Source organism: Xiphophorus hellerii, chromosome 5 (assembly GCF_003331165.1).
Source record: "Xiphophorus hellerii strain 12219 chromosome 5, Xiphophorus_hellerii-4.1, whole genome shotgun sequence".
Classification (NCBI taxonomy): Eukaryota; Metazoa; Chordata; class Actinopteri; order Cyprinodontiformes; family Poeciliidae; genus Xiphophorus; species Xiphophorus hellerii.
Window position 1 is genome coordinate 17,064,981 of NC_045676.1, and position 116,566 is coordinate 17,181,546.

At 38.8% G+C, this 116,566-nt stretch overlaps 9 protein-coding genes across 11 annotated transcripts; 5 read left to right on the forward strand and 4 right to left on the reverse strand.

Moving 5' to 3' along the window:
• Window positions 1-804: 804 nt before the first annotated feature.
• Window positions 805-15,142, forward strand: LOC116720651 (zinc finger protein Eos-like). 3 transcript variants are annotated; one of them, XM_032564029.1, is made up of 8 exons: window positions 805-1,076; window positions 1,802-1,904; window positions 2,218-2,322; window positions 6,345-6,728; window positions 9,612-9,779; window positions 10,225-10,341; window positions 11,088-11,198; window positions 14,110-15,142. In XM_032564029.1, the coding sequence occupies exons 2-8, from the start codon at window positions 1,853-1,855 to the stop codon at window positions 14,736-14,738; spliced, it is 1,566 nt and encodes a 521-aa protein (XP_032419920.1). In that variant the 5' UTR covers window positions 805-1,076; window positions 1,802-1,852; the 3' UTR covers window positions 14,739-15,142. The 3 variants fall into 3 exon arrangements, with proteins under 3 accessions (XP_032419920.1, XP_032419919.1, XP_032419921.1); XM_032564028.1 differs by having other exon boundaries at window positions 806-1,076; window positions 2,215-2,322; XM_032564030.1 differs by having other exon boundaries at window positions 806-1,076; window positions 2,215-2,322; window positions 6,345-6,581.
• A 3,382-nt stretch (window positions 15,143-18,524) lies between these two features.
• Window positions 18,525-47,590, forward strand: LOC116719960 (protein AF-17). The gene is made up of 20 exons (XM_032562828.1): window positions 18,525-18,883; window positions 21,709-21,788; window positions 21,883-21,937; window positions 22,061-22,170; window positions 29,167-29,270; window positions 33,092-33,185; window positions 33,339-33,446; window positions 34,015-34,104; window positions 34,498-34,645; window positions 34,724-35,512; window positions 35,980-36,179; window positions 37,309-37,426; window positions 37,575-37,641; window positions 38,308-38,456; window positions 39,895-40,092; window positions 40,325-40,401; window positions 41,038-41,399; window positions 42,509-42,599; window positions 43,714-43,926; window positions 44,716-47,590. Exons 1-20 carry the CDS (start codon window positions 18,775-18,777, stop codon window positions 44,749-44,751), a joined length of 3,198 nt encoding a protein of 1,065 aa, XP_032418719.1. The 5' UTR covers window positions 18,525-18,774; the 3' UTR covers window positions 44,752-47,590.
• Window positions 47,591-48,589: 999 nt separating this feature from the next.
• Window positions 48,590-51,029, forward strand: LOC116720778 (CDGSH iron-sulfur domain-containing protein 3, mitochondrial-like). Its single transcript, XM_032564200.1, has 3 exons — window positions 48,590-48,842; window positions 49,629-49,745; window positions 50,615-51,029. The coding sequence occupies exons 1-3, from the start codon at window positions 48,735-48,737 to the stop codon at window positions 50,801-50,803; spliced, it is 414 nt and encodes a 137-aa protein (XP_032420091.1). The 5' UTR covers window positions 48,590-48,734; the 3' UTR covers window positions 50,804-51,029.
• Window positions 51,030-51,597: 568 nt separating this feature from the next.
• LOC116720779 (CDGSH iron-sulfur domain-containing protein 3, mitochondrial) lies at window positions 51,598-56,298 on the forward strand. Its single transcript, XM_032564201.1, has 3 exons — window positions 51,598-51,898; window positions 54,372-54,488; window positions 54,581-56,298. The coding sequence occupies exons 1-3, from the start codon at window positions 51,812-51,814 to the stop codon at window positions 54,761-54,763; spliced, it is 387 nt and encodes a 128-aa protein (XP_032420092.1). The 5' UTR covers window positions 51,598-51,811; the 3' UTR covers window positions 54,764-56,298.
• A 968-nt stretch (window positions 56,299-57,266) lies between these two features.
• Window positions 57,267-65,087, reverse strand: LOC116720573 (polycomb group RING finger protein 2). The gene is made up of 9 exons (XM_032563921.1): window positions 64,799-65,087; window positions 64,076-64,203; window positions 62,122-62,218; window positions 61,986-62,041; window positions 61,767-61,896; window positions 61,581-61,620; window positions 61,385-61,483; window positions 59,418-59,498; window positions 57,267-58,475 (listed from the first exon to the last, which is right to left on the reverse strand). Exons 2-9 carry the CDS (start codon window positions 64,191-64,193, stop codon window positions 58,095-58,097), a joined length of 1,002 nt encoding a protein of 333 aa, XP_032419812.1. The 5' UTR covers window positions 64,194-64,203; window positions 64,799-65,087; the 3' UTR covers window positions 57,267-58,094.
• Window positions 65,088-68,917: 3,830 nt separating this feature from the next.
• On the forward strand, window positions 68,918-82,689 carry LOC116719773 (phosphatidylinositol 5-phosphate 4-kinase type-2 beta). Its single transcript, XM_032562445.1, has 10 exons — window positions 68,918-69,575; window positions 73,821-73,918; window positions 75,514-75,610; window positions 75,709-75,861; window positions 76,074-76,220; window positions 77,444-77,482; window positions 77,800-77,913; window positions 78,057-78,318; window positions 79,300-79,403; window positions 81,593-82,689. The coding sequence occupies exons 1-10, from the start codon at window positions 69,432-69,434 to the stop codon at window positions 81,671-81,673; spliced, it is 1,239 nt and encodes a 412-aa protein (XP_032418336.1). The 5' UTR covers window positions 68,918-69,431; the 3' UTR covers window positions 81,674-82,689.
• A 1,247-nt stretch (window positions 82,690-83,936) lies between these two features.
• Window positions 83,937-88,733, reverse strand: psmb3 (proteasome 20S subunit beta 3). Its single transcript, XM_032562447.1, has 6 exons — window positions 88,568-88,733; window positions 87,034-87,218; window positions 86,797-86,904; window positions 85,909-86,086; window positions 85,354-85,448; window positions 83,937-84,130 (listed from the first exon to the last, which is right to left on the reverse strand). The coding sequence occupies exons 1-6, from the start codon at window positions 88,568-88,570 to the stop codon at window positions 84,082-84,084; spliced, it is 618 nt and encodes a 205-aa protein (XP_032418338.1). The 5' UTR covers window positions 88,571-88,733; the 3' UTR covers window positions 83,937-84,081.
• A 736-nt stretch (window positions 88,734-89,469) lies between these two features.
• cwc25 (CWC25 spliceosome associated protein homolog) lies at window positions 89,470-93,130 on the reverse strand. Its single transcript, XM_032562446.1, has 9 exons — window positions 92,948-93,130; window positions 92,054-92,226; window positions 91,730-91,966; window positions 91,562-91,631; window positions 91,236-91,384; window positions 90,977-91,028; window positions 90,369-90,562; window positions 90,081-90,248; window positions 89,470-89,992 (listed from the first exon to the last, which is right to left on the reverse strand). The coding sequence occupies exons 1-9, from the start codon at window positions 92,963-92,965 to the stop codon at window positions 89,881-89,883; spliced, it is 1,173 nt and encodes a 390-aa protein (XP_032418337.1). The 5' UTR covers window positions 92,966-93,130; the 3' UTR covers window positions 89,470-89,880.
• Window positions 93,131-94,961: 1,831 nt separating this feature from the next.
• sp6 (Sp6 transcription factor) lies at window positions 94,962-105,555 on the reverse strand. Its single transcript, XM_032564082.1, has 2 exons — window positions 105,407-105,555; window positions 94,962-99,146 (listed from the first exon to the last, which is right to left on the reverse strand). The coding sequence occupies exon 2, from the start codon at window positions 99,053-99,055 to the stop codon at window positions 98,153-98,155; it is 903 nt and encodes a 300-aa protein (XP_032419973.1). The 5' UTR covers window positions 99,056-99,146; window positions 105,407-105,555; the 3' UTR covers window positions 94,962-98,152.
• Between the last annotated feature and the right edge of the window lie 11,011 nt (window positions 105,556-116,566).

Genomic DNA, 116,566 nt, shown 5'->3' on the forward strand with positions numbered 1-116,566 from the left:
CCTTGTGATCCTGCTCCCCTTCACTTCTTTAAGGAGGCTTCACCCAGCATAGAGCAGATCGTCCTCGCTACTATAAACAGCAGTTTGCTGTCAGGCATTGTCCCTGCACCTTTTACGATGTGGTGCAGCCTCTACTTTAGAAACTTGGCTGTGGCCAAATTGTTTTAGCAAATTTTAGGCCTATCTCCAAGCTGCCTTTCATTTCAGAATTTTTATAGTCACCCTTTCTCAGCCCTTTTAAGATGAACACAATATTATGGAGGTTTTTCAGTCAGGTTTCAACAGTAAACTACCTACTCCTCTATTTAGACCAGAATAAGTTGGTTAACACAACTTTTTATTTTGTTTTTTAATATGTTTTGTAGACTTATTAAAAATGTGCCACAAGAGCCTGAGTATGACTGCGCGATATGGCTGAAAAACATACAACGTGATAAACATTTAATATCAGTCAATATCAATAAATACTGATTAGTTTTGGCTTTAACTATCTGGAATAAATAGTCTTGGAGTACTTATTTTCTCCACTGTACAACTACAATATCAACAGGCATGACATTACACATAGTTAGCTCGCCTTGTTCTTCGTGAGCAACAGTGGAAATACTGTAGGAATAGTTCAGGCCTTTTTTTTTTCACCAATATGAAGTAGAAGTAAATTGCTGTGAATAGCAGTTCTCCAGTTTGGCCACAAGATGGAGTTATAGCTCCTTAAATTGAAACAAGTCAGTGACAGTGAGGACTGAGAGAAATTATATCAAAAGCCTAATCCACTATGTTTCCTTTTATTGGGATGTGGTGTGGCGGAGTCTTCACATCCAGGCCCAGTGGAAACAGCTGATAGGTTGAGTTTCACCTCGACTGCTCTGGGCCGTCTGAGCTGCTCGCGCCGTTCTACTGGATGTGAAGTCTTTGTTGCTCCACCTTGTTCACAATGAGTTCCTGTTCCTTTAAGGGATCGCTCCAGCATTCACCATAGTCACGCTGCGCAGGATCCATATTCAGAGAAAGTCCAGCGGTGGAGTGGGGAAATACCAGAGCAGCTTTCCTCTCCTCTGGTGCTGAGCAACTGGAAGGTAAGATAGCTTCAGCAATATCCAAACCTTAGAGATTATAAGGTAATGAGATGAATTGTTCTAAAATAGTGGGTCCTAGCAGTAACTGCAACATGTGGACACACACTTCTCAATTTTATTTTGAGCTTGTGAGAACTATGAGAAGAAGACTGTAACTTTTTGTATTTATTTTTGTTTTTCTTTACTATTATGATTCATAGAAGCTTTCAAACTTGAATTAACTTTCTTAACTCCTCTGTGACCTGTGGAGGTGTCTCTGTAGCATCTTTAATTAGAAATACGCAGTAGGATGGATGTTCGTTTTCGAACTATGGCCACAAGTGTAGGAGGTTTTGGCTGCTGGAGTGGAAAGCTCTTTTACATTCGCTCCTGTGTACATACCCAGCAGGAAATACGTGTGCAGAGAGAATATCTTGTCTTTCTCATACGGCTAAATGTAGAGACAGGGTCGAGCAATCAACCGTGGGCTTTCACCCACTTTTATTTTTGTAAGCTTCTTTTTTATGCTGTCCAACCAACAGGAACAGTCAGAGACAAGTGTTGCTTCTATTTCTTCACAGGCTTCATTGAAATAGTCAGAATATCTTTTAATAGGGTTGTGAAATGTTATATTAATCCTATATTAAAGCGGCAGGATGAATGTAGGGAGCACATTTGCCCTTTTACATTGTCACTGCTCTGTGAACTCCTTCTCACAAACCTGGTTCTAAAATTGCCCATCGCAGGAACCCAACTGGACCTGTTAAGTAAGACCTTCAAACTACCAGCATCTCACCATGAGCACAGACAAGCATCCTGAAGTTACATCCCCAGAGGAGGACAAGATGGGTGAGTATCTCATTCCTGTTTTTGAATTTGAAAACATATGTGATCAGTCTGAGCTCGTTCCTCCGCAGAAACCGCCATCTGACCTGAAGCACTCTTTCGAAAAGATCAAGACGTATTTGTGGAATTTGTGCAAGTTGCAAACATGAGAAATGAGTTTGTGTCTCTGCAAAGCATGCGAGAAAGATTTTCTGTGTTAATTGCTGGAAGGGAATATTTGAATATTCATTTCTTGGTGTAAAAAGACTCTTCGTGGTTTTATTTTTAATTGACGAGAAACTGATTACGAGAATTGATTTGTGCCTTTGTTCAGAAGCTTGCAGTGAGGCTGCAGAGGCGAACACGCAGGAGGAAGAAGAGCAGACGGAAGACGCCTCTGTCACTGTGAATGGAATGCACTCGGATCCTGTCATGGATGCACGTATGTGCATACACTCACACATATGCACAAACTATTCTCAACAAATGAATTTGCAGTTTATCTTACATTTTCAGCAACGTGCTTAAGAAAAAGTACAACTGCAAATACCAGAGAGCTAATGAAAATACAGTCATTTTTTTCTTTGTGGAAATTAAGCATTTGTTGGCATAATTAGTAGTTTGTTTACCTTTATTTATTTAATTAGGAGACTGAAAATCTCTTTTCCAAAATTATCATGGTTAAGATAGGCTGCAAGGCTGTTCTATCCCATAGAGACATTGCTATACATAATTTTTTTTTTTTAAGTTTAATTATTATTTGATAGTGAATTGACAGGAAAGTGGGAAGACATGCTGCAAAGGTCACCAGGCCGGGAATCGAACCCGCCTGGTTCGATTCCAGGCGGGTTCGAACCCACCTGGAAAGGGAATATTTGAATATTCATTTCTTGGTGTAAAAAGACTCTTCATGGTTTTATTTTTAATTGACGAGAAACTGATTACGAGAATTGATTTGTGCCTTTGTTCAGAAGCTTGCACAAAAATTCTGTGCAAACTTCTGTGTGGCCCCGTGTGGCCCACAGTTTCTGTACTGTGGGCCACACAGGCCCCCACACGTGGGCCGTGCTCAACCCCTGCGCCACCACAGCACCCCCTGCTATAGATAATTTTAAATGCCAAAGAAGCAAAACCTGAGAATTTTAAGACATGTAGGCATGGATAGTTAAACGGATCTCATTTCTAATATTTACCAACAGACATATCGTCCTTTCGCAGCTGCAAGTAGAATGAGATTATTGCAGAACTGCAGATTTTGGGGAAAAATATTGAAATCGATCAGTAAATGGACAAGTGGAGGAACTGCTACTTATGAGATAAGTGATAGATACTTTATTTGTTTAGATATAGTAAATTAAGGTAAGAAAATAAGGAAGTCTGGAAGAGAAACTGTAATCAAGTCCTACTCTCCATTTTCTATCAGTATCCACAATTTAGTTTTAAGATTTCATTAATTCCCATGAAATATAGAACGAAACTTCAATTCCATTCATTTTCATTAATCAATTTTTAGTGGTATGTTAATTAATTAGAAATGTTGAATTTGACAGAGGGTCTCAGACTCTCTGTCTATTAACAGCAAGTTGCCAATCGTAACAGTTTGTTCCAACTCCAAAAGTTTTTTAACTTCAGTCCTCAGTGTTGAGAAGAGAACATTGTGTGCAGGCGGCGCTCCCTTCTTATTTCTGGTTGGCTGCCATCTGGCCGACCGGGTGGACTTCCTAAAGCCCTGCTCTGCGTTCTGCTGCACGGCCCTGCGGTTCACTGCTGTCAGAGACCCTGGACTCTATATTGGGTGTCACAGATCTCTGTTCTTGCAAAGTTTCCATAGCACCTCTGAGCGCTCTCCACAATACAAGGCGCTGCTCTTTAGCTCATCATCAGCCACCGCCAAGACCACAGTGTGGTTTCTGGATGGAACTGAGTAGCTCTCAGGGTTGCTTCACGCTTAGCAAGAGGCTAGGTGAGAGGTCCTGCAAGATGAGCCTCAGGACTCTGCATGTCAGCAGCTGCGGTGCTGATAACTGTGCATTCAGCAATCGGATTCCTCTAAACTGTCATGGTGAAACATGACAGTTTCACCATGTTTTCACCAAAAAAATATATGTTTCCATTGCAGTTTTGTGAAATAAACCAATTTTAATTTGGCCAAAATACCACATCATTCTAGCACCAAAAAAGATATTGTTTTAAATTGGCATGTTTCCAAAATGCAAATTTATTTTGGAAATGTCAAATTGTGTAATCATATCAGAGTTTCCCCTAGTGTATTATAAGTCTGGAGGTTCACCAGGTTTTATTTGCCCCTAATAAACATGCTTATTTATAATATATTAGGATAAAACAGCTGAAGTACAGAAAAATATGCCTGTCAAAAGTATTCCTTAAATAGTTAAAGGTTTTCCACATTTTGTCAGAGGCAGATGTAGTAAGAGCATTCCTTCAATATATTTTACTCAAGTAAACGTAAAATGGAATCATGCAACAAATTACTCAAGAGTAAAACACTTTTGAAAAGGCTGCTCAATTACTGATTAACTAATTGGTTCATTTGATGTCATCAGATAGACAAAAATAAATCTGTGTGGCAAATTCTAGTGTTTTAAAGTCTAAAATGAAAAAAAAATGTTTAAGAAAATAACAAATTCAGGCAGAAGAAACTGTCTTCCAAATCCAATTTATTGAATATTGAACTTCTAAAACTAATGCTGAAGCTTTATAACTGTGTTGGAACAATGTAAATAACTTCTAGTGAGCATTTTCAAGCCTATTTTTCATCAAGTGAAGTTTTTTGCAGTGGGTAGAGTAGCCAGAGGACTTACTGTAGTAAAAGTGTTGATACTTTAGAACAATACTACTCAAGTAAAAAGTAAAACTACATCTAAAGTTGTTGTTTTTTTTTCACAAAAGCTACTCAAATTTAACCGAGTAAATGTAAGTAATTCTCTGCATTTTGTAATTTTACAAACACAGACCTCATTGTATTTCTTTGGGTTGTGTATCTTTCTGTTCAACCATATTTATTCTGATACTACTAAATATAATCTAGTGCCACAATGTGCCTTCATAGCTGTCCACCGAACTGACCAGCTGAGTAAGGAGAGCACAAAACGATCTAGAGCCGTATGGTAACTCTGGAGGAGCTGCAGCGATCAACAGCTCAAGTGAAGATTTTGGCCTTCACTTGAGCTGAAGATAGCAAAACGATCTTCTAGGCAAGATCGTTTTGCTTACATGCAAAACGATCTTGATCTAAATGGTGGAAAAGTATACATCAGTACTACACATCACATATGAATCATGGTTTTCGCAGCATCATGCATTGATGATGGTTTTGTGAAGCATTATCAGAAAGACCTGTCAGAGTTGATGGGAAGATGGAGGGAGCTAAATACACGGCAGTCGTAAAAAACCTGTTAGAGGCTGCAGAAAACCTGAGACTGAGTTTCACCTCTCTGCAGGGCAATGGCAAGAAGCGTAAAGCAAGAGCTACAGTGGAGTGGACTACGTCAAAGCTTATTTGTGTGTTGGAATGGCCCAGTCAAAGTCTAGTACTAAATCATACTTAGGACCAGAGGCAAAACTCGAAATATCTTGCTTAGAGATGCTTTAGATTACACCTGACTTAGCTTGAGCTATTTTCCAAAGAATAAGTAATAAAATCAGTCACCAGATGTGCAGCGCCACTAGAGCATACCCCACAAGACATGAAACTTTGAGGTGGTTCTATGCGCTGTCGACTGAGGAGGGCTGAATTCAAAATGCAAGCAGCACTTTTCAGATTTTTGGGTTGCAGAAAAACATGCATTTCCTTCCACTTCACAGTCATGAACTACTTCGTGCAAAACTATTACAAAACATCCCAATAACATTACATGCATTGACGTTTTTAGTTCTGACATGAGAAAATGTGAAAAAGTGGAGGGAACTCTTTTGTAGGACACTGTATGTTGACATCTTGTGTCTATAAACAGGGTCCATAAAGAAAAAAAAGCAGGTCATATTATTACTGGGGAGTGTGTGTGACAGTGCTGATGAACACACTGACTCCTTCAAAGCAAAGGGAACTGGTTTTGTCTGTCTGAGGCGCCTGCTGTGCTTTTCTCCTGTCCTGGTTCTACTTTCTGTGTATTCATAGGAAACGCTTTCCTCTTATCTCAGGCGCACATCTACTGAATCTCTTTGAGACACTAAATGTCGGCCCAAATTAAGCTCCCCACACTTTGGAGATGTGCCTGTGCTAATATCGAACTTTAAATATAAAAGTAGAAGTGAAGACGTGACTGTTTCGCATTCTGACTCGCAGTAGTGTCTCCTCTAGCTTTTTTAGCTCCTTATTTGGAAGTGGGAAATGTTTTACATGTTAGTTGTTCTCATATGGTTCAGTTTAAGTCTCTGCATGTGCGATTAGAAAGGTCTCTAAATGTTTGCCTTTCTTCTTTATTACTTCCATGTTTTGTCTAGGTGTGATAAAAACCGAAGCTGAGGAGACGGACGATACTGAGCATGCAGTGATTGTGCCCAAAGAGGAAGTGGAAGGAGACAGCGAGGACGGGATGGAGGAAGGTGTTGACGAGGACAGGACAGAGGAGGACAACGACGAGCAGAGAGACGAGGATGGCATGAACGAGCCGCAGGACCTGTCACTGGTGGACTACTCGCGCTACGAAGCGGCATCCCTGCCAGACGGCCAAACGACAGGTGCGTTGGATGAGGCTGCAGACGGGGGCTACGCGCCCGGATCCACCGCGGCCCGCATTCCGACACAGGGGAAACTCAGCTGCGACATCTGCGGTCTCTCCTGCATCAGCATTAATGTGCTGCTAGTGCACAAGCGCAGCCACACTGGTAAGCACCAAAAACAAACAAGCAAAGAAAATCGTATAAAAGCACTTGACCTGAAACAGACAAACAGCTGCACGATCATCTGATACCAACGGACTTATCTCTTATTGATGGGGTCAGTGCTTTTGTTCTTGCTGCATTTGGCACGTCATTGCCACCTAATCGGCAGGCGGGATCTGGTTGTGAAATATCTTCCATTGTAGTTCACTGACGAGCACAGAACAGCTAACTGTTTGATTTGATGGCAATGACAGATAAGTGTTCAGATGAGCATGCAAAGATGCAAGATGAAAAATGGTCAAAATTTTGGACTTGAAGCCAAACTTGACATCTTTTTCTCACTGAGACGCACGTTTGACGGGAGTGAGTTACGAACGCCATAAAAACACCCTCCAGGTCAGCCAGCGTCCCACGGTTGCAGTGGTATAGCACCTATTTGCTGACGTTTAACACTTTTTAAGACCTCCACTACTAGTTGTTGTTTGTTTCTTGTTTCCTTTTATAGGTTTTGTAAACTGAACCAGACTTCAGGAAAGTCTTACGAGGACAGTATTTGGAATTTAAGATGTTCGAAAATAGTTTTTTTTAGAATATTTTTGCAAACCCTGAATTTTATGGATTTCAAATATAAGTTCATATCAATTCCCGATAAGCAGGAAATGAACTGGAAAATGGCCTCGTATTGGATACAACAGGTCCCCAGTGGGTTCCACATAAATTGCCCCTGTAACTCTGTTGCAGGTAAACCCTGGCTAGAAAGTGGGACCATATGGGCCCTAAATGAATCGCCATTTGAACCGAATTTAACACTAATTTGAGACCCCACAAAGGCGTACTTATGGCTATAGTTTTACTGATATTTACTTTCCCATACAAGAAGCCCATTGTGACCCCAGGGCTAAGTAATGATAGGAATGGGTAATTATTGTTTTGTTTTTAATTATGTGGGGAAAAGGGGGGAAAAGATGTGATGAGAAATGTAATATGTCGGGATGACAATAAACTCTGACGTTTGGAGCCCCAAAAACTGACTTTGATGTTGGAGAGCATCATTTGAAATTCCAGCTAACTGCAGATTTTCTGTGCTGTTTAACAGTAACAACCTCAATGATGGCGTAAGTGATGAGCAATATTTGTTTATGGGGCTCTAAATATGTTCAATAGTGCTACTAAAAAGACCAAAAACACTTGTGTCCTTTATTTGCAGTATTCATACTGGAAATTGGCAGCGAGAGAAAGGGAAACACATGCAGCTGAAGTCAGTAATGGAGCCTCATACGGCTAGGTTGAGGAATAATTGCCTCTGGATACGGGGCACCTGCTCTACTGTTTTGCAACGCACCATCCGGAAACATTTATTTTTAGGGTGGTAAACATTTATTTACTTTTGTGAAGCAGCCTCTTAACATTATTAACAACTTAATAAGCAGCAGGTATTAAAGATTCTATGTTTTGTTTTAAAAAGAAAAAAAATCCAGTGAGAGCATTTTAGATTTTCAAATGGAGCCGGAGCAATAACACGTCCAGATTCCAAAATAGTGGAACTTCTTTGAGTTTCTTCGTCTGTGAAACATGCACATAATAAGACCTGACTACTGCAGTAGAGTTTTCATTGTAAACAAACCTCGTAGCAATTTCTGGTACACCACAAAACCTGAAAATTCAGTGTGGAATTTTGAAATAGAAAATGTGTGGGAACCTTCATCATCAACTTTTGTCACTATTACCCATCACTACTACAGAACCAAACCTCCAAACGCCTCAACTGGGTTACCGGTACAGTTGAGTCCAAATGATTCATACTTCTAGTAGATTTACATTTTTTTTCATTCAACCAAAAGGTTTCTGTCTGATTGTAAATGACAGACATTTCACACCAAAAAATAAAAAGACAAGTTAAAAAGGACATCCTTTTCTCTGTTTCATTTACATTTTTACAAAAAATTCCTGTGATTAAAATTATACACACCTTTCTCAATTGTCAGTGGAAAAAATTTTATTGGCATTAAACCTTTCTTAAAATGGCTGAGCAGGTTTTTGCATGCGTCTATTGGTTTTTTGACTATTTAGTTTTGGTAATAAGCCTATTTGATTAGAGGTTTTTAATCAAATGGCCTGCTTGCCGTTACCCTAATCTTTAGCTAGGTTCACAGATCATCAGATTCAAGTCACGACTCTGGCTTGGTCGCTGCAAAGCATCAATCGTGCCTCCAGTCTGAAGAAACATGCTGTTCAACATGCTGCCCAACTGCTGCTTTGTTTTTGGGGCATTTCAGTGAATGCATTGGAGTATCACGTATGATACTGCTGCATGCTGCATTGTAGCATTTTGGATCCTTTTTTTTCTGTACTGATGAAGACACTTCTAGAAATGATGGGGAACTTTCTGAAAATGACAAATGTAAAGATAATGTTGAGAAACCTTGTAGATGATGCATACCTTTCAATCAGTACATTCCAGTTGAGACGCTACCAGAAGGCCGAACTGGCTTAGTCCCCGTCAGCTGGACGCATGGGGGAACATGAGAAGCGTTACACCGCTGTTAGCCGAAGCTGTTTTCACCATCTTGTGCACAACTCGCTTGGTGGTCTGAGTCGTGAGAAAGTCTTCTCTCGACAATCAGTGGCTGTTGCTTTGTTCCCCTTTCAAAAGATGGTGAATGATTCTGTGTTTTGCAATTCACTGTAATAATGGGAAACTACATAGTAATTGCAAAAAAAAAAATAAACAGAAATGCATTTTTTTATATATATCAATGCTGTGACCAACAAGCCAATAGAAGCAGCAAATATGCAAGAAGTTTCTTCTGCAATTAATGAGTTAAACCATGTGGGTTTCTTTTTTTTCTTCCCTCCTCTGAATGTTTTTTTTTTTTTGTTTCTCAGGTGAAAGGCCATTCCACTGCACTCAGTGTGGGGCCTCCTTCACCCAGAAGGGAAACCTGCTTCGCCACATCAAACTGCACTCCGGAGAGAAGCCTTTCAAATGCCCGATGTGCAGCTACGCCTGCCGACGACGCGACGCTCTCAGCGGGCACCTGCGCACCCATTCTGGTAGCAGCCAGCCACATGCATGCGTTCTTAATCACTCAGCACACACACACAGCGTCAACGCGCTCATATATCGTATGCACCTGCGAACAATGCCATGTCAGTTATTCCTTTGAGTCTAGGTTTTCTCTCCCTTTTGAATCTCGGCTTGTGAGGGTTTGCGGGAGGGCTCTTGGCTTTTCCAGTAACAGCCCCGCCATGCAATCTTTCAAACAACACACATCGCATTATGATATCTTTTACTCAATCACCTCTGGAAACTTACTCATTCTCTTTCAGGTCACGTGTTTTGTTTTTTTTTTACCTGCCGTCCGTTTCAAAACATAAAAGCAAAAAGAAACACCTCATCAGTTTTGAGCGAAACTGCACACTTTGTGAAATCATGTGTGCTGTGCCAGTTTTCATGCCGTTGATGTTTTTGGTGATTAACTGAAACTCTTGCTTGCAGTAGAGAAGCCCTTCAAGTGCAACCACTGCAGTCGCAGCTACAAGCAGCGGAGCTCCCTCGACGAGCACAGAGAGAGGTGCCATGTGTACATTCAGAGCAAAGGTCCCGCCGAGAGAGGTGAGCAGCCGTCACACTCTCTGAAAACATCTCCGAAACTTCACACATGCAGCTGCTGCAGCCATCAAGTCCACAAAAACACGTTGTTGCTTTTTTTTTTTTTTTTTTCGTGAGCGTACACAGCGGGCGTGCAGTTAAAAAGCCAGCAGATCCTGTTTTTATGGCCTCATTAAATTAATGAACTTATAGCTGGTGCCCCATGATTACAGACTAAATAGGTTATGGCTGCTGTGGTGTGATGGCTCAGTGCAGCGGAGACCGCTTCTCATCTCTGTATCAGCAAAGGGGAAGCCAAATAGGGCAAACGTTTGAGCCCAGGCCGGCCCAGCGCAGGCACGCTCGCGTAAGACGTCAGCCCCCGCTGCCGACTGTGCCTTATTGTACCAGCAGGACAGTTGCACGATTGCAACACAGAAGGAGGCGCACTGTTTCTGTGGTCACCGAATGTCGTAAGTTTTGCTTGATAGTGCTGTAGTGGTGAGGAAGTACATCCTCATCCTGTGGTCTCTCCTCCTTCACTGATGAGGTAAAAAAAAAAAAAAAAAACCAGGAAGTGAGGTCAGAGGAGCGTCTAATGTCAAATTAATATGTTGTTCCTCCTTGTTGGTTTATTTATGTATTTGCGCTTCATTTTATGAAGAGCAGTGGCTCGGCAACAGGTCTTCATTTCCTTGACATTGCTGTCGACTTTCTTTCTATTTTCTTACTCTTTTTTTTTTTTTTTTTGTCTTTTTGTGGTCAAGCAGAGGACAGCCACACAGCCAGGTCTCAGATGGGCTCAGAGCGCGCGCTGCTTCTCGACAGGCTCGCCAGCAATGTTGCCAAGCGGAAAAGTTCAATGCCACAGAAGTTCACTGGTAAGAGCAAGCACAGTGGCATACCTCAAACTGCAAAAAGGGCGTACTTTTGTAAAGCAACCTTATTTAACATGCTATGTTCTTACGTTTGTGTTTTAAATGAAATTACACCTATTTTCAAACTAGCTTTTGCTGCAATTGCTGCTGTTGTTTTGACATGTTAACAGTGCCTTGCAAAAGTCTTGATACCCCCTGAACTTTTCTGCTTTTTGTAACATTAAAACTACACACTTCAGTGTATTTATTTGGAGTTTGATGCGACAGACCAACAAAAATTAGAACATGATTGTATTTTGCTTTGATCTCAATTACTCCGTTGTAGCCCTTGGTTCATTTCCATAACACTTTTCCCAGAATTGCCTTGTATTTAACTCCATGCATCTTCCTATCATCACTGTCCCTTCTTGCGAAACAAAAGCATTCCCACGGTATGATGCTGCCACCAACATCTTCTGTATGTAGGTCAAAAATGTAGTTTGGGGTTATCCTCTTTTCCTACCTGAGCTGTGGAGTAACTGGTGCCTCTTGGCCGCTTCTCTAAAAAAAATCTTCTCCTTGCCCAGCCTGTCAACTTTAAGTAACACCCCTGTCTTAGCAGAAAATAATTGAGCTGTACTCATTTTAATAATCGTTTCATATAGTGAATTGATCACTTTATGATGTTGGAAACTTGGCATGTTATGTCTTAATGTGTCCTGGTTCCAACCTTATCCCAGAGCTCTGTGCTGTGTTCCTTGGTCTTGGTCAGGCTGTTCCTTCATTAATGTTAAAACCGTGTTTCCCCTTGGGAATGATGTGTTCAGAATAATGAGGCCAAAAGGTTCTCTTCTAATGGCACATATTTATTGTGTCGTCCGTAAAATAACATGACTTTAAACTTCTCCACAGCCTGATGAGGCTGTTTATTCACTAATGTTCTCTAATAAACCTTTGAGGTTTTTGCAGAACAGCTGGAGTCATACTGAGATTAAATTACACACAGGTGGAGTTTATGTACTGATGAGGTGCAGGAAATGGTCGGACTGGATTCTATTTAGGGGTAGCAGATGAAAGGGGGAGAGGGCATATCACAACTTTTTAGGTTCTTTTCATTATAGAAAGGATGTTTGAAAATTGCGCATCGTTTTCATTTGAATCGACATTTATAAGCTAATTTTTTTTGGTCTGTCACATACGATCCTGGTGAAATCAACTGAAGTGTGTGTATGTAGCGTGTTAATGAGTTCAAAGTGGACGTAACCTTTTGCAAGGCACTTCATGTGTTAAGTTGCATCTATTTTCCCCAACAGCTCCTTCTGTAAATGCTGCTGCCTTTTTCTCAAGTTCACAACAGTTTGCTTGTAGCAATGCTTTAAAGATCTTTAAATAAAGAAGTCTATTGTAAATTATTTCTGTCTGCCTGAGCTTCTTGTTTGTCTGTGTATCTTTGCTGGCGTCTGTCTCCTGCCAGATGAGAACTGGGGCCAGAACACCTGGCTCACACCACAGAGTGCTTCCCACTGCTCTAGATTTTCTGCCCAGAGCGGTGTCAGTGTATATGTGACCGTCCATGGTTAATTGAACAAATTTATGTAAAAAAAAAAACAGAAATATGATTCTGAAAGTTCTCAGTAGTATTACTCATTTTCTTTGCTTTGAATTGGACTCGGGTAATCCGCTGGAGTGATGAATGATCAGAAGCTATCAGTTTCGGTAAACGGCTGAGTTGGCGCTGCCATTTCCCAAACTTTATGAGCGTACGCACAATTTTTCAAGTCTCCTCTCACCTCTCTGGTTAAGCTCAACATTGGGGTTGTAGTTTCGCAATCACGCCTCAAGCTTCCCGCGAGCACACACGCACATGCACATTAACTAACACATACAACACTCCTACGTCTATCAGCTTGGCAAATGAAGTGAGATCTTTCAATATGACAACCACAGGGGAAAAGAGAAGTAAGAGAGTCTGCAACCACAGAGAAAGATAGAACAAGCGGGAGGCGAGAAACGTGAGCAGGTGTTTCTCTGTCGATACTTCTGTAGCAGCTGCAACAAAGACCTTCGTCTGCGCCGTCTGCTTCCTCTCAGCCCTCTGTCCTCTCCTGGCTCAGGATGTTTTCTTGCTTTTAAGCTTCTTTTGTCCCATGAAGTGCCTGCAATCCAGGTTAGCCAAATGGGGTGCACATTTTTTGCTCTGTGCGTGCTGCACACCAAAGCGAGGACCCCTGTGAGCCCCATCTGGATCTGTCTAAGCTCTTGCCCATCTGTAAGCAATAAGCACTCTGACTGCAGTTTTCTGCTGCTTGTCCATGTGCAGTGCCTTGCAAAAGTATTCTTAGCCCTTTGTCACTTTGAAACCACAAACTTCACTGTATTTTATTGGGAGTTTATGTGACAGACATGCTATAGGGGGATGAATACAAATGTTCACTGCAGTAGAGATTTTAAACACCCTGACTTGTTTCCCTCCCACTTCACAAGATTACTTTACTTTGTGTTGGTCAGTCACACAGCAAAAACACAAAATCTTACTTTTTGTCTGATTTCTAGTGCAAATATCTTTGTACACTTGAAATAAGACAAAACTAACTAATACGTAACTTTTCAGCAAGATATACATTGTCTTAAGTTAATGATTCCTTAATATTGATGAAAAAAACACTCGTTATAAGTGAAATAATCTCTGTGGAACAAGTCACTTTTCCCATATTATAAGTTAAACTGCATTGATATTAATTCTAAGATATAATGCAAATAAGGTATTTGCACTAAAATCTGTAGAAAAACTCCAAAAAAATACATTGATCTTTGTGGCTGTAACGTGACAAAATGTAACCCTACTTTTACAAGGTACTGTAATGCTCTTCAGTGAAGTATGTGAAACCAGCCCATGTTGAATCTTCAGTGCTCTCTTGTCGTGTCACTGGTGTAGGCGACAACGGGGTCTGCCTGGACCTGAGCTTTAACAGGGAGCTGCTCCACCGATCTGACATAAAGGAACCTCCACCAGGCTCACCTGGGCCAGAGGGCCAGCTGCAGACAGTCCTTGCAGGCCCAGATGGCGACCCACCTCCCACCCACAGACCGTACCCCATCCCGTTAAACCGCACCGATATCAACCCAATCAGCCTCACCAACGGCCACAAGATGCCTCTTCTGGGCCTCCCTCATGGAGCACAGCCGCCCCTCGGCATGGACTCCTTCCACAACGACGCTTCCCAGATGACCCAGCCCGTCATGTACAGCTTGGGTCACCTGCTGGGGGGGATCAATCACCAGAACGGCGTCCCACACCCACACAGCCAGCCCATTCCACTGACGCCCCTCGAGGCCCTGCGGGTCATGCGGGCGGACGGAGAGTCCGGGGCGCCGCCCGGAGCAGTGTACCCCTGCGGCCATTGCAGGGTGCTCTTCCTGGACTACGTCATGTACACCATCCACATGGGATGCCACGGCTTCCGCGATCCGCTCGAATGCAACGTTTGTGGCCACCGCAGCCGGGACCGTTACGAGTTCTCCTCCCACATAGCCCGCGGCGAGCACCGCCTAGAACTCAAGTAGACTGCATTCATGCACACAAACAGTCACCACCATGGAGACAGACAGCGATTTAGTCATATAAGTAGCTGGTAGTATTAGAAATGAAAGCATAAAGTAGCGGCTCTGTCTGTCCTTGGCGTTTGTTAAAGTGTGTGTGAGTACAGATGTCGTGGGAGTGTGGCGGCTGTTCTTAGTCATCCATCTGAAAAGATGGCCTGTAAAGAGTTATTGCAGGAGTATTTCTACTCCTCAGCATGCATATATTTGTAAGTAACGGGGTTGTCTGTTTGCATAAAGCCACGTGTTTCACTCACACAAAGCAGCAGAAAGTACTGTTTTTATGCTGTACCTACTGTTTTATTTTGTCTGTATAAAGATGTAAAAAATAAAAGAGCAGTTCACACACAAGCTGCAGAGTGTTTAGAGATGTTCGAGTTTGCCAATTCTGACTGCAAAAAAAACAAAAACAAAAAAAAACCCATCCTATTATCTCGAAGGTCACATGTCTCTTTTTTTAAGGCTGTGGTTTTCAGAGATCTGCAGTTCACGGCTTCAAAGGACACCACTCTGCACCATGTGCTGGTTTCTCACTCCAGAATAATATACTCATTTAGCTTTCCCACGAGGTAGAAAAGCCTCCGTTTTACTGCTCGTAGTGCAGAATAGAATCATTTCAGCAAAATAAGGGAAACTATTCCAGTACCTTCAATGTAAATGAGTTCCTGGTTCATCAGATGAGAAACTGGTTCTATTTCACATCAGAGGTCTCTTCAGGTCATCATGATCTCAGGACGACGTGCTAAGGAGTCTCTGTCTAAATGAATAGTAGCTAACTTGTTATTCAGTTAGGAAAGGATGAGAGAAAGCACACAAATTAATTTCAGTCAGCAGTTTCTCTTTCCTCCTCATTCTCACCTGACCCACAGAATGGATAGTAACAGTAATCCCCGCAGCATGATGCAGCCACCAATCATGCCAGTAAAACTCCAGATATGGGAATTTATCTGTGTGCAGGGCAAAAAAAATGTTTTAAAAAATGAGGGTTTTGTGGGAATTTTCAACATGACACACTTTTAAAAACTTCCGCTGACGACCAAAATGTGCAGTGGGGAAGTTTTGGTGAACACACACACACAAAAAAATTGACAAGCCACAGAACTACTTCATCATGGCCGTGCGTCGGACTGCGCGTGCGTGTGGATGCGCTTCGCCCACATGGCAGTGCAGGAACTCGTTCACGCCTTGCTGGCTTTAAGACCAGAAGAGGGTGTTAGCTTCTTCCAGCTGCTGCCTCACTATCTGTCCTCTCTATCAGAGCCAGTTCCCCTTTCTCTGTTTGGGTTTGAAGAGAAGTGACACTTGTGAGGCCAAACTGTCTTCACAGCTTCAATTCTACATGTCGAGTTAAAAAGCCAAGTCATTCATTACAACAGCACAGCTTTGCTGCTTCTCTTTTCCCAAGTACAAGACGATGAATTCAAGGCATTCGTCTTCTGGGTAATGGTTTATTATACTGAGTAAATAAACTGACTAAAGCAGATGTAACGCCCGTTCATGGAAGTGAGTGGCATTTTTAATGAAGTAACGTGTTATTGAGTATTGAAGGTATCTGCTTCTGCCAAAAAGTCCCATTCCCAACATAAAACCCAGGGTTAAGAAGTTGGAGTCAATACTTCATCAGAAGATGTCGGGTTTTTAGTGACATCTACTGACTGACACCTGGGACTCACACAAGATACTCAGAAGAGTTGTTTACAAAGCAAAAATGAAACAATCTGTGATGTAGCGCTGGCTGGCTGAAACAGGTGAGAAGACAAGTAGTTTAGGCCCATTACCCTTTGCTGCCGATAGTAGAAGGAAGGTTGGTGAAAGAGTAGTGCGAGAAACCTCACGTGCAAATTAAAGCAGACGGACAATGAAGTGAAAAAAGCGCCTAATATTATTTATACTGAGTTCCATCAAACCCAACCTGACCATGTTCTAGTTTCAAGTTGGGAATCCCTTGGTCAGTTTTTGCGCTCGGTAATCAGACAAACCACTACTAGCACTACAAGCAATTAGCAGAGTACATGCCTGCATATCATGCATTAAAAAAATAAAGGAAAATGCTGATAATTTTTAAATGTATTTTTTTGCATGTGGAAGATTTTGTGAGATTCAAACTACATTAAGCGCAACTTTACTATGATTCAAGTACACCGAATTTTGAGATCAACGTCGATGAGAATCTTGTTTTTCCTTTTTTTATTCTGGTTTTAGGAAGCCATTTTGCTTATTTGTCTAACTTGGATTATTTTATTTTTTTCTTAATCCAAGAATCCAATTCAAATAAATAAGGGTTTCTACACTTTTTTTTTGTGACAACCAATAAAAACATCTCAACTTTTGCTGGTGTAGAGCAAAAGTTGAATACTGTTTTTTGTGTAATGAGTTGTATACAAATAACTCATTATTTTCTTGTGGAGTGCAATACCTTTCCAAATAATTAAAAGGAGATTATTATAAAGAAGAATGCAATTATACTAAGGATGCTTGTGTCTATTGTTTCCCCATGGAAGCCCTTAAGGGCCAAAAGAAAAAAAGGTATTCACTGGTTACTTATGTGTGTCATTTATTTTATAGATGATGTAATAAAGATAAATATATGTCAATAAAAATATTTTTGTTTACAAACGGCATTTATAATTTATTAATTGAAAATGTATTTAATTACTTTATTATTGTCTGCTGCAACACCTAGTAAATCTGTTTTATTGGTAATAAATTAGAGATTTTAGAAGTAAACCTCAACCATCGCAGCTGTTCAAGTGAATGTAGTTGTTCTGAATTTGTCTTCCAGAGCAGAATAAAAAAAAAGTCAAATGCTAGGGTTTGTTGGAGTGGGGTGCTTCTTATTTCAGACTCATCTTTTCATATTGTTGTAATTTTGGTAGACCTGTTTGCCATTGTCTGCCATTCTGACCATGTTTGAGATTTTTGAGATGTTTTCTAGGTGCTTTGACAATCAACATTTCAAAAAGTCTACTCATACTGTTCGGTACGGAAATGTGGTTTTACCGCTCCAATAATATTACAAATTTTATGTCTGTAGGTGTCTTAATAATTTTTGTTTGATCAGGGTTCAGATATGTGTTATATTGGCTGGGGATAATTGGGCTTAGAAACTAAATAAATCAAGTATATAAAAGAAAAGCTTTCACAAAATTCTAAACTTTTATTGTTAAATTTACGCATCAGATATGAGCATACCATGAGTATTTATCACCACATTAATCTGATACAGAAATTGTTTTAAGAAAATGGCCCATGGTTTGTTTGAGCATGAAATATGAAATAATAAGCTACAAACTGACCAAGTAACACTTTAAATTAATCTATGGTGCACTCCAGCAAAGGAATAAGGGGGAATAGTAAAAATATATACAGCAACATTGTTTTAATATATACCATGGTTTAAAGATTTACCTAAAATAATTATATATATAGTTACTTTCCACGTTATTACATTCTGGCCCATTGGGGAGAAAGCCAGGGTTAAAGCCCGAATGGTGAAATATCGGAGAAATATCTTGAAATTGCATTCTTACAAAGTCCAGCAGATGGCGGTGTTGTTTCTTCACAGTCTATTAAAAAAAGAGCAGTCCACGGTTTTTGCTGCTTAAATTATTTTAACAGAGAAATTGAGCGATGGGTGAAATGTATGATTTTATCTAGTTGAAAGACATATAGAGCTATGAGCTTAAAATGTTACGATAGAAAATAGATTCAGATCCCAAGTTGATGCCTTTGCAGGACAAATTGTGAGCATGCGCACTGCATCTGTTCTAAGGACGGGAGGAGGACATCACGGTGAAAACGTAGAAACTGCGAAGCAGCGCAATTTTTTACACGCCGAGATTTGGTTTCACCGCTGCGGCAAAATCACCCCCGTGCGCCCGACGCGGCAGATGACTATGCAGGGTACAGCGTTAAAGTGCCGGATGTCTACCTGACAGGCCTGGCCGAGGTCTGGACCGTTACTCGGGAGGAGAATTTTATTTCTTCATATGGGAGAAGCATGCGGGAAATGGTCGGAGGCTGCTGCGTGTGTTCCGACGAGCGAGGCTGGGCTGAGAACCCGCTGGTGTACTGTGATGGACACGGCTGCAGCGTCGCCGTTCACCAAGGTAACATTTAGCCACCGTTAGCTCATAATTAGCGGGCAGCTGTGGTCGCTGAGCCCGGCGGCTGGAAGCAGCCAGCGGTGCTCAGAGGACGGCAGGTCTCTGAGGTAGGCTCGCTCTGTCTACGTGCGTGTTGCGAGCGTGTGGGAGGGGTAGACAGGGTAGCAGGCAGGCGTGCTGTTTGTTGTGAAGGCTCAGGGCCAGGCAGCCTTGCTGACATCAAGGAAGGATGGTGCCTCCATGACCGGTCCGTGTGCGGCTGTCTGGCCCGTTCGGGTCCATGACACGCAACCAGTTTTCACCGCGAGCCAGCCCCGGTGAGGCCCGCCGGCTTGGACACTTGCTTTGTTTTATTTACTTCATATAATTGGGTGCAGCTAACTCCCAGGATCATATATCCATGTAATAAATCGTCAGACTTGATTCTACGATGTTTATTATTTACAGAGCCTGGCAAAAAAGTATCCACTTCTTTAACTTTTATTTTATTCTTCACATTGCCAACACAAACTTGGGACAGACCAACACAACGTAGTGCAGGTGGTGGTATTTTTTTGCTGTCAAGTGTAACTAGCTGTTGTTTGAAGGCCTCAGTTGGTGAACATCACTGAGACCAAAGAACATAGCAGACAAGTTAAAACTACAAATGTCGAGTTTTTGAACACATTGTGCAATGTCTAAAAATGTACCAGTTTCATGAGGATTTACATAAACTATCAGACTCATCTGGTTGTAAGAAGATGATAATCAGAGGAGGAGCCAAGAGGCCCATGGTAACTCTGGAGGAGCTTTAGATATCCACAGCTCAGATAGGACAATTTGATGGCAGGACAACTATGGAGGAAAACATGCAGGAACAGAACTGAGACTTGGTCAGGTTTGGACTGCGTGTCTGTGAACATCCATTTTCAAGTCTTGCCACAGATTGGGCTCTAATATATCAATATGCTTTCGTTTAGCTGCTCTAATTACTATATTTCTGTTAGGTGTAATAATCCTGCTGGAAGGTGGGGTTGTAGTAGGATTCCCACAAAATGTTGTTTCAGTCAGATTTGAATACAAATGTTACTTAAATGTGAAACACCATACTTTCCAGATACTGTGAAGCTAATACCGCTTGTCTCCACTTTTTCCAGATTTTATGTTCGTATGGAAAATAAAAATACATACAACCCAAAATTATGGACTTCTTTGTGTTCTATCACACAAATTACAATAATAACACTGAAGATTATGGCTGCCAAATGACAACGTGAATACTTTGCAAGGCACTATAAGATAAATGGAGTTTTGTCTCTGAAGTGACCAAGAAGTGCTTAGGTTTTTATGATGGCTGAGTTAAAGGCTGAAATAGCTTTAAAGTTTATGGCTGAGATGAAAGCGCCCTATAAATATGAATGAGATGTTTATGAGGATTATTAAAACCAAACTGTGTCCTGTAGGAAGAAGAAACATGTCTTCTGCTGTGGATAAACTCAGTAAGACTAATACAGAAAAGTTATGAAGCAGAAGAATAGAAATTGTTTTAAATACAATAAGCCATTTCTTTTTAAATTATGTGGAAGTTGCTTCTTCTTTTTTTTACATTCTTGCATCTTGTAATTTACCAAGATTCATAAATTCACTTCTCGATGTGCCTTAACAACATTCTGTAAAATCAATTAGCCTTTTTCAGTACATTAATTTTTTTTTACACAGCTTAAGGATTTTATAGCAATAAATGCTGACATTTTTACGTTTCATTTATTGGTCAAGCTGTTACAGATATTTTAAGTAATTTTGAGGTTTTGTTTTTTCCACTGACTATGGGTCCGTGGAAAAAGTAATCTGGAAATGACTGTAAAAAAAGCCATCAAAATCTGGTAAGATTTTTGGTTTAATTTTAAGCTAATGGATAATTTATTATTTCCTTTTAAAAATCAAGTAGAAATATATCTTTGTGAGCTCTAAAAAAGTTGCACAGAATCCTGAATCACAATCAACCTTGCAGTGGGAGTTTATGCACTATCATAATAACATTTATTATGTTGAAGACTATGAAGTTTGATTACCAATCATTTATTGGTGATAAATGATTGATTATAATACGTAATGATTATATAATGTTAAATATTATAACATTATTATAATGTTATTATATTTATGCAATATCATAATAATATTTATTATGTTGAAGACTATGAAGTTTGATTACCAATCATTTATTTAGCCAGTTGAATAGATTTTCACTCACTTTTATGTTGACACCTGACAGTAATTTTTTTTGATGGAGATGCTAAAACAGTATTGTGCAGCCCAAGTGGTGGAGAACTTTTCTTTTTTTATTTGGACTTTGAATTCAGGTCAACTCTCACTAGGGATTAAGCAAGTTTTTGACATATTTTTTTTGTCATTTATAATTTATTTCTAAGAGACGTAAGCAAGAAAAAGAATGGCTTAAAATCAGATTTTGTATGAAGGAATTTGAGATTTTATTTTTAGACCACATCGCCCAGCCCCAAATCCAACTTCTCCACAGGACTTTTTTTTTTGTCATTTAGGTTAATATTTTTGTTACTTAAATGTGAAACACCATATTTTCCAGATACTGTGAAGCTAATACCGCTTGTCTCAAAATTCAGATTGAATAAGATTGTCCCCAAGTCTTTGAACAAATATTATTTTATATGGCAAATTAGATTAGATTATGATTAGGAAGCATTTTTTAAGCATTTCTTTTAGGGCATATTCTCCTCATTTTGTCAAAAATCTGTTTTTATTAGTCTGAAGAAGAAAAAAAACAAGCAGGGAAATAGTAGTCACTTGGTTTGTTTGTGTGTTTGTCCCAGCGTGCTACGGCATTGTCCAGGTTCCCACCGGCCCGTGGTTCTGTAGGAAGTGTGAGTCACAAGAACGAGCAGCACGAGTAGTGAGTATGCCAACATGTCTCACTCTTACCATTTCACCTGCAATGACTGATTTTCCACTCACGATGAGCTCTGCTGTCTCCTCTTTTGCCTCAGAGATGCGATCTATGTCCCCACAAGGATGGAGCCCTTAAAAGGACAGACAGTGGCGGTAAGTCTCTGTCCACCTTAATTCTCCTGATGTTTCTCTGAGATCTACATCAGTGCGTCTGAAACAGATTAAAGTCCTCCATAAAGAGCCTTGTCATCTTCCTCTAATCTCTCTGCTGCTCAGGCTGGGCCCACGTAGTGTGCGCGCTCTACATCCCTGAGGTGCAGTTTGCCAACGTTCTCACCATGGAGCCCATCATCCTGCAGTATGTCCCACATGAGAGATACCTTAAGGTACGAAACATGCACATCTAAGTGGAAAACCTGCATTAGTGCTGCATTAGAGAGCAGAGCTTTATCTGAAATCTGAATGTTAGGATATACTGGTTAATCCCTGAGATTACAGTCAGTGTGCTGTGCTATCTTTAATCTGCTATGCATATTTCACGTTTTGCAAGAGGGGGTTTTCCTTCAAAAAATAATCAAACTAGATCTAAAAAAAGAAAGTGACCTACAAAAAACAATCAAAGGAGCACATTTTTTGTGCAGAAACTGGGAGTAAAATGTCTTAGAATAATACATGTTTGTTTTTGCAGGAGACTCATATAAACTGAACAAGTGTTAGAGAGATGGTTCCCAAAACCAAGTAATTCACTTTTTGCAATCAAATAAATCTTTATGCTTCTACAGGATGAGTTGAATGGAGAACTAAGCTCCTTTTTACTTTGTTTAGAGATGCACAGATCAGAGATTTTATAACTTTGATTGTCTAAAAATGGCTGAATTGCAGAGCTGTCTCTTTTTGCATCACTCCAGATTATTGAACAAAATTCTCTGTGCATATAAACCAGAATAAAATAAATTACAGCATATCTGTTTTACTGCTTACTGACCAATTTTAACTTATTAACTTTTTTTTTCATATTTTCCATTCACTGGCTTACTTATGAACACTTATTTACAAATCCCTAGATGTTGCAGCAGCCACATATTTCTGTCAAACCTGGTTTCTGTTTTACCCTGGTTTTGTTTTTCTAATCTCTGGACGCCAGAGATTAGAAAATCATACAGCTTGGTTTTATCATGACACGGTGGTGGTGAAAGTGCATTGTAGTTGAAAAGAAGTAGCTTTGGCAAAGGAAAAGATAAATTTCATCAAAGCAAAGAATGTCTAGGTGTTGATCACAATATCTAAACCTTGGCACCAAAGAAGAACTAACTTTTATTAAAAAAAAACAAGAACAAAAAATTTAAAGGCTGTCATTGACTGTAAGGAGAGTTTTGGTACCACTGCAGAGTCACAGGACCACAGGGTGACAAACCAGTCCTGAGAATCTTATGCCTCTTGCCAGCAGCATTAATGGCTCAGAGTTGGTGAGACTTAATAAAACAATCATGTAATGTGGCTATAGGAATAAAAACAACAATATTGAACATTCAAACAATGTATCTGCTGGCCAGGCGTACCTCTGCATCCATTCAACAAGCTTCTGCTCAGAATGAGAGTTTAGTTGAGGTAGAAAGTGAAAATATGTTGCTGTCCTTTCCAGAAGTCTAAACTGTGTTGTTTGGCTGCTGTTCTTGACTAACAAGAACAGCAGCATTTACTCTGTCCAAATGCACAAGTCCTCATTAATTTAATTCTCTAATTACTGTTAAATTTCCAATATTTTCATCCAAGACCATTAAATGATTATACATAGTGTGTCTAAGATTAAAGCAAGAGATTTTTAAAATGTTATTTGGCCTGTTTTTTTATTTTTTATGTGGATGGTGAGAGGGTGTACATAAAGGGTAACTGAGAGAAATCATAAGTGATTGATATTATAGCATGAGTTGTTGTTGTTGTGTGTCATGGTTTGTTGTGTAAAAGTAAGGCTGATGGATAAATGCATGCTGGAACTTCATTTGGTCTTGAGATGCACCGCTACAGCTATCTATACTGCAGAAGGCTCCACATAAATTCTTTTGCGCAGTAATATGTGCATAAATAGTATTTTAAAAGACTTTACTGTCATCTGGAGGATCAACAGGAACTGGATTGGAAAAGAATCACATTAATTTTAATTTGGATAGTAACTCTATATCTATATCTAAGTATATATCTGTTGATTTTTACCAATAGTTTCTTTTGGATTTTTGAGTCATTGATAAAACCTGCAGATAAAAACTCTGTCATTTCAGAGCTTTTTTGGCCTCTAAACCCTTTGTCATTGGGATCAAGTTTTCAACCTGATCCATGGTTCTAACGCAAGTTACTCTTCTGATTCAGAACAGTCTTATTTTGGGAGATTTTGTCAAACAAAATGAAGGGATCACAGATCATAGTGTGTTTTGAATGTGTTAAATGTAGAATAATTCGTTCAGATTTGGAATCTTGAAATGGAGTTGATATGATTTGGTTCAAGTGCAAGAAAAGCACTGAAATGGCAACACTGAGGCTAATTTCAGCTTTATGTCATTTCATGATGTCTCCACTTCTATGTTACTTATTTAATTTCAATATATGTGTCACAGTATTCAGGTCACAGATTCAAACTCAGATCAGATCTATTGAGTAAAACAGAAGCAGGAAGAAAGTGTGTTTTATGTAATCTGCCCCTCTCATATTCCAAGACAATGGAGTAAACACTAAATATTTAACATATGCTGTGGCCCATAGAGTTGGAATGATTTTGTTTTCAAGCAAATTCTTTTCCTATTCTGCTTTGATTTTATGGACATATAAATGTTTTAATTTCATTGGATGCTGTTGCACAAAAGTTTGGTACCAATTTATTGTTGGATAACTAAAAGCTCTCACTACTATTTTTTTATGTAAATGTAAGTGAGTTAATGAACAGACTGCTCTCTTGAATCTACATTATGTAGGATTTTTCTTTTTTTTTTTTTTTGAAAATCAAACAAGATTTGTTGCCCCACACATCTACTCAGTGACTCAAATGTTGAAAGACAAGTGAATAGTACAATACATGATGTGTACTGTACTATTCACACTTAGCTTTATTCTGTATTGAATTTTTTTTCATACTTGTTTGCTTTGTTCCCACCTACACATCCTGTAAAAGCCCTAAGCTGAGTGTGTCGAGGTCACGGTGGCTGTTCTGGGAACTCTGGAAGATTTCCAGTAGAAGCAGATGTAGGCTGGAGTAGCGTGAAACAAAGACGCACATTTACCATAAAAAAAATCCTCTGTATTCATTAGATTTAACTTGGTGTCACTTGTTGCTTCTCCTGTGCCCCTTAAACGGCGTGTTTACATTCTTTAGTGGCTGGCTGGTTGTGTACAGTTCTACTACACTTGAGTTAATATACTTTGGTTTAATTTCATTAACACAAACATTTTTAACAAATATAACACAATATAACTGCCTTAATTTAAAACCAAGATCCACCAGCCAGGCTTTTCCTGTCAGTTTTTTAATGTCAGTTTTCTTTGAAAGCTGACCTGCAGGTTCAGAGTTTGTGGATAGTATTTATTCCTCCTAAGACTATATAACACATAATACTGGAAAAAAGGGGATTTAGGTTGTTTTGTTTTTGATTCATGAAGCATGTGTCCCTATACTTTTGCTTGATTTTAATAGGATATAGTAATTTATTTGTTCCTAAGTAGAAATTCATTAGCAAACTGATAGAGCACACTAAGTTACGCACACAGACATTAAAGACCAATAACTAAAAACTAAATACAAATTCAAAAATATAAAGAATTGCCTTGTGCTTGTTTTGTTTAAGTTGTGTTTTAATATTTAAGGTAAGTAGTTAAAATATTAGTAAAAATATAAACAGCTTATTAAACTCAAAAACTGGATTGAGGCTCATGTTTGTTGATGGACCAGAAGTTATGTGAATTCTTCGTTTTGCTGGATTAATGCAAATCTAGTGTTTATTTCCTGATGGTGAAAAATTAACTGATTCTAATCTCTTTAGATTAATTTGACTTCTGCTGCTTAGCTGAAATTCCTGCTTTGATTGCTAATCTGTTGTCCGTTGTATAAAACACACGCTGCGGCTATTAGCTTGCCAACGGTAGTTTTAAAACAATAATACCTCAATAGAAATACTACCTTAGTTTCCAAATCATAATTGGGATTTTTCTTTCATCAGCCACATTTCCAAACAGTGTAGCAATCTTTCTTTAGCCAGACGACCAGCAGTGTGTAGCAACAGGTGGGGAGGGGCCAGCATTTCAGTACTCTATGCTAAACACAGCAGTAGAAATTAGTTGCTGAAACTTCAGCATCTCTTTAATAGCATGACAGTAAATTGTAGCAGTTTTGACACCATTACTAAAAAAAAACCCATACATATACATAGAAAATTTTTACTTTTCAATCCTTGATATACATTGATGCTGGCAGTAACTATCAGTAAAAGGTTTAAGGAGTGGACCTTTAGGAGGACTGAATACATTTTTTTAAGATTATTTTACCAGATTGCCTGAAAGTCTGGATCCTTGGAAGGCAAGTAGGTGAATCAAGACTTTTGGGCTGCAGTTCATCTACAACATGTGTTGTATCAGATAAGCTCTCCTAAAAGGAAATCTTAGGCTCATTTTGGAAATCCAGTGCCTTTGATGTGTGTGTGCATATGCCTACATATAAATACACATGTGTGAGTGTTTGAGAGTCTGGTTTCATATTACTGTTAGCTACAGTAAATTGTATGCAGCTTTGCCCCGTCAGAGCCATTCATCCAGATTTTTTGCAGCCTGCATTCCTAGACAGCCTTACAATGGACAGCGAAAACTTGAGAAGCCACTCTTCCTTTTACATGCTCGGTGCGGCTGTGTCTCCGGCTTTTCACTGCACGAGCGTCATCCTCTGAGAGCGAAACAGAGAGCTCTGTGGGATGTGGGGAATGGAGGGAAAAGGGAGAGAAAGAGCAAACGGAGACGGCTGGAGTGAAAAAGGTGAAGAGCCTGCTGTTCCTTTGTCTCGCACCTGTTGCTAGGCCTCTCCTGCCCCCTGCCAGCCTGCCCTGCTTGCTGAAGGAACGCTGACGGACAAATACAAAGCTTGCTCATTTCATCTCTTGTAGGCCCACATGTACAGTTGAAACCAGATACTTGCATATAATGTTTGGAAAGATGCATAACCTTTCTTTATCCTCCCTCTGTGGCATAACATCAGACTAAACATTCCCCATTTTTGGTCACTTGGGATTACTGAAATAATTTTAGGGTTTATGAAGGAGAAGTTAAATTTATCTCAGAGGTTTACATAAACGAAGAGTTCAGTGATATTCAATAAATTAGAGTATGCATTGAGAAGAGGCCCATTTGTCAGATTAAAAGTACAACGTATTGCACATATGTTTCATTAAGCCCACATTTCAATTTTTAACATAGTTTTTTAATGATCTGATGTGATATTCTAATCTTAAATATGTTTTCATTAACTGGAAGTCACAACAGAAATTAAGTTTGTCAAACCTCCACTTGTGTGTAATTAATCTATTTAATGTGCTTAACTTAGTGATAAAGCTTAAAAACATCAATAGGCTTTTAAAAAATATTCCGATTTGTTGAATGAGTCTGCCTTTTACTTAATTCGAGAAAACCCAGATGATGATGTCATGACTTTGCATACATCTTATTGTTATTGTTCGAATAATTGTCTTAAATTGAGGCACACCTGTGGATATATGTTAAGCCCACGCCTCAACACTCAAAACACAAATAAAGAAATTAATAATTTTTTACCTCTATAAGTTTTGTTTATCTATGAGTTCAATTTTCTTATGTCTGAAGGTTCCACATTCTTCTTTTTAAATAATTGTATCCAAGTAAAAACAGTTCGGGAATGTTCAGCACAATACTTCTCAGGGAAGAGACGGGTTGTGTCTCAGACAATCTTTTGTGAAATGTGCCAAATAATTATAAAAGCCAAATAATTATATTGCAACTAAGTAGATTGATTATATTGGCCATTTCTACATTTAGTTGAAAATGGGAAGCATTCTTCCATCAGTGAAGTACAGGGGTGGCACCATCATGGTGGGGGGGAGGAGGAGTGTTTTGGTGCGAGAGGAACTGGTTCACTTCATAGATGGCTACATGAAAAAGAATATCATGTGAAAATATTGAAGCAAAATCTCAAATCATCAACCAGGAAGCTGGAGCTTGGCCGCAAGTGGGTCTTTAAAATGAACAATGACTCTGATCATATTAGCAGATTAATTACAAACTGCTTTGACTGTCACCCTCAATATCATGATTTTTATTATGTAAAATTGACTTTTTTATTGATATCTCTATGTCATCCTGTAATGTTATAGGCGGTGCCTAAACGCTTGATCCCACAAAGCTCCACCTTTTGCACGAAGCTCTTCCTTGGTGCTTCAAGCTTCTGCCTCACAGAGCCCTCCTTCCCCCATGACTCTTCCATTCAGCTCCTCCAGACTAGCATCAGCAGCAATTAGCAAACAACTGGTGGAACTGCAAATCTGCTGAGCCTATCATATGAACTACTTTGTAGTCCAGCAGTCCTCAAGATGGTTGTAAACGACATAATTAGAGGCCCATTTTCAAGATGTCAAATTTTTTGGGAAATGTTTTGTTATATATTTATAGCATTTTTATTAAAACCGAAGCTAACTTGATAGTGCTATAAAAATGGCACTATGTGCCTGGGAAATACATAATGCTGCCCCTTTAAGGACAGCATAGTCAATGTTTTAGAGTGATCATAACACAGCCCTGATATCAGTCCCATAAAAAATTTCATGGGCAGAGCTGAAAAGACTCAGTTACACCTGTTCTTTTGAAGTTCCTTTACATTACCAGGAGAGGCTTGTGAAAAGGTATCCAAAGTATCTAAACCAATCCATAAAGTTTAAAAATCAATACTACCAAAATAGTAGGGATCCAAATGCAAACATTTTCATTTAAAGAACGTTGAGCTTTAGCAAAAATAAATTGTCTTAGTACTCTTCACTGACCTAAACAGGAAAAGTTCAGTCTTAATGTTAGGCAGTGAAGGGAATTGTTCTCTTTATGCATTCATTGTGTGGATGTGAGCACCAAAAATAATTAAAGGTGATGACAGACGATCCAGTTTCCCTAAACATCTGGTGAACAGTTCTGCTGTTTCAAACCCTGAAGAAACTGTTTTGTTTTAAACCCTCATCTGCTAAACATCCTAATCATTTACATTAGAGCTTTAATCCTTTATATGGTGTAACTCCCTTTTATGTGTTTGCTCTGGTCACATTGGTATAAACACTGCACATGCTGTGAATTGTGAATCATATTTCTATCTTTCTTTGGTGTCCTCTGCTGTCCAGACGTGTTACATCTGTGAGGACCACGGAAGGGAGAGCAAGGCGGCCTGTGGAGCCTGCATGACCTGCAACAGGCAGGGCTGCAGACAAGCTTTTCACGTTACCTGGTGAGTGATGAGCAGTGTCATCAAGTTTGTGTTTGATGTTCGGCATGTGGTGGGCTTCTATGAAAAGAAATTGCAAAAGGTGTAAACAAATGAGCTGATGTTTTAAAATACATCAGCGTATTTGTCTGTACCGCATTCATCCTTTTGAATACTTTGTGTACTTTTTCTTGTAGCTTAGTTGCTTACAGTGTGTTCAATTAATGTTAACTGAGGACTTAATTGAACAGTCTTAAATTTAATACTAAAGTACAAAATTTAACATTATTTCCCATTTCAGAAAAGGCTCTGGCTATCTGCTGTACCCCTGTATTTGATTTGAACTGTTATTTCTCCTTAGCTTTAAATTCAGTGATGAAACCTAGAAATGCAACAATCGGGCGAACTTGTATCCATTTTGATCAGCAAAGCTCTGACAGACCTCTGATCTGCAGATGACGATTTCAGCTGATGACAAGTTTTCTTGACGAGTAAATAGCATCAATTTATTGTTGTTGTTTTTTTTTGTGTGTGTGTGTATAGATTGAAGATCTGTCTTGAAATAGTTAAATTAATTTTTTTTTAATCAAAAAGGGATGAGGTTGGAGAGATTTCTGTTTGCATCTTGCATCTTTGGAAATCTACAATTACTACAAGCGTCTCAAGAAGTTTGCTAGTGACTTACAATTGTCTAGTTTTCCTATTCATCTGCTCTGACAAAACCAAACAAACCTTTTTCCAGTTAAGCACACCACTTTAGTGGTACCAAACTACTGTGAACCCTCATTTTGCGCAGGGGTTATGTTCCAAAAAGAACCCTTGATAGGCAAAATCCGTGAAGTAGTAACCTTTATTTTTTTTTTACAATTATTATACAATGAAATACTTTATAATACATTGAAACCAAAGAACAAAACCTTTTTACAGGCCCAAGCATTTGTTTAACAAATAAAAGTACTGTATAAACGTTTTTTTTTTTTGTTTTTGTTTTTACAAATAACTACTGTACTGTAAAATAATAATTTTAATCATCAATACGAACTGAAGGCTTCAAATTGCGGAGATCAGCACCGCCCCACCGTGACCCGAGTCATTGGATTAGAACGGGAGAAAATGAAAAATGATTATGAAAAAAGTACAGTAGGACAAATAGTGACTCACGTGTATTTCACTGCTCTTCTGACTGAGCCGCTGCATCCTGACTCCGCTTTGTAGCGTTTTTTTTCTTCTAAAGCCCGCGGTTCAGGTGTGTTTTTTCGAGAGAAGAACATAGTTATCGGTAGTTGTTGTCGCTCTTTTTTCTTCTGGCAAAAATATTCTTGAAATTGGCGAGCTGTTTTACGTATGTGTACATATTGAACCACAACGTTATTAACACACAGGTAGAGAAGAAGCGGAGAGACTGTTTAGCCAATCAGAATGTAGAACACAATGCACGATGCAAATCCTTGAAGCAGCGAGACCGTGAAAGGTGAACCGCGATATAGCGAGGGTTCGTTGTACATTGATGTTAAATACTACTTGGTAAGGAAGTTGTTACTAAGTGAAGTGTAAATTAAGTAGTTTATCTATAAAGCACCTTTCACAGACAAAGTGTTGTACAGCATACCAGAATTAATGGACGATAATCCACTACTTTTTTCACATGCTTTGAACACTGCGATGCATCTAATATACGACTTTCTATGAACGGGTTTCAAAAGACTGGTCTGCTGCATGAGGAAGAGGACAACACAACTTCAAGACGACTGCAGTGTTATTGAGATTGACAACGAGAGAGAGACCAATGAAGTGTATGTGAGGCCAGGGATGCCTGCAGGATATTATTTAAATCATCACCGCACCTGACCCACATGAACACAACCACATCCCCAACACACACAAATGTGTGGCAGACAAAAATGGAGCACCTGACCCACACAAATACACATGCACGTAATGTACATGACACACTGAAACGGCAACGTTGCACCGCACACCTGGCGGTCAGTTCCTGACCCATACTAATATGCCACACGAAGCTCATGGCATACAAGGAAAAAGCATCTGACCCGCACGAGGCTCAACACACGCAATGTGACGCAGGCACACACAAATGCGTATATGCCCACGTGATCTGTTTATGAATTACACAGAATAATAAAAAAGGAAGACAAAATCTTTTCTATTAGGAGTGAACTCTCCACCTGCAGGTTCCCAGGTTCTGAGTCTGTGACATCCAGAGAAGGAGTAGGTGAAGTGACAGCATTTGGTTCTTTTTTTTTTTTTACTTTACTGTTTACAAGTATGTTTACTCAGTTTTAGTTAGCTTTATTCCACTGTTGTATTTAACTTTGGGAAAAAGTGCCAAACTAATCAGTAAAATTTTTGTTTAGGGTGCATTTCCCCTTGCATGAAGGGGGTAAAAATTTAAAAGTGAAATAATTATAACAAAGAATTTTTAAAACAACTCAAAGGGAAACCCCAAGGTACTGCATCCTATATAAGTGCATATTCAGTAAGTTGGCTATAGGTTTTCAGTCCTAATTAGCTTAAAAGCTAATTTTAGCTAAAATGCTACTAGGTAGATTTGATTTATTGTCATTGTGCCGTAAACTGTACAACAATATAAGTAGTACCGTTGTTCTTAGGGCATTTGTAAACAAAGAGTCAAAACAGATCATACTGGTGTGTTCTGGAAAAAAAAAATGCTGTTATTATCATATTGGCTTAAGCTAGCTTGTTGGTTAACATTTACATAATTTATTTAGTAAGTTAACATTTGCTTTTGGGTCAAAATTAGGTATAATATTGCCTCTACTCTTAATATAATCAGAATATATTTTGAAAAATGTATTTTCTTTTTCTACTTGTATCTGTGTGAGAGAGCAGTCACTTTAAAATTGGGCTTTACTAAAGTTCTGAAACACAGAAAATGACGACAGACAACATTATAGACTGTCTTGAGTTTTTTGGTTAGCATTACTACCGCCAAGTCACATTTTTTATGTTTATTAATTAAAAGAGACTGTAGATCCTTACTATAAAATTTCCAAAAGATTGTCAGCATGCCCAGTACATAGTATATAGCAGTTTCAGTCTTCCTGTTACCTGCTTACCTTTCTCTCCGTTTATAAGTAGCAGGCTGAATTAACAGTCTTCTGTAGAAAATGGTCTTCTTTGAAATAGCTTCTCACACCTTTTTGTTTCTCTGACTTTATTTTAGGCATATGTATGATACCTTTAATATACAACTTATAGTCCAGATCTTTTTGCATGGACTCTGCAAATCCTTCTCTAGCCACATAGTGCAGCCAGATCTCAGTACGCAGCATGAAGCGAAGAGAAACTTTATCTAAATTTCTATCTTTTTTTTTTTTTTTACCCCTCCAAGGGGTCTTTTTGTGGGCTCTAGAGTCTCTTTTTATGAAGTAGGCTGACAGGAAAGGGGGAAGGAAAGGGGGAAGACATGCGGTAAACGTCGCCGGGTCTGGGAGTCGAACCCACGACAGCCGCGTCGAGGACTTGAGGCCTCCAAATGTGGGTCGCGCTAACCCCTACGCCACCACGGCACGCCCATCTAAATTTCTATCTTGAAGATCATCGAACATGCAAATTTAACTCAAATACCAGCATTAACATTACATGTTATTGAAATGAATGATGGTCAAGTGCATTTATCTTGTCGTGTTTTGAATGCAACTGAATGCTCTTAATATAAAGACCAAATGTTGACTAGGTTGTGAAGAAATCCAGAATAAACTTGAACTCATTCGGACATGGCTGATCTCTCAGGTTCAACTGTGTTGTCTGGTTTGTGTAGAAGCTTGACTCTGACCTATGACCCTGTGCTATACTTTGCTCAGTGCTCAGATGGCTGGTCTGCTGTGTGAGGAAGAAGGCCCAGAAGCTGACAACGTTAAATACTGTGGTTACTGCAAGCATCACTACAACAAAATGGTACAAAGAAAATCATCGTTTCTGTATTTAGCCTACTTTTCGGAGAGATTTGTGGTGTTGTGTTGTTTTTTTGTCATTATTGTGATTTTTTTTAAATATATACAATGAAGGAAAAGCTGATTTTTCTTTTTGTTTGTTTTGTTTTTTTTACAGCAGAAGAAGTTGCGCTCAAGCGAAAATGCTAGTAGCTCCTTCAGTCATCCCAGGGGGCGTTCCAGTTCTCCATCGCAGGAAAAACATCACCACCATAAACAGAGGAAGGTAAACAACTCTTTGGTCTGATTTAGTTTGAGAAACTTGGTATTTACTAACCACTGACAATATCTCTCTCCTCAGTATAAAGTCAATTAGTTTTTTTCCTCTACTCTTTGTAAAGGACAGAGATGGATTGAAACAACTAAAGTGAAACTTTTGCTCTAAGAATAGTGAGGCCAGTCAGTAATGAATGTCAATCAGTGAAATCAATAATTAAGTCTCTATATAGATTATTGAAAAAGACAAAAGGTAGAAATAAAAACAAAGCAGGAGAAGGAATGTGTTCCATCAGTTTATATATGTCGAGCCTGTTCAGTGGAGATAAATGCTTCCCTTTTACAGAAATAAATCTAAAATTTGAAGTCAACGTGCTAGAAAATATTTCCAAGATTAAAGAGATAGTTGAGTTTGGTATTGAAGAACTTTAAATGTGAGGAAATTCATTTTCAATTTAATCCTGGATTTACAGGGAGGTAAAATGAAAGAAATATATGTCTCTGCACCGTGAAATTGACAGATGTTTGTTTTGTACACATGCTGACCATTCTACACTGTGTGTGTGTGTGTGTTTTAGAGTCATAAAGACAAGATTCGTCAGAAAGAGCGGCACAAGAAGTCTTCAGACAGCCTGACCTCCTCCATAACAACAAGCAGTATAGAAAAGGTACAAACAACCAAACCACAGACCATCTTAAGACACGCTGGTCACATTAGTACCAAATATTAAGGCAATTTAGCTGCAAGTTGACACAATTTCTTCCATCAGTATTAAAGTTTTTAGACATACTTTGGTAAGAATGCAGTACCATCACATTACCGTTATATAATGACGTAATGAAAGTTCTTTATTGATTTATATAGTTGCGTAAATGCATTAACTGATTTTTAAAAAATATGTGTTTACTCCTAAAGCAAAAACTACAGTTAAAATAGATTGATATATCACTCTGGAAGTACATTGAATTGAGCATGGTCTGAGGTGGAATATTATTAAAGATAGCTATCATTCATAAAGCACGTTAAACATTCTTCTGTTGTTTTGGATGTGCATGGATAGATATCTTCAACACATCATAGCAGCAAAGATGGCGAAGGGAAGCCGAAGAAGCTGAGCTCCCACAGTCACGGTCACCGGAGTAAGAAGACGGGGAGCACCGGAAAAAGCTGCTCCTCCTCCTCCTGCTCCTCCAGCCCGTTCAACACCGGTACTGCCTGCAGCATTTCCATCACAGTGAAAAGTTGTTTTGAGTGTTTGTGTCTGACTGTTTTTGTGTCTCCTGCAGGCGGATCCCTGTCAGCCACTCAGGATTTCCATCAGTTCTCATCTTCCTCTCGCTTGGAGCGCGAGCACGATCGTGGAGGCGACGACCACAACGGAGAGAAACGCAAGGAGCGCCACAGGAGGTCTGCAGTGCAGGATGAGGAGGAGGAAGAAGAGGAAGAGAAAGATGACAAAGATGAAGAAGAGGAAGAAGAGGAGGAGGAAGACTGTAAATACCAAAAGCCCCCCGCGTTGACCCCGGCTGATTGCCCCCTCGCAGGGTCTCAAAGCCACGAGCGGACAGAGAGCAACTCGAGCCCCTTCGAGAACAAAGTCACCATCTCCACCTTTGGCTCCATCATGCGCATCACTTCCTCTTCAGGGTTGGGCAGCACCTGCAAAATCCGCAAAATTTCCTCCTCGAGCGACTACAAGCCCTCCAAATCCCTCACAAAGCCGTCTCAGGTCAGCGCACCTCCCGTCCTGGAGGACGCCAGCATGAAGGACAAGATCGCGCCCCCGCCGCTGCCCCGAGAACGGAGGCACCATAGCAACAAGAAGAGCCGCCACGGCCCGGGACGCCCGCGTGGGAGCAAGAACCGAGAGCGGAGGGATGAGGACCATCACCACCACCATGGAGACGCACCAGCACCACCCCCCCCAGCCTTGAGTTCCTCTCTCTACCAGAGTCCATCATCATCGTCCCACCCTGCTTTCCCTTCCACGCTGCCTCCCACCTCCTCTACAACCTCTTCTTCCTCCTCTGCTAGGAGTTTTTCTGCAGGTCGCAGCAACTCTTTGCTCGGCTCCGGTGAGTCTGAGAGGGTGGGCGTGTGTGGTAGCCCTCTAACATCCTGTGTGTGTGTGTGTGCATTGCTATTTGTTTGAACTTTGCTGTATTCATTTTCAAGCTCAACTCTAAATTATTGAAGTATTTTCATTACACCCATCAACTTATTTGAGAATCATGACCTCAGAGGTACAGAGGAAGTGAAAAGCCATCCAGGATCGACAGATTTAGCAGAATGACACTGCTTTTATATTTTGTAAATCTGCTTCATAGTACTGTTGAATCTGTGTGAGGCAGAGATATTGTCCTAGATATGGTTTGCTGTGTGAGCTGCACATTTCCTGGCCTACTTTCCGACTCAGCCTCTTGGGTGCCTTACGTGTTTTTGAGCTTCACAACTTGCCACAAGAGAAGAAAAAACCCTTAGGGTTTGTTTTTTTTTCTCTCCTAGGTTTTTGAGTTTGATTCCTTTTTCCGTCCTCACTCAGGTATCTACTCCAGTCTCAAGGATCCTCTCACGCTTGGTGGCGGAGTCTGCAGCACGCCTCTCTCCCTCAGTGGAGGAGTGTGCAGCACCTCCTTGTCCCTAGGAGGAGCAATGTGTAGCACTCCTCTCTCCTCAGGACTGCTTTCATCTCACGGCTCCTCACTCTCTCTTCCTTCTGTCAGTGCTGTTTCAAACACGCAGGTATGTCAGAGAAAATTCACTCAGACACCGTCAGGAAACTCAAGTCATCGTCATTTCTAAACAGTAAAGAGAAACTTCAGTTGATCAAAGTGCTGCACAAGCTTGAAAGAAAACAGATTCCAGCTTCCTGCTGGCATACGCTGATGTGCCCCCAAGTTGCCTACAGATCAGTAAATAATTGTGTGCATGTGGATACAGTGTAAAACACTGAGTGATCAGTATGGCTAGAAAATATGTAAATAAATTCAACATTTCATTTAATCTCGGTATACATGCAGCTGTTCTGTGAAGACCTCAAAGGTCTGTTAGAGTGCTTCACACAAAGCACATATGATTTCAATTCATGGTTGATTAACAGGCTTTTGCTGAATTGCAATCGTCTGAACGAGGTGTTGAAGCAGGGAAACATCTAAAGCATGCAGGTCAGGGTGCCTTGAGGACCGGGGTTGGGAAATGCAGCGCTAGAGAACATTAGCGAACAAACAACATCATAAAAACTGAGAATTAAGGATGCCTGGTGTAACAGATGCTCAGTAATCCATCACTGGTTTCACAAGCAGAGCACAGCTCTGCCCAGTTATTATTGGGATTTTCTACATTGTTTAGAAATAAGTAGAATTTCTCATTTTTTAAACTTTTATGTGTCATTTTGGAAATGTAAATCTAGTTTTAGCCAGATCAATTTTTCACAGATGTACATTTCTTTTTTTTTCATTATTTTTATGGATTTTTTTATAGTACAAAATAAGCAAGTGACATGAGAGTTACATTAAACAACCTAAAATAAACAAATTTAAATAATAATAATAGACAGCAAACAAATAACACCCATTACAGAAAAACAAAACAAAAATAAACAAAAAACTCAACACTGATCATTTTCTTAATTAATTTCATTCATAATGCTCACAAACTCAGTCATTGTTTCTTCAAAATTTACTCCCTTTCCTCTGACAGTACAAGCGAGACATTCCAGTACAATAAAAGGTGCCATCTACTTCACTCACATATGATTTGAGGGTACATCCATTTTCCTCCAGTACAAAGATATGAACCACCTGGCCTCAATGTGGGTTTTTAGTACCAACGGAGGCTTTCTGTCTGTCTGACATTGATCTTTGTCTCTCAGGTCCATTCCAGCTCCAGCGCCTCCTACAGTCTGAACTCCTCTCAGCCTTTCGCCAGCTGTCTCTCCACAGCCTCAACACTGCCGCCACTACTGAGCCAAGGCCAGACCTCATTGCCAGGTGACAACAAGTGTATTTAATTTTCCCCTGCAAAAATACTCTTATATGTCACTGGTAATGACTCTGCATCTAATTATTCAAATTTAAACACAGTAAAGTTTTAGTCAACCTGTCGTTCTGTTAGTAATTTATCTGTTCTGGCTGTCAGAGTCCGACATTGATGACTGCCGCTTCCACTGTCAGGGAAACTCGCCGAGAGAGAGTCTTTCCTCACAGTACGTCTTTGCTCTTTTATCTGTGTTTATTTTAGCTTTTTAAATACATAAATATTCAAGGTCAGTACAAAGAAGCATAAAAGGCCTAAAAATGTGACAATAAAGTAAATAAATTAGTCATTAAGTAACTTTTTACAGGTCAAAATATAAATTTATTTGTAAATAAGAAAAATACATCTATAATAATAATAATTTATTGATTTCTAATTTACTACATACTTTAGAAAATAATGAAATGATCACTACTAGTAATACATTTTTAGCAATTTATTGTAGTTATTACATGTGCTGCATGATCATATGAAGTCATTTAAACTTTTATTGTTGGCATCTCATTGGTTACCCAAATTATTGTTTTTTGGGGGGGGTTTTAACCAGCATATTTTATTAAATTAACAGTTTATAATGTATTTATTGTTTATTGTATACTTTATTTCCGCTAAAAATTCTTTTTTTTTGTACTTAACAATTTAATATTTTACTTAGTGGTCAAATTGATTATACAATAAATATAAACAATATATATGTTTTTTTTAACTGCGGTTTGCTCGTTGTCGCTCGTTGGAAAAGTAAGAGCTGGATCATTAACAAGGTGACAGGCTGGAGTTAAAATGAAAGATAACCCAAACCCAGAGTCTGACCAGTTTTGTCCTCGTCCCTCTGCAGGTCTCCCATGAGCTGTCTTCCTCTCCTGTTTGACCAGAGAGACGGACTGGGCTCTGGAGTCAGAGCCCGTCCTGAGAACGTTCCCCCTGCAAGCTCCCACATTGAGCTGCTGTTGGAGAAACATGGAAACGGAGAGATGGGGGTCAACAGTGAGTAGTTAGAAGACTGTAGTGGTTTCATTTTGTTCTCAGCCTTGATCGGTTAAATTTAAATAATGCTTAGTTGTTTTTTTTGGGGGGGGGGTTGTTTTGTTTATTGTGGTAACAAAGTGTGTAACGATCCTGCTGACACTCCTTTGAGTTTAGGAGCCACTTTATGACCAACTGATTCAGAGCTAAAAACCATATGTGCCTTGCTAAGCCAGTTTCCCTTGAGTAATAGACCTCAAATGGGTGCAGGTCATTTAGCCTGTTTTCTATTTTGAAATTTTGCAATGTTGGTCTCTTTGTCTCTAGCTTCTTTTGTTGTAAAAAGTTGTCTGTCACAGCAGGCTTGCACATTTTAAACCAAGTATTCATCCTTGGGAATCAGAATCATCTTTTTCTTGAATATATGTGACTTTTCCATACTGGTTTTACTTGCATATCATAGTTTTAAGAGACAAATATGGCACCTTACGGCAATGTAACCAAGGACTGTACCAGACTTGTGGTTCTCTCCCTGAAATCTTGCCTGATCAAATGTTGTGAATTATCCTATAAGAAGATTACAAAGCCTTGACATAATCATCTGGGGTTATCCCACATTGTTTAATGACATTGTGATGTTGGTGTATGTGAACCTCTGACTTTGAAGACCATAATAAAAATTTCTCTTTTTTTATTTGAACATTTAAATAATTTTGCTTACTGACCTAAAATGGGAACAACCAAATTTATTGTCCAACTGTGTAAAAAATGTGTTTTTATATGTTAATATCTGATTTCAATTGTCAATCCTTGAAAACTCAATATCTGTGCAGTAGATAGTTCATAGTTCAACATTACACTTGTCTAATTATGCATGAGTTTCTGTAAATTAACCTTGATATTTTGTTGGTCCAGAAAGAAAAAACATGTTGTGACACCAACTAAAATGTGCCAGCTTCTTAATTTATTTTCTAAACACGTCTGACTCAGCACATAAAGCTTCACTCTTCAGTAAAGTTTGTTTTGCTTCTGCTGGCAACGTTTTTATGTGGATTTTTTTTAGTAACATGCACGGCTGTTTCTAAGCAGACGGTGCTGATCTGGTTGAATAAATACATACAGATGGGTATCTGCAGCTCAAAATATAATCTGTCATTGTAAAGTGAAGATTGAAAGGAAAAACCTAGACTTCTTTTATATACAAATAAAAAGATCTGTATGGCCTAAAACAGTTTTGCAAGCCTTATGCATGAAGGCTGTGGAAAATTACCCACATGGCTCACCTGGTAAAAATGAATTTGTGGATGAGTTTCATCCACAACTGTGTACTATTCTGACCCCAGAGAAACACTGGCTAGTTATCACTTATATAGTTTTGATCACCCTCGCTAACCTTTCTTCTCTCTGGAAATCACCCATCACTGAAAGCTTCTTGTGACATTCACGCTCTCTCTTTCAGTTGTGGAGATGTTGAAGTCGCTGCACTCGCTGCAGCAGGAGAACCAGCGCCTCCAGGACCAGATCCTCAGCTTAACAGCAAAGAGGGAGCGGCTGCAGCTGCTCAACACTGAGCTGGCGGTGCCTTTCCAGCCCCACATCCACACCATACCGGGCCTGCACTCATCCTCTCAGATCAGCTTTCTGTCATCTTCTCAAGGTTAGGTTCTTCATCTTTGATGCCCTCAGGATTCTGTCCCCTCGTCGTGCCATAGAGCTTTCTCACACTCCCACTTCCGTTTAGCAGCACCAGAATGTTAATATGATTAGCTTGAAGAGAGATGGAGTAGTTCTAACATAGTTGTTTGCTGTGGCTTTACTGAACATAGTAGATTGTGGTAAACTTAGAAATTGTAGTTTTTACCCTGTGAATATTCCTCTCATTTCCTTAGACCCCCTGAGCACCAATAAGAGTCCCCTCTCCAAAAGCTGCTTCCTGAATGACACCTCCTTTGTTACCTCATCTGAGGTGAGAAACTTCTCCTCCTTCTTCATAGGGCCGGGCAGCGCGGCTGAAAAACGAGCCATGATTTCATATCAGTTGATATTGATTATTACTGATTTTTTTTTTTTAAATAGATGAAATACTGCCAACATGGTGATGTGACCTTTTCCTGTTTTATCTACAGTTTCTTCTCCACTTGTTGTACTCATCTTCTCCCATCACTCCACACAGTACTTTTTATTGTTAAGCAGTTATGAGGCGTAGTGGGAAAACATGAAACTGCTGCTTCGCAACTTACTCAACAGTTTATTGACTAACAACTTGTTGATCATTAGTCAACAGTGAGTGAATGAGTTAGTTGTTGCCACCCACTTTGCACAGCTGGCCATGAGAGGCTGAGCGGCTAAAGTCTTTCCTCTGCCTACATCCCCCAGAATGCTGTGCAGTTCTGGATCAGAGTTCAGTCAAATTATTGCAAATTCTATTGGACGCATTACCTGTTGATATTGATCACCTTTCTTTTGCGATATCACCAAACACTGCGGCAGCGTTATCACTATCAAATCTCTTTAGGAGAATAATTTCTCCTGTCTGTTTATTTTATGATAAAGGAAATATGCAATAAACAGCTAAAAGTCAGCTTTTGTGTTTTTGATCCAGGAGCTCCACTCTAATAGTCCGTCCCGCAGCAGTTCGTCGCTCTCCTTCCAGGGTACCCCCCCTCCTCAACAGAGTCCCGCCTCCTTCGGCCAGCCCCTGCTGAACGGTTTGAACCGAGGGCCCAGCGACGCTTTGGGGAGCATCAGTCAGTCCTCTGCTCTGCCAGTGGGTGGGCTCATTGCGTCCATCACAGGGAGCCCGCAGCTGAACATGAACGGTGTCCTGGGCGGTCTGAACGGCGTGATCCAGTCTCCGGTGCAGAGTGCTCAGCAGCCGTCGCTCCCCGCCCTGCGTCCCCAGCCGCCTCCGCTCAACCCCCAGGCGCTGGCCCAGGGGTTTCAACTTCCTAAGAACTTGAGCCCGTATGTAGCCGCTTTGCTTCCATTTGTTGTTGTTGTTAGAGACGCACTGATCCACAAGATGAGCTTTAATTCATTGTAGACCACTTTGATAAACCAAGGGCAATGTCATGCAAAAGTATTCACACTCCTTGATTGTTGCGTATTTTGTTACATTACGACAATAACCTTCGATGTACTTTATTGGGGATTTGTGTGATGGAACATCAACTATTGCATAAAAAGGAAGAAAAAAGAATAAATTGTTTTCAACATTTTTGTCACAAATAATAGTTTGAACCGTGGTCCTCAAAATACTAGCTTTTTGTTTATGGTAGCAGATGCTCATATCTGACACAAATGACATTGACCAAAATGTTAAAGATGAGAAAGAGAGGAAAGAAGAAAATGGGCCCATATCGCATCTGATATTACCATTGCAAAATTTAATAGTAAAGTTGCCAGCAGAAGACTTTCTAATGGTGCGTTCACACCTAAAGCGTTTTGAGTATCAGGTGCATCTGGTTTACATTCAAAGTCTATGTGGAGGCACGTCTAGGGCCATTGCAGCAGCGTGCTTCGTGTGTCCGGTGTGGCAAGATTTTAACCATTTGAAGCCTTTGGAGGGTCTGAAGTGTCAAGAGCGACCAATGGAAAACAACGGCTAGAGCTGACGTGTATTACACGCCCTCGATGCGCCTCCACATAGACTTTGAATGTAAACCAGACCCACAAAACGCTAGATCTAGAACAAAATGCCAAGCGTCTGCATTCATAGTGCACACACGTCGAACTTGAAGCGTTGGGCGCGTTTTTGACGCACGTAACGCTTTTGGTGTGAACGCACCATTATATTGTGCAGCCGGGTAGACAATATTACGTGACTACTTCCAATTCACAGAAATGCACTTTATGTAGCTGTATCATGTCGACTCTCAGTAAAATACATTGAGCTTTATGGGGTTTTAAATATTACAAAATGTGGAAAAGTTAACCTATTTGCAAGGCGTTGCACTCCTGAACTCCTTGATCTTTGTTTTGGTTTGAACAAAGACCAGTACTACACTTTATCCTTTAACCAGAGATGTTATTGCCTGCTTTGTGAGCTGACTTGGTGTTTCCTTTTGTTCCAGGTCTTCTTTTCTGTCTGAGCAGCAGAAGCAGCTTCTGTTCGAGCAGCAGCAGCAGCTCCAGCAGTTCCTAACCTCACAGAACTTCACACCGGTAGTGGCACTACTCTTATCACTTCTTCTCATACTTCTTGATCGTGTGCATGCAGTCAGAGTCATTAAAAAGAGAAACCGCGTCTCTTCTTGCAGCCTGAGGAAGCGTAGTTGCCTTCATCTCTTCAAAAACCAGGTCTGCTAGGTACAACAGGAAGGGATGGCATTTAAAAATGCTGGTTCACTTAGTAGACAAAGTCGGATGTTACTCTATAATTTGTTTAATATGTAGAAATATTTATGTTCATCAGTGTAATTTCAATTATTACTTTCTTTGTTTTTGTTATTGACTTTAATGCCTATCATTATTATTAGTTAGTACTATCTATTTCTTATTGTAAAAAATTACATTCACCGTCTTTATCCTTGATGGTGTTGCTACTATGATGATTACAATTATTACTGATATGAATATGATGGCTAAAACAATTTAATTACTATTGTAGCCCTAACAAATGTTCACACATCTTAATAGAACTCACATAATCCTAGTCTTCCTGGTCTCAGTTTACAAAATCCACTTTATTTAGTTGCTGTCTATAAATGTAGGTTGATCGCAGCACAAGTTGCAAACTGTGCTGCTTAGTGAAAACCCCAAAAGCTAAGCGAAGCTGCCTCCTCCCATATGGAGTGTTTCTTTCACCAAAGTGATGCAGTAGCGCTTATTTGACTTGCAAACTGCTGAAAGTCTGCTGGGGTTTCAACCAGTCAGGCGCTTTGACACTCTCTAATTATAGAAACCAGTTTGTTTCCTGTTTGACTGTGAAGTTGAGTAGTTGTCACAATAAGGGGACTGAAGATTTCTTACTTTTGTTCTGTTACAAAAACAGGTAAAAATATGAATTTTAAGGTTTGTTGCAGTGCATCTGGAGCAAGAAGTCTCAAATTCTTCTAACCTCACAGTATTCAGAGCAAAGTGATGATTCTGTAGCTCTAAATCTTTTTCACCTCCGTTGAGCTGGTTGCATGCCTCCCTGCAGTTTATTGCTCTCTCCCTCTCTTTGCTTTCAAACGCGGCTGCTGGCCTCCGTGATCATTGAAACGGCAGTTTTGTTTGTTTGCTTTTAGCTCTGATCACAGATCAGTTAACCTGCAGCGCTCTCCTCCTCCTCCAGGAGCAGCAGGCGATGGTGTGCCAGATGCTGCAGCAGCAGAGACAGAGGGAGCTGCAGCGCCTCACGCTGACGGGAGCGCTCAACTCAACCCCTAACTCGCCCTTGATCTCCCAGTCGCCCAACCTGTTGTCATCGGCAACCGCGTCTCCCCTACAGGGGAGCCAAGCGGGGGGTCTCTTTGGTCTGCAGGACAATGTGCTCCATAAACCTGGGGTGAGTATTGCTGCAGGATTTCATAACGTGTTGAACCCCATCGTGGTTCAAGCCAACAAGCCATGATTGTGATTTTCCTCCAGAGGATTAATACTATGGCTGCTAAAATGAGTCAATATAATCAAGCCTCAAACCTTTCTGAAAGAAAACAGGCATATTCATTCATTCATCTTCTTCTGACATGTGAATGTTTGTTCTGTTGTTTTCGAGGATTTTTTTTAAAGCTGCAGTGATGCACAAAAATCCTTGTTGTCTGACCTCTCTGAAATAGAGTAATATCTTTTCTATAATCAGATGTATCCTCCAACATCAATCAGGGTTTCTACAGAGCCTGAAATTTGAATTTGATGTTGATTTCTATTTCAGGATAAGAGAGAAAAAGAAGAGAATAGAAGAATTAGTTTTCCCAGTCTTTATTCCTTATCACCCTGTCCACATGTTTTCTCTTACCTCCATTTTTTTCTCACTCTTGTAAATGTTTTTCTTTCATTCTTAAGCCTAAATATACAAATAACATGAATTATGGTTCACATTAAAGCAAATGTTACTATTGCATATATTAACAAAACAAACTTCTTTTTAGCAGGACCAAGAGAGAAATGCCTTTTTATAGTGAAACAATTATACACTGGTACTTCTATAAGTCCAAACCACTTGCCAGAGGTGATTCTACTTAAAGGTTACAGAATACAAATCCACTAAATAGTTCAAAAAAAAAAAAATAATAATAAATAAGACATTCTAAATAATTCTTGCTATTTAATTGCATTCTGATATTTTTTTCCCCAGACAGCAGGAGAGAAGGCAGGAGACAAGAACGGCTGAAGTGTTTTTTCCCCGTTGCTTCCTGTCCAGTTCGGATGACGACGTCCCGTCAGAATCGCCGGTTTCTGTGAAGTTCTGGGCTCTCAAGTCTCTCCTTCCTCTGTCGTCTTCATCTGACAAACTTCTATGAATGTAAAACGTGACATTAAGGTGAAGTTTTTTTGTGTTTTGAAGCTCTTCATATTAGAGGTCCATCTTAAGGTTTTTATCTTTGTCATTTAGGCAGCTTTCAGAGAGCATGACTACAGTGGTCTCTTCTTTAAATTGCACTATTTTGTTAGCTTGACCAATGGGGGCTGCTTATGAAGCTCACTGCTGCAGGAGCCGGGTGGGCTTTTTTATTTTGACGTTTGATATGAAGGTCAAGAGTTTGGCTCTGACTACTCGAGCACTGACATCTCCCTCTGCCGCGCAAACCAGCACTTCCAGTCAGTCCGTGAGGAAGCACTTCCGGCAACCTCCCGCTGTCTTCCTCGATATATTTCGTCTTCCCGTTTGCGTTCACCCTGTTTCGTCCTCATCCTTTGAACATTTCGGCCTCGCGCTGGCACTTAAGTATAAGATGTAGTCAAGTTGGTGTGTTGTTAGTGGCGTTTCCTCATGAAGCTAGTTATTACCTCAAACTTTCTGCCAGCTGTACTCCGTTGTTTATTTTGTGCAGAGTCATTACCGTAGCAGCCTTCAGTGGATAGGAATGACCAACTAAAAAAAAAACAACAAAAAAAACGTGGCACTCACTCGATTTTAACTTTGAAAAATAAAAAGCAGCATGCCGTCAACAGTGAGGGGCGTCTGCTTTTTCGTTCCATCCCACGATGAGAGTTCCTTCCGTCTTTTATATCCTTCCAGTTGCTGTCGAGATTAAACAGACGAAACCAAATTATTTGGGAAGGTAATCATTGGTTTTCCTGAACGAGTGTGCATGTTTAGTCATCCACAGACTCCCTTCTGAAGGATGCTCAGTGGGCCACCACGAACTGAAGAGGTTTATGACTTGTGAGTATTTTTGCACTCTTGTCCTGAAGTTCTTTGTTACCTTCACACATGGATAACTCTTAACTAGCTCTTCTTTTAGCAATACTGGATAGATAATGCCTTAATAAATGGGGTAGATTTACAGGGAGAGCCCGCAGCCCTCAGGCTCACTCTGTCCTCTTTGTCTTTGATAGGTTTTGTTTTTAACTCGGGCACATGGAGGCTTTTATTGTTTGTTTTTAAATGAACTTCTTAAACTCATTTATACTTTTGATAGCTGACTGAAGATTTCAACAGTGAAAACTTGTGAATAACCGTATGGTCAAGTGTCAAATCATTTTCTATTGTGACTTTTGTGTTCACACGCAGAGCTCTTTAGTTTATTGTTGTGCTTCAGAAGACTGAGAAACGATAATTTGTAGCACATGTTGCAGTCATAGGAAAGAGTTGAACTCTTGATATAGCAGTGTTTGATGCGTAATGTGACTGTTATCGGCACTGAGACGACAGCGAAACCCCGTCGTAGAGGCTGACCTTCCTCCACTCTGATTCTTCGACCGTAGCCCGTAGGACTTGGTTTTATCTACACATCGATTTTCTCTAATTTACATCTCTCACTTGAGTTTCTGAGCCGTTTACTTTCCGTTTGCAAGTCTCCCAAACTGTCGGTGATAGGTTTGTTTCAGATTCAAGCATCTCCCTAGTTTGTGAGACAGTGCCTTGTAAAAAAATATTCATTCCTCTTGAACTTTTATCAGATTGTCTGAAGCTACCAGAAACTTCTTAATCAGATTTTTTTTTTTGACAGAGCAACACAAAAGAAGTGTGTCAGTGTAAATAGAAGATAAATAAGAAATTATTTCATTCATAAAGTTATTTTGTATGAACCTGAAAACAGAAACTGGGATTAAATTACACACATCTGAACTGTTTACTTAGTAGGTGACTTTTGAAGTCAGTTTCATTGGATTTAATTTGGCATGTTAGAGTAGTTGGGATTGAAAGCAATTCAATGACACATTTTTCAGTTTCTGTAAAACCACCTGACTATTACGTGCCCCTTTGTGTTGGCCAGTACCATAAAAATCAGAAGAAAATGCATTGAAGTTTGTGGTTGAAAGAAGTTTAAGGATCTGAATTCTTTTGCCAGGCATGTGTACTTGTAGCAGTGACAGAAGGTGAATGTTGGTTATGTTTTATTAGTGTGACTGCAAGATGGAGGTTTGTCGTCATTATGATTTTCCTCTCAGCCAAGAAAAAGTTCAGACTCAAAGAGTGGAGCAAAGGTTTGCTGAAGCGGTTTCTTTGTCATGTTGCACTGGGGCCCTGCGAGCCCAAATGTAAATGGTTTTTATGACTTTTTTTTTATTTTTATTATTATTATTATTATTTTAATAATAACTTGTAAACTTTAATATGTTTGTATAAAGACACATTCATTCCTTTGAGGTTTGGGTAACAGACATATTCCATGTTATGAATGTCGTACTGTGTATCTTTTATGTATTGCAACATTTAAGCACCTGGCTCTAAAGGAGACGTCAGCTAGTAGGATATGGATTGCATGAAATGCAGTGATGTCTCTCAAATGTATAGCTAAATACCAAGTTATAACTATGCATCATTTAAAATGCATTGTTCCCATGAATTAATTAAAAAAAAAAAGATAGATGAAATGAGCACTGAATTATAAGAAGGAAAGCACGTTGTTGTCGTTGTACAGTGAATTTGTTTGACAGAACTGATCAAAACAAATTGACAATATTCAGATTTCAAAGCCCTGTAAAGTATTTTGATATTTTTGTGTGCAAGATTAAAAAGACAACTTTTTTTGTCAATAAATGTATTTTACTGAGTTGTTTCATGGTGCTTTCCGCTGTCTATTCTTTCTTGCAATTTGCGTTGGTGTCCTCTTAAAAGCCTGCTTTCTTTTTGGACTTATAAAGGTACAAATGCATGACTATATATAATGTATATGAAAAGATTGGGTAAATGTGGCTATTGTGGAAACAATTTTGCTCCTTGCTTATTTTTCTAAAACAAATTTAAAATATCCATACTTCTCCCAAAGTATGGTCTGATCAAACCAAAGTTGAATGTTGAGATTATAATTCCAGCATGTATGTTTGGCACAACAAAAGAACACCATGTCCACAGTGAGGCATGGCGGTGGCAGCATCGTTCTGTGGGACTGTTTTTGGAGGGAGTTGAGAATAGTTGCAAATATTTGTGATGATTAAATTCAACATTCAGGCTAGAAACCTGAAGATGAAGCAGAACCTTATACCTTTACATGCAAGGAGTCTGTATTCAAATCCTTACATTTTGGGGATGGCTCTTTGGCAGAATGCATACTTTGGGAGAAATGCATATTTTTAACCCAGAGTTGATTTAGAAAGAAAACAATGAGGGATAATCTGAAGTGATGTGCAGTCTAACAGATACAGAATATTTTTGCAAATGATTCAAACCTTTGTTTTCCAATGTAAACCTGCCTATACCGAAAGGATCGGAAGACGAAATTACTTAAATCATCTTTAAATGATGTCAACCTGGCTACTGGGAGATTTGGTTGTTTTGTATGTGTTCAATACTTCAGAGAAGGAGGAGGCTCACTATGATTGAAACCAAAAACAGGAACCGGGTGAACAACAACCTCGCCAGTCAAATTCAAAAAATAACTACGTAAATGATTATCCTAAACACCCTGACTAAGCCTTGTTCTGTAAGGCCTGGTGCGAATAAATCAGTGGGGATGCTTTGATGAAGAAGGTACTTTACTGCTTACAATCCCCTTCAGTGGGCGTACACCACAGATTAGAGCTGTCAATGAAATGAATGAGTCTAAGCAGGAAGAGGAGGAGCAGTGAGGCAGAGGCGGAGTCTCAGCCAAGTTCTGACCAGAACTTCTACCGAGTAACCTCCAGCTCTCTGTCTGCGTCTACGACAATAACAACACGAAAAGGCACATTCAGCAGCCCATCCGCAAAAGGTGCGCCAAAAAAAAAATGAATGCAACCGGGTTGATGTGCGCGGTGCGGACAACATTCCTGCAGACCTTCCGACGACCTCCGCTGCTGCTTCCGTCTGTGTCCGTCTCCTCCTCCTCCTTCATGGTGAGTTTGTCTGCTAAGAGTTTCTGTGGGTCGCTGAGTCACAGCGGGGTTTTATTCACGTAATTTCTGCAAAACGTCGAGTTTTGCTGTGAGCGTGAGCTGAGTCATGGCTGTGGGTGTTCACACCATGTTTGTTTTTCACAAAAAAAAAAAAAAAAATCCAATCTGGCGCACCCTTTCTCACGTTTTCATTCATCTTTACCACTACCGAAGATAAACACGTGAGGTGATTTTCAAGCTAATTAGCTTGAAACGTAGCATTGGTTTTTATCTTGTATTGTCGGTGAGCAGCAGAGAACTGCTCTGATTTATAAGACGCCATGAAAATCCATGTTTCTACTAAGAAATATTTCTGTTATTCTCCCTGAAACTTCTGTTTGAATCAAAATATAAATCCATTGTTAATCAAACTAAAACAAGTGACTTAAAATGGATGTTTTAGACTCTAAAAGAAGACGAGTCAAGCAAAATTCACATTTTGCACGTTTTTGTCCTTCCTTTTGGATTCCTACTGCTTCTAAAAATAAAAACAGCGCTTAAAAATCCACCCAGTTGCTTTTTGGCAGTAAGTTAATATTTTTTGGTGTCTGTAAAATGACACTTTTGAAAAATCTTCGGAATGTAACGTTCTCACCGTTGCTTGGCAACTTAAGCTACCCTCCAGTACATTTGGTCAGCTAGTTTTACCTCTGCCTGTACTCCTCCATTCCTCCACCATCATACCTCCTTCAACTTGACAATAGGAGCTTAAAGTCTGAGCAGAACATGTGGTGTTTTGTCCTCCAGGTTCAGAGGTGCCTGCAGTCCACTCAGCCGGTCCCTGCTGCCCGGCTCCCATACAGGGTGAAGCTGTCTGCTGGGAAACGCTACGCCTGGTGTGCTTGTGGTCACAGCAAGAAACAGGTGAGAGAGATGAATGCTGAGCTCGGCTGCTTTTAGATTCATGCCACAGAAGTTCCCATGTCTCCTGTCAAATAAGTCTATTCAGGATTGATGAAATATTAATGGGAGGAGGCTTACAAAGAACTTTGAATCAACAAAGAACGCACTGTTGCACCTCTTAAGACCAAAGTCCTGATGTCACAAACACTCAGGCTGAGACTTGAACTTTAGTCTCACAAAGACTTGAGCCTTAAGACTCTTGAATAATCATTATCTTATCTAATAAGGGTTGTGTATTAGCCTGCAGAGCTGACATTTTTGGCCCATTGGGAGCTCCTAATGGTTTATAACATGTTTACCTGCAGCTTTGTAAAACTGACCATTTTCCTCAGTTAAGCAAAAACCAAAATATACTGAAGTTGCCTCCCCTGGTGTTTAAAGTAGCATCAGACATTTCTGGTTCTTCAAGCATTTGTTTGATGTTTAGACTTGACAGCAAATCGTTATAGTTGGTCAGATTTTCTTCTGTTTGCCAGTTTATTCAGTTAAGAATTCCAACGAGGTTTTACATTTAGAAGTGTAAAACCTCAGCTCAACTATCATTATTGTGCAATAAAGTTACTAATTTTACTTCCATAAACTCGTTCAGCCTTACTTACCTACAACTTGCTGCGTTAAATGCTGACATCCACACGTTGATATTTGTAAATTTGCCAACATTTTCCACAGAAATACATTTTAAAGCTGACTTCAGACTCAAAAACAGAAGTCCACGTTAATCAAAGTAACATTCAACTTGTTCAACATAAGTGAAGATTAAAGCTCCTTGGCATTATGTTGTAAAGGAACGATTAACATGTCTTTTTTTATTTTTTTATCCTGTTTTACAGCCTTTCTGCGACGGCACTCACAAAGCAAAAGCCCCAAATATCTCACCTCTACTTTTCACCGCCGACAAAAACAAGACAGTGATGCTCTGTGCCTGTAAGCAAACCAAGAACTCTCCGTACTGCGACGGCTCGCACTTGAAAGTCATCTATAGGGATGTGGTAAAGTATGTTAAAGGCCTGTTTAAATGATCCAGGTCATCGTATCTTACCTTGCCACATTGTGTGACGCAAATACTTTTGATAAAACACAAATGCTGCTGACATGTATCCAAGCTTCTTTTGTTTTTTGGTAACATAATATTGTTCATGAGCACTAAAAGAAGTCTTATTGTATTCATCAAATAAGGACTGTAGTAGTTTGAAACTGATTTCTGTAAGAGTTCAATAAAAACATATTTTTTACAAAACATTTGTAGTAAGTGTGAAAGGGTTTTATATGTATGCTTTGTACTCTGTATAACCCTAATATTTTTTTTTTCTAATTGTAGTTAAAAGTTTCTGAGAATGAAGTGTTTTGAAGGAATAAATGGATTAAATTGAGAAACGGTGGAGCTCCTGTGGAGGCAGAGTTAGAAGATTGCCAGTGAGAAGTCAGCAAAAGGGGACTGAACAAAATAGTTTCCTTTGTGTCGTGTATATAATGTATAGCAGGTTAGAGTCTCATAGTGGTCTAACAACGAGAAACGGCATTCTTTGAACGTTTATTTAAAAAATAATACAGTAGTTCCTGCTCATTTTCTTACAGTCATCCAATTACAGCATCCTTTGATTCTAATCTGTATACACAGGCATCAAGTCTATGTTACATGGATTCCTATTCATATAATATTAAAAAATAAATAGGCTATTCATTTGTTTTATTCCGTTTTAACTATTAATCATTATTTAATTATTGAGGTTCCGCCTTAAAAATATTTTTGGTTTGCATATGCCGGCGGTGGCCTTTTTATTTTTTGCAAATAAAAATTACATATTTTATTTCTTTGAAGCCATATATTTATATTATTAAATCGTAATCGGTGACTTTCACTTTCTTATTGGTTTAGCAGATGGCACGTGGTTTTTCTAGAACGCTTCGCCTCCAATCAGGTCCAAGCTGTCGACCGGACGTTTACTGGTTGCTGTTTTGATTTGGATTCCTTCATGGCAGATTGTCATTGTGGTGTGTGAGCCGAGCCATTAGCTGTTGTTGATAATATGATCACCCTTTTTAACAAGTTACACTCCCGATGGTTGAGTTTCACCTTCAGACACCCGCGGACAGCAGCTACGGCGGCTCCCAAGGTAAGATGACATTTCAGTATCGCCTTTTTTTACATAAACACCCTGTCGTCTGAAAAATGCTAAATATAAACTAAAATGCTTCCTGCCGTTGTCCAGATAGACACCAGCAAAGAATGAATCATGGTGATTTGAATGCAGCGCGTTTTAGATTTACGACAAAGCCGGTTATTTGTTGAGTTTTAGTAGTTTTGCAAATAATCCCAGGACTTCATGAGCTTTTTCTAAGACAAGGTGGGTTTCAGTAGGCAAACATTGCACTAAAGAGTATCATTATTCAAAATATTACTAAAGTATGAAGAGTAGTGCATGGTGCTACAAAACTACCAGAGATAAAAGTGTTTGCCTTATTAAAAGTTATTTATATAAAGGTCAGTCTTTACCACCCACATCTGGCATTGAGTCATGGGGCCTCTATAAATTAACAGGAAATGATTGGTGAGGACTAAAATTAGAAAATCAGAAAAAAAAGATTTGAAACCATCAGAACATAAACACTGATTTGGAGATTAATGTACTGACTCATAGATGTGACACAGATGAATTTCAGCAACCAACATGCACTGAGAAAAAAGTAAACGGGTAATCCAGTTTTAAAAAAATGTCTCAAGTAATTAAATTAAGTTTATTGAAGTAAATATACTACGTTTATTAACTTGTCATGTTAAACACATGTAAATAATTTAAGTTTGACAAACCTTTAGGTTATGTGAAAGAAATTAACTTATTTGTTTTTAAGTTAGAGCTCCATTCTCTATTATTCAGTGTGAAATTTGTGTTTGAGCTTTTTTTTTCCATCAGGACTCAGATGTTTGTGCTGAAGGAGAGAAAACTTAGTTAAAATCATTTTAAGGAACAATTATTAAAACTTAGCTTGATATGGGCTGTTTTAATTAAATTTATTTAAATTATTTGGTGAGGAAGCCCTACCCTACATCTATGAACAGTTTTTTTTTGTTTTTTTAAAGCTGATCAAATTAACTAGAAAAGCAATCCCTGATGGTTCAGTTAAACCTAGGAACTGCTGTTAAACCTTTCAATCAATAAATGACAAGATCTAAACATTGAATAAACTCAACCAACAGTAAATGTAACAAAAAGAATTTTAAAAAGTCAAACAAAAACAGTACCTGTAGAAGCAGTAATTGGAGAAAACATTTTTCTTCAATTTTTCTGGAGCTCATTTTTTTCTAATTTTAATTGTCAAAACAAAAGCTTATCAGTTTTTATCTACAAAATGTGTATATCAAGCTCTCATTTATGTTTCTAAATCAATGATCTCCACTTTAATTGATACTAAAACTTAATGCTCATTTTTTTTGTGTAATTGTTACTGTTATTGTTCATCCTTTTTTGTAAATTTTGAGTAATGTTGAATAAATCATTGTGAGCAAACACATACACTTTGAAACAGTTACGGTCTGTACATACTCGATGTGGCCAGCACATTTCATATTTTTCAAAAACCTAAGTATGTAACTCCAGAGAAGTCCTCATGAGTCCCACCCCACTGCAGCATTTGTTGTAGCCAAAGTCAAATTTCTGACCAAGCACACAGCATTTCTCTGAATGCCACACAAGAAAAAAAGTTCTGCCCAGATGATGTGTAAAGAACTACTTAACAAGAGCTGCAACAGCTATCGGATAGAACACATTTCTCTGTTCCTGTGGAGTTTGTAAAGCCCTCTGCACATGAAGCTCAACCAGCATAAAGAATATAATGTGAAAGGATTTTTGCATAAAAGTTCTCCAGACATGTACATCCTATTGTTTTCTCCTTCCTGTTGAATTTTTACTTGTAATGAATTCTATCCAACACAAACGTTTGGACATATGGTGACATGGAACCCACAATACATGTCACCATGTTCTCTTCTAATAAGAGAAAAATGAATAGTTTTAAAAGTGACAAATAAAAACCTGTTTTTACGATTGAATCATGAGACCACTGAAGTCAAACGCCTTGCTGTCTTTTTAAATGTTACCAGCAGAGGGCGCTATCTACGTTATAGACAAAGTAAGTAATTTTATTTCTTAGGTTGGAAAAATGGGGCAAAAATAGTGGGAAAAAAATATTTAAATGTTGCATCTCACATAATAAGTAGGTGGAATAAATATTTTGTGTAATTGTATACACACAAGGTTTATGTGGTGCAAACCTTCCATCTGTGGTAAAGAAAATAGTTTTTATTGTATAAACCATTGGAGTGTGAATGTGATTTTTTTATATTTTGCTGATGGTGGTGACTTTTTTTGGCCAGACTGTATAATAACTTAAAAACTGATCAGTCTCCTGCAGGCTCATCCTCTCTCACCTCTCTCACTAAGTGCATCTACACCGATTTTAAAGCCTGGCCTTCTCTTAAGACATTTTCTCTAAATGACTGTAGTCAAGCAGCGATTGTTTTTCCAAATTAAAGGAGTTTTCACACACCAGCAGTCACGTGTTTCTTTGTGTATTTTTCTGAATCCCCAGGTTAACCTGTCCACAGCCCCGCCAGAACCTGTCATTCCATCTAAGAAGCCCATAAAAGTGGAGCTTGTTGGAGGAAAACGCTACTCATGGTGCACCTGTGGATACAGTCGGAAACAGGTGAGAAAATCTTTTTTTTTTTTTTTTTTTAAGACCAACCTCCCAAAAAAAAAAAAAAGCATCTTATTTATTTGCGTTTTTCTGTTTTGAAGCCGTTCTGCGATGGAACCCACAAAACCAGAGCACAGGGAATGAAGGGGCTTCGCTTTGTACCGGAGAAAGACTCCACGGTGTGGCTGTGTGGATGCAAGCACACGAACAACCCACCTTACTGCGACGGCACACACAAACAGGACTTCATCGTGTCTTCTCCGCTGCATGAATACACAGACTGATGAAGGTGAAGAACCCGGAGGACAGAGATGTCTCTGAACTGAGTCAGTGGAAGAAACATTTCAGAGAAAACAGCATCGGGGCAGTTGTTTCTTTTTTAAATCGGTGGGACACGTTGCCAGTAAACTAAATGGCGATCTAGGTTTCCACTCTTAACTTTGAAAATGAGTGATCTTACAGAAATAAAATTATTATTGTTCTTGAATCTGTTTTTTTAAATCCTCCTAATGCAGTTGGGTGAGGTAGGTTTCTTGTCTAAAATATAAAAGAGTATTAATGAGTAACAAGAAAGGAGGTGATTATGTACATAATTTGAAATCATCTTCAACTGAGGCTCATTCCTATAATAAAGCTTCTTTGCTACTAGATTTTCCACTAAGTGGTATTTGTATTATAAGGTAAGTGGAAGTGAGTGGAGACTGAGGTAAGACTTGTCAAATCACAGAGTGGTCAGATGCTCATGGTGCACAGAGGTCATCAATGTCCTGCTGAGTTATAACTACAGATCTTCACACTTCACATGATCAGATCAAGATCTGAGCAGTGTATAGAGAGCTTCGTTGACTTGGTTTCCTTGACTGGATGAGTCTGGGTTTGGCACTTTCCTGCTGCCTTGCGTCAAGTGTAAAGGCTGTTTTGAAGAGTTGAGTTCAGTCCTTTAGCTCCAGTGAAATGAAGTCTTAATGCTTCACCAACCAAGACAGTTAGAAAATAATCAGTTTGAGTTGTTCCAACATGACTGCGCTCCAGTACACAAAGCACAAGCACAAAGGTCCATGAGGACAAGAAGGCCGGAACTGATGGCTAATTGATGGTTTATTAAAGCCATCCTTGTTTGTCATCAACCACCTTAAGAGCAAAACAAGATAAATAAAAATTGCAATTGTTTTTTACCATTCGTGAAGCCTATCGTTCTTTTTTTTTTAATATAAAATAACATTAAAAAAAATTAATCTTTTGAAAACAAGCTATGAATACTCGTTACATTGATGCAATTGCTTTCACGAATCATTAATTCGTGAAAGCAGAATTAATGATTCTGCTTTTTAGTCCCATAATTAAAATACTTAAATTTCAATTGCCATTACCTTGTTCTTTTATTGTCTGAAGCTAAATTTAAGTTGCCTTTTTATGCGTTTTTCTGTCTTGCTGTTAACCTTTTCTTTCATTGCAGTTAACCTTCCCCCGGTAGCTCTGTTGTTCTGTTACCATAGATACGTTATACAGAAAGTTGCCAAAAATAAAAATATGGAACTTTAACGGCAGTTACAAGAAACCACATTGAGTTGGCCTTTACAGATACCATGTCGTGACTATGTTGTAACATGGTTGGATCTGTGGATCCATTTTGTTTGGTTGGGTGAATAAACTCCTGTCCCGCCTAAGATCAGTAAGCTGTTATCGATCAGTAGCACTCTGCTGGCGGATGTTTAATTTGACATGGAGCAGAAAGCTGAGGTTGTTATTTCTCTCCCTACATCCAGTGGGTGGCGCAGGTTGCTACAATCGATAGTAGCCACACATGCACACCCTCTAGGGGTTTCAAACTCCAGGCCTCGAGGGCCGCAGTCCTGCAGTTTTTAGATGTGCCACAGGTACAAAACACTGGAATGAAGCGACTTAATTACCTCCTCCTTGTGTAGATCAGTTTTCCAGAGCCTTAATGACCTAATTATTCTGTTCAGGTGTGGTGCAGCAGAGGCAGATCTAAAAGTTGCAGGACTGCGGCCCTCGAGGACTGGAGTTTGAGACCCCTGCAACAAACGCACCCAGTTCAACACTTTCATTCTATTGGCTGAGAGGTTGCCAGGCGACAATGCATTTTTGTTCCAAAAGCAAGCAGAAAATGTTTCATTAAGTGAGTAGTTTTGCAACAGCAGATTCGCTCCGAGCAGAAACAAGTTCTGAGCGCCAGGAGAAGTTTTGAGTAAAAGCATTACAAGTTTTGAGAAGAAAAACATGAAATCCTACTCTCAGACTGAAAATGTGTTTTCTCGAATTACGGCAGAAAAATTCCCCCATAGAACTGGAGACTAGGAAGCGCAAATAAGAGAAAGGAGTTTCTTTTGGGGTCTTGAGAAACCCAAAAGTTTCTTTTCTCATTCCATCAGAAAAGAGGGAATGACATCCCTCTTTTCTGATAACAGTCTTCAAATGTCTAGCCAAAATTATACCAAAACGTTAATGGGTACATAAACTGGTGGTTGATGTGCAACTAGCTAAGAAATATCTGTGCAAAGTATGTATAATTTTACTTTATATGAAAAATAAATTTACAACTTGTTCAACTAACTGTTTTGTTACATGACCAATTCGTTCTGGGAGGGCAAGGGAAGTTTTAAATGGACCATTAAAAAACATGTTATAGATATTCATACCCAGGATGACTAATTTTCATAAATTATACTCAGTATTTACATTCATATTACAAATCAGAAATTTCCTCTGAATGGAGAAAATGACCCTGAAAGTCATGAACAGAGAAAATTAAACAGGAGGCTCAGGTCAGAAAAACCTAGTAAGTAAACATTTTATTGACCTAAAACATGCACATATGGCTGATTAAAAAAAAAAAGAATCTGTTGAAAAGCAACAAAAAGGGAATGTTGAAATGTACGGAACAACATACATGGCAAATTTCCAAAATCCCTTCTTTTTCACTCAGTTCTTTGAGCAGGGACAGCGTGCTGACGAACACGTTGCCCGTCAGTGTGGTAGTGCTTGGACTTGAGTGTGAAAATACGGCTGGAGATTCTCCTGCTGAGAAAATACCCGCCAGCTTCCGTGACTGGACCTTCACAAAGTGCATCAATGGTTTTCCATAAATGTACACGCTACCTGATGAGGCGCTGCTTATATCAGACACTTTCAGAGAAACTCTTTAAAAAGGCGAGAATTAGCTTGTCTTTTTTTTTTTTTTTCCTTCAACATCCAACTGTATGCAGCGACTCGCACCACAAAAAGCTTTGATGATTCTGCCGTGGAAGCCAAGTGGACGTCTGTGGAAATGAAACGGACTCACTGCATATACGATACAAAAACGGTTACGATATCTTGTATAAAAGATAAGTTTATACATATGTATGCACACATGCTCACATTTGATACATCCTGTACAGTTTGTATGTGTGCACGGCTCTACTCTACCACACAAACACGCACATACAAGAGTCTATTTGGCTGCATGTCTCAGTCTTTCCAGCTGAAAGATAACGGCGATCCGCCTCCTGCCTGTCCAGAAGGATGAAAGCTCGGGCCTCTGTCGGCTACTCGGAGAAATCAAAACAGGGAGCAGCTTAAATATCACTGTCCTCCCCCGCCGCCCCGTGGGGGTTAAGTTGTTGGAGGCGCACCGCTTTTGTCGCCGCCCCGTGCCTCCTCTTTGCTGGCCCCGGAGCTCGTGCCGTTGACGGTCACCTTCCGGCTGCTGGAGCCCTGTTTGGAGGACAGCGCGTGTCGCTGAGTGCTGTTGGGTACCGTGGTGCCATTGGGGCTTTGGATGGCGGGGGAAGCGTTGTGGGAAGCGGCGCTCGTCTGAGAGGGGGCTCTGGGCGTCTGGACTGCGGCAGGACTGTGGAGTTTGTCGCTCTGAGAGTCGCTCTCCGACGTCGGGCTGGTGTTGACGCCGTCAGAGTTGCCCTGGGCGGCGGACTGCAAAGGCCTCCTGCGTTTCCGGGTGGGTTTGACCAGGTACTGCAAGGGGATAGGTCCGGTCTGTGTGGAATTACACAAGCGCATACAATTTGATGCTGAGGAGACCTTCACGTTTCCTAAAGGTAATCTGAATAATCTGAATTACTGGGGGAGTATTATGTATTTTCTAGGCACATAGTGCCATTTTACAGCACAATCAAGTAACTATGTTACCTTCAGTTGTTATAAAACATGCTGAATATTTCAAATATGACTTGGAAGAATTTTTACTTTAACACCTAGAAATTGGGCCTCTTGCTTAAAAACCTCCTGCTCTTTCTGAACTCTGCTTTCAGATAGTCAAGCACCTTATGGTGAAATTAAAGCTAGAAGTCGTTGCGGGTAAGAATCTACCTCATACAGTGAGAGATTTAAATTTTTGCCAATTTTCCATTTCTTAATTAAATGCAGGTGTGGACAGGGCCATTCAAACTTCAAAATAAATCCTTGAGCTAAACAACACCCCCTGCTGGAGAGCAACGTGTACTTCAATCCAAAGTCTTTGCAGCCTCCAACAGGTTTTCTTCTGAATGTAGCTTCTGAATTTATCTTCCTATAAATTTTTACCACTTTCCCCTGTTGGGGCAAAAAAACAAAAACTTCTTCTGACTTTCAACATTTTCTTTCTTCATTCTACTTTCCAAAGATCATATATCTAATCCTCTCCAACAGCTCAAAGATTTTTTTTTTTAACCTAACCCTCCTTTAAGTTTCTCTACAACTTTCTCCCTGATCCGTCTGCTGTGTTCCTTGGTCTTTGTGATGCTGTTTGTTCACTAATGTTCTCTAGCAAACCTCTAAGGACTTTACAGAAAAGATGTTGTTATTCAATTACACACAGGCTGAATTTGTTTATTAATTAGATGACTTTTGAAGTCTGGTGACCTTTCAGATAGATAATAAAAGCTTAGCAGCCCTGCTTCATTTTTCTTTCACGACACCTGTACAGAATTTGTCACTTACTCTTCTCCACTCGTAGAAGTAGGCGATATCCATTAGTGTGTAATAGTCCTTCAATGGCTCATCCCCATACAGCACCTCCACCTGTCACACACAGTAAGACAATCAACAAGGTCACAATCATGACATACCGACATCAACAGTCACCAGGCCTCCATATACTGGATCATCGTGTCAACACTGACATCACTGCAACCAAAAAAAATGGCTTCCAACAAATTTTCCATTTCAAAACATTGTACTTTTCCAGACTCTTGTTTGTCTAAGCAGTTTTTGTGTAACATTCTAAAAATTCCATTAGAAAGCATTTACAGAGTTCAGTGTCAGCCATTTGCTCCTTAAATAATAAAAATAAGAAGGTGCTGAAGTTGGCTTCCTGGCCATCAGCCAATTAGAAGCCTCCCATAGGAGGCTTCTAATTCTTAACTAAATTAGAAGTTACTTCAATGAAATCCAGGCCTGATTCTACAGTCACTCTCCCCCTTTGAGCCTCTGCTGGTCATAAAGTTGTGCTAAATAAAGTACCTTTAGGCATTATAGTCAAGTTTTAAGGCTGAAAATATATATTCATATTTGCTTCATGTTGAAAATGCTTACAAAAATTCAATTAAGTCAAATAAGAAGGTTCATTACCAAAACAAAATGTATGAAATATTTCTTATTGTACTCAAAATATACTGATTAAACACAACTAGTTCCCTTTTCTGTCTAAGAAATAAGTTTATGCATCTTTCAGTCTGTTTCAGTCAGATAGAACCACATACAGGTGTAGAACAGCTTAATCTGGTCACACTTTGCTGCGACTTAAACAGGATTCGGCCATCTGCCCAAACCATACTCACCGGATGATCTCGCCAAATCTGACACACATGCATACCATTGTACTACAGTCGGTAATATAATCGGTGTACTATACACAACTCTCGAAGTAGAAACGTGTGCTGATTATTTGAAGATCATCAGCAGCACTTAAATATTGAGGCAACATCTTAAGACATCAGCCAGGAGGTTAAAGCTTGGACAAAAATGGGTCCTCCCAATGGACAGTAAACTGAAGCATTCTGCCCATCAAAGGAAATTCTCACTGAGACAACACTCCTCGCAGTGTCGCTCCATTAAGAGCAAAATAGCAAAAAGGAATAATTCATAATTATTTTCCACAGTAAACTTGTTTAGGTTCCTGGTAAATTTAGAGGCATTTCAGATATTCCACATTTTACACATTAATAGTTAAAATATCAGAAAACAACAAATAAACCTTTTTAAAATAATTGCAAAAATGGTGTTTAATTATTGCTGGGGTTTTTTTTTGGCTGTTCTGTTTAAATTAATAGCAAATCAGATCAAGTTTGAAGTTATAGGTGCACAATATTCCTTTCATGTTCGAAATAAATAACGACATCATGAGTAGTCTATCCAGAGACTAGGTCAAAATGTCAAATGTATTATTTTCATCTCGACAATTAGTTTTTATTGAGCAAGTTGCTTCTGGCCAAAGTCATACATTTTGACAATGAAACAACTCAGTCTATCACCAACTTTACCACCTAAAATATCCTTATGGTGAATGGAACTGTGAATACAGTGACACTGTGCTGATAAATTTACAATATACTGTGCGGTCCTATTACCGTTACCTTTTACATTTTATATGCAAATACCAGGAAACCAGGTGATATAACCCTCAGAATGTTCTACTGAGCGATGCCTGAACAAAGTTTTGAAAAAAAAAAAAACAACAAAAAAAACATTAAGAACGTGTCGGTCAAGTTCTTTAAATGCTAAGGATTGCGACTAGCCACTCTACAGTGGATATCCAACTGAACAATGGCAGCAGCAATCTCTGTAGCATTGCATAGCAACTGGGAAAAAGGCTGCAAATTTTCAAGTGCTACAAAAAACAGAGGGAGCCACTAACCCCTTCTTAGATTCTGCAGAGTCTAAACAGCACAGTGTGTGAGTCCAGTTACCCGGTAGTTGTTTGGTATATCCATCTTGCTCCGGAGGAACTTCGCTAAGTGCATGACAGACATAGCTGCTGGGCACTGCAAGAAGCGTTTCCCATTGGACTGGGAACAAAGAACGGCGCAGAGGAAGAGCATTAATCGGATGAGGGACAGAAAATGGAATTAAGATGGCCGAATGTGTGGTGGTAATTATCTGTACCTTGTCTCCTTCCATCTCCGATCGCTGCCTTTCATTGCTTCTGCAGGTAAGTACAAAAAAGGATTTTTACAAAAAAAAAATTGTTGAACAGCTGCAGAGGCAGTACACACTTTAATTTTCATGATTCAAGGCTCCTCCAGGCTCGTCTATAAAGTTTTCTAATCTTTCTGTAAACCTCCGACTCACCGGTTCCTCTCGTAGAACTGTATGGACAGACTGATTATTTCATCTTCTGCGATGTTAAACGTTTCTACCACTTCACCCGGTTCCAGCTCCCGGTTCTCTGCGTAGAAGTCTCGCCTCCTTTTCATCTCGTCTAGGTTTCAGAATAGAAACGCACCTTTATTATGAAGTTGAACAAAACATACAAGAACCAACAGCTGGCCTGAGGTTGAACAATTTTACCTTTGAAGAGCCCTGGAACCAGCTTATAAACTATATCTTGCAGAGTTTTGTCCGCTCTAAAAAATAAAAAGGTGTTTAATCAGAGAATGCTGTCAAATAGGCATATAGGATTACAATAAATAAAACACTGGTTTACCTGATGCTTAGCTGTGGACATGTCTTGTGCACTTGGACATCACAGCGAGGACAGAACTTATTTGTTTCGAGGAAGGCAACAATGCATGTTTTACAGACTAGAAAAGGATAAGAGATAAAACAATGTTCAGTTAATGGGCGAAAACAAGGCTTCATTTTACATGCTGTCTTGTATTTTCATGATATTAAAATGGCATGTCAAAACATTTTATCTGCTTCTCAACCAATAGACAAAGTTTTATCAATCTTAAAACACTTAGAATACCAGTGAAACCTGCAAAAAGTTGGTCAGCAGTTAGAAATAGGTTTGTCATTTTTCTTTGCCAAAGAGCGTAGAGCCATTCAGGCTGGATGTCCTCCGTGCCATAACTATAATCTCTTGCAGATTGAGGATGGGAATTATTCTTGTTCTTTAGTTGACAAACACTTCCTATAAAGTCTAATGACTCCTGAAATTATGAAGGCGTTAGCTTTTGACACAGTGAAATTACAGGGAGAAATGGCTCCCTGTACTTGAAATGTTAATGTTGAATGTTACGAAATGTTTAATCTGATATCGTCATAAGATTTTTAGCCCTTAAAGCATCTAATTTAGATTTTTCATTTTATTTACCTTGATTTGTTACAATTTCAGCTCAAAGCTTTTTAAACACTTTTACAGTAATTCTGCTTAAAATAAAGAACTTTATGGTTACTAGAATGTTAATTGATCATTTATGGGTTAATATGACCTTAATATGACAGGGATTTTTTTGGAAAAAAAAGGGAGCCTGTAAATCTGCAATGTTAAAAAGAAGTATGGCACACCAGTGTGAAGATGGTCCAGAGCCCTGACATATGTTTCTTGGATGCAGTATTTCAAATAATACAATATTTCAAGTATCAAAAATGCAACTTCTACATGCTAATAAAATGCATGTTATCTTTAATGGCCCTTCCCTGTCTTTAATCCCCACACTTTATGCTTATTTGTTGTGGTTGTGATGCAAAAGGCCAATAAAGGTTGGGGTATTGTGATGAAGGAAAATGAAGAAAACGGGTCAGGGAAAAGTCGCCTAATCTTACTCAAATCATCGTAACATTCAGCAAAAGTTACATGTTTGACCATCACAACTCCAGATGTTTATATTTATGATTGTAGGACAGAAAAGGCTTAGCTACGGTTTGGTTCCCAAACACCCGGTTAGCGTCTAACGATATCTGACGACTCCAAGATGCCAATCTTTGCAACGCAACATTTCCATCCCTCTTTTTACCATCATTCCCATCATTTCAGGTGGCAAGATAAAGACGAGCCTCCAACACACTAGAGGCCAGGGGCTCAGAAATGTTGTAAAATATTTATAGCTCAGGAAAGCGGAAATTTATCCATTAGAGCTGCAGAACATGCTGAATTTTAATCATCATCACAATATCCCTGTGTGCAATATCACAACAAAGGACTACTTTAACAGAATATTTGGTAGAACGGGTTGCCAGTTCATCACAGGGCAACACACACACGCACACACACTTCTAAGGGCAATTTAGAGAAACCAGTTAAGGTGTATATTTTTGGGCCGTGGGAGGAAGCTGGAATACCTGGAGAGAACCCACACATGAGGTTTAAATTTGTTTGCGAGGCAAAAGTGCTTTCAACCTTCAATCCAACCTTATTTTATGAAAAAAAATTAATTAATTAAAAAATCCACAATTCTGGATTTTCGCTTAGTAGATAAATGTATTAAAATTAATAGTTGGGTTTTCTGCATTTTGAAACTGCTATTAAAAACTAAATTTATTTTAAGGACTGTTTTTACACCCACAAACAAAACATTGTCCACATCTGTCCATGTAATATGGAAGCCTTACTAAAAACAAAACAATCTCAGCAGACAGGCATGGCATGCATATGTGCGGTTTACCAAATCTCAGTGCATGCAGGTATGATAAAGCCTTTATCAGAGGGAACTTACAGGAGTGCAGACACTCTACGATGGTTGTAGCATCAATCAGGTAGCCGGCGCACAGCGGACATGTGAGCAGCGGGTTCAGATCTGTGATTTTGACCCGGTTCGGCTGCATTTTATCCATCTGGACAGATCTGCGGGGTAGGGGGTGGAGGGGCAGAAGCACCCGAAATGTGAATGTGTTTGATTTGGTTATCTCTCGCACTGCTGCTGCTCTCGGGCAAGACAATTTGTGTACAGCTCGTCCTTGGGACAGCACCTTGTGAAACCACAACAAACAGACCTAAAACAACTCTTTACTGTACGCTGCTGCGATTAATACCCCCCTCTGAGGGCAGCAACACGCAGCGGCCAGCTATTGAATCACCCTCTGTGTGGCCTCGTCTTGTGCACCAAGCTCCCGACTCCCCCTCGGCCAACAAAGAGCGACTCCATTTCCCCGGAGCTCCGCCGTTCTCTGCCCGTCTGAGCAGGCAGGCGGGCGGGCGGGTGCGCGGCCGGGGGCCCGGCACATCCAGAGGGAGAGCACCGACACCGAGGGGGCTGCAGAATCACACTGGTACACAAAGCAGCCATCTTAAATTCACTGACAGGGCTGAATCAGGAGAGCGAACAAGAGGCTCCTGAAAATGTGACACCGTGCAAACTCTGCGTGCTCCTCCGCAAACAGCGGCGCAAAGAGCTCCCGACAGAAAAAGAGAAAGCGGAGAGCGGCGCTTGTGTTCCTACCTGATCAGACATCAAAGTTCCCCTTCTCTGCTCCCAGCCGGACTCCAGGTGAAATTATTTGCACTTGGGCAGAATTGTGCAGCGGCGCCAGAAAATGGCTTTTTTCAGCACCGTCAGAGGACTGCCCATTTTGGATCACGTGGTTTTTTATTTTGTCGCCTCGTTGCTCTCCCTGTTCGGGCCTGAACGCCGAGTCTGGACCCTCTGCAGGCCCTGCTCACTTTGTGCACGATGTTTTCTCCCTCACAGGCCGTGCATTGCGTTTTTTTATTTATATCAGCCCTTTCTCCCGAATTGCCGCCGCCGAATGGAGACGATTGTGCTCCACCACGCCCTCTGTTTGTTCCAGTCTGAATGGAAAACAGCTTGTCTGCTCCAGAGGCCCTGCAGGCCTCATGAGTCCAGGGCCCCAACCCTGAAAGGGCCCTTAACATAAGTTTCAGTTAAAATTCAGAACTTGTCTCATCTATGTTTTTAAGAGAAGATAATTAAAAAGATAGCTGCATCACTGATACAAGACAAAAAGTGAATGTTTTCAAAAATTCCAATAAAAATCTCAGTAATTCAGTTATTTATTTGTTTAAATAAAGTGTGTTTGTACAGCATTAATTAACAATAAATGTAATCTCAAAGCATTTCTTCCAGACCAACAAGTTCAACCAGTATCCAAAAGCACACACTTTGATCAATTAAGTCAAATTCAAGTTTAAAACAATCCAATTCAATCCTAGTTATAATGCATTAGAAATCACATTTAGTTTGTGGAACTGAAAAAATGTTATCCATGTAAAGAAGTCATTGCCTTTGCAGCAATTCCTCATACTGACTAAGCATGTGGAAACAGTGGAGCAGAGCAGCTGTTTTTACCAGGAAGCAACTGCCAGCGGATCTTTGCACTGTGTGCCTGCAGCTGACTGCCACTGGCAGTGATGGTTCGTGAATGAATGGCTCCATGGGGGAGACCCTCCTTCTGAGATCCCCTCCACTTCCTGATCCCCGCACAATCGAACACATCACTCCCTCCACCCCTGATATGACTTATCAAAGCATTAAGAATGAAAAAACTGTGATCTGTTTGACAGTTTATGTTTCATGAAAACACACACACACACGCACAGTACACACACATATATATATATATATATATATATATATATATATATATATATATATATATATATATATATATATATATCATCATCATTCTAACACATCATTCCCCCCACCCCTGATATGACTTATCAAAGCATTAAGAATGAAACAAACTGTGATCTGCAAACATTCTGCACAATCAGTTCTCTAGTTTAAGAGATTATTTTCATCATTAAGGTGCATACATTTGTTTGCTTTCTAACACTAGAAATCCTCTTGAGACAACAAGAGTTACAGTTTCCTCTGAACGTTTTTAACAAAAGACTCTGGTGGCACATATAAACACCATCCTGCCCAAAGGTTCAGATGTTACCGAAGTGATATTAATAAAATTAAGTAGATTATTTTGGACAGGAGGACATCTAGAAGACAACATCACACCGTAACCACCTGAGGACTAAAGTGTAAGGGAAAGACAGTTTCAAAAAGAGATCAGGGAACTTTGACCTGAAGCAAAACATCCAAATCAAATTGACCTGCATCATCCAGAACGTCATAACCAACTCAGTCACTTTGTAGTACTGAAGCTGGAAGTCTGCAGAGTATTTGGGATCTCGGACAGAATAGTCCAAATAACACTGTGTTTATTCAGTCACAAACAACGCTTTACTTATCTACAGTGAGATTTATCAGTTCGACTGTAAGTTCAGAAGTCTAAATCCAGGGCTATACAGGTGAAAATTTCAATCTATGCCTCCATTCGTTTAAAATACCTGATTCCAATTTCAATGTCAATAATTAAATTGTTTCATACTGTACTTTAAATTGCAATGTTTTGTGATATTTGTTGCTGTAACAAAGTTGCTCTCTGACCTAATCAATAACATCTGACTAGGAAATCGGGGCTTTTTCCCCCTTTGTCTTTTTGCATCAATATTATGATCTGTTTATGCCTCCTTGTTTGGGGCCTTAATATCTGTTTTGGTAACTTTGCACTACTCTATGCTATGATCTAAAACCAATCTATTGTAGCTCTGGTTTCATATGTAGAGGTAGGGCCTTTGACTGTGACTTCAGCCCCATCCATGCAGATTTTCCTCCAAGATCACCTGGTGTTTAACATTATCTCTATCCGAGCCAACTTTCCCTGTCCTTGCTGAAGAACAGCATCCCCATATCATGATGCTGCCACAGTCAAGTTTCAGGATGTGCAGAGTATCTTCAGGGTGATAGCAAATATTATTTTCTTAGTAAACTTCAGCATCTTTAAATACTCTTACATCATGTTTTTCACTTGATAAACTAGATACAAATGATTGGAAGGGAACTGTTTCACACCTTCCTTACTACTACCAGAGGCGTGCGATGCTGCATTTTTTAGTATCAATCTGATATACAGGGCCCATATCGACCAAATTGCTGATATTAATACTGCAGATAATTTTTAGAGAGGTTTGATGTGTTGTCAAGCTCCTGACCTTTTTTGTAGCTTTTCCTTTGAATTATTTTTGTTCAAATCTTAAGTAGATGCTTAAACTTTGGACAGAATTTGGACAAAGTTTAAGTATCTACAAAACATTTTAATAACTTAACATGATTTGTGCACATTTTTCCAAAATAAACATACAGGGGGAGGGGGGAAATTGAGAGCAAATCCAAACAAAATCTGCTTTGTGGTAGACATGAGAAACTACAATACAAAAAGAAAAGAAAATTTCAAGAAAATGTCCAATACTGATACAGACTTGATATTATTGATATTTTATATCAGTCCGCCCACCTCTAACTACTACTGTTACCACTATTACCACTACTCCATCTTCTTCTTTCAAAACTGTGAAAAATATTCCCAAACTATCTTTATGAAGTGATTCCCTTAGTTTTAATTTAATCTTAAGAAGATTTCTAAGCAACTAATTTCTCTCTAATTTGCGTTTTTATTTCATTCTATAATACATTCCTTACTGTGCCTGTTTCTCTCTGTTAACGCTGTTTCCAATGAAAAGGTGGAACATAACTAGTGACTACAGGCTTCATGCGCTTCTTACTGGTGATACACTGTTACTACACCTGCTATAGAGAAACCCAGTTAACTTTAATCAATGGTACTGAAGGACATGTTCGAAAAAATAAACTAACAAAAAAACACATCTATTTTTGACGGCAGCAATAGCAATCCACGTTGTTAAAATGACATTCTTACAAGTTAAATTAAAAACATTTGCTATAAATTCTTAAGTAGGATATCCCAATCTATATGGCAAGCTGTTGTAACATTTAGTAGCAAGGGAGGCTTTTTAAAACAAATTCAAATAAATAAATTCTTGAGATTCTGAGAGCGATATCCTTCCTATTCACAATTAGCCTTTGAGACACCTAAAGCATTACTTTATCCAGAAAAAAATGTTTTAATTACATTTCCCATTGAGGTGTATTTAGTCTAATTATGCTTATTGTGACGCTTATTTCAATATTCTTGTTTTTCCTCATTGCTCGTGATAATGTTTGTATTTTTTTTATTATTTTGTTTGGTATGTCACAATTGTTGGTGTTACGATGGTTCCCACTTAGTTATTTGTCCTCTAAATTTTTATAATAATCATAATTTGTCGAATCTTCTGTCTAAACTAAGCCATACAGGGTCTGTCAAGCTGCCAATTTAATAAAATCAACAACAGCGAGGAATACGACATTCCCATGATTGTTGTTTTTGTCCAGACACAAAGCAAACAAATTTACACTTTAGCTGCGACGACAATACAGAAACATTGAAAGAAAAACATGAGACATGAAACAGTTATTTTGTCCCTACTGATTAGATGTACTCGAATTAAAGGTTAGATTTATTTTTTTTTAACTAGATTTAAAAAAAAATGTTTACTGGTGTCGAAATACCAGTAACAATGAAATACTAGTTAAATTTTTTTTTTTAATGACCTAATCCAGAATAAACGTGAAATCTCTTTCAGGTTAAAATGGGAACCCCTGCAGTTCCACCACTACGCCAGCAGGGGGTGCGGCGCAGACGCCATCTTGAGGACACCCCAAACGCATCGCTTGTCTGGCGGCGGGCGGTTGATAAACCGTCTCCAGCTCATCATGAAGGGATTATTCACCTTCAAATAACACAGCACAGTCTCAGTTTCAGGTTACCAGACTTACAGGGAAGGCGACAAAAGAGCTGGACAGCGACATTTCATCGCTGCTGGTTGCTTTTTTTTTTTTCTTTTTTTTTTTAAACGAGGGCGGCGGCGCTTGTAGCCCGATGGCCGGTTAGCTTGCTCCTCGCTGGACTCCGCCGCGGCCTGCTCGGGAGGAGGAAGGGTGGTGACGGCGCAAAATGCTCCGCCGCTGACTGCCTCCCAAACAACATACATACACGCAGTCCTGCTACCTTAGCAACACAGACTCAACGAGAGCGAGACGGCCACCACGATGCACTTATAGATTTCAGTTTACAACGTCGTTAACTTTGCGGGTTTATTTTTCTTTGGTTGTTTTTGTTGCGTGAAGCGAACAGCCAGCCGGAGACGGCATCATCATGTCATCCAACTGCACCAGCGCGGCGGCCGTCAGCGCCAGCAAAACCAAGACGAAAAAGAAGCATTTTATAGGACAGAAAGTGAAGCTGTTCCGAGCAAGCGAGCCCATACTGAGCGTGTTGATGTGGGGAGTCAATCACACGGTAAGCTCATCACCACTGCCTCTGTGTGTCGGCGTGTTTTCATTTAGCTACACCTTCCTAGCTAGCCGCTCTTCATCTGTCAAACAAGCTCTCATGCTTCAAAGCCATCGCAAAAAAATATTAAGATTGTCACTTACATTCTGCTTTAATACTATAATCAGACGGAAAGTTTTTTATTTTATTTATTGAAGTACTGGTTTTCAATAAGCATTTTTGCTATATTTCATATTTTTATTTCCTTCTGAGAATATTTTTGGGGCCATTTTTTTTTTTTTTTACCACTTTAGAGTAGATATTTGACCCACCAAAAAAAGATAATAGAAATCATGATTTTGTTTTTATTTGAAATGCTTAAACTTCATAAAAGTTTAACTGCAATCTATACAAGAGAATCCATCTCGAGCATAGTATCTGTTATCTGAGCTCAGGAAATCTGCATGCCCCCCCACCAGAGATTTATTTATTTTTTCTCAGTGAGGATTATTCTGCCATCACAGATTACTATGGATTGCAAAGTGGGGTTTTTTGTTGTTGTTGTTGTTGTTTTTTGTTGTTTTTTTCCCCCGTTGGCGAGTCGTGATGTGCTGTTGCTGTGGTGCAGGCATGGTGAGGTGGGAGGGGCCGGGACAGGCAGCAGGCTACACAGATTTTCAAAACAAACCTGTTCCCGAGCTCGTATTTGCCGCTGCTGAAGTAGAGCTCCTTCGTCTCTTTGCTGCACTTTATTCCATTGCATCATCTCACTATAATTAGAGCAGAAAATCTATCTATCGCATTCTCTTTTGGCTGAGGCTGCTTGTGGCTATATAAAAAAGCTCTGTGGATGGGCCGTGCAGTGATGGGTAGATGGATGGAGTGGGTTGCACAGGCAGTTTTGGATTTGCCTTAACTGTTGCACTTGTCCACACTTTTGATAGATGCGTGTGATGTAAGTTTGCCCTTCAGGGCACCAATGGATTACTGAGGCGACTTGGCAAAAACCCATGTTCAGCTGGCTCAACAACACATTAACTTGGCAACATTGATCTCAATTTAGTTGGTTTCAATTTTGTGTCGTTTTTACAACAAATGCCACCTCAAGGCAGTTTCAAAGATAATCAGGGTTGAAATCGTAACCAGAAATGCAGTTCAAAGCAATACAACGCAATAACAAAGGCAGAGTTGGATTCAAATGTATACATTCCGATTATAATACATTTCATGTCAATTCAAATTTTGGTATATATTAATAAAACTGTATTTGTCTAAGAAAAGCACAGCCCAGTTGACTGTCACTGACTTTGTAGCAATTTTTACTCAATCAGTCATCCTGGCCAATCATGTGGCGATGAAACCTCCAGCTGAAACAGTTGTTACTCTCCCACTGTCACTCAAAAGTGGAAGGACAAAATGGAATAAAATCCTATCTACTAAACATTTTTACTTGCATTATTAATACACTTGGTAGGATACTTACTCAATTTTTTTTTGATTAAGTCAAGTATATATATTGTGGCCATGCTAACCAGTGTTTTGTTGTTGTTTTGTTAAATTTGTTCATAAATAAACCGTTTGTAATGTAAAATGTACTTACATTGCCTACCGATCTGCGTACCGGTGTATAAATGTGTGTGTGTTTGTGAGTGCGACTGGGTGAATGTGACTCTAGTGTAAAGCGCTTTGAGTGGTCAAAATGACTGGAAAAGCGCTATATAAGTTCAATCCATTTACCGTTTATCTTCCTGTTTCTATATCTGAACATATATTTGGTCACCAGATACAAGTCAACTCTAATACTTGTCCTAAAAATGTGTAATATGACCCCATTATATGGTTGTTTCTTTTCCTTGCTGTTCTAGAATTGTGCTGCTGTTGTTCTAGAGCAAAGCAGCACTTTCTGAATTTTGAATTTGAATAAAAATAAGTGTTTTATTTTAATGCTCATGAGACCGGTAGAAATGTGATGCTACTTTGACCGGTCAGATTGCATCTCTTGAATAAAAAGATAAGAAATTTAGATTTAAAAAACATGTTTTCTTTTGTATTTGAAGTAGGCTCCTTTTGATTGGTGCATTTGACACAGATTTCACTGAAATCTCTTCTTACTTCTGTTATCCTTTCGAGGCAGTTATGCTTCCTTTTTTTTTATAACCCATTTTTTTTCTTCCTGTTTTTGTGTTTGGAACGAACACTGTAGTCGATCCTGTAAAACTCACTAGGTTTTAGTTGGAACAGAAAATGGTTAAAATGATCCATCTATGATTGGTGGGATCATTTGGAGGAGAATCCTGAGTGTCCAGGCAGCAGTTTGTTTTTTGTATTGTTGTGCTAAAGTTTGACTTTCTTAACCTAAAATGTTATTAATATCTAGGTTCCTATGTTGTTGGGGTTTTTTAAAACTCCATCCCACTATTAATGTCTACTCTACATAAATTTGTTATATCCATATTTTATTTTTTGTCAAATTCCCAATCTGCTCATTGTAATTCTCAGCATTAGTTTGCTGTACTTCAGTGTCGATAACTCTGTCATTTCAGAGTTGATTTTGCCAGAACTGAAAAATACCTGCAGCCTTCTAAATTTAGTGGTACGCTGGGGGGGTAGAAAAACATTCTGCTTGGGGATTTGAGAGGCCATTAATGGGATGTTTATCACTGCAGCATCTTTAGTATTCAGCGGGTGAACTTTGGGTGTGTGGGTGCTGCACACAGGCCTGATGATTTGAGGTGTGGGTGTTGGGCCGAGTCGAAACATCAAGCAGCCTTCACATCAAAGCTGTCCCCTTCCAGTCAGAAGTTTCATGGATGTTTAATTGTTGCCTAGCAGGGATAGAGAAAGAAACGGTAAAAGTTAGTGTGGTTCAGTGTGGTTTATTTACTTGCTGCACTAAAAGAATTTGCCAAACAGCCACACAGGCATTTAGCCTGTCTCCTTTTGTGTTTGCCAGCATGTTTATTTTTGTTTTTATGTCAGTTACAGGAATCTCATTGTCTTTCTGGGTGAGTATTTGTTCTGGGTGCGTTTCTCCAGATACAATCGGTGTTTCGTGGTTGAACAGCAGCACTTTATAAACTGTGGTTTCTCCGGCCTGAGAGCGAGTCGCTGCTGCCGCAAACTTCTAAGGATCAAGTCACATGGAAGTGATGATGCTAATTTCTCTTAGAAACTGTGTTTTTTTTTTTGGTTTTTATTTTGTTGTTGATTTGGGAAAGCAAATCTATATTTCTTTCACTGTTATGCATGGGTGCATATGAAGCACGCGACAATATTTAAAACAACAATTATTCCAATTATTTCCAAAATAACTTGATTATTACAGTTATAAAAAATGTAAAATGCACTTAGGAGAAAATCTAAAATAAGGACACTAAATTCAGCTTTCTAAAGCGTATTCAGTTTTACACTTTGTTCTTTTGTTATGAGAGGATAATGATCCGATTTCAGCTGCTTGGTCAGGCTGTCGGCGCATATGCTGCTTGTAACTTCTTTGGTTTTAGAATATTGTCATCCCAATAAGAATGATGGATGGCTCTCCTCTGTCACTCTGAGTTTGGAGAAATTTTTGATGGTGAAAAACTCAAACTGAATTTGTCTTCCTTGTAATAGTGGGAAAATTCAGCTAATATTCAAATAGTTTACCAGCATCTGAGAGAATGAGCAGATTGATAATGTGACAGGTGAGCATGCAGCTTTAGCGCTTGGTGGTGGGTGTGTTATTGTGGGTGTGACTGTCACAACAAGGTATGAGTCGCATGCTTACTCGCGCTCCTGCTTTGTATGGATGAACTTGGGTGTGCTCGGTGTGTTCATATTTTCTGTTGACCGTGTTATTATATCGTGCTGTATCGGGTTATGCCAGGCACGCATTCTTTGTTTGCACCTGGTCAGTTTGTGTGATGTTTGAAACGGGGAAAAAACAACCACCACTGTTAAAGAAGTGACCTGGGGTTGGGTTTAAGCGCGCGTCGGATAGACCAGTTTAGTATAGACCAGTGTGGCCGTTCAGTTTAGCAGTATGCAGCAACAAGTGGGGGATGGGCCTTACTGCAGTATTGTGTTCCATGCAGCCAGAAAAACTAACTCTGGCAGTTTCTCTGGTATCTTATTTAAAAGACTTATAATATTAATAAGTTCACGATAAGTCGTCAGTCGCTTTGCCTCATGGGATTGATAACTGTGGGGAATGTTTGTGTAAAGATCTGCTGCTTTGGCTCTTGTGGCGCAATTTTCTGACCACCTTTGTTCTTCTCCTTTTTTCTCCTCTAGATTAATGAGTTAAGTAATGTGCCTGTACCTGTGATGCTGATGCCAGATGACTTTAAAGCCTACAGTAAGATCAAAGTGGACAACCACCTATTTAACAAGTACGTATAACAGTTCATGTGCTGTCTTTGGTTTTCAAGGGGAAAATCTGTAATAAAATGGAAAACCATTAGATTAAAATACTGTCACTCACTAAAGGACATTAAATAAATACTAGCTATAATTTCTGTTAGTGTATGGTTTCATTAATTTGATGCATCTTCAAAAGAGCACCATTTTTATATTGTACATGTATTGTTCATGTTTGGTGTGCAATATTAAATATTTCAAATTGTGGATGTAATTACCACAGTCAGCTAAATCTGAGTTTATTGTCAAGCTTTTCGTGATGCTCCACAGAACTTTTTGTAACATCCTGTAAAGTCTTTCTGGAATTTAGTTTTGCTTTAAGTGATGAAGGTGTTATTTTGTCGCAGATAATTTGGTTCTTCTTACAAATTTTCAGCTAAATGTTCCTTAAAACCTGTTTTGAAGCCACTGCTAATTTGACAAGAACAATTTTTTTCATCTTAGAGGCATTTTAGATATTCACTTACAATCATTGGTCTAAATTTCCCAGCAAACCTACTGAGTATTACTAATTCTGTTCTCACAATATTCCGATAATATTTGTGGCCATCTAAAATGCTATTTTTTGGCCCTTCTACAGCACAGCCTCAGTATTTTGTTTCAACTCTGAATTAACTTGAGTCAGAAAGCTGCTGTAGTTTCTTTTGACATGGTATGACCTAATATGTGCCTAGCTTGATCATTTGTTGTTAAATTTGACTCGACACACACTTCTATAGTCCTCAGTGAACTTCCACCTCGTCCTGTTGAAACCTTTTCCATCTGCTGCTGTTTGCTGAGGTTGCAGGCTAATGCTAGTCTAACTTTACTCCTCTGACAGCTATCTGTGCCCAGTGTTCAGAGCAGTTCATGTAAAGCAGATAGCTGGGAATCTGCAGCAGCCAATACAGTCTCTCTGTCATTTTGGAAGTAAATGTAAAAGGTAAAAATACTTTAATTTTAAGGAGAAAATCCAGGTTTGGTAGATCCTGGGATTGGATCAGGACATCCTTACTTCTTTAAACACTGAGCCTGCTGGTAGAAAAGGGAACTTTCACACAGAAATGCAGTCGCTAATGGTCTGTATATAAAAATGCAATTTATGTCTGTGACTTTTATCTTCACAGTGTGTAAATCGCTGTTTGACTCAGCTGGTGTTTAGTATTTGTCAGTGATCTGTTTATTAGAGGCTTCAGGTTTAAACGTAGGTCACCTTATTACGGTACTTAAGCCTTTTTTATGGCTCTATTGTGCAAAGAAATATACTTTAAAAAAAGACGACTTGTGATTAAAAATACAAACTTAGAAATCTTTACCAGAAATGTACACCTCCTAGTTTCCTGTTTTATTTTTTTTCACGTTTCACACAAGGAGCTCAGTGAAATGTCAAAATGGACCAATGACTTTACACAAAGCTACAGCTAGTATCACTGCTGTATTGCTTTTGCCACCTTTGCATGATTAAGTTAGGGGAAATAAACTTGGCGATCTACATTCAAGCATGATTTCGTCTGTTTTTTTCCCCTCCCGTTAAACATGAGCTCAGAACTTTGTTACATTTACCGTTTATCTCTCTCCTCCCTATCAGAGAAAATCTACCGAGTCGCTTTAAGTTTAAAGAGTACTGTCCCATGGTGTTCCGAAACCTGAGGGAGCGCTTCGCCATCGACGACCAGGACTACCAGGTTACACACCTTTTGCTAAATGATTCACCAAACACCAGCAAAAGAAATTAAAATTCCCATAAGTTGTTAAAAAGTAATAATTTTTCATCTTCTGGCAGAACTCCCTGACCAGGAGTGCCCCGCTCAACAGCGACTCCCAGGGCCGCTTCGGCAACCGCTTCCTGACCAGCTACGACCATCGCTTTGTAATCAAAACTGTTTCCAGTGAGGACATCGCTGAGATGCACAACATCCTAAAGAAATATCATCAGGTAGACTCACTCAGAACCGTCTTTTTTTTTTTTAGGAGCCGTATGTGGAGAAACAATTATATCTGTTTCGTCTCAGGTCACTTTAACTACTGATGCATAAAGTAAAATGACAGAAGAGCAGCTCTGCGCTGAGTTTTAATTAGCGTTGTAAGCTGAATATTTCATCCATCACTCCCACTCACCCTGCGCTCGTCTCCTCTCGTTGCTTCCAGTTCACAGTGGAGTGTCATGGCAACACGCTGCTCCCTCAGTTCCTGGGCATGTACAGGCTAACGGTGGATGGCGTGGAGACGTACATGGTAGTGACCCGGAATGTTTTCAGCCATCGTCTCACTGTGCACCGCAAGTACGACCTAAAGGTAGGAAACTGATCAGGATTCTACCCGTACTTGTATTCGCCTTTGGTATTTGGGGGAAAAAAAAACAAATATGCTCCAGGGTCACCGATGAATGTTTTGGATCCAAAAGAAAAGCGTGTAGCACGGTGTAGCTAGAATTGCTAAATGACTGGATAAATTTAGACATTTTTAAAACTGACTTTGTAGGATTTGATGATCTCCTGATTTGAAGATTAAATTAAATGCTGCTACACAAGGATTTTTGCAGCTATGCACCAGAACATTGACTTGAGATTACGGTATATAACTTTTGACTTTGATTTCATGGATTCACGTTATCCATCCATCCATCGGCTAAACTGTCTTATCCTTATGGAGTGGCTGATGTTTTTCTCCAGCGGTCAAACTTTTGTCTCCATCCCTCTCTCCATTTGTTTGTCCATCCATTCGTGCATCCATCAGTCTGTTAATGCAATTACCAGACTGCCCGTCTTTCCATCCAACATTCGATCCATTCACTTCAGTCCGCTCGTCCTTACATCCTTCCACCGACCCAGTTTTCCGTTCATCCATCCACCTGTCATTTCATCCGTTTAGGCTTCCATTCACATGTTTTTCTGTCATTTATCAACTTGTTTGTTTGTCTGTCAGTAAGCAGAACATAAATCAAGGTTTGAGTCTGAAAAGAGAGGAATTGGGACTTGCAGCACGTGCAGACATGCAGTAACAATGAATCCTGGAGTATAGAACGATGCAGATGAGCTTTACTGCATTTTTACCTCTTGACGAAACGGAAGCAAAACTGCAGTTTATAGGAAAAAGCAATCAATGTTTAGCCAACAGCTGTATTTGGTTTGGCTTTGCACTGATGAGCGATAAATTAAAAGTGCCTGCTTTGTGTTTGCATTTTGTTTTTTCTCATGTAGTTATTTTGAAATAATTCCTGAGGTTTATTTCATGGTAGCAGCAAAGTTTGGTGGAAGGATAGTGAAGTTATAAAAATATTTGGAGTAGAGCAGAAGTCCAGCTCACTGATATAGCCTGTTAAATCTCAGTTTGTGCTGAGCTTTAGGATAAAGGACGACTTGATGTCGTCATACCAATCTCACATCCTTTTTATCAACCCAAAAGTTTCACTTCTTGTTCCTGTGTATGCATCGCTGTGTTAAAAAAAATTCTTGTGATTTATTTTGTGTGGGTTTCAACTCTTACTTTATTTATTTTTTTATTTCTCCCGGTCTTAGGGTTCTACGGTTGCAAGGGAAGCCAGTGACAAGGAGAAGGTAAGCCTTAATCCTGTGTGCTGATGGCTGCAGGCATGAGGAGACAAAAATAACCCCCCTCCTCTGACCCCAGCTGCAAACTTGTCAAATGACAGCTAAATTAAGTAGTTCTAGGCAGAACGAAAGCAGATCCTCCCTGGTAGTACCTTGTGCAATGGCCTCATTTAAAATATTAACATCAAAATGTTCTGAGTCTTGTTTTGAAGAGTTCATGTTTCAAAAATGCAACAATAGATGAAGCACAGAAGTCTGTTTAGTTGCCCAGTAAAAACTAAAGCGGCTGATGGAAAACTGATATAATGTGTCTCTCTCCTCAGGCTAAAGAGCTTCCTACTTTTAAAGACAATGACTTCCTGAATGAAGGGCACAAGTTAAAGATAGGAGATGATAACAAGAAGTACTTTTTGGAGAAGCTAAAACGGGATGTGGAGGTAGAGAAACTTTGGTTTGTTCTCCTGATGTTTTAACCCACCAAGCTCTGCTTCAGCAGATAAATCTAAAATAAGCTTTCTGCCATTCAAATGTTCCAGTAGGAGCCCTGAGTAATGAAGGTTTCCCCACGTGTGTGTTTTAGTTCTTGGCCACACTCAAGATCATGGACTACAGCCTACTGGTAGGCATCCATGATGTGGAGCGGGCGGAGCAGGAGGAGATGGACGTGGAGGGCGCCGGGGACGAGGAGGAGTTTGAGAATGACGAAATGGGTCGAGGCGTGCTGACTGGTTCTTTCGGCACGCCTCCGGACAGTCCAGGAAACCCCCTCAACTGTGGAGGATTCTTTGGCCCTGGGGAGTTCGACCCCTCTGTGGATGTTTACGCAATCAAGAGCCACGACAGTGAGCATCCAGGTTTTTAAAGTTCAAAGCAGTTCATTAATTCAATCAGATCAGGCAGAAATATTGAAATTTTATCAGCCGTCCAAGATGCTTAAAATGCTTTTCAGATGTAGTCATGCTGGTTGAATTATTTAAAAATGTTGGCATGTCACAGTCACAAACTTTAATATGGGATTTGGGGATTTTATGTGATGAATCTGACAGAAAGTGGAGCGTAGTTGAGAAGTGTTTACGCTGACGTCCCAAAATAAATATCCAGTGCGACCAACGACGACTCTGAATGAGTGAACCAGCTGCACCTGCATTCGGTACGGACACAGCTGCTCTGTGAAGGCCTCTGAGGTTTTTTTAGTGAACAAACGGCATCATATAAACCAACAAACCCAGCTGACATGTCAGAGAGGAACCTCATAAAGCCATGTCCTCACACAGCTCTGCTCAATCCATCATCTGAAAAAAGAGAGACTATAGTAACTCTAGAGGAGCAGCAAACTAAAAGCAGCTCAGGTGGGAGAATCTGTCGAGTGATTCACACCATGAGAAAAGCAAGCTACAAGAAGCTCTGCTTGTAATTATGTGGAATAAATCCAGAACAAATTTGAACTATATGCCTGTGTGAGAAAATGCATAAACTGTTTGTGTGATTCTGCACATCACTATTAACTCATAATCCCTTCAGTGGAATGGAACCAAACCTGTCCAGTCTGTTCCTGTGAACACCAATGTATTTATAGGCAAAGTCCAGACTTAAGAAAATGTGTGACGAGGTATTTTAAATGATCATAAAATCCTAATATAATACATCAAAGTTTATTGTTGCAATGTGCCAAAGAGTAAAAATAAGTTAGAGGAGTGAATACCTCTGCAAAGCCACTGGGAATAAACCCAAATTCATCATCTTTATCGGCTGTGGTTGTCTCTCAATATTTAATATCAGTATTTTTAATTGGTCACAAAAGATGATTGTTACTCTTGTTCCAGGTGCTGTGAAGAAGGAGGTTTACTTCATGGCTATTATTGACATCCTCACGCACTATGACGCTAAGAAAAAAGCTGCACATGCTGCCAAAACTGTGAAACATGGGGTGAGTCTTCTAATACGAGTGTGTGGCGTTGCCGCACTGCTAATTGTTGTTCTCTACATTATTGCTGCTTTTGTTCTCTACATAGTTGCTGTTTTAGGAGCAGCATGTATTTGGAGACCTGAATCAGTCGGCCCTCACTTATAGGTGAATTTATTGCGCTGCTGTTGATTAAGGAGGCAAACATAGGCGTGCAGGTAGCTTACAGGAAGGCTTTGACTTTAAATTTGTGGACAAACCAGAAGGTGCACTTGTAAATGATACGCGTGTACAGAACAATATTGACATTTGGAAGAACTATTCCTGTGAGTAAAGGTTGGCACAAATGCAGACAGGCAGTTTGCATCTTGGCTTTTCTCTGATTAGATGGTCTCTTGGTCCAGCAGGTCCAGTTAGTGGCTTAACAGTCGTTGCTATTTCTGGCAAAGCAGATTTAAAGTGAATCTGCAGCAACCAAAGGAGCTGGGGAGTTAACTGGTTGCTAGTTTATGCTAAGCACAACTTGTTTGTTTTTATTAGCAAATCAGCAGTAAGGAATAGAAACCTACTGGTTAATATTAAAATTATAATGATTTGGTTCAATTAAATCAAGTGTAGAAACACAGGACATTTATTGCAGCAGGAGAACTAAATAACAGTATACTTCTAAAGTTGTAATAGTTTTCATAAATTGCTTTTGAGATTGTTTTGGAAACTAGACATGGGTTGATTAACAAGATTTTCTATCCTGTTTTCAGTTTAAAGTTCAGAGTTTGCATGTGGAAAAGCGTGGACATTTTTTTTTTTTTCAGGTCTAGATAAAGCTCTGCATGTCCAGATTTGATTCTTTAGGCAGATGACAGGATAAAGCATACTACCTGTTTCTCACTTAGAAGAAAGGCCAAATTTGCTGTATGGAAAACATATTTTTAATTAATTTATCCTTTTTGTTGTTAGCCCTGACAAGCACTGTGGATTTTTTTCCAGCAGTCCTACAGACAGTAATGGCAGATGGACCAGTGCTATTAAAAAAATGTTTGTGTTGGTTCACAGGAACTGTTGATTATTTTTATTATTTATGGTTTCAGTGGTTAATTCACTGTTCGGTAATTCTAGAAATGTTAAAAGGATTATTACCTGGGTGGTGCTGAAAATGTTTTAGTTGGGGTGGAGAAGAAGTAAATAAATTATTTCCTTTTTTTCTGTTTGAACTACTGTAGTTAAGAGTATTCAGAGGTATAACATGATCTGAGACTATTTACAGTCCATTCTAATTGGACAGAAAACTAGAATTGAAATATGAATAGGACTAATTGTACAGCAGCATCAGAGTTTTGCTGAGTGAGATCAGAATTTTTTTTTATCGAAATATATGGTAGCAAAAATATCTCATTGGCAGTGACAATGAATCTGAAACCCCATAAATCACATAATCTGATCGTTAGGCTGATTTTATATTGCCAGTCACTCTTTTCTTTCAATATAATCTGGCATTTATAAATAACAGCTATGCTTAAATGCCAAAATCATGTGGTTTTCTGTGTACATCAAACCAGACTGGCTACAAAAGAGTACAAAAGACATCAGAGTCTGTTTCCTGCCACCTAATTTGAATATGATGCATCAAGAATAAGTGACATAAGGCATAGCAAATTTTCCAGTGTCATGGTTTAGAATGTAATCACTATAAGGTTCTGTACAATGAATGCTGTTAAACGTTTTTAAAATAAAGCTGGGTGCTGCAAAAAAAAAAATTACAAATAGATGTAGTTCACATTTTGGTCACTAGATGGTGGCAAATAGCTTCCAGTTCAATCCTTAGTATGCGCTGAATTATCAGCAGCAGACTGGAAGCAGCTTGAGGCTAATTGAGGCCACATAGTTCACAAAGAATTGACCACTTGAGTGTTATGTATTCAGTATCAACTGTTCATAGTGATCCTAGCAGATATTTATAAACTGACCAATCCAGTCCTGCAGGAATTAGCCAAAGCTGTGTCGGTTTTCTGATTATCTACTTGACTACTTCTGGATTTACTTTTAACTGAAGTCTTAATTTGTGTACCACAATTTCTCCAACAAGTGTTTGAAAACATTGATCATTTTTCTGTCTTTGTTTCTGGTGTGATATTGCGGTGAAACAAAAGCCGTGAAAACATTCAGTGCATCAAAGTGAAAAAGTTTGTAAGGCGTTTCCCGTTTCTCTTCCACAGGCAGGGGCCGAGATCTCGACGGTGAACCCGGAGCAGTACTCCAAACGGTTCTACGAGTTCATGTCCAACATCTTATCATAGACTCATCCTCCAGTCCACCCGGTCACCTCCAGTCATAGATCAGTCAAAAGCCACACTTTTTTGTCTGTGTGTAGGTCTGTCTCCCCCCTTAAAAAAATAAAAATAAAAACAAAAAACAAAACAAGCATCCAGTATGATCCAACAACCTGCAGCGGTTTTGCAGGGAGGTGTATGGAGGGGAAATCCTTTGAGCCTGTTACACAACGCCACCACTTCCTCACTTTGTGAATTCAAATCCCAGTAACCTCCTTGTCCTTTTTTTTTTATATATATACTTTTTTTTCCCCCTTAAAAGTCTACTCTCTGCAACATCTTGTTTGCTCCACACGCCAGCACGAAAACTGTCTCACTAATGCCTTGAATGGGAGTGTCAGCTTCAGCAGTTACTATGTCCGTCAGTTTAGAGACTCCTCTGTTTCTGTTCACGCAGTTCTTTTATGATTTCTCTTTTGGACAAACAGGTGCAGAATGGCCAGATTGCATGACAAACTCCTCTGAAAGCAGCCACCAGGCTTCTCAAACGATTTACATGTACTGCTGACAAATTGGAGATTAACACATTAATATATCAGTGTATAAAGTAAACGAATGCAGTGTCAAAAAAGAAAAAAAAAAAAATGCATGGCTGACATGTACATGAGGCTCCAGCACCAGTTGTAAGATCAAACCACTTAACTTTGCATCAGAGTGTTGTGACTAAACCAACAAAAAGGATTAAAAAACAGTTTGAATGTTATGTTGCCATAATGTCTCGGGATATTAAAAAAAAAAAAATTTACCCCGTAAGTTTGGTGGAGGTTGGTTGGTGTAAGGAAAAACAAACTCACGTGAAACAAAAAAGGGCAATTCTGCAGCAAATACTTGTTTTATTACCATAATGATCATTTTTATATCTTGTTTACATTAATGTAGCAATTTTGTGTTTGTATACAGTATTGTTTTGTTACCAACAGACGTTAGGAAAAAAGGTTACTTGAAAAATGACTCATTGCATATTAAAGGGAGTTTTATCTTGTTTTTGTTGTCCTTGCTCTTCTGTTGTCCTCTGTGCTATTTACAGATTTTCTGGAGGAAAATTGCACAAAAACTCAAACATTTTTTGTGATGAGGGAATTTTTTTTGCCTGCTGACCAATTCACATTGAGTTGGAAACTGAATAAAAAAAAAACCCTTTGCAAAAAAACGTAATGTTCATCCTTCCTCAACACTGAATGAGTTATGTCTCCAAATGATAAATCTATTCAAAGTTACACCTTTTAGTTTACAATTACATAAATGTGGTTAAAACTTTCCCCTAAATTGTTTAAAGGGTTGCTTAGTGCAATGCAGCTCGATAAAGATGGGCTAGACGATATAGCGGAAATATTAGTCAGTGAATTTACCTATTGTGGTCGCACAAAAAGGGTATGGTTGCTAAGATTTGTTGGGATGTATGTAAACTTTGAACCTGAGGCTAGAGAAAAAAGCCTCTATGGTTTCAGACATGCCGCCATTTTTGTTAGCACTCGGTGTTGTACCATTTCATCTTCTGGAAACAAAACCGCTCAAATGTCAAATTAGCATCAGACGGTCATGCTGAGCATATAAATATCTTTCTCGTACTTTTTTTTTTTTTTTTTTGAAGTTCAGCACTAAAATTACTTGTATAAAATAAATTAAAGGTATTTAATTGTATAAATACATTATAGAAATTATATTTAGTTGCTAGCTATTTGCCTGAATTCAGTAGTTTCAGCTCATGTGTTAAGTATTTGTCTTATGTTCATTATGTTCAGGCTTCACAAGCTAATAAATAATAAATATTCTTTAAACAAAACTATTCAATTTATAAATGTCTCAGTATTATAACTTCGTGTACAATCAATGCATTATATGTTGACATAAAATTTCATTATTTAAATTATTAAATAACTTGTGCAGGGTAAATTAATATTTACAAGATTGCTATTGGCACCACCTACTGACCTTGTTGAGCAAGTCTATTTTACAAAACAAATTTATGAGCTACAGCACATAACCACAAAATAATTGTGAAATAAATATTTTTGTAAATCATGTTTTCATTCATCCATCGGCTTTACCAGCTTATCCTTACAGGGTTGCCAGGGAGATACCCATCTCTGTGAGAGGCAGGGTACACCAAATATTAAATTATGCATTCATTTACTGTATTATACCTCATCAAGTCTCCAGATGGGAAGCAACAAAATCCCTTGGCTGACAAGAGCCAAGCCTGTTCGAACTAATCATGGACCAAGCATGCTCAAAGATAACAAGAGTTTATTGTTTAAACCCATTTTTTTTATTTATTTATTGAAGAGATGAGTAAGAAAACAGAACAGGTGTATTTGAATCATTTTTATACAAAACAACTGCAGAAAGGAAGTGTAGAGAGAGAAACAAATGCTCTAATCCATCCTGGCCTTCAGGGTTCGTGTGGTGATCTTGTCTTTCTCTCTGTGAAAGATTAAAACCAACATTAATCCTCCAGGTCTGCAATTTGACCTACAGCAAAATGTTCTGTGCTCAAAATAATAGCATTGGGAACACTGCTAATTCTATTCCAAATAAAAACATGAAGAAAATTTGATCACATTTATTTAGGAAGTGATTACTTTTTTAAAAATGTTTTATATTGCATAAATTATGCATTTAATATCAGCACAAGCTGAGCTTCCTTTGGATTAAGTTCCAGTGCTCACACTGTTCCCTCCATATAACTAAGCTTGTTGGTCTGAAAACAAGATGCTGTTTTCTCACTGGTCTCCATTTAATTGTCTCCATCGACATGAAGCAACGTCACCTCAAGTATTTTGATGCATTCAACCCTCATATGACAAACATCCCCATACCATAAGATCTGATCCATTGTGCTTTACCATTACCATTGCTGTGGCTGAAATGCTGCGTTTGTGGATTGTTTTAAACTGTGAACAAGAACCTTCATCAGTTCATTAAATGTGGCTTCTTTCCTTTTTAGGTCAGTTCATGTGTTTTCTGAAATGGGACAACAATGGGACTGTACTGGTCCAATTGGCTTCCCACAGGTGTTTTGTTTATTCCCTCAAGTAAACTAGACATTTAATCGTGTTTCCTGTTTTCACATGACTATCAGCAAATTATCTGATCAACCAAAAAAGGGCCTAATCTTCTTAGTGATGATGAACTACAATTATTTCTAAAATTAAAGAATAGGTCACTCTGATTGCCATGGTGTATCCAGTCAACATTTTAATATCTGTATTTAGAGGTTGACGATCATGTTGAGCTTAGACATGATTGCAAGATGAAACCTTTAATTTAAAATAGTTTACTGTTTGTTTTTTTTACACTGTAGAAAAAATATTCTTTGGCATTACTTTATGTAAAGGCTTGTTTAAAAAATAACTTCTGCTGCTCCAGTTCTTCCAATACAATTAGACACAAAATCACTTCTAGAATGACTCTATAAGTCATTACAGAGTACGCTGTAATCAATTAAATTTTACAGAAATTATGTTTTTTTTAGTCTAAATATTTCCATTACAAATTAGGAAAATGGAAAGGTACTCAAAGTTCCATATACAAACTGTTTAAATGAAGTAAAAGCTGCACCAAAAACAGAAAAATAAAAAATTTTCCAGGCCATGTCAAACACCTGAGAGGGGATCAGGTGGTAGACGGGTTCGTTTTGCACTTACACGACATGTACGACGACTCCCATACCGGACACAGCATCCCGATCCACTGCATTCAGCATCGCCTGGGAGATGGTCTCAAACAGGTCCTCTGGTTCCTGCAGGACCACAAACATTTATTATTTTAGTCATAAGAATTGCTACGAACAGCTCACACATTTTCAGCGTCACATGGAAATACAAGCCAACGGTTTACTTCCTGCACGGTTTTACACAGCAATGATCACTGTAAGACTTTGTGATTAGGAATCCCAAGTAATGTGGCTGTTGATTGCCAGAAAATGAACTATTATTATAACCAAGATCTGTGGCCATGTTGTTCATTTCATTTAAATGGAAGAACTGAAAACACAAGCTGTCGATTCAGATGCACACAAGTCTCGAGAAAAAAGATTTTAAAAATTCCTTTAGTCCTTTATTTTTAACTAAAAAATCATTAATGGGTTTGAACAAACATGTACACGTCATGTTCCTTCAGCGAAGGCAGCTCTCAGTGAAGGTTCCTGTCAAAAATCTGATGACTTCATTAAGTCTCACTCGGCTGCAGTGAATACTGACCATGTCCGGCTCCCACAACGATTCACACATGCCGTACATCTGCTCCGAGCAGGTGCCGCTCACTACAAAGTCTTCTGTTACCATGGGGCAGCCAATCAGATCCAGGGAGCAGATGAACGGTTCAAAGGTTTTGGGGTCTAGTCCTGCGATCACTGGCTCGATGTAGTACGGTCCGAACCTAATTTTTAAAAAAGGAAAAGAAAAAAAAAGACAATAACCACAATGCTAAAATAAAAGTCTTTTTCCACTCTGTATGAGGAACTGCTGCAAGGTAGCAACTCAATTCAGTCTGCTGGGCTACCTCTGACACCATTTGGCATGATACTCTGAATGTGGTTATACTGTATCATAACTGGTATTAATTTGACCTATTAGCCTTGTTAAGTGTGTTGAGTGTAATTTTATGAATAGCAATACAAACGGACAGACAGTAATTTGGAGGAATTATGGATGGATAAATAGTTTAATTTATAAGAAGCTAGATCAGTGGACACACATTTTAGTCAATGGAATAAAATATGGTAAAACGAATATTTTTCCGTACTTCATTTCCCTTTCCACAATTATCCAGATCTGGAAAATGTTTTAATCTAAATATATACCACAGTATAGCCATACTTTAGTGACGCCTTGAAATGCATCAAATTTACACAAATTGTCTGCAAGAGTCACTGGAAATCAGAAACTATGACACTTTGCAATAAAAAGTAGAATTGCAGATTAACTAAGAGGTAATACCAATTTTCAGAATTCATCATTTGAACTCAAGATGTACTAAAAATGTTTCAGCAGGTGAGAAAAAAAAACCCAACAGATTTTTGATTCAACTTGAAACCCAACAGAAAAATGATTGTACAGACAAACTTGGAGCTCTCCAAACTTACTCACCTCCTTTCATACAGCAGATTGGACACCATACTCATGAAGGTTTTTGGCTTGATCTGACGACCTTCCTTCAGCTCATACAGGTTCAGTCTGAATTTAAGCCTCTGTGCTCTAAACACAATGTAGAGAGAACAAGTTTCCATCATTCATCTAACATACATCTGCAATATTTTGCTCCTTTCTGTGACAAATACTTTCTTGTTGTGGGGAAAATGGATTATTAAAGTCAGGGACACTCACACTGTCTGGACATCAGTAGCCAGTCCAGCCAGCCCAATGTAGAGTCTATCTCCCATGGGGAAGACCTTCTGGAAGTCTGTGGTGACCATCTGAGCCTGAATGCCGTACCGCCGGTCTGCAGCTATCGCCACACAGTTCTTCCCCCGCATGGCCATGACGGCCCCACCGTTATAGTTCATTATAGACTGGATAAGAGGATGGACAGTCAGTCAGAGTAGATGCAAAGAACAAATCTTACTAGTTTTGTTTGTATTATTATTTTCAGATAATACAGTCTGACTTTGATTTTGTTTCACCAGGTCAATGACTTATTATACAAAAACAAGGTCCACTCATTTGTCAGCTGTTGTGAGGGAAACATGCTAAAACTGAATGCAGGGAGGATGTTTAAATTAATTATTGATTTTAGAAATAAAAAAAAGAGGAGGTCCTCCTAGTGATGATTAATGGTCAACAGCCTGAAAAAGTTTACTGACATAAATAACTAGGTGCTAATATAAGCAGTGAACTAAATTAGAAAAAAAAAACACAGATGTTATCCTAAAAAAGTTGCAGTCCTGACTGAGAAACTTCAGATCGTTTGAGAAAGTTTTTAAATCCGTCAAGAGAGATCCTAAGAAAGTGTCAGAGTAATCAGAGTGTTTTCCAGTGTATGAAGCATAAAGCAAAGCAGCGATATTTCTCCCATTAGGCTGCAGCACATTACTGGGCAGCTGGGTGAGACATTTCCCTTGCTTACATTTAACAATTATTTTCAGGGAAATATTTCCAGTTACAAAAATCCATGAGTTAAAACTGATCCAACTAATAAACTTAAATATTTGGTGCAAATACCGTGATACCATAGTAACCAATTTCTTATTAACAACACTATAAACCAAATGAGTAGCGCTAAATGAACCAATTATTTTAAGCATAAAAACTCTCCTAGGGTTAAAAGGTGAACTGGTGCTACTAGTAAAGAATGCATTTTTAATTGTATTTTTTTTTACACACTTTCATAACAGTTCCTGGGGATTTAGAGTTTTCAAAATATGTAAAACTAAAGCACTGAGAAATCTTTACATTAGCTATGAGCTAAACGAACAATTCAGAATGACAGAGCAGACATAGACGTATGGATAAATAATTGCAAATAGCTTAGACTTATATTTTCAGACTATACAACAAAGTATTGAGGGCAGATGAGGGAGATGTGTTCATTTAAACCACAAATGAGTTGAGAGTGAATCCAGGAAACTAAAACGAACATGTTTAGCTTCTGTGCAGAAAATGTTCGCATAGCTTATGTTAAAAGTTTCCCTTAGCGGCTAGAACTTGTATCCTTTATACTGATTAGCATTTTCTAACAACATAAAGCTCACAATGACATTAAGGTACGTTTTAATTGGTACTCTCAAGATCATTTTTGATCATTTTTTTGGCCATAAACTGAAACTAGCATGCTAATGCTACTAGCTCAGCTCTGGTAGCCGTAAATGATTTATTTTCTAAACTAAAAGCTTATGTGAGGAGTAATACATTGTTCTCTTACCATTTTGAGGGCGTTGTTTTCTCTTTGTTAGTAGCTAGAAGCTTGTAAATCGCTCCTGCGTTGGTCTAAACTGATTTTTAACTCCCCAGAATGAGAATGACTACACGATTTAGAAACACAGAGAATGTACGAACATGGTTCTTAAACGTCATCACGATGGGATAATGTCATTGGCTGGTCAACTGCCTCCACGAGAACCTCTGATGCCATTGGACGAGTGCTCCCGGTATAGTTTGGTAGAGGTGTAGCAAAGCGAAACTGACAAATTACAGTGATATCTTGGTGGCAGTGATGAAGAGATGCTGAATAACATAATAATAATAATAATAAATAACTTGGATTTTTGCCAATTTTTAGAGTGTTTGTGAACATAAAAGTTTAAGCTTTGTTACAATTTCTAATTTGTCTTAATTATGGACTGTGACTTGTCCATTGTAAAACAGCAACATGCAGGATCCCACTGCATGATGCATATGTTACATTTTCCTCCAGAGACAGGTAAAAGTTAAATGATCTCGTCAGATCAGAGAATCTTCTTCCACGTTTCCAATGAGACTTCTAATGATGCCAGATTTGTGGGAATAAATCTAATTTAATGACATCACTACACCAACAATGGCACTGCTTATAACAAATCCTGCTAGTTGATACACATCTTAATTTTTTAGTACTATGTTAAGTGTGTAACTTTTGTCAGGTTTGTCCATACTCAGTTCCAATGTTTCAGAAAAAGTTTGAGATAGAAAATTGTGCAAAACTAGTTCATTAAGTCCAAATGATTTGAAGTAACCTGGCATAGTAACCTGCCTTGTTGGTTAAATGTGCTAAATAAAATTGACTGTAGATTTTCCAAAACATTTGGTGTATGTGAGTTTAGTTTGGTAAACATAAACACAATCAGATTTTCCTGCTAGATATACTTTATAAACAAAGGAAATAATGAAACGGCTAGTAATAGTTACATTTTAAACCAACTTACAGTAGAACATAAAATAAACAATCCTGATAAAATAAAAATAAAAAAACAGGTCAATGTAGTCTCTTAAAAATCATTTACAATATACTGTACAAGTACTATTCATCAATGTTTCTTTCGATATAGGCATGACTAAATCAGCCACCAACTATGATTGACTTTTCCTCCTCTATCATGTGCTTTTGAGAATAAAAGCCTTAGGACGGAGGCTTGTGCTCTCCACTTAGACTGCTCCCATGTTACCTTTATGTCTCAATTATTACATTAAAAAGTCAGATGTTGAGAAATAAGGCAAGTCTGAAAACATGTTTCCAGTCATTAAACTAATCTGCTGTAATCATCTCTTCATAAAGTTATCCAGGGAGGCTGGTGTTCTCTGAATGGAGTGAATATTCCTCTTCACTCTGTCTTCCAAAGATGAGCTAGCAGCACTTTCCAGCTTCATGTTACTGTAAAAAAAAAGAAAAAAAGATCCAATTGAACAAAAAGCACCTATTACTGTATCCAACACAAGGAGCCTCTTCCGCCTGGACTTACTGGATGAAGCCAGCATGCCGGTCGTGCTTGGCGTTTTGTTCCCTCTGCTTATCTTGCTCGTCTTGCCTTTTGTAGCGTTTCACGTTGTTTTCCCTGTCTTCCTCCCGCTGCTTGGCCTGCTCCATCATCTCACGCCTTTTTCGTTCCAGTTCCTCTGCAGAAAGCTTCCTACGTAAAGCAACATAGAGAATTAGCCTCCTCGTGGGTGCTGATGAAGACAAAACTCCAGACAACAGATTAATATTCAAACAGTATTTTATGTTTGCCATTTTGATCAGGAAGTCTTACTTTGACACGTGATTCCTCTGTCTTTGGTAAGTTTCCCTCTGTGGGCTGGGATCTCTCGCCTCCACCTTCTTGTAAGAGGAAGCGTAAGAGCGACTGTCTTTGTGGTTCCTGTAGGGAGATCGTGAGCGGCTTCTCTCTCGGTGCCCCGAGTTACTTGACATCACTGAAGCCTGCTGATGTCTGCCGCTTGGAAGCTGAGAGGAAATAAAACACTAGTTACTTGCGTGCATCTCCCTTTCGAGTGCCAATTTCAAAATTCACTTAATAAAACAACTGTAGTTCCCGTCATACTCCAACAGAAGATCTCTCTTTCATGTCAACTGTGATTCTTGGATGGGTGGATACAAATTTTAGACAATGAAATAAGGAATCCAGTCTGTTGACAAATGGTCATTATTCAAGCGATCATTAAAGGTAGGAGCTAGTTGACCGCTGATCTATGTTTAATTTAATGATCTGCACATAAAGTAAAGACTAAGACATTTTTTTTTCATAAGATGTGGAATAAAACCACACACATACATCCTGTCAATTTTTCATAAAATAAAGTCTTTCATAACCCCTAAAATGCTTAAAGTTTTTATTCAGAAAAAAAGATTCTTACTGACCTGCAGACCATATGCTGAAAGATGGCGCGAACGTGATTTACCGTCTTTTGACCTGAAACAGATCAACAATAATTCATTCTATGCAAATGGATGATATTTCATTGTGCAAAAACAGAACTAAACAACGATCAAAGATAACTTCAACTAAAAACAAGACTCTGGCTCATCTGAAGAAAAGAAAAAAGGAGACAACTTTAAATTTTTATGCAGATGTTGCAGTTTATTACTTCCACACACACACACACACATCCACACACACCTGTGTTTGTCTTCTTCTTCCTCTGAGCTTGAACTTGAAGTTCTCCTCTTATGCTTCTTTTCCTTTTTCTTTTCCTTGTCTCCTCGCTTCTCCTTCTTTTCCTTCTTCCTCTTCTTTTTCTTGTCTTTTTTGTCAAGATTTTGACGCAACTATATAGAAAAAAGAAAGTAACAATAAACAGATATCAATAATACTATGTGAATTACTTTGAAGAAGAAATGTTAATACAAATGTTTTTATGTTTGTGTCAATTTTTGGCTAAGTACAAAGTAAAGTACATTATTAGAATGTCACAAAAACCTTATTTTATGTAAACCAGTAATTACCATCTCCTTTATTTTCTTCATCTTTACTGGATTAGTCAGAACTTCTCTTTTCTTTTCTTCTTCTCGTTTCCTGTGAAAACCACATGAATTCATGATTCATATATGAGCAAATTTCCCATTTCGCTCATATATTTCCAGGAGTTACAGGATTAAGATGGATTTACTGACCGGATTTGGAACAGAGGGTCTTCCCTGATCTTTGCTGCCAAATCGAGGCCAGATGCCGGGGTTGTGGGGTTGAATATCGACCCTGGGAGGAGGCCGGTCTCAGCTGAAGGGCCGCTCTCTGGCTCCTCGTACTGATCTGTGATCTGCTTGTCAATGGGACGCCCCAGCAGGTACTCATCTCTGGACACCTGCCCAGCGGGGCCTTGGTACATCCAGTCAAGCCGATCATCTTTTTTCCTGTTGGGTAAAAATAATAAGGAACCCAATTATTTTACGGCAGTAGACACCAAATAAATGTAGCTGAAGATGTTAGGTCTAGCTTACTTGATGGCTCCCGTTTCCTCTGCATATCTGGTAATTTCTTCTCGGGCTCTCTCTTCTTTCAGTTCCTTCTGGAGCTCCTCTATCTTCTTGCGTTCTGCCTCATATTTCTGCTCAGCTTTCCAAACTCGCTCTATGTTTTTCATAGTCTGGGGATGCCAGCTCTTCTTTAAATTCTGGGAAAAGACATTGTAGAAATATTTATCTTCAGTGCCAGCCAAAAATGATTCATGCTCAATTTCTACAACTTTCACATAATGCAAACAGAAAGTTGAATATATATTACTGAAAATAATGACAATCTATTAAGTGTTGGGTGTGGTTGTATTCAGTGTCCCTTAATCAACAACTAAAGCTATACGTCTCTTGGCGTAAGTCACCATCAGCTTTGTATAAGTGTATTGATATCAGTTTATATCAGTTTTAAAGTCGGGCCAGTTTCTAAACTGGGTCGGGCTTTGACTGAGCCATTCTAGAACAAACATGCTTTGAACTAAACAACTCCAATGTGACTCGGTTCAGGGTCATTGTCTAAGTATCTGTGGAGAATACGGCCAATTCATGACTGTTGTATTTCTTGGTCTTTATTTGGTCGTTTGTTCACTAGTAATGATAATTTTACTGTAAAAAATTGTTAAAGTGACACACTGGAATACGTTGGCTACTTAGCTTACTAGTGACCATTAAATGTTAGATTAACAAAACCAACGTTAAATTAAATTTCGCAAAACTAAAAGATAGATCCTGATAAGACAAAACTAATTCTCGGCTTTTCTCGTTACTCTCTGCAGACGCAAGAAAAGAGGCGTACATTAAATTGACATATTTTTAATGGAGTTTTTTAGTTTATCTGTAACGTGAAGCATATTTTCGCCTACGTGTTTAAATCAAACTTACCAAATCTCCGCCTCCCATTTTGGATTCTAGTTTGGGTTTTTAATCTAATCAGAAAACAAGACGGACAAAAGGAGTCCCTTAAAAAGAAAACGTAAAACAACGAAATCCCAAACGACAGCTAGAAAATGGAGTCCGTCAAGCTCCTCATTTCCTGTTTTGAACGAATAGTTCCGGTTACGAACATGGCGCAACAAATTATTCCCCCTGAACGTAACAGTCACAGAAAATTCGTTCCTACTTTTAGGCACCAGCAGCCCTCCCGACGCCACTAGAGAAAATGGATGAATGGATGGATGGAATAATAATAATAATAATAATAATAATAATAATAATAATAATAATAATAATAATAATAATAATAATAATACATTTGAGCTTTTTAAATCAATAAATACGTTTCAAATGTCAAGATCTTAAATATAGTAATGAAAGTCAGAATTTACTGGGCAATAAGTAGGACTAAATAAAAGGAGGATTATAGTTTCGTTGTAATAGCTTTAATTGTAGTTGACAGGCAATTTAAAGATTACAAAAATTGTCCAACATGACATCAAAATCATTCAGTTTCTGGAATCTCAGCACTGTGTTTTGTCATCTTACTGCTTCTTCTAGCGGTTCAGCGCTAAGCGGACACACCTTATTAGCCATTTACTTTTTCAAGAGGGATTTTTTTTTTTTTTACCATCTTTCCAGAAGTACAATTGTGATTTTTGTTGTTGGATGATAAAGCAAGACTTGCTGTCTTCACTCAAATTTACTCCAAATGTCTTTCATCAGTTTGAGGTGAATGTGCAGGTCACTTAACTTCTGCCACAAAAGATACTTCCATGAATATATGGCCAATTGGCTGCTGCTTTGTGCACTGGTGCAAAATCCTATTAGAACAGGAGGCACCTCCAAACTTTTCCCATAAAGGTGGTAGCGTGGAATTGTCCACCACATTGTGGCAAGCTGAAGCATTAAGACTTATTTTGTCTTGAACTGAGCCAAGTCCAACTTTATTACAGTTTCACAATGTATTCACTCTTCACAATGTATTCACTTCAAATCGTCGAGAATCGTCCTTTAAACTGGCATGATTCGTCACTGCAGAGAACATGTCTCGTTTGCTCTAGAGTCCTGTAGCTGTGATTTACGCCACTTCATCTGACACTTGGCATTAGTCTTGGTGATGTAAGGCTTAAGCACAGCAGCTTAGCTATGAAAAGCCACTCCATTAAGCTCTCCACGCACAGTTCTTGAGTTAATCTGAAAGCCACATGAAATTTGGGAAAAAAAAAAAACGACTTCTGTGCAATTTGCACTGTTTTATCATATGTGATGTTATGCAGTTTACAAGTTTGTAGCAAATGAGTTGCTGTTCGCAGTCACTTTCACTTTGTTATATTACCTCTAATAGTTCAGTAGACTATTTAGCTGTGAGCAAATTTCAGGACTAGCTGTTTTGCAGATGAGGCATCTTCACATGCTACCAAGGAGGAATTTATGGAACTCCTTAAAGTGACCCATTCTTTCAGTAAGGTTTGTAGAAGTAAGCAGCATGCCAATGTGCTGGATTTCATGCACATGTGAACCTGGAAGTCATTGAAACGCCTGAAGTCAATGACTGAGATGGGTGGTAGAGAAACTCTCTGCAATATAGTGTATGTTATAATTTTTTTCAATGAAATCTTCAGAAATCAAATGTACTACATTCTACAGGGTGTTAATTGTCTTGTTCTAACAGTTTTGGTGTTTTAGGAAAATAAACCCCAAAAATAAAATACTGATACATATTGATCAAAGTTTTGTTTTTGAGCCAGATACATTCATTCTAAAAAATTGTAAAAGTTGGACATGATCCAGCATCATATGTTTTTGAGTAATCCTGCAAGTGAACTGGCCCGGAAACAAAGCGATAAAATCAGAAAATATCCACTTACCCCAAGCACTGAATTAAATAAAAGTAGATTGACTTTGGTTTCCAACACTGTTACAAGCATTTATTCTATAAATAAAATACAAACAGACTTAGTGCACTTCTTTATCAGATTTATTAATGAGGGACAATAATCAATTAACTACAAATTATTATGGTATTTAAATTATTCTATTACAGTCTCCAAAAACTGTTACATCAACTACAGGAACCACTAGAAAATGTCTATAAAATAAAATAAGTCTATCTATAAAAACATCAACAACTTATAACATTAATACTAGTCAATGAACAATAATTGACTAATGTTTAAGCCCTTTATTCTAATGTATCTTCTATACATAAATACAACTGTGAGTCTCTGATCATCAAAAGCTCCCTAAAATGTAGAAATCTGCCTGTAATTTGTGATGGATTGCATACATCCTATAAAGCTACACCACTACTGATCATATAACATTGATATTTAAAACAATCTAACCAAATATAAGTAACCTAATTGTTTCATTCCTGAAAAAGAAAAGTCATCAGGTATTCTAGCTTTTCTTTACATTTTTAGGAATGCATATGACCTGCAGGGGGCAGCAGAATTGTAAAAATAATATATAAAAGCCATTTTCTTTTCCAACAAGTTGTTAATAAATATCTGTGGGGCTCTAACAGACACAATGTTATTCTAACTCATTTGGAGACATATTTAATTCCAAAAAAGGCTTCATTCCATTATCATGCTTTTCCTTTTAAATCTCCAATCTAAGTCCTCTGTTCTGTTTTATGAGTAGTGCTAAATAACGGGGCTGCCAAATGGGGCCCGTTGTATTCTTTTTAGGTGGAGCTACAAGGCAATAATTAGTTTTTAAAATATAAATATTTGAATATCTGTTACTGCATATATGGATAAATTGAGCAGGGGGGCTTTAAACCAGTAAATCAGAGACAAAATAGACATCAAAATAGATGTTGAGGCAAAGTGCAGAGGACATAGGTGATAGCACTCAACAACTGTTACCTCTTTCACATTACACACAACCATTTGATCTATTGTTAGGAAGACAAAATTGTCAAGTGCAGCTCAGAGTCTTGTGCTTCTTCGTGTTGGACGTGTCTTTCAGTACCTGCAACCTGCGGCGTCAACAGGATGGAGAGGCTGGCTTGTTTTTGTGCTCTGCTTCCAGATGTGTCTGCTGTCCCTGAGCGTGTCACAACAGAAACCTGGATTCATCAAACCAGACGGCATCTTTCTGTCCATGTCTCGGTTTGTTGTGGGTCTGTGGGTCTCGACTTCTTCATGTCGTTGAAGTGGCTCTTTTGTTCTTGGTTTGTTTCATCTCGAGCACCTGTTCACATTTTCCTGTTCTCAAGTCTTTTAGCACCATTGTTTAGGTGAAAAAGGAACATAATGTTTGGTCAGTTCTAGCGGTTATAGTGCATGAAATTCCCAAATTGTTATACGTACAGTGCCTTGCGAAGATATTCATAATGTTTCTGCATTTTGTCACATTACTACCAACAAACTTTAATGTATTTTAGTGTGATTTAAAGTGATACATCAACACAAAGTAGTGCAAAATTTTGAAAGGTAAAGAAATATGCCTGGTTTTCAAATATCTTCATGTAGTAAAATCTGAAAAGTGCAGAGTCAGAGTAGAGTTGCAGTCCTACCCCTCTATTCTGATACCGCTAAATAAATTCAAGTTTTATTAACTACTTTTGTAATCCTATGAGTAGACAGAGTCTATCTGTTTTCAATTTAACCTCAGAGTAACTCCAACTGTCATTTTAAGGCCTCAGAGGTCAGAGGAACAACAGCATCATGAAGACCAAGGAACACAGCAGAAAGGTCAGGATGCAATGGTGGAGAGGTTTAGAGCAAAGGAATGTTATAGCACAGTAGACAGTAATAATCAGTGGTACAGATGAGAGACCCCGGAGGAGTTGTACAGTACATGTTTACTTTTGAAACATGGCTCAGGAAGTATATTCATACCACAAGCGATGTAGGAAACACAGAAAACAAAATGAAACACTTTACCTAGACTCACAACATGTGTGCAAGTAATACTCTGCATCAACCTTAACCAACCATCCCCACAGTAAATCATGGTGGTGGCAGCATCATGCTGTTGGGAAGCTTTTCTTCAGCAAGGACAGGCAAATTGGTTGGAAGAAACAAAAGACTCGAGACGGAGATGGAGGTTCATCTTCCAACAGAACTACAGCTCTGAACATGCAACCATAGTGACAATGGTTTAGGTTTAGTTCAAAGAACAAACGTGCTAGAATGGCCCAGTCAAAGTACAGGCCTAAATCCTATTTTGAAGGATCTAGAAAAATTCCGTTCACTCCATCTCACCTGAGTTTTAGGTCTTTTGCGAAGCATAATAAATGCAGAATAAAAGTTTCAGTCTTCAGATGTGCAAAGGTGGTAGAGACTTCCTCCACAAAACCTACAGCTCGAACTGCACAGAAATACGCATCTACAAAGTGTTGACCTACGAGGACTGAATACAACTAGATGTCACACTATTGAGATTACTATTAATTATAAAATGTTAAAAACCATTTAACAGTTTCTTTCTACTTCTTAAGTAGAAGGAAACTTAATTCTCCTGTAGTTCTGTCAAATAAAATTGAGTACCGGTAAATTGAATGTGGCTGAAAAGAGACAAAACATGGAAGTTCAACATTTATGAATATTCTTGCAAGGCACTGTATATTATATTATATTATATTATATTATATTATATTATATTATATTATATTATCACAATAAAACAAAAAAAAAGGCTCTCAGTCTGTGTGCTCTCAACAGAAAATAAAAAGTTTTGTCTCCTGGTACAGTGGGCTGCACTCATGTAGTCAGAATATTAAATACAAACAAAAAATATTATCACTGTCTCCTTTTTAAAAAGTTGGAAGCAGACCTGCTCCTCACTTTCAGTAACATGTTCAACAAGTTTCACGTAAACATCTGTTTTCAGTTGGACTCATGTCCGTCCTCTGGTCTGCTGGCGGGTCGAGCAGCACGCTGCACCTCTGGCTCTTCTTTGATTCCTTTTCAAATCTACAGAGGAGAGTTTTAGCTGCACAACGCATACAACCCTGTGTTTCCTGTGTGCTGTAGCATCCCTTCTATCACTACCACAGGAGTTGCATACATTCCATCCAGCTTTCATCAGTAATAGTGTGTCCAAACCATTCTTCTACTCTATTATAAAACTATTCTCTCTCTGTGACAGAGAGGACTGAACTCTCTTACTACCAAACATCTCCTGGAAGTGATAAAATTAGCCAGACTGCCCTGTCACGTTTGAAACCGAGGGGTCTATCTCACATTTCAGCTTCAGCTGAGGCTCTGTGCTGTCAGACGATGACTGTGTCGGTGTGGGTGCATCAAAACCCTTCCCATCCCCATTTACTCTCTCCTCCCCATGCCCTGGTGGGGACTCGTGGGTGCGCATGTGCTTGGCCAGGTGGTCGTTACGCATGAACACTCGTGGGCACAAAGCGCAGCTAAACTTCTTGGCACCGGTGTGTGTCTGCAGGTGGCGCTGCAGTTCATCAGAGCGTGTGAACCTCTTTCCGCAGAAGAGCCAGTTGCAGACAAATGGCCGGTCGCCGCTGTGCCAGCGCAGGTGAGCCTTCAAGTGGGAGGTTTTAGCATAGGCTTTGCCACATCCAGGGATGTGGCAGTTGTGCATGTGCTTCGTCCTGCTGTCGTCGGCGCTCTGGCCCATCTGCTCAGCGTGGATGCAGTTGGGGCACCGGCACATGGTCTGCCCGGCGCCCCGAGAGGAGGAACGTCGCTGGGGCTTGGGCCGAGCTGACACAGAGGTCTCCTGCGGTTCCTCCAAGGAGAAGGTTTCCTGCTGCAGCATTTCAGGTCCCAGTGGTTCCATCTTGAAGCCGTCCAGCGGGAAGAGGTGGGGCGAGTGTGAGGTGGGGGTGTGCTGAGCCGGGGGCATGGTGCACAGCTGTGGGTCGGAGCCATACGGGCCTAAAGAGTTCTGCAGTCCCATGGAGCTGCCAGTGCTCACTGAGGGCACGCCAACACTTTGCCCAGTCTGCAGGTCTATCCAGCTGCCGGCTTGCACATCGCGGTGGAGGTCCCACCAGGACGGGATGTTCATTTCTTCAGAGCTGCCACTAGATGGTGCTGTCCTTAACCAGGGCTCGTAAGGGTGGGCCATGAATGCCGGTGGTGCAGGTGTAAGATTCTGAATTATGTCAGCGGCTTGAGGAGTTGATCAGTGTCTTTTCAGGCAGCTCTGAGAAGAAAACCTGCAGAGACAAAAAAAAAACAACACATCTCAAACCAGTCTTTCATTCACCTATTTTAGTCTCTCAAGTCTCAAGTCTTTCGCTGGGAACGAAATGCTTCAAAACTAAATTCGCAGACCCCTGTTTGAGGCACTTAAATTATAAACTTTGAGGACACCTCCCCCATTACCATAGATACCGCAGTTCTCACGCTGCGTGGCCGTGGAAACAGACGAGAGGGGGAGACAGACGTGTCCAGGCAAAGGCCTGCCACATGCATCCGCTGCCAGGTACTTCCCATGAAGGACCGTCAAAGACAAGCGCAAAGAAAACAACATCGCTGGCTCGGCACGGAGGCAGAGGCAGCAGCAGGGGGAAAAAAATTTAGCAGAAATGAATGTAGGGGGTGAGGGGGAGTGTTGACAAGAGAACAGTTTGGTAGAGGAAGAAGTTGCAGGGAGGTATGGCTGCAGGCCAAAGCCTATTTGTACATCCCTGAGGCTTGTGGAGATAAAAACCTAGTAGACAGAAGAAGTATTTTATATATTTGTATATGTGTGTGTGTTTGAGTGCGGAGGGGGTGGGGGGGTATGCGTGTGTGTGTGTGAATCACACATGATTTACAACAACAGCCCTCTGGACAAGTTATGGAAGAAGACGTGTAAGGCGCCCTCCCTCTGACACACTGGCGGCGAAAGAAGCTTCAACAGCTGTGAACTAACAACATTCAGTAGCTGGAGAATAGGAGCCCAACAATAACACAAGAACAATTACTTTATGTGTATAATTATGGGCACATGCTCTAAATTCACATCCTGTCCCCAACAAGCCTCAGGAATTTTTATTTGCGTACATTTCGGCGGCGTCATCGGCAGTCAGCTGTTGCGTACCGTAGGAGGTGCCTATCCATTTTCCACAGGTGACAGAAAGCTTGTTAAAATCGGACATGTTTGTGTAGGTGAATGAGAACTTTGCCAACAGGACATAAAACCAAACAGGTTCCAGCACAAAACCATCATGTTGACTTCCAGTACTCTAATCACGAATGTCTACAATTATCTTTACAGCAGGAAACAATGCAGTAGTCTGGTGTCTGTCTGGAGATCACTTGGTGATGCATATCTGAAATGCCCCATTGTAAAAAAACAAGAGGTCACCCAACAAGCTGCCTGATGGAGAGCACCATTACAGGAAGGAGTCAGTGGTATTACTGACAGTAAGGGACTCCTAACAAAAGATTTCAATCAGCTCAGTCTGAAGTAAAGCGAAGAGGATCAAAGCTAAGTTAAAGCCACTCAGAGCTACTTTCTACTCTGAATGAAATCGTAAAACAATTAGTTCGGACTCTCTCTGATGAAAAGGTCTGCTGTTAAAGGTCAAGGTGACTTATTTCAAGCCAGCATGGAGCTTGAGTTTTAACTCTGTCATTTTTTTTGAAGATGCTCATGTCTACATGGTCCTCCTCTAAGCCCGTAAACAAACGAAGACAGCGGCATCTTCCTTCGTCCAGTGAAAGGCTGGGAGAGCCCCCTGGTTCCTGAGGGAAACAGCTGGCATAAGGTGGGCCCTGAGGGAGTGTGAGAGCTGCACAAAATTCTCTGGTCATAAAACCTGCCCGACCAAGACTCAGCACAGACGCCATTTTACAAGTCTGCCATCGAACGGAGGCTCGACATGGGGGGAGGAACGCTGAAGAGCAAGCTGCACTGGTGATTCTTGCTTAATGTGTGCTTCCAACTGCGACTTACATGTTAACAAAGTCCAGTCGTTAACAAAAGTCTTTATACACTTGGAGGCACTCATCACGAGGTTTTGATTCGCAACTAATTAATGATTTGCAAACAGGAACCTGTTGGTTAAATCTAAAACCCAAATCCTGGTCTACTGCTGCTGCAAGACCAAATATTTGGTCTAAAATTGTGACCCGGGTTGTTGGGTTAAAGAAGAAACTAGAAGGAGAGTCGTTATTCTTTACAGACCGCCATTTTGAATTACACTACTACCAGATCAGTCGTTACCAAACCTCTTCCACAGGAGGAAATAAGAGTGCTGCCGAATGATCATTTTCATGTCAGGGTGTTGTGTGCTAAAGAACAGGTTTGTTCAGATAAATTAAAAATAAAAAAGAATCACCTTTTACCTGCTAAACAGATATTAAAGCTAATGCGAGATTTATTAAGCATTTACATTTGATTAGTTGCTCAGTAAGCGAAGACAGGTATTAATTCATGCTGTATTATCTGAGAGTTGTTGGTACATAATTAAAGTTAAAAATAATTAATGTAAACCAGATATTAGTAATCCAGGTCATTTTTTTCATCTCACTCTATTGGTCTCTTTAGCCTATTTTTAGAGGTTTAAAACTTAACTCTTTATTATGAATAAAACCTATAAATCATTCATATTGTTACAAATGAATGCAGGCCTGGATTGCTCAATGTTGCCGAAAAATGTAAGCTTGGTTGTTCTTTGCCCAAAAGTTTTAACATGACACCTTTTGGATTGCAACTGTAGTAATAAATGTTCTGTTAGCCTGATGTACACGTTACTCTGGACACTAAATCATCTGGGTTATTTTCTCCATCCAAATGCTGGATTCATCCTGCTGCTGAAGAAGTTGGCTGGTTTAAGGGCAAACACTGTGTGAAAAATTGTGTCCAAGTTTATCTGGATTGAGAGGAGACGGGACAAAGTGTCATCATTCTCCACAGACCGCCATTTTGAACCATACAATGACTTGATCAGGCTCTACTGACCTTTCCTACAGGATGAAATAAGAATTAATAAGATGGTGAAATGATGCTGAATAATCATGTTCATGTTAGTAGAAAATATGTTTGTTAACCTAAAGTCATTTATTAATCTTCACTTTTGAAGTGCTAAGTAGGTAGGACAAGCTAGTGCTAGCCATGTTCAACGTTTTGACTAAATTGCTCAAAAGGTAGATATAAATAAAAAATATTTCATACAATGTTGTCTATTCGATATTAGTGCATAAATTAAAACAACCAAAAGTAATTAATTCTTTGGTTTATTTTGTTCAACCCAATTGATAACTTTATAAATTCATAGTTTTAGCTTATTTTTTAACCTACCTCAGAGTACAGGATCAAACCTTAAACCCAATCCTTTAGCTGTAATCCTAATTAAACTATTGTTAACCTGACGTACATTGAACTGCATGCACAGACACTGCTGGGTTACTTCTTTATCCCATAATAGTAAGTTTACACTGTCGGAATAAAAGTTGGGTCGTTTTAAGCAAAAAGATTGTAAAATTAAGCTGGTATATTAGTGTTAATATCAGTGGGTTGTGTTAATGATTTTATTAGAAACTGTATAGGAAGTTTGTTCACTTAAGCTAATATTAGCCTTAGTCTTGTAAAGTTGTTAACACAACTGTGTGCTAGGTGTGTTCATCATTTATCCCTTGATCAAGGAACTGGTAATAAGATCAGTGAAAACTTTCAGAAATCTTTATTCTGAACATTTTTACTGCAGAACTGAAATAAACATAAAAATAATGCATTCTAACCCAAATATTATTTATTTAGCAATCCAGTTTGATGGCTCTTTTTAATAACTCATTTGCCCTGATGTTGCATATTTTTCCTGCTGACTTAAATTAATCCAGGGCTGCCCTGATCTATTTTTACCAGAACTCTGGGTTCACAAAAAACACCCCAATGTGGTTTATTTGAAGTCCAAGAAGTTTTTACTACGTGAAGACCTTTTCCTATTGAACCCACAAGTCAAGTTTTATTATCTGTCTCATCACATCCCATCTGTTGACCCCTGACTGTCTGTGGGAACTCGTTTGGGTCAACTGGTTTTTTTAGGCTGTTTGTTTTAACCTGCCTAAATGTACAAGATGGATGGAGTGGAGCCGGAGCTTGGCAGGGGCCACTTCAGACGAGTCTGTAATGACAAACTTCAAACAGTTTTCTGACTAAATCAAACGCTTCAGACCTCAGTGCAGCAGCTACGTTTGAGTAAAGCGCTCTGGTAACATGTTAAAACAAAACACTAATTCCTGCTGGAATGACCAAGGTTGACTTGAAAAACCTGGTAGGTCGTAAAAAAAAGTTTTTGTACACCTGAGCAATGGATTAAGTTGGTGACATGCAGACGCAGACACGCATGTAGTTCTAATCTGTGCTAATCTCTTCTGCGCTCTCTTAAGTGTATGATTAATTGCAGAAATACTTCAGATATGAATGGCAGCTTAACATCCTGAATGATTTATGGGATTCCCAAGCACGGGTTTACACCCTAAAAACTTTAAAAGGAAAACTCTGCTTTTTCTTTGTTTACTATATTTTAAAAAGCAGAAAGCGTGACAGAAAACTTTAGGAACATTTTTATATCTTTTCATTTTGTCTGGGTAGCCAAACAACAACTGAGCGTTAATTTACAAGAGTCAACAGTCATTGATCTGAATTTTCTCTTATTCTGCTGCTCATGTTTTTTAACACTAAGAACTTTACGGTGCGACCTTTAAGTCTGTTGCTACCGTTGCACCTGATTTTCCTCTTTACAGGACAGTAAGGGTTGTGTCTATTCTATTGTATAGTTTATAACACTATTATTAAACAGAAAATTATTAATAAACATCTATTAAGTCTTAAATGACAAAGAAATGAAGAACTGACAGAGTAAAGCAAAGCATTTTCTCCTCCTCAGGGTGGAGACATGGTATATTGGGAGATCAGGTAATTTGGGACAGCATAGCTAAACAGACGCTTCATCTTTGCATTGACAATTATGTGGCAAAGATAAGGGTATCAATACTTAGCATTGGCTTGAAAGTATCACCAAAATCACCTAATTTTCAAGGAGTGAAACCACTTTTTAATTGTGCCATCTCAATAATCAAATACATGAATCCAACCTTTACATGAAATTGTAAAAATCAAAACACAAATAATGGAAATTAATGATAAACTTTACTTAAACTTAATTTTCTTTAATATATTTGTTGTATTTTATGTGTGCATATTTAGATATATAGCAATTTATGGATATAAATGTTTTGTTAAACATTAAGTAAAATGCGTAGATATATTTCAATAAGCAATTCCTCAATAATATATTATATTTGCAGTAATGCAGTAATTTGAGGACTTAATATGCAATCATTTGATTTTTGACACTGTAAGTGCGTCAATTTATTGTCTATGCCAGGAAGACATAGTGGTGGGGGGAGCGAGACACGGGGTACGGCCTGCACAGGTCATTTTAAGAACATTTAACTACAAATAATCTGAAAATTCTGCAGATAATGATGTTTTCTTTTCTTTTTGATGGAGATTAACTATGCTGGCCTTAATGAATAAACACAACTACAGGGTACTTGATCAAGAGAGTTTGCACTTCGTAATAAACCTACAAGTTGAATTCATATAAAACAAAACAGATCCATGAGTCCAGACTGATGTAAAAATACAAGATATGAGGGATTATTTGAACAACAAACAGAAAAAGAAACAACAAACAGTGTTTCTTTTTACCGTCTTTTTACTTTTTGTTGTAGAGAAAACAACAAGGTAGTGTCACAAGAAAGTCATGCGTTTGGTTTCATCCATGTTGATAATGTCTCATGCATTCACTGCATTTTAGCTTCGTTTAACGTGCTACTTTTAACCCAGCCCCTGTTTTTACAGTTTTATTAGATCAATACAAATTTTATTTATTTTTTTTGCATTTGTAGGTTGTTTTTTGTGCTATTATTATTATTATTATTATTATTATTATTATTATTACTACTATGCATTATTATTTCAATGCAGTTTGTATTCACTCATATTTCGACCCAGGATATTTTTTTTATTAATTAAAGAAATGCATACAAAATGTAAATGAGTTTGTTTAACTTATTTTTTAATTTTATTTAAAGTGCCACTGAAACTTTTGAAAGCCAAATTGTGTTTCTTGCTTTCATGCGTAACTATAACCTCGAGTTAGATTTGCTTTCCTCAAAAATAAATAGTTTTTGGAGGCCTTTGGGGGAAAAAAGAACTTTAGATTGTGCACTTAAAACGTCAATCAATCGTTTTTGATGGATTCAAATCAGTAAAAGTTTTATGACGTTGCTTAAAGTTATAATCTGATTTTTTTTTTTTTTTTACAAGAAAAAAACCCCCACCTTTCTTTATGAGCGGAGGCGTGTAGAGACTCTTTAAAGGCAGATTGCTGCTTCTGCTGCAGATTATATTCCTGGCTAACCAAAACGTCGCAGTGAAAGCACAATATATTAATATGAAAACCCTACGCTGAGTTACCTGTGCGTCCTCGGAGCTGCGGCTGCGTTCCGTCGGATATAAACCTGCCTTCTACTCGTCAAGAAGAAGTGCGCAGACGAAGGTAAAATCCTCATCATATTTCATGTGACGGTCCAGGTGAAACGGCTCGGCGCGCAGGTAAGGAGCACTCTGAGACTCTAACTTTATGATAGGCTCCGGGACTTCAGCCCCGACAGGCTCCGCCCCCTCGCAGCTGCAGCGAGCGTGGCTCCGCTTTGAAGATGAAGTCCCTCTTCGGCTGGAGGTGAGGAAACGGTTTGCTGCGGGAAGACGCGGGGTAAGCGGCAAATCATTTGCCTCAAGTAACTCAGAGACCATATGAGTGCTTTTCATACCTCGTCTCCATATTGTCAATTCGTGGTTTTTTCAAAATTAATCCGTCAGGACAATCAGCTGTTGCTGCCTGGGTCAATAAACCAACAACACTGAGGGCAACCAGAGAAGTTTACCAGTTGTTTGCTTTTTTTCTTTTATCCCACAAAAGGTTATGTTGATGTCTAGCTAACATAGGGCCCCACTTTAAATTTGAACAAATATTATCTATAAAGAGAACATGGCTGTCAGATGTTTTAAACAAACGTGGCCCAAAACATAAGTAAACTGAGCTCCCAATTATAGAGGACTTCAAATATAATGTCAAAGCTACAAATGAGCATTTATGTTCATAATATATGAACATAAATGCTAAAATGACCATATCGACTTTAAAATGATTTTAAAAAAAAACAAAAATCTAATAAGGGTTTTAAAAACTGACTGTACAAAGTGTACCTTACAAGAAAAAATCTGTGCTGGAGCCGCACTGTATTCAGGCGTTAACTTCTAAATAATCAATTCATAAATTAAAATTTTTTCTGTATCCTTGTAAGCACTACTAATTAGGTAAGCCCTTCCCTCCCAGCTGGTCTTAATTAAATGCTGTACTCCAAACAACACTGCTAAACAGAAGAAAATAACCCTGTCTTTCAAAATTTAGTTCCAGTTCTTTATTTCATAAATTATGTCAAGTGAAAAATTAGATGTTCAAACATATCGTATAAATAAATCAGTTGGTTATAGCTTCAGTAATACACCTCTCCCTGTCTCTTCTCCCAGATTTTATCTCATTAAATCAGTGATACTCAGAGTACTGTAAAACCTTTTCTATGGAACATGTAGCTAATATTCTAAGATACAAACTGCAGAGAAAATACAATGTTAGAACAAAAACATTCCACCCCAAAAAACCTCTAAGGCCCTTCGAAATGCACTTGTTGGACATTTCTGATTTAGCCACAACCACATAAAATCCAGAAACCTCTAAAGTGTAAATGTTTTTTTTTTCATGTATACATATATTATATTTCAAAAGGAGTCTTTTCAATACATGCCAAGGTTCTTGAATGTGAAACCAGCTTTAGTCAAGTGATAAGATTTTAACTGTAGTCACAGATTGATGACATTTTTGGCTTCATTCTAAATGTGAAAGAAATATACTATTGGTTTTGTAACGTGTCTCGTTACAAATCCGTTGCTGACTGGTGGATCAGGACCTTGTGACGTCTCCTCCCCTGGAAGCTGCTGACTCCTGAGGACATGGAGCTTTGACGCAAGAACATGTCCACATTAACAAGGATACCTGGCAAAATGTACATTGTCTGCATCTCCTGTCAACAAACAAATAGGGATTTTACAAGAAAAACAGTCTTCCAGAGTGGAGATTTTTTTTAATTGTAGCATTGTGTATACGTGTGAACTCCTTATGACATAAATTTCCAAATCCCACTTTTTTAAAACTGGGAACTGGAACATGGTGAATTTAGGATTGGTAATTTCCAGATCCAAGTTCGAGCTACAGTGTAAGACAGCATAATTATCCACCAACATTTAGTCCTGCTTAACTGTTGTTTGTACTTGGAAAAGTTTTTTCCACACTTTTGCAAAGTGCCCGATGAGCTAAGTGATTGACCAGCTCATATTTCAAGCCTCTGTTGCTTAGTAGCTCTAATTCACGGTTATTCACGGAATTTACCTTGCAAATAATTAATAGCGTTATTTCTGAGGAATAGAACTAAAGGCCGGCCAAGTACCATAAGTACTAACAGATTGCCTTGTTCTGAAGAAATACTAAAATAGGAATAACTAGCACTCCAAAAATACCCAAAAGTTTTTATAAGAGCTTGTCAGAGACCCGTAACAATCTGACAATGGCAGGTAGTTAAAACAGGTCCTATTTTAGCCCTTATTAAAACTTTTGGATATTTTTCTAATTTTTCTAGTTTTTTGTCTTCCTGTGTGATCAACTGCAAGCATGCTCTAGGGAGGTTTTTATGCTGTGGGGGTTCACTGAATATAATACCTTTAATACAGTATTTAACCTGTTTTGTTTTCACTTTTTTTTGAAATTTTAACTAGGCATAAAACTCCACACATTAGATTAAAAACAAAATCTGTTACTCATCAAAAATTATTCTATGTTTTTGTACATACATTGACTTATCAGTTAAACAATCTTATAAAAGATATAAAAGGAGAACAATCCAGGTCCAAATATGCAGCATTAAATTGTGTTTGACACATTCAGAGGTGGGAAAACGACCAAGTAACACTGTAGTTTCCCATATGGTATATGGAAAATGACATTCCGTTTGTTTGTTTGTTTCTTTTTTTTCTTCAAACAAATACAAAATTTCTGCTTGCCAGAAGTTCATAGAATAAAACAACAATGTTCATTTTACTCAAACATTTACCTATTAAAAGTAAAATCAGCGAAACTGATAGTTTTAAGTGGTCTTTTAAAAATTTTTTCTAGAGCGCTTTATATATGAAAGGTTCTGTTGAAAAGAAAATTGGTCCAATTTGTGAACCGGAAGAATCTTTATGGACTTAATAAAATTATAATAACATGCCAAGCTCCTAAGATGTTGATGTTTAATAGAAGTTGCACTTTAAATTATTTTAATATTTTTTATCTTCTTTTGAGGACCGTTTTTTTGTTTTTAATTTGGCCTTCCTCTGAGTTAATTTCTGTCCTGTCACAGCATGTTGGTGGAGGAGCTTCAAATCGACTGACAAACACAGATCACAGACGACCTCTTTCTCTGAAGCAGCACTTTACGAATGCTGAGTTTGACCTGCTACACCACAGGATATTCAGGATATACGAGCAGCACAATTCTAATTCAACCCACCACTTATTTGATTCGCTTTAGTGACACAAAGACTGAGCTTCCAAGTCAGGAGCATTTTCTTTGACGTTAGAGCTTTGCCTATAATGATACGCTGTAACACATCTTCTATAAAGTGTGATTGAGAATCTGAAAAAAAAATGAGGGATTATTTGAAGTAAATCAGGATGCAAAACTGCATGTTTCATGAGTTTCTGGATGATGCAGAGGAGCTCAGACCACACACCACGTCTAAATGGTGTTTACGGACATCCTTAAATAGTTAAGCTTATTTCCTCATGAATACAATGCAGCACAATCAGAAAGAGTCTGCCAGATAGCATTTAATTACAGTGCAGTTTTGTGTCGGTGGCTCACTAACTCTCCTAATGATTAAAATATGTTTGGATGGCTTGTTTGATAGCTTTTATTCCTGTGTCTGCTGACATATTGCTTTTTTATGTGAGTCTACAAGAAAACGTCTGTGATTCTTTAAACGATCTTTCCGAAGAGGTTTTTTTTTCTAAAGTGATTACATTTGCTTTTGTCTTCTAAGCATCAGAATCCGTGTGGTGGATTTCAGAGCTATGTGAAACTGCAGCGCTTTAAATAATTTCTTGAACTCGTTATACAAGAACAAGAAAACACAAAGTGTAAAAAAAAAACCTTTATGAAGATGTTTACATTCCTATATGTCAATCTGTAGCTTCTTCTTTGTGTGCTTGCTGTGGTGAGTTGATGCAAAGAATATAAGATAACAAGTTTTTAATCTTTTTCATCCCTCTGGGTTTATGGTTTTGGGAAGTGAGTCGAGTAAAAGAAACGTAACAATGCTAGTTGATTTAGTCAAGAGGCTAAAAAGTGCCTCATCATACTTAGCAGATTGTCATTTTGACCTGGCTCTCCACCTTATTCCTATAACCTGTGGTAATTAGTGTAAATTGAGTTTGCTTATTTTGAACCAGCCTCATTACAAGAAAACCACCGATATCTCTTCCAGAGAAGATAAGGATTACAACATGTAGAGAGATAGTTTACACTATAATGAGATAATGTAATCATTGCTGCAGCTTCATCTTTCAAAGATTGGTCGAATGACGTGGAGAAATGAACTCTGATGACTAAGTTTATTAACATATTTGGTGTATTTGTCAACTCCTTTGAAGAACAGAGGTAAAACAGGTTTATTCATTTTGCATTGATTAATCATTGAAAGTGCCTTCACTTTGTGTTTCATTATTTTTAAGTATCATTTTCTTGCTTTGAGTTGCAATGGACAGACCAAGTTGTAAGACACCAATTAATTATTAGCAATTACAACATGTTACCATCATTTATTAAAGCTAAACTAATTCCAGCTTTACTCTTAGCGGTGTGGCTAATCCTTTTGAGAAGCTTACACTTCTGCTGTAAGCTTCTCGGCAAAAGAAACATTTTTCTTTTGCTGATTTCCGTCAATATAAAACTTATGAAGTTCAGGTTCAAACTTCAGGTTTGTGTGTGAATTTTTGATTAAAATAAGCCTGTCCTTAATTTCATTGAAGTCAATGTTGAGGATCCAGAAATGTTACTGAAGTAGGTATAAAGATATTCATGATTTAACTCAAGCAAAAGTAAAAAAAATGCAGCCTAGTAAAACCACTCCAAATATGACTGAACATTTTCTCCAAAGTGTTACTTAAGTAGATGTAACTGAGTACATTTAACTAGTTACTACCTACATCTGGTTACATTTACTCATATAAGTGCTCAGTGAGAGACAGCAAACATTTTCAATGCTGCCGCACTAACGCAGCAGAAGACTGCCTCCATATCTGCAGGCGAAACAAACTGTCAGGGAGAAAACAGAAAATGTCAGCATCATTCAACACGGTCATCGATCGTCAGTGGTTTTAGTCTTTGAAAAGCCACACCAGTATTTTTTCAGATTTTCTGCTTCACCCAATCCAAGTTTGCTTTACCATTGTTTTCTCTTCTTCCATGTAATCTGTCCACACGCTGATTCCTGTTCTTACATTATGTAAGAAACATAATCCTCCATTTCCACAGACCTGAAATCACAAATCAGTATCTACAGCATTTCTCTCCCTTCTTCTGTGACCTCTTAAACTGCAGCTTGCTCTTTACAATTAGCTAACCTATGGGAGATTTACACTTTTGTTTTGAGAAGTACCTGAGCTTTGTTTTGAAAGGTCAACAAAATCCCTTTTCATCTTTAGTTTATTTCTGTTAATCGTGTGGAACCTACTTTTTGAATAATCTTAGCAAATAAATTTTAAGATCTTTTTGCAGACCATCTGTAAACTATACTATGGAAATCCAGTTTATTATTCAATTTGATTGCTGGTTTGGGCTTCAAAATCTTAGAAACTAACATGTACAAGACTGTCTCTTATTTTGAAGAGTGTCTCTTGGCTTTATTTTGTAATTCAAACTGACTCCTCTGTTTGATCAATGATATAAGCCCACTTGCATTGAATAATCCCTTTTAATGACTGATTATTCACTTCCCATTCATGTATATGGCCAGCACCAGTTGAGTTCAAACAAGCTCACTCTTGTGACATCTCATATAAGATGATTTATAACACAGATTACATTCTTAAATGCTTCATTTTTCTCTGACTATCTGCTCACTTGTACTTGCAAATTCCTTTTGTTTTCATCATCGTATCAGTTCTGCATTCTGTGTCTTCTTATCTAATCTCTGGCAGGAACAACCGTCACAAAAACCATTAAAATGCAGTGACTCGACAGCTGTAGGTAGTTCTGCCTCAGTGATGTGATTGTTGTCATATTTGTTTTGCACAATCTAAGTAAACAGTGTCGCTACTTGCTTCTATCTCTTGTGTTTCACAGTGATTTGTCAGGAATGGTTTCTCTGTATTTTGTTTTTTGCTTCCATTTGAAGCCACCATGGCTGAAACAAAGCAGCAGTCTCAGCTCTTGGTTTATTTCTGTTTATTCAAAGACACTGTTAGAGGATTTTGGAAGGTATTAAATACTAATCAATAGCATTCTAATCAAGCTATTAAAAATGTAAAGTGTTTTTGTCAACTATGTATTTTGTTTACAATTTGACCAGAGACAGTCCAGTCCACCATTTTTATATTTTTTATTTTACAAAAGAAAATCTAAAAGTATATGTATTTATCCCCCATTACTCAGAAAGACCAGTATCTAACTAGATCCATCTTCCAATCGACTCTGACCAACCTGCTCCAGAAAAGCATGCCTTCAGCATGGTGCTGCCATCACCATCTCACCATAAACATGCGTCTTTTCATAAGATCAGAAATTTTATTTTTCTAACACTTTGCTCTCATTACAGCAGAATACTTTCTTTCACATTTCTGCAAGCTGAAAATAAGACTTAACTTTTTAAATACAACTGCCTACTTTCCACTCTACCAGAATAGTTGTCCCATCACCTGAACTTTAGCTCTCTGCAGCTCCTATGAAGGTGTGATGCGTTTCCTTCTTTCTCTGTTTAACAAGCAAGAATTTAGCTTCATATATGCAGTCTCAACTGTAGTTGAGCAACATTACTAATGCAGAAGTGAAGCTTTCAAGCAGTGAGCGACACGTCTTAGCTTTGGTTGTCAAGAAAAATCTAAATCTATTCTTTTTAAGAATAGATTTGAAAGGGTTACTGCTAACTTATCAATGTTTTTTGCCTTGTTCACAAGCAAAATATAATTTTTGATTTCTTTATGATATTGAGGGCAAACCAAGTTAATGAAAGATGGAGAGAAGACGTTTAAATTGTCTGTAACATTTTATTAGACTATTGCACCATTCTTACTGGTTACAATTGAACACTTTGTTTTGTCAGTATATTTCTGTATTGTTTTCGATTCCTGTCACATAAAGCTGGTTGTGGGTCTGATCCGCTGGCCTGTGGCTGGACAGACTTGTCTGTAGTCCCATGGGAACTACTACGGTGTCCCAGACAAATCCTTCTGCCAACAAGCCAACCTTCAGAGATCTAGGCAACCTAAAGCCCCACTTCCCCTCCACAGTCAACTAAAAAAATCCAAGCAAAGTAAACAGTAAGCACCTAGTAGTCAACTTCCTTATCCTTGTTAATTATTCAAAATCCTGGAAGAGCACCTCAGCCCACAGTGTTCCTCCCTGTGTTTTTTTTTCCCCCTTCACACAGGAGCTCACTCACCACAGCGGCCCCCGTCAACCTCCTCCTGCCTCCCCTTTCAACTTCAAACCCAGTCATTTCTGCAAGCTGAGCTTTGATTGTACCAAACACCTGTATTTTTCATGGAGAGACTTCCTCGCGAGCCCCCGCCCCCTATCTTTGATTGTTAAACAGCAGTGGCGCCGTCATTACTGTCTGTGCGACTGATGCCGCCCAGCTTACCCTCCCACATTTCCACCTCTGCCTTTTAACCGGAACTTTAATTCCTCTGAAAGAAAATTTGGATCACTTCATTTCATCTAATTTCCCAAGAAACCCCCCTCTTTTTCTCTGCGTGTGTTTAGAACTTTAAATTGTGCGGTTGGATTCATCAAACGTCATAAAGATAATCACAGATTTCCTTGCAGCTGTAAACTGAACGCACCGTGCAAAAAGAAAAAAAAAAGAAAGAAAAAAAAGGGCGCATCATCATTTTGGAAAATGTGGAAACTTACCAAATTTGTTGCATCTCGATGTAGCTGGACAGCCGGCGTTGTTTCTGTAGCTCACCTGTAATCCTCCAGGAAGACATTCAGACGTATACAAACAGACACACACCTTTGCAGCAGTAATACCATGCTTTATTAGATGGCCTCCTCTGCTGCCATCCTGTCTCCCCCCTCAGATTAATATCCTCTGGGCTTCTCACCAGCTGTTTCCGTCCCCTAAAACCTCTCATCTTTCTCTGGCCAGCCCTCCGCTTCACATACCAGGCTTCGCAAACTGGCCGACAACACAGCAACAATCCTCCTGTCAATACAGAGCCTTGCAAAAGGATTTTAATTTTTCACCTTTTGTTGCATTACAACCACAAAATTCAGTGCATTTATCATTGAATGTGATAGACAAACTAAATTACTGAATAAAATTCTGAAAATATGTAGCATGCAATTACACTCATCTCCACTGAGTCAATATTTTGTTGAAAATCCTAGACTTCAATTATTGCTACAAGTCTTTAAGGTGTCTCTACCAAAGTTACATTTTTAGAGACTATCATTTATCTGAGGGAGATTTGATTCACAGCGTCTGATTGTCCTGCTGTAGGAGTCACAAACCTTTGCAGCTGTAAAATCCTGCAGTCCAGGTAAACCAAACTTTTAGAGCCACAAAAGCAATCTGTCTCTTTGTAAAGCAAGGAGATTGATTTTAAATATAAGCAACAGTTTTGTTTTTATGTTTAATACATTTTTACTTTCCTCTAAATGTCAGTAAAGCATATAGTTTTCAACCTATCGACTTCATCTGACTTGCTTTAGCGATCTATAAAAGGAGTATTAAAAACATTTTGTCATTTTTTGTGGAAATGTTATGGATATGTTGTATGAAAACCTAATAAAACTGGTAAAACTAGGATATTTTTGCTTGTCTTTACATTTGAAAATATTGCTCAATCACAGTAGGAGGTGTAAAAAGCCACAGGTTGCAGACATCTATGCTAGAAGGTCAGTTTCCACCTGAGCATTCAATCTTTTTCTTCAGATTTTCTTCATTTTCCCATCAGCAGTGACGAGCTTTCTAGTCCCATCTGATGAAAAGCAATCCCACAGCATGATACTGTCACCACCATGTTTTTCTGCAAAAGAGGTGTGTTCATAGAGATGTGTAGTGTTCGTTTTAAAGGTCGACTAAAACTTTGAATTTAGTCCCATTTAATCAGAGCACCTTCTACATTTTTTATCTGTCCTGAATGCCTATGGCAGATTATTAATGGACTCCTTCTGACTTGCTTTCAACATCTGCTTTCTTCTTTTATGGTACATGGTGTGTGTAAGAAGGTTCCCTGTTGACAGATGTATATATTGTATTTTTATGGATTAACTGCACAATCTCCACATTTCACTAAAAGAACTGTGTGTTCAGGGTGATGCGTGTTGCCGTCTGTAAAGTTCTGAGATCTTTGCAGTGATCATGATTCATAAGACTCTGGTTTAATTTTATGGTTTTGACTTTGAGTTTTGTGTAATTTCAGGTTGATTTTTTATTTTAGTAAATTCTTGTCACTGCTCGTGTTCTGTTCAGAAATTCATAGTTGTTTAACTCTTTCCAGAATTGCCTTATATTCAGTTAATTTTCTCTTTGTTTCTTTGACATATTTACTTCATTATTTCTATAACTTCCCTATATTCAATCTGTTGTTTGCAGTCCTGCTTTTCTCTTTAGCCCTGGTCAAATCCACCTGTAATATTATACACCAAATTTAGTCTCAGTTTTCCTATTAGGACACCTCTTAAGATAATCAGAGCTTTAAAAGCAGATTTTTCCCCTCACATTTGTCTTTGTTTTTGCTTTTTTTTCCCCACTTAAAGGTTTCAGATCATAAAACAATATTAATATCAGAAGAAAACTGCATAAGTATTAATTGCAGTCTTCAAATACTGATTTCATTAAAAAAGTTATTTTGAGAATTTAAAGTGAGACCAAAATGCAGACAAGGGCAGGCAGCATGGCAGAGGGTTTGATAATAAAAGAATTGACCACCAGGAGACCAGAACATGGAGGACAGTCACCAGCAATGAACAAAGAAACCCATTGAGCTAATATACTGAGGTAATAGTGGGGAATGGCATTGTATTTAGGCGAGGCTAATCAGGGGAATGTGGAACAGCAAAGCAGGGAGGCTGAGGGAAGATTAATAATTCAGACAGATGAAACTAAGTTAGTCACGTAGGAACAACAAGCCAAGGGGGAAAGACTAAATGTAATAAAGAAGAATAATTCAAAATGCACAAAGAAGAGAATATAGCAATAAACTAACAACCTTAAAATGAATGAAGTGATATGGGAAAACAGTGTGGACGGTAATGAATGAGTGAATATGGCAAGACCAATTCAACAACAAAAAAACGACAAAGAAATGGTCAACAAACCAACACGAAAGAAAACCAAAACACAAAAACTTTTTGATCAGAAGTAAAAGAAACAGCAGAAACCATTCTGATGCTCTGTGTGAATGTACAGTTATTGGTTCCTTATTAAATCATGAATTATGGCTTCCTTTCATGGGCAAAATAAAATTAAACAAAATCATAATAAAATGTTTGTCAACATGAAGTAGGCTAAAAGATCTTCAAAAGCAACACATCATGTCCTGATCTAAGGAAATTGAAGAACGGAGGAGAAACAAAGTCACTGACATTTATCAGTCTGGAAAAGGTTAAAAGGTCATTCATGAGGCTTTGGAAGTCAAGTGAATCACAGTGAGAGTTCACAAACTGAGAAAACAGGGAACAGTTTTCTGTCATTGAATGGCCATGGAATGCATCACCGACTCATGTAGAAGATCTCACGGCAGCATATGAAGCATTGCAGGCCACCGTTACCTCAGCTAAGGTCTGTGTTCATTATTGATTAACAAGAACAAGACTGGGATACAACGGTATCCATGGGGGAGTTTTAAAAGTGTGCTGACCAAATATAAAAAACATTCTGTGAAACTTTCTGGAAATTATGCATCCCATCACATCTGGCACAAAACTAACAAAGCATATATAAGAGAAACAGCATGACTGCTTTGGTGCTGCAGGTCTGGGCAAGTTGGTGTAATCAATGGAACTATAAATTCTTTCATGAAACCATCTATCCTTTCCATTCAGCGTTGCTGTTTTACCCAGCATCACGCTGTAATATCACATTAAATCCCATGATAATACATTGAAGTTGGTGATTACAAAGCGGCAAAATGTAAAAAAGTTAAAAAGGTATAAAAGATTTTCCAAATGTGCGTTCACAAAATATATGTAGGTGCCAACCATGGTGCTGATAAAGTGAGGCTTGTTTGGATTTATCTTTAAAGACTCA

Bases quoted from the DNA above. Each gene is read 5' to 3' on its own strand.
- LOC116719773 (XM_032562445.1), top strand. From the start codon at position 69,432: ATGTCATCCAACTGCACCAGCGCGGCGGCCGTCAGCGCCAGCAAAACC. The intron at 76,221-77,443 runs GTAGGAAACTGA...TCCCGGTCTTAG, and splicing joins ACCGCAAGTACGACCTAAAG to GGTTCTACGGTTGCAAGGGA. The intron at 79,404-81,592 runs GTGAGTCTTCTA...TCTCTTCCACAG, and splicing joins CCAAAACTGTGAAACATGGG to GCAGGGGCCGAGATCTCGAC.
- LOC116720778 (XM_032564200.1), top strand. From the start codon at position 48,735: ATGAATGCAACCGGGTTGATGTGCGCGGTGCGGACAACATTCCTGCAG. The intron at 48,843-49,628 runs GTGAGTTTGTCT...TTTGTCCTCCAG, and splicing joins TCTCCTCCTCCTCCTTCATG to GTTCAGAGGTGCCTGCAGTC. The intron at 49,746-50,614 runs GTGAGAGAGATG...CCTGTTTTACAG, and splicing joins GTGGTCACAGCAAGAAACAG to CCTTTCTGCGACGGCACTCA.
- cwc25 (XM_032562446.1), bottom strand. The intron at 90,563-90,976 runs GTCAGTAAGAAT...ATTTCCTCTCAG, and splicing joins TTTCAGCATATGGTCTGCAG to CTTCCAAGCGGCAGACATCA. The intron at 89,993-90,080 runs GTAAGTCCAGGC...TTTTTTTTACAG, and splicing joins CGGCATGCTGGCTTCATCCA to TAACATGAAGCTGGAAAGTG.
- sp6 (XM_032564082.1), bottom strand. From the start codon at position 99,055: ATGGCCCACCCTTACGAGCCCTGGTTAAGGACAGCACCATCTAGTGGC.
- LOC116720779 (XM_032564201.1), top strand. From the start codon at position 51,812: ATGATCACCCTTTTTAACAAGTTACACTCCCGATGGTTGAGTTTCACC. The intron at 51,899-54,371 runs GTAAGATGACAT...CTGAATCCCCAG, and splicing joins CAGCTACGGCGGCTCCCAAG to GTTAACCTGTCCACAGCCCC. The intron at 54,489-54,580 runs GTGAGAAAATCT...TCTGTTTTGAAG, and splicing joins GTGGATACAGTCGGAAACAG to CCGTTCTGCGATGGAACCCA.
- LOC116720573 (XM_032563921.1), bottom strand. From the start codon at position 64,193: ATGGATAAAATGCAGCCGAACCGGGTCAAAATCACAGATCTGAACCCG. The intron at 62,219-64,075 runs GTAAGTTCCCTC...ATCCTTTTCTAG, and splicing joins CGTAGAGTGTCTGCACTCCT to TCTGTAAAACATGCATTGTT. The intron at 61,897-61,985 runs GTAAAATTGTTC...TCTGAAACCTAG, and splicing joins GGTTCCAGGGCTCTTCAAAG to ACGAGATGAAAAGGAGGCGA.
- LOC116720651 (XM_032564028.1), top strand. From the start codon at position 1,853: ATGAGCACAGACAAGCATCCTGAAGTTACATCCCCAGAGGAGGACAAG. The intron at 6,729-9,611 runs GTAAGCACCAAA...TTTGTTTCTCAG, and splicing joins GCACAAGCGCAGCCACACTG to GTGAAAGGCCATTCCACTGC. The intron at 10,342-11,087 runs GTGAGCAGCCGT...GTGGTCAAGCAG, and splicing joins CAAAGGTCCCGCCGAGAGAG to AGGACAGCCACACAGCCAGG.
- LOC116719960 (XM_032562828.1), top strand. From the start codon at position 18,775: ATGCGGGAAATGGTCGGAGGCTGCTGCGTGTGTTCCGACGAGCGAGGC. The intron at 36,180-37,308 runs GTATGTCAGAGA...TTTGTCTCTCAG, and splicing joins GTGCTGTTTCAAACACGCAG to GTCCATTCCAGCTCCAGCGC. The intron at 41,400-42,508 runs GTATGTAGCCGC...CTTTTGTTCCAG, and splicing joins CTTCCTAAGAACTTGAGCCC to GTCTTCTTTTCTGTCTGAGC.
- psmb3 (XM_032562447.1), bottom strand. The intron at 86,087-86,796 runs GTGAGTAAGTTT...TTTAAAAATTAG, and splicing joins AATCTGCTGTATGAAAGGAG to GTTCGGACCGTACTACATCG. The intron at 85,449-85,908 runs GTCAGTATTCAC...GTGGTCCTGCAG, and splicing joins CGTTGTGGGAGCCGGACATG to GAACCAGAGGACCTGTTTGA.